The following is a 144,179-nucleotide window of genomic DNA, read 5'->3' on the forward strand; positions in this document are numbered from 1 at the left end:
GAAAACATTAATTAAAAAAATTGAAAATCAGCTAGTACACTTTAAAAATATGTTACTGCAGAGTTTTGCTTTCTATGGTAATAAAGGATGAATATTGTAAATTAGGCAAATCACAAAGGAGTCAAAAATATGATAGCTTGACCCTATTATTCCTTATATTTTCAGGCATTTTAATAAGAGTTTTCCAAATGCACTGGTGTGTTTTGCTATGAATTGCAATCTTCTTTCATCTGAATGCAACACCTTGCAGAAGACTTGCTCTTTTTACTCACCTGCTACGGTAACCATTATTAAGCTTACAATGTGACAAATTCCTTATCCTTTGCCTATTTTTTCCCCTCCATCACAGAAAATTCAGGTTTGCAAAAGCTTTCATTCATTTCCTATCCTTTGTTAATATAATGAACAAAAGATGGTTTGTGCCTCTTAATGCCTCTAGCAAGAGTGTGTTTATGCACACTAACAACTGCAAAGACTTCTAATTTCTTATAGGTATTTCTATCTGGTTTATCCTAATCACTAAGGACTCTGTCTCATTTTGTCTTAAGCCAAAAGTTGCCTTCTCCATTCTTTTTATAATATCTTCTAGATTTTAGATATCAAGCTGAAGTTTCAAAACTTAATTCCAGTCTACTGCCTCATTTCCTGCTGGAAAATGCTCTTTCTGTAAAACAACTTGTGTTTTTTAACAGCTTACACACTAAAATATTGTGATAGGAAAAAGTCCTAAAATGTAATGTCATATTGAAGCTACAGAATTTTACCTTTAGGAAGTAAAATTTGAGTTGAGATTCAAGCTCTCAGAGGTAATAATCTGCCTTTTTTATGAGACATACTGCAACTTGACAATACTTTTAATTAATTGAATTTATTTCTAAGTCTAGATTTAAAGATTACAACTTTAGCGTTTTTGCAGTTTGTGCCCTCATTTAGTGAGGAATAAAATGGTCTCCCAAATGTTACATTTGGTTTCTGTGTAGTTATTTTAAGCCCCAATTTAACCATGAAAAATCTATACTTGGGAACACAGGTAACACTTCATATATGTACAAAAATGTAGTGATATACACAAATAACATAAAGAAAAAAATTATGTATTTTTGTGGAATGTCATATATATATTTTTTGCTGTAACTATACTGATACACTGAAAAATGAATTGCTACATCTTGATCACTTAGATCTGATAGTTTCTGGTTTTGGAGGTTTTCTTATACCTCTTGCATCATCCCCTAATTTTCTGAAGCTCATGCTGGAGGAGAAAAAGGGAGGACAGAAAAAACCCAAAACACTAACTTAAATGGTTTGATAGCCCATGTGAGCATTCAAGTTTTTACAAGGTTATCCAAGTGGAGGTCACCTCTGATCCTTTAGAGGCTCAGAATTAGCATCAACAAGAAATTTGAACTGACTTAAATACACAGAAACCTTATAAAGGTATTTAAACACGTTTATATACAAATGTAAGAGTATTAGAACTAATTTGACATGTTACACCTTAGAAGTTATGCTATTTATCAGGAGTTCAGGAAACAGGAAAATTATGCAAGATCCAGGAAGTATGACTGATGAAGAAAAATGTAATTGCAGCTCCCAAGAGGAAGAAAGCAGCCATTTAATATCTAGCAGACCTGCAAACAGACATCAGGTACAGCCTGTCTCCCATGTCTGCAAAAACACATGAACTAATGTGCTTAAACTGCAGGAAGGAAGACTCAGATATGCCATTCAGAAAGCTTCCCACTTACTGACAGCATTGCACTTAGATGTAGAATAGAATAGATTGTAAAATGGGTTGTCCTCCAATGCAAGGGTTTTTAAAAAATGAACTAAATAGTCATCTGCAAGGAACGACAGAAATAATGGTAAAACATTCCCTTAGAAAAGGGGTGGACTACTTGAATCTTAGGATCTCTTGCAGCACTACTGTTTTACAGCTATGTAAATAAGTAATGGAGCTACAAAGTTATCCTATAATAGCGAAATCTTTTCCAGAAAAGAAAATGTTAACGTGTGCAATTGATAAGGCATAGAAAAGCCTGATTTGAATTTTAATTAATATTTGCACTTCTCTTAGAAGGGGAATTTTTTTATTAACATACTTATTACTAAGGAAAAAATAACTTATTTTTCAGGGGTTGAAAAATGGAACTGTTTTTATATATGGAAACATGACTAAAACATTTCTTCTTTTCATCCTTTACCTTCTCACAAAATTTGAACTTAAATTACTCCAACACTAATAATTTTGCCCTTAGGTTAGGACAAAAGGTAATAAAAAGTTTAAACTTTGAATCAAATAGACTTATTAATTTCTACTTATTAAAGTCTGAGATCTTCAAAAGAAAGTGTAAGCGATGCCTGTCAGAGGAGAGATTGAACTTGAACTAAATCTCTCTATTAAGGAAAGATGAACAACATGGGTTGAATAGGTGAATTTACAGATGATGCTATGGAGAAGTCATTAACTCATCAGAGGCTTTAATATGGTTTACAAGTTTCTAATTTACCTGTTGACATGTTATGAAGTTTTGCTGAAAGTATATATTATGTTCTCTAAAGTCAGAAAGAGCAGAACCTTAATTCCTGGCATGTGGTTGTTTGTTTTGTTTGTTTGTTTGTTTTTTAATTAATTTTCAGGAATGGATTGTAATAAAGTGAAACTGCATTACTTCTCAGTTTTGCAGCCTGCTAATATAGTTCTTCTTTGGCTATGAAAGATCTTGTTGCCACTTGACTGAGGCAGGAAAAAAAAGAAGAGAAATTTTTAGGTGTTACATATCACAGCCATAGGAACTGTATGGACATTAAAAGAAGTACAGTTTTTATTCTAACTTTGTAATTCTACAAAGAGAAAACACGTATATTTTACACTCTGGTATTGTTTATTTAGTAAAGATGATCAACAAAGTAAATGAAATTCAAAGCTTTATTAAATAATACTGTAAACAAAATTCAAAGCTTTATTGAATAGCATCTGTGTGTGAGATACAGAATCTTAGAATGTGAGTCTATCTGGCTTAAAGGACAAACTATCAGCTTACTTTTAGAGATGTCTTCATCTTTTTAACAGAAAGTCTTCACATTTATGTACATAATTGTGTCCACTGACTTGTTTTCCACACTTTAATGCAGCTGAAAGTATCTTATTAGGAATTACTTTTGCCTTATCCTCAGATTGTTTTCTTTTTGAATTGAACCTGCTATATATTATATTATATTATATTATATTATATTATATTATATTATATTATATTAGTCCTGGTTTGAGGTAGAACAGAACCCATTTTCTGTTCATACTTTTACTTTTCAGCTAAGTGCCTTCTAACTCTCTGAAATTAACGGTGTATTTTTAAGACAGTGTCCAGTTCCAGAGTGATAAGACCTGATTATTTACAATTTGTGCCAAGGAATGGTATGCAGAGAGGCTCTTGCTTATACTTATTGCTCTAACAACCAAGGTCAGCCAACTTTATTTGCCCTGTTGGAGGGTTGGAAGCAGAAGAGCGTAGAGGGGTCCCACCTGTGGGGAGGAGTGGACAGGACAGGTGATCCAAGACTGACTATAGGGGTATTCCACTCTGTCTGCATCATGCTCAGTATAAAAGCTGAAGGATCAAAGGTTCATCCCTCTTTCTTCAGTGTCTGCCATTCAAGGAGGACTCTTGTCTCTTCGTCTGCCTTTGATCCCCATCTGTGTGTTCCTGATCCAGATCGGGAATTCAGTTGCCATCCATGGCTGAGTCCAGTCTGGGACTTTCCCAGTGCCTGCTGGTGATGTGATCATCATTCTGGGAGGCTGATACAGTTTTGTATATACTGTATATATTTCATTATTTTATTTTTTATTATTATTAATACTTCATTAAAGTAGTTTAGTTTCTTTAAACTCATAAATCTCTTCCTCTCTCTTTCTCCTCTTGCTGAAGGGAGATGCTCTCCCTTCTTGAAGGGAGAGGTGGGGGAGAGCATCAGTTGTTCATCTCAGTGGCCAGTCTGGCCCAAAACACAACAGATTTATTGGAACCACATTCAGGAGAATCAACAATAAAATAATGATTTCAAGGAAGTGGACATATCATATCATATCATGGGATGTAGCTTGTGATGCTGCTCTCTCATGACACTAACTTCTCATTCTACCACTTCTGCTGGGTGTTGAGTAAAATCCAAGAGTTTTATTTTATACTTACTTCATGCTATGTTATATTTAATTCCGTTTTTATTCCCCTGTCCATTTTAATCAAATGTATTTTTTAACCATAATTTAAAGATGCATACTGTTGGAACTGCTGCATGTGTGTGTACTCTTGAAATAGACTTGTATAGTATTTAAAATGTTCTAATATTTATTAAACTTATCAAGTTAAACTATTTAACTGCCTTCTTCCATATCACATAAATAGATTCTGCTGTGCTCAGTATGTGTTGTTCATCACTACTACTCCTTATTTTATGCAGTGAACATAATCACAAACAGCTGTAGTGAATGAAAAACTTATGTAATGTGAAATGATAGCCTTCTTAAAGGTCAATGTCCTGTAACAGAAATGACTTAGAATGAGCTTTTTATATTGGTATCTTCCACCCAGTTTAGATTTACTGTCTTTTTTTTATTATAGCTGATGTAGACTAGCACATCACAATAACTTCCAGCTCCATACCTATTCCCTGCTGCTGTTGAAACTAGTGGTCTTGCATGTAAATCATACTTTTATTATTACCCAGAAATCTTTCAGCTCCTTCAAGTTCTTAAGATCATCTGGTGGTAATGTACACAAAGTAAAAGTCAGATTTTTTTTCTTATTATTATTTGTAATGTGGATGTATCTGCTGTGAAATAAGTAAGAAAAGTCAGAATATGACAGGTTTCTGGCCATGCTTGCCTTTACCTCTGCTTCCATTGAGCTAAGATTGAAAAAACAGGGGCAAAGATGTAGCTGTAATTCTGTTGAGGATAACCCTTTTATGCTTGGAATATTCCTCCATAGTATCTGGCCTAGTTTAAACATACTCTGTATTTCCAGAACCATGGAAAAGTATTATATAACAACACATAATTGGGCCCAACGTGTCTGATCCTTCGTCACCTTCTATTTTCTGAAGTCCTTTATCTGTGTAAAGTAAAAGTAAGGTACAAGTGTAATGGTGTCGGACTGCTGACTTAGTTCTGCAATGACTGCATGAGGTGTAAAGCAACAGACAATATGATGTGCTGTGAAATGGATGTAAAGATGCCAAAAAGTATCTTCAGCCAGAAATACTGTTGAATACCTCATAATTCTACTGTATGCTGTTGAAAATTATAGACTACTTAGTAGATACTGTGGAACTAGTATGGAGTCTCTGAAACTAAGGAAAACTTGCCTATTTTTCTTTTCAGAACTGATAATTTTTTATTGATTTTTAAGCTTAATCAAATATTTTTCAATGGATAGGGCATTTTAAATTAAATCAGAATTAGAAGTTAATATACTAGTTTATAACTGTGTATGTCCCTATTTTATTTGTCTTTTCGTGTTATCTCCCTGAAAAATCTTGATCTCAGTAATATTTGGTTTGTAATTTTTTGATAGATTTCTCTTCTTTCTCTTGACCATGTGAGAGAGATAAAGAAGAATTGCTTTTAAAAAGTGGAATCCTCAGGGCTAACTTGACATATTCGGTCAATTATACTCCTCTTGCATTTGACAATTATATGGTTTTATACATACATCCAAACCTGTAAATCCAGCATGTCTGGTTTTTTGTAATACGTCAACTTGTGGGAGTTTACAGGACATGGTTTCTTCCCCTCATTTTAATCATTATGCTGAAATGTACAGCTGGGGAAAATGTGGGTTTCTTGGGAACCTGCATGTAATTATTTGCTCTTAACCCAGCAGGCTTAGAATATCTGAGAATTATCCTGCAAGAAAGTAATTGGCCCAAAAGGTTTCCCTTTCATGAAAGAGAGAGGATAGGCTGGAAGAAAGAATGTGATGTTTTCGTTTGCAGACTTGTCAGGAGAACAATGCTCTAGGCAAATATCATTAAAAGCGTGTTTTGAATGAAAATTATATTCTTTGATTGGTACAAATCCTAAAGAAATTCCTAGGAATTGGAGCCTTATTTTCATAGAGCTACAGATACTTCTGTCACATTTGGAACGTAGTATGTCTGACTTTAAATGATCAGATGTTGTAAAGGTCAGTCTCAAAAGCTTTTAAGAAACGTGTCTGTGTTACTCACTTGAAAGGGTCACACAATGTTTTGATGCTGGCACAGCAGTGGGCATGCCAGTTTTGCAAAGTGAAACATTTCCTCCGAAGCAATGCATTTGCTCTCTCTCTTTTGAGACTTTAACAGAACATTAATGGAGAAGTGAGTTGCAGCATGCTCTTCTGGGTAACTCAAGTAATTTGCACCACGTACCAGTTGAGACATACCCGTAGTCTAAGCTGAAGTCTCACAGAAGAAATTCGATGCATGCAGTTAAAAATTTAAGGCCAAAGTCCATCGACACTGTTGAGTAATCTGACATTAAAAAAATGGCAGGGCTTCAAGAACATCTTTCTGATAAATTCTTCTAAGGATGTCTCATTTCTAAAGTTTACTCCCCATTGCCTGGTTTGTAGGAAGAAGAAATGAAAGTAGAGGAAAAGAAATGAAAATAGAGGAATTTTCTCAGGTCAAATGGCACCTAACTTTCTCCCTTTAGCTTTGTTGATTTTTCAATATGTGTATGCATATGCATTTTCTTTTTGAGAGTGTGAATATATAAAAGAATTCCAACTTACCAAGATGAAAAGTAACATTTTTGATCAAAGTCTGGTACGCAAGGGGAAAATATGAAAGGAATGTAAATGATTGCCTTTAATCAATCATTTAATATGGTGCTGTCACACAAAATTTTATTTCTTTACAAAAACAAAGGTAGGAATTGTCTGAAACTTCACTTTTTGTGATTGTTAATGAGTAGTTCTGCTCCCATTTTTGTTCAGAATTTTTGCAAATAAAAATGTGTAAGTCCAGTAGTCAAATATTTACAATCTGTTATCTGTTTCTAGCTTTTGTTTCAGATATACTGGTATTTACTCCATTAGTGCTTACTGTGATAGAACCATTCAGTTATTTTAACGAAGACTGCAACTTCAATACTTTGGTATTGCCATATTTCTCATTGAGTTTCCTTCGAGTCCAAAAGAGTCTGGAAGCCAGCAGGCATTTGGACAGGAGTGGTTTTTTTCCAGAGCAGCTGTACTTTGTCAAGTGGAAACTATATTAAGAGGCATTAGACTAGAAAAGAAAAGCTTTGTCTGGTCAGAAAGAAACCATAAACTTTCCAGTTCAAACAGATATTCTAACTGGGCAAAAAAAGAAAAAGAAAAAAAAGAAAACACAGAAAAACTTCTGTATTGAGACAACAAGTATATTCTGTCTTCTTTATTATGCTCCTTTAAAACTTTACACTTTAAAAGCAGCTCATTATTCTCCACTACATTTCTCTTTTCATGTACCTGCCTACATGCCTCACATCTGCTTCTTTTATTGGCAAAGTAACTTCAGTAAAATAGTGACTAGGAGCAAGTCATGTTTACATAGAAATAGTGGAATTCTGGTTTTGACTAACATAGCCTTTTAACTGTTAAATTTTCTTAAAGATATGGCCATGCTTGGTGTCATTGAGCATTGACTGAATATCTCCAGAGGGAAGGAATTAGTCAATAGCTGTCAGATTAGTAAACTTCAGTGACAAAGGCAAGGAAAAGCTGGCCCAGTTTGGATACCTTACAGCTGCAGTTGGTAAGATTTGTGTGTGTATGAGTGCAAGTGTACGTCCCTGCATGTGCACGTGTGTAAGGTATCTTATGAAGAGACATTTAAATTTAATTTTGTCAAGAAAACATGATCACTATGACTATCATGATACTATTCTGCCAAAACTGCATGACCAAGACACAAATGGCAAAGCCATTGCTTCCAGTATACGCAAGTATTCTTTTAGATCACAAACAATTTGATTTTAGTTCTCCATGAATGCATCCTCTGCTTGCAAGTGCATCTTTTTCCCTAATTCATGTTTGGATGTTAAATATGTCTATATATAATTTGAAAGTTAGAGATCTACTTCATAGAAACAATATGCTGTGATTTGACCTGCAACTTATATTCTTCTTAGGTGGACAGCTAAAACTGTGATATACCAAAGCATGGACATCTGCGAGTTATTTTTCTTTTGACCTCTTTACTAATATGCACTTTGGAAGGCATAAAAATGTTACTTTTTAGGTTTCTTTGGGGGAAATAACATGTTTACATGACAGGGTTTATTTTTCAGGCCATACTCCCAAAATAGCTTAGTCACAGAATCAAAGAATCGTTTAGGTTGGAAAAGACTTTCAAAGGTCTTAAGATCATTGAGTCCAACCGTTAGCCTAGCACTACGAAGTCCACCACTAAACCATATGCCTAAGCACCACGTCTTTTAAATACCTTCAGGGACGGTGGTTCAACCACTTGCCTGGGCAGCCTGTTCCAATGCTTGATGACCCTTTTGGTGAAGAAATTTTTCCTAATATCCAATCTAAACGTCCCCTGCCACAACTTGAGGCTGTTTCCTCTTGTCTTACTGCTTGTTACTTGGGAGAAAAGACCGACCCCCACCTCACTATGTCGTCTTTTCAGGTAGTTGTAGAGAGAAATAAGGTCTCCCCTGAGCCTCCTTTTCTCCAGGCTAAACAACCCCAGTTCCCTCAGCTGCTTCTCATAAGACTTGTGCTCTAGACCCTTCACCAGTTTCACTGCCATTCTTTGGACATGCTCCAGCACCTCAGCATTTTTCTTATAGTGAGGGGCCCAAAACTGAACACAGTTTTTGAGGTGTGGCCTCTCCAGTACAGGGGGACAATCTCTTCCCTAGTTCTGCTATCCTGCTATTACTTCTGATACAAGCCAGCATACTGTTGGCCTTCTTGACCACCTGGGCATACTGCCAGCTCCTATTCAGGCAGCTGTTGATCAACACCCCCAGGTTGTTTTCTGCTGGGCAGCTCTTCAGCCATTCTTCCCCAAGCCTGTAGCATTGCATGGGGTTGTTGTGACTCATGCACAGGACTTGGCACTTGGCCTTGTGGAATCTCATGCAATTGGCCTTGGCCCATCGATCCAGCCTGTCCAGATCTCTCTGTAGAGCCTTCTTACCGTCAAGCAGATTGAGACTCCCACCTAACTTGGTGTCATCTACAAACTTACTGAGGGTGCAGTTGACCTCCTCATCCAGATCATTGATAAAGATTTTAAACAGAACTGGCCCCAATACTGAGACGTGGGGAACACCTCTTGTGACCAGCCACCAACTGGATTTAACTCCATTCACCAAAAATCTTTGGGCTCAGCCATGCAACCAGTTTTCCACCCAGTGAAGAGTACCCCCACCCAAGGCATGAGCAGCCAGTTTCTCCAGGAGAATGCTGTGGGAAATGGTGCCAAAGGCTTTACTAAAGACTAAGACAACAGCCACAGCCTTTTGCTCATCTGCTGAGCAGGTCATCTGGTCATAGAAGGAGATCAGGTTATTCAAGCAGACCCTGCCCTTCATAAACCCATGCTGACTGGGCCTGATCGCTTGACTGTGCTGTACATGCTGTGTGATGGTGCTCAAGATGATCTGCTCCATAGCACTAAGGTCCGACTTACAGGCCTGTAGTTCCTCAGATCCTTCTTCTGGCCCTTCTTGTAGATGGGCATCACATTTGCTAACCTGCAGTCAACTGGGACCTCCCTGGTTAACCAGGACTGCTGATAAATGATGGAAAGTGACTTGGTAAGCACTTCTGCCAGCTCCCTCTGTACACCCCTGCTAACTCCTCTCCTTAATACTCCAAGAATTGAAAACTCTGTCATTTCATGACCGCTATGCCCAAGACAGCCTCCAACCATCACATTATCTACAAGTCCTCCTCTGTTCACAAAATACAAGTCCAGCAGGGCATCTTCCCTAGTTGGCTCACTTACCAGCTCTGTCAGGAAGTTATCTTCCCATAACTCCTAGACTGTTTTCTCTCTGCTGTATTGTATTTCCAGCAGATGTCTGGTAAATTGAAGTCCCCCTATGAGAACAAATGGTAGTGATTGCGAGACTTCTCCCGGCTGCTTATAGAATATTTTGTCTGCCTCTTGATCCTGGTTGGGTGGTGTATAACAGATTCCCACCACGATATCTGCCTTGTTGGCCTTCCCCCTGATTCTTACCCATAAACACTCAACTCGGTTTCATTACAAGGGGTTTAATTTTGCTCAAACAAATGGGTAAATCACAGCACTCACTGTTCCATACCTACCATACTTACTCTGACAGCAATATAAGGCTAGTCTTCCAGCATTTTGTTAATTAAAATTTCATGGACAAAACTGTAGTATGAGTCTTTGAGTAAATTAAATCCAGAAGACCTGAAGAAGTCAGCAGAGACTGAAAAAGTCATTGCTAACACACGGTTATGACTCTGAAACTAGGAAATAACTGTTCAGTTTTAAACATAATGGAGATTTTACTGGGTAACAAAACATGCTAAAAACAACTGGAATGAGAATAAAAATCTAAGTAAGCACTGTTTTAATTATAGTGTAATAACATCTTAGTGCACTGTCTGTTAGACATGTGCTTTTAGATGTGGCATTTAAAGTATGGACTTTTTAACCAAAGTATTGCTCATAATATAACTGCCATCTTTCTCAAAATTTTGGCTATGCATGAAATCATGCATCGAATGATTTCTAATCTAAAGCATGATTTTCTAAAGATAGCCCTATTACTCCTTCAACGTTACAGCTGATATGAGTTGCAGTGTGTCTCTAAAGCATTTAGCTGTCTTTGCTACAGCATGAGGTACCATGAAGATGTCACTGAAGGCTGAATCACTTTCAAGAAGATTTATGAAATATTACTTCTCTATTAGATGCTTCTTTAGAATCTGTTCTTGGAGTTTTGCAACTGACAACCCTAAGCTGAGATCCCTAATTCTTGTTGTGGTCTTCTTAGTGTGCTATTTTACTTTTACAGTGATTTAAAGAAATAGTAAAAATTCTGCTGACTATAGACTTAACTGTATGCATAATGTGATGCAGAATGTTTGGTTGGTTCTGGGGGTACTTTCTGATGAACTAAAACAGGTAGCTAACACAAATTATCTCGAAGGACTTAAAAAGAGGAGTTAGATGAAATAAAGCCATGTCTTCCTGCTTATTCTACTGGTATAAATCAATTACTTCAGTGCGAGTGAGGGAAGAAATACTTTCATTGTGTGAGCAACTAAATTAATCATAGATAACAGAAAGGCTTTCCCATTGTTAATTCACAGCTTGTCTAAAAAGACATGTTCAATTACTAAACATGAAAACAGCTTCACAGAAAGTAAACTGCACATATGTAGAAGAGTAAGAGGAAGCCTTATTTGGTACATTCCTTTTTACACAATGCTAGTGAGTTGGAACTTTATATGTTGACAACTATTTTTCTCATGACAGTTATTCTTTAAAACCTGAAATTAGGAGCATGGGACCTATCCCCAAACTATCTCATTAAGACCCCTCAAAATCAAAGCTTTTGTTCCCCTTACCACTTCCTTTTCTACTCTCCTGTCTGCATTTAATATCCACTGAGTGTAAGTATTTTCTTCTTTCTTTGGAAATGATAGGCATGATATTTGTTTAACCTCCAGTCTCACACATTGCGGTTGACAGCAATAAAACTTGTTTAGATATACCATGTCCTTGTATAAATGAAAGTATTTAAGCTTGATTTGAAACTTGGTAGATGCTATGGCAAAAAAGAACATCACTGTGGTGCTTTGACAATTGCAGAGTACAAAAAGACTTGTGTCCCAGGGGCTCAGATTCCAAGAACTGATTTTGCTGTTGCTCTGGTGTCATCCACAATTATGTTTATTTTGAGCTATTTGTTGAGGAGCTGTGGCAACCTGTGAAACTGATAGTGTGAATGGGGCAAAATCACATTCAGGAAGCTGGATATTTCTAATTATATCTATTAAATGGATATGTTGAATTTTTGACTTCTCCAGGAGTTGCTGGGGCCTCCCTGGCGGGTCAGGGCAGGGCCTGGCAGGCAGGGCCTGTCCCACCTCTCCAGCCAGGAGCTGGGCTGCCGGGCATTGGTCACCTCCCTGGGGGTGGGGACTGAGCTGGGTGCACATCAGCGGGTAGGAGGTGCTGGCCCAGACAGGCTGTGATATGGTAGTGGCCAGTGCTCAGGACAGGCCCCACAGCAGAGCCTTGCCAGGAGTAGCTGCCGAGGCTGGAGGCTAGCCCTGTTGGCCACCTCCCCATGGCACTCCTGGAGCCCTTCCCCACTGCCATCAGGGAAGTGGCCTGCTAGAAGCCGTGTATATACATGTATATCTATGTATAATTTGCATAACTACCACTCACGTGTATATATGTGTGTGTCTGCATCTGAATACAGTTATATGAATTTCATGGTACAAGAAAGTCTGCTGTCACTGTGATGACCGCCTGATGATTTTGTGTATGACTGATGCAGCTTCTTGCTTACAGGACTTACAGTGCTGAACTTCAGACCAACCTTAAAGTTCTTCCTAATGTATGGGGCACCTTCTCAAAACTATGATACATATTGCTAGGTGGGAAATTGATTTTCTGATTAATTTCAGTTTAATCATAACTCTAAATTGGGATTTTCTGTAAATATGTTCAGTGTCCTAAATTTGTTCTGTAAGCTTTCGTAATTTTTTTTTTTATTTTTTACACTGTGTAATGAAAGCACAATACAATTTCTCATGTAGTTTGCAGACTACACTCAAAAACATTTGGAATATACTTTTCTATCTTTTCAAAATATCTGGCATGCTTACTCTGATTTTTCCTGACATAATGCGTTGTTTTTCATATGATCAACAGCACAGGGCATTAAGAGAGCTATTCACTCCTAGACTGATAGAGGTTTCTAAACTGCCTGTTGCTTCCAATCTTTTGTTTCTTGGGTTGTTCTTCAGTGCCTTCACCTTTTGGTGCATAAAGACCACGAGAAATATCTCATTAATTATACAGGAATTGCATAAGCTTACTGTACTTGCCTCAGAGTTTGGATGCCAGAATTGTTCATGTGGGAAGTAAAACTTTTTCGGCCTTTTTCCCAGGGTATGCCATTTGATGCTTAGTTACAATACATGGGAATTTTTAAAGTGAATACCTATACTTCAGTTATGACTGTAGGCAGTAGGTGAAGAAAATGCTTAAAATCTATTCTGGTCTGCAAATATTGATCTGACTAAAAGACACTTTCTTTACTAGTAGAGACTTCCACATTTTTTTACCTCCTTCAATATAATGTTCAAGTATCTTTTCCACTAAGAGGATGTTATTTCTTTACTGTTCTTAACTGTGCAAATTTAGCATTGTTTTATGTCAGGATGCTCTAGCTTGCCAAGGCAATGGACAACTCAGTCAACTAAAGTCAAGTTCTATCTTTCTTCAGCTTCCTTGTATCCTTCTGTTACATGCTTTAGTATTCTTATACAGAATTGCTATACTTCTACAGTTATACAGAACATATGTTAGCCTAAACACTACTAGTGGATTTGCAAACTCTGATCTACAGGAATTTATAACTAAAAAGATTTCTGTATCTTAGCATACGGTTTTATGTAAAAACAGTCAAAAATACTAACAAGTGCAGACTCTCCTCTTTGATTCAAATGTAATTGCCCTAAGTTCTTCTGCAAGGAAGTTTTCATCTTACAAGAATCTCAACAAGTTACCACAGCACTATCTAGGTTTGTATAATTACTAACTACTTGCAATTTCAGAACACTCTTGAAGCATAAAAATCATTATTTACATTAGAATGTTACATGAAAACCTCATTTCAGACCAAGACTTACTGCTAAGTGCTATGTCAAAGTATACGAGGTTGTTCTTGCTTTGAAACGTTGACCAAAAAAAAAAAAAATCAGCACAGAATAAAGATTTGATTTGTAGAAGGTACTCATCATAATCTTTTGCTCATTTTATTTATTGGAATGTTTTAGTTCTTTTTTTTTCATTTTTAAGAAAATGAGAATAATTTACTTGTAAGACTGCAATATTGCACCACAGCTGCGTGTTTATATTTTTGGGATGGGATGACTGGACCAAATACAAGCAGTGCATTGGTTTTAATTTTCCAACTTGTAGTCCAGCACTATAACATGCACTTTGGAATCTTGTGTCCTCAGAGTACATTAGATAAAGGCCAGTAATCATTGTCAAGAGATAAATATTTATAAACAGCATAAAGCTTTTTGCAATCCCAACAAATCTAGAATAAATTTCCTATAATGGAAAAGTGCTCCCTCCAGATGCTTTCAGATTACAATAAACAAAATGCATTAGCTTAAAAAATACAGGCTTTGTCTCTCTTGCTTTTGTAAATAATTGGGTTGTTTATACAAAGCTAAGCTTGTAGAATAATGTGTTATATAACATAATTTTTTTTTTTTTAAATGGAGACCTTAGATCAGTTATGACCTATATGTAAAGTTATCTTTCAAAAGTTTTTTGTTTTATTTTCCTTTTTAAATGATACTGGGGCTTTTGAAAGAAATCAGGGTATTTGGTTTTTAAAGTTTCCTATACTCGTACTGCTTGCAGAGATCATAATCAAGACAAGATAATCCTCCATTTGCCATCCTAATGGTTTCCATTATAACTGACTGACAGAGCTTTACAGCACTACGAAATACTACTAAAATCAGGATCAGATTGTTTTCTCATTCTGAAAAAAAAAGTGCAAAAAAGGGACACTGAAAAGTTTCATGGTATTGTGGATTTGAGAAGGATAAGCTTCAAATATTTTCCCTAGCGAGAAGCTTGTAAAACATAAATCAGCATGTAACCATTGGAAATGCTGGCAGTATAAAGAGAGATTTATTTTTTCTCTTCCTGTCCCAAATGCCTTTAGATTATACCCATGAAGACAATGAAAAGAATGTAGTAAAAAGACTGCTTTAATTTTGGTCATCTTCGGGTACCTACTCGCTACGTGAAGAGTTCATGCTATTATCCCATACTGAATTAAGCACACAAGTCAGAATGGAAATGGAAACACAAGTCGGCGATTAATTCTTGGATACAGTTCATTTAATGTTCCTCTTCATGGTACAGTGCAAGGTCTTTTACCAGTGTTTGTTCCTTAAACTCTGACCTTGTTGAGGTAGGAAATAACACTTATTTGGAATTGTGAAGGTTTCTCTCTTCAAGTGGAGGAATGTGCTTTTTCTCTCTCTCAATAGACTTATGAGTAATTTAACCATTGCCAGTTGAGCAGTTTTTCTGCATGTTGTTCAGCAGGACTTTTAGCCTGAGGCCATAAGGACCTATGTTTCAAAGATTATGGTTTTGGTTAATTTCAGTCCTAGATTCAACAAGATCCAGTTTTGAAGTGTAAGCTAATTTATAGTTAAAGTCAGTTATTTCTATGCCAACAATTTTTTTGTTACCATAATTTTCATTTTTATTCTTTTTTTTTTTTTCTTTTAATAGCTGCTTCCTAGGTATGGGCCTTGAAGCCAATAATACAAAAGGAAACAGTAGTGTAAGCAAATACTTAAAGCAAACATATAAATTATTGGAAATCTTTGGGTGAAAATTAAATATGACTTCATGTATTAGAGTTTATATAAACAACAAGTCACTTTTTTTTCCCTTACATATTAGTGAGTAAATTAATTGTGGAATGGGATTCTGTTGACTGTAAGATGGTTGTAATCAATAGGTAGCTTGTACGGGTTCATGCTCAGAAAAAAATTCTTTTATTTCTACTGCATTCCCTTCAACAAATTGGAGTAACTAATTTGCTTTGAACATGACTGTACTTGCAACATGGTTAATAGTAAAAAGTCCTTATCCATCCTGAAGAAGGAACCCTACAAACCATGATGTGAGAAGGGTCAAAATGTCCTGCTCAGCTTTGGCTAGAAGGAGTCAGATTAATGAACTATTGCTTTCCTGGAGACTAGAAAGCCGTACAGAGAAGCCTGGCTAAGACTGTGCTTAACTAAGAGTGTGAACAGAAATAGACGGTCTATCAACATACTAGAAATGAGTTTGTAAACGTGAAGAGCAGTGAAGCCTGACCAGTTCAGAGAGATGCCAGAAAAACAAGTTTTCCTCATCTAAAAGAGGAAAGTGTAGTTGGTGTTTTAGCTCCACATGTTTCTTTTAAAAGTCAGTAAGATTAATGGATTAAATAGTCCTCCTTTTTGCCAGTGATAGAAGTTTATAAATCCTCCATACCTCCCCTCCTTCCCATTAGAACATCCTGGATTATATTGTTTTGGGGCCTATTACTGTCCATTATTGTTGACCATATTGCTTCAATATGCATAGCCACAGATTTATTAATCTTGTATATAAGGCTTGAAATAACCACATTTTGCTCTGTGATTTACGCACTTTCACTTATTGCGTTATTAATAGAAAAGCAAGAACTTTAAGAGTGCTTGAAGCAAAGCAAAGACAAACTCTTGCCAAAAATATTTTAGCCCCAAAGTATGTTGACACGAATATTTGTAGGTGAATAAAAAAAAGTGGCAAAAGCTAGTCGTTTGCCAGTGTGAATACAAGCAGTCATTTTCCACTGTAAGTTGAATGTACTGTGAAAGACTCTGTCTGTTACATCACTTCTATCAGTGCTACATCAAGAACAGACAATAAGTCTCCTTACAGAGTTTTCTCAATGCAGTCGCCAGTCTTCTGTGCTTTTGTTGTAGAGATTAGAAAAGGTCACATACCCCTCCCTCCATTCCTACTGTTCCTTCCCAGAGGGTCATATTGGAGCAGGCATTCCTGACCACTCCTTTTAATTTCATACTAGTACATGATATATGTATTTCACTGGAAAAAAGAGCATTCTTATTTCTGATTTTTTTTTGAAAATGCATAATAAATAATTTTGCATTAAAACTTCTCAATAGTTTATGAAAAGGCCTGTGTTAGTGAAGCAGTTTTGTGAAGAATCTCCCAAATGGGAGAAATGGAGAAGTGGACAGGGAATACTGGCTTTAAAGCGTGACCTGTTAATCTGGTTTTACTATTTCCCAAGAAAAATGAACCAGAAAGTGAACTTAGACAAGAGCTACTATTCTCAAGTAACACTTTCCTATTGGCACCTGCCATAGAGGAAGAGACTGTAACACTACAGCATAACCATTTTTTAAGTTACGCAGATCTGTTTCAACATGAATGCTATTTAACCACTTACTGTATGGCAAATGAGTTTTTACTTCATACAACCAAATAAGATTGAGAATTTTCACCTGATTTGATAAATTTTGAACTACTGTCAACTGACATTTTCCAGCTTAGTATGACATGCACACCTTAACGTGACCTTTAGTATACAGTTACAGATTAATGTATCTGATGATGAAAATGTTTTACAAAACCATGTATAATAGTGTAGGTATTAGTAGAATATATTGGCTATTATTTCTGTGGTCCTTGAGTTTATCACACAAATAAGTTTCTGTACAACACTATGAATTAATTACAGGTGCCTCTATGTCAAGCACATGCAAGAGCTGTTTACATATACAAGTTGGCCTTAAAAACTGAAGCTAATATACACAGAGTCATTAACCTGTGCTTATCATTGATTTATATGTGCTTAGTCACGTAATTGCAGTTAGTAGTGATTGCAGGCAAAACCTACTTGGAGTGTAAAGAGGACTGAGTTTATATGGTATTTTTTGTGCAAAAGTATGCACATTTTTCTTATTTTCTGCATGGTTTCGGCAAGAATTTTCAGTTAATGCTCTGGAGATATGTCCTGGTTTGAGGTATATAAAGAAACAGGGCAAATGTAAAGCAAATCCTGGGTTTGGTGGGACGAAGTTTGACAAATTCTGTTCTCATTGTACATACTGTTGTTTTAACAGCACTGGTAACTTAAACCTCACCTATTAATGTTCTCTGCCTTTTCTCTTGGTAATGCACTTAAGTACAGGAGAATATTGCTCTATATACATTTTGAAACTCAAACTGTTCTTTGGAACAGAAGGGGATTTGAATTCTAAATCACCTCTATTTATGTGATATTTCCACATTGTAATGAGTACCTTATATCAAAGGGTTAAGAGGAGAGCTGCCATTCAGGATCAGTTATAACTGTTTCTTAAAAGAAAATTAAAATTAAATGTTAAAACAGAAATGAAATATTAAAATGGAAAGTTGGAGATATTAAAAAAAAAAAAGTCTAACAAAGAAAATTAAAAAAAAACTGCTGAAGAAGGTAAAACTGAAACATAGATCCAGTGGCCCAATGCCTTTACTTTTACTGCTAGGGAATAAACTCAATAGTTTTTATATATATATATATATATTTATATTTAATGAAAGACTGTGGAAGAAAGTAACTATTAAAACCAAATGAATCCAGAAAGAGTGTATTTCATTTATGGATTTCACGTTCCGGAAATAAGTAGCTTCCTTTATATCAATGCTGTATTTTTGGTATGAGCATGTTTTGGTATTCAAGATGCTATTAATCACAGTAAGTATGGGTCTACTGAGTAAGTGAGAAGGAGATGGAGCTGCTTTGAGGCATCCTGGCCAGAAGCATATTAGTCACTTATGAAGATATATGTATTTGCATATATTCTGAGTGCCTCCAATGATCGATGGGCTAAGCTGATGCATATCATTGCAATGAATATCACTGAAGTTAGCAAATATTGATATTGTTTGTCTTGAAATCCTGATTGATAGAATGTTATTGGTAGTATTTCATAGAAAAAGTGACTCAGACAAAACTCACAGGCAAGAAACTGTAGGACACAGAAAAGAGTGGCTAGTAATTTATTGCTTAGATTGTTGCAGTCATATAGTTAAAATTTCACCATATGATTCTGCAAACTCCTGTTTTAATTCATATGACTTTTACTTAAAAGTTTGAGCTAAAAATCGGTGTGTTACTCAAAAAGATAAGAATATATTTTTTCCAAATTTCCAGAAACAAACTTTGATGGAAAATTGAAAGCAAAGTCATTTTCATTTTAAACTCTGACTGTATTTATCTTATTTGTCCTTGAGTTTTCTCCAGATGATAGATTTATTTGGAAAAAAACATAACATTTTTGCAGTTAAGCAAACATTAGCAGTTTTTATTAAGGATTCACCTCATCCAACTCACATTACTATTGTCAAAAAACATTACCTTCATTATCAGAATAAATATTTTTAAACTTAAAGTTAATAAATCTTACTCCATTTGGTAAGTAAAAGTGAAGTAAAATCATCACAGGGAAATTAAGGATGACAGTGACAGTATTGTTTAATTCACACAGTTATTTATAAGATGATAAGTTGATTATGGATTTTGTGTGGCCAGCTGTAACTAAGAGTTTAAGTTTATCCATACTGTGTGGCTTGTCAGCTCCAGCACCATTCCCCAGAAATGCTTGTACAGGCAAATAAGTGACGGTCTGGAAATCAGATATGGCTGTAGAAAAAAGTTTTACTGAACTTTATCTGCCGCACTTGACCAGAAAATTTTTTCAAATGCGCATGTAGGATATAATGTCTTCTGTCCAGGACTTAATATTATTCTGTGTCTAGCATTCCATAACGTTGTATTTGAAATTTATGGGTAAGATGCACACATTTAGTAAAATGTATGGCTGTTCTCATTTTAAAATCCAATATGTTTTCTGCTTCGTGATCTGCCAGTGACTGGATTTTTTTTAAAGTATGAAAGCTAAGCAATCTCTATACACACTTTAAAATGCATTACTAATCAAAATTTAACTCTTCAGTGTTGGAAAATGTGAAAACCAAGCTGCCTTGCCGGAACGTGCTGGCATCAAAGATACAGTTTTGATGCAGTGCTGATGCTGGGAGAAGCAGCTATCCTGTTATATGTAGGAGGCTAGAAAAATCCTCGTCATTCAGTTGCTGCCAGTGTTTTAATCATCTCTTGTTGCTCTTGCCTTGCTCTTCTGTGGGTCAGAAGATCAAATATATTAGCCTTTTATATTCTTAGAATGGCATTTGATTTTTACAGCATATTTTGATCACTTCAATTCTGACATTAAATGTTGTATGTTAGTAAAATGGGAAAAAGCAATATCCCAGAGAACAGATCTTGGTGTTCTCTTTTGCTGAAGACTATTGAGGCATAGATAACTATTCTCTCTTTAGCTAAATTTTGTCATTACTTGGTATTCTCTGAGGTGACACACTCATTCAAATTATACTGACAGTGAAGGAGGTATTCAACTGTCTGTATTACAGGAGATATGCATTTAAAAGAATATGATAAAAATAAAAGCATACAGTTGTTTTATAAAATATCCAAAATAGACTTCTCCATCATTTCTTTATGATTTTTTCACTCAGAATGATTTCTGTTTATAGGCTAAGCAATTTTGACATTTGACCAGAACATTCTCACATTCAGAACATTTCGCTCTCTACCTGAAAGGAGGTTGTAGAGAGGTGGGGGTTGGTCTCTTCTCCCAAGTCACAGGTGATAGGATGAGGAATGGCCTCAAGTTGCACCAGGGGAGGTTCAGATTGGATATTAGGAAAAATTTTTACACTGAAAATGTTATTAAGCATTGGAATGGGCTGCCCAGGGATGTGGTTGAGGGACCGTCCCTGGAGGTATTCAAAAGACGGGTTGACATAGTGCTTAGCGACATGGTTTAGTGATGGTTTTTGGTTTTTTTTATCAGAGTTAAGTTGATGGTTGGACTAGATGATCTTAAAGGTCCCTTCCAACCTAGACAATTCTATGATTCTATGGTTCAAAAACTTTTTACTAAGACATGTTGTTTATCCTAGATATCACAGTGCACTGAGGCATGGTGTCAGAAATTCCAATACATTGAATGCAAATATGATGCATTTTTTATACTCTAAAGGACAAACAGTAAATCACTTTTTGTTCTATGCCAGTTCATTCCTTTTAGTGGAGTACATTTAAAGAGCAGATGAGATGCTTTTCACTTTCCTAACAGAAATAATAGATTTCTGCTGACTCCAAATTAAGACATTAGATTCTTTTCATATGACTGTCAGATATTAAGAAAAGGTAATATTTTACAGAGAAAAGTTGGTAAATGGATACATGTCCTTGGGGAAATCTCAAGCTATTAAAGTATTTTGGGAAAGTATTCTATAACCTTTATATTGTATGCCAAGTGAAACTAATCTTTTGATTACTTCCCAAATATTTTGACTTCTTTTATAATGACCTCTTGTACATCAGGAAAAATTATTAAGAGGATGATTGTGTCCTGTCACTAGAGCCCGAGGTGATGTCCTGTAGCAATGCCTTCTGACCATGCTCAAGGACTCTGAAGGAGGCAGGTGTGCAATGCCACTTCCTTCTTCCTGGTTTGGGATTTTACGGTTTCTCATCCATCAGCCATTAAAGAAAAAAAAAATGCCAATAAATATAATTCATAGGATTATGGAAGTCAAAAGTGTGCTTCAAGCTTGAAGTAGATTTTTGATTTCTGAACGAAGTTTGGAGCTTTGGCAGGATTTAGACAGTTATCTGGAAAAATGGTTGCTTTTTCGTCTTGAATTCACCTTTGTTCTCCTCTCCGTTTGCTTCCTGAGGTATTTTGGTGACAATATGAAGAATTTTATGTCAGACGTAGAAATAAATTTACAAGATGAGAAGAGGAAGATGTGTTGAAAATCCAGTATCTCACCCATCTGTTTTAACAAAGCTTGTGGAAACTTAATTTTGGATTTTCTTAAAAGTTGTTTTTGAAAATCAAGCTAAACAATTATGACACCGAGGTCTTAGTAGTTTTTATCACAACACAGAATTTCATAGGGGTCAGGGTGTTCAAAGTAGGCCCTTTTAAATTTGTGATTCCTTATGAAGAGGGAACATTTTGCATACTTCAAAACTTCCATTTTCTCTCAGTATTCCTGTCACTGTATCCCATTCCTATTTTTCACTCAAAATTGTCAATGTTACATTTTCATCATAAACCTCCTTACTCTCAGTCTTTTATGCAATTAAATCTCTGGATGTGCTGTGAAGGAAATGGCCTTTGGTTTAGGGAGCTAGGTTATTTATGGTTCAAGATTTTTGAATTCTACAGAGTCGAAGTAATAATTTTGTATTTTTCACAGCCTTTTTTTTTAAATAGGATAAAAAACCTGGGTAAATACAGAAAGGTGGAATGAAAATACAGATCAGATATCAGTGTAAACCACTGGTATAATGATAGATAGAGGTCAACTCATTTATATCATCTCTTAGATAATGACAGGACATGGTTTAGGGACATGGTTTATATTCCTAAATTTAGTATCCACGGCTTGTAGCTTTTCTCTGTTATAAATTCCTTTTGTGTTTCAGATCCTATTGTAGTTCAGTCTTCTTTTGCTATAGAACTGAAACTCAGAAAACAGACTGTGCATTATTTTTCTTATTTTCTAAAATATATGTTGTTAAATTTTTCTTCATATGTGCTTTCTGTGATATACTAGCATTATTATTTTGTTTCAAAATCTTAAAGAAAGCAATAGGACAAAAATCATAAATACATTTTCCCAGTGTTAGCCCTAGGCAATAGTAAAAATATAAATGGATATGTATCCTTTTGTGAGAGTGAGCCATACATAATATTATACTACTACTATCCTTCCCATGAGTGTAAGTTAGGATGAGCAAAGATAGGATGGTTCTGCTTGAGGGTGATAGGGTGATGAAGCCGCATGTAATGAAAATACAAATCAAATGGTGAGTTTCTTATGCAATTAACTTTACCTTCTAGATGGGGATTAGAGCAGGATTGGACATAGTCAGCATGTTAAAGGAGACTCCAAAATAAAAGTCTGTTTCAGAATACAGGATGCTATTACTTTGGGTTTTTTTTCCAATCTGTCCTTGGTGCAAGGAAAAATTCTCCTCCTGCCAAATTGGTATCTTCTTGCCGTCCAGCTTCATTGCTTACGGACGGTATATCTCTCTTTTGCTGCAACTCACTAAGTACCAGAGACTTTATGCCTATAACTAACTGGCAGCCTCAGTTTTTTGTTAAGTTCATACAAAAGTCTTACAAACCTTAACAATATCAGTCTTACTGAGTTTTCTCTAAAAATTAAAACAAATTTTCCGTACAATACTTGATTGCTTTAATATAAGGGGGCATATAACTCTTATGGACAAGGTGTTGTAAGAAACCCACATCCCCTTGAACTCTGAAAAAAAAGAATATGTTTTATTCCTCTCACACATGGTATCATATATACTAGTTACATGGTGTATGAGAAATATTAGTAAATATGTGATTTATGTGTGTGTCTAAAAAAACCCTAGGCATTGAACATCGTATGTCCTGTCTGTTTACTCTGAGATATAATTTGCACACTAATGATATTTTCAGTATGAAGATGGCTGACTTTGTCAGTGATGAAAACTTTCAAGGTGTTTTCATCTTTTGCACCAAATAAAGTGCCTGTAAACAGATGATTTATGACTTGTTATGTGACCTGTCTCACTAATAATGAAATATTCAAATACCATAACCTTTCCCATCTGTTCAGTGAACAGCTGTGACTTGGTGTTTGGCATCTGATCTTTGCAACAATTAAACTCACTCTACAGAAGTAACACACGTGATGATGTGTTAGAGGCCAATAAGATTTTCAAGTGGGTCAGTTAAACTAATGTACACAGATACACTTGAAGGCCATTCCTAGCCCACGGTAAAGACCACAATCCTTTCTGATCTTGAAGAGCTTCTAAGAAGGGAGGACAAGCTGGGGTCTGAGTTTCCAAAGATTCAAATCAACATTCATCAGATGATGAAAATCTCCTCATACAACACTTAACAATATTGTTTGCCTTTCAGAAATGCCTATAGCAAGATTAGAAATTTACCTTTGCAAATTATAAAACTTTGGTTGGAATCTGCAAAATTCCAGTGTTTACTGTCTGTTACTGGTCTATTATATATATATAAATTTTCTTCATTTTTCATAGATGCATATTAATTCCTGAAAATTTTCAAACTGAAATGAAATAGAGCTTGCTGATAGTACTGTGGATCATAGAGAAATAAGTATTGTAAGTGCTGTTGAAACTCTACGCAACTTTCAAGTACTCAGAAATCTCAAGTATTTCAAACGTCTACTTTCTGCAATCTGAGTTTTCTGTCTAAGTTTGGTACACTGTGCACAACTTCATTTGTATACTGATCTCAGGCTATGGAGTGTCTCAACAAGAGAAAACAAACTTTGTTATCACCTTTAAAATATCCTTTATTCCTTTAAAAACATATACTGCAGTATAAAATATATAGTGGAATAACAATTTTATAGTTTAAATTGGAATCCTTTCTAGTTTAAGAGATGTTGACTACAGATGAACAGGCTTGCTACAGCCTTGTTACTATTGGTCATTTCTGAGTTCACGTACAAGAACTTGAACTTGTTTTTGTTGAAGGAGAATATCTTGTTAATGGTGCTTGACTGAATCTTCAACAGAGTCTTTTGTTCCTCTGCTTCCGCAGTGGCTTTCCTCTTGCAGCAGAGAGCTCTCTCTGGGGTCCTAACTTCACTGCTGACACCTTTGATGTCTTCAGTCCTCCTTTTCTGTATATCTTTGATTTCTCCCATGAACTCTAGTAATAAACATTTAACACTAATTGTGCTTATGGTATTTTCCTTCATAAAGGAGATTTGTCTGGAACTTTTTGATTTTTTTCAGCTCCTTCATCCCCATATCATCATGGAAATAAATTTTGACTTGAAGATATGTATTATAAATGGTTCTGAGTTGAGACAGAAATGGAGAAATACTGTATTGAAATACATGGTTTATCCTAAGTAATTTTTGTTCCTATTTGTAACTTGTCATGATTTGGGCCAGGTTAGTCAATGACAAGACGATAGATGTGCTCCCCTACTTCTCGCTCCAATGAGAGGAAGGAGAAAGATATTTATGAATTTAGGGAAAAAATAAACTACCTTAATGAGGTATTAGTAATAAAAATAAAATCATGAAATAGATACAATACATATATATACAAAACTGTATCAAGCTCCCAGGGAGGTGTCACTGGCAGGCACTGGGAAAGTTCCAGACTGTTCTGGGAACTGGATTCCAAAACACTCTGATCAGGATCAAAGGTAGACAAACTGACAGAGTTCTCCTCAGACGCCAGTCAGTGAGGAAAGAGAGCCATTGATAAAGAAGCCAAAGAAAAAGAACCAAAGTTTAAAAAGGCCCTTAGAAAGAAGCCAATCTGACCCCTTTGGTCTCCCAGCTTTTATTCCGGGCAAAGGGCTAATGGGATGGAACACCCTGTTGGTCAGTTTGGGTCACCTGACCTGTCCACTCCTCCCCACAGATACAACCCCTCCAGAGGGTAAACAATCAAGTCAGCTGACCCTGGTTGCCACGGCAACAAGTATAAGTAAGAGCCTCTCTTAGTAAACAGAAAGTTGGCTCTGCACCACCCCAAACCAGGTACTTTCCTACCTACTTTTCTTGTAATACCTGCTTAATATGTGATCATTTGAGTCCTAATGATAGACTGCTGTAAGATTCTCCATAACAGTTTCTTAGTTCTATCCAAAATGATGCCTCAAAACACTTTATCTCTAGAGAAGTGTATTTCATTCTGTCCTGCAATTGCGTTCCATTACCTTAATGCTTGAAGTATATTACTTTATCATTGTTTTGGAAACTTTTCTGATTCAAATTTTCAAGTTTTTTAACTTGCAGTATTGCAACTTTTCAGTGGATTTTTATTAACTTGTTCTTTCTTTTTCAAAAACTGGTCATTTAACTGGATCTTTCACACCTTTGGTTGTGCTGTAATATGTTACAGGACCTAATTCTGTGAGATAAATTTGTCAGAGACAATTTCTTTTTCTGATGTTTATGTGTTTACTTGGTCTTGAAAGTATTCTCTAAATTGGCATGTTTTCTCTTCTACTAACTTTTCAGCCTGTTTTTCTTGGTCAGGTTGTTTGGGTGGTGGAAACAACAGCTTACTTGGAAGTTACTGAACCCACAAAACCTTTTATCACCATGCCTTTAGTCAGCTGCTTAATCTGTTAAAAGTTATGTTATCAACCACAACAATTTTTTTAGGCTGCTCTCTGTTTCAGTGCAGTTTTGGGGTGATGTTTTTTGTTTCTGGTTTGTTTGGGTTTTTTAATTTATTTTTTTTTCTGACATTTTTGCAGAGATAATTTTGGTTCTAGTTTATCTGCTTATTTTCCCTTAGCTCTGTGTGTCCTCCTTTATCAAAGCTTTTGGCTTTGTTCAAGGAAAAGCAGTCGTAGTTGTGATAGTTGACATTTTTATGCAACAAAAAAGTTAATATGTATTAGTTGATTTTCTGTGGATTGACAGTGCTGCTGAATGTCCTTGCTGTTGTCTTTTGTCATGAACTTTCTTTATAGTTTTTGAACTCTTGTCATTTTTACTGATTTGTTCTTGACACACTTTGACCACTTCTATGTTTGATTCCTCTTGTACTCTTATATCCTAAAGAGCTGATCTAAATGTCTGTTTCAGTACTTAGAAGTTCCAGTGGCTTTAAGTGGAGAATTTTGAGTTAGTTTAGAAATCTTTGCCTGGGAGCAGTGCATACAGATTTTGTATTGTTTTGACTGTGGGAACGTCATCACATTGACCATTTCTTTGTCTGATACTGACAGCTCCAGCCTTGTAATTTATGTATTCTATACAGATAATACTGGGAAATGTTTTCAACTGACTTGAAGGCTGGAATTAGAATATTTTATTTATTTGTTAGAAATGTGTTTATAGACATTGTTGTGAAAGCAATATTTTTCAGTTGGTTCCCAGTTATGCATTAGCTTTCTGTTGCACAGGTCTTAGTTTCCTATAATTTTTAGGTATGGTGAGAAAGTTTGGAGTTTTCTCTTTCATTTTGACTCTTGTAAAATTATTTATCAATCATTTTGTCTTTAAGATAATAGCAATTTCAGACATCAAAGCAAGTATTTGTGTACTTATAAAATGCTCCTTTTTTTCTATGGAAATTTTGTAATTCTGAATCCTCTATTTCTTGTGAGGTAAAGAGATGTTAATAGATCAAATCTCTAAATAGAAACATAGCATGTGCTTTGGCTTTTTATTCAGCATTCTGAAACGTGTAACTGGTGTTGAACTTAAGAAATAACGTTTAGATCCTGCAATTATATGTAATGAGTATCAAAAGAGGAAAAATAGCTTGAGTTACTGGAAAAAATACAACTATATACAGATGGAATGCAAGAAAATAATTTAATGTTGAACCTAAAAAACATGCTTTCTAATGAAATTTATTGTTATAAATTCTTTAATTCATTATAGAAACTGGATGAGTAAGTGACAATACAATCTTGAAGAGTGAAGTAACAGTTCTGGCTGCATAATAATTTCTATCTAAAGATATGCTGATGCATCTGTTGCACGTCAATTTTTGGAGGCTTTGAGAGGTATTTGTAGATGAAATGTTAACAGTGGGTATCAAACATAATAAAAATAACTAAGATCTATGTATAGTGTCTGATAAGACCTGAAATCTGTTTCTCTGTGCAACCATTTTCCAAATTATACTTACGCATATTTAAGTGACTTCATACATCTCTTGCCAGGGTAGTCATAAGTGCCTTGGAGTGTCAAAATTCTGCATTGAAATGTTTGCAGAAATAAGATCATAGAATCATAGCATAGTTTGTGTTGGAAGGGACCTTTAAAGGTCATTTGGTCCAACCCCCATGCAATGAGCAGGGACATCTTCAGTTAGATCAGGTTGCTCAGATATTCAGGCTTGAGGAAGATTTCAAACATACAGTTAATACTCTCCTTGATAGAAACATTTTTATCTCCAGAGTTCATTTTTTAAACTTTTTCTTGATTTTTTTCCCCCCTGAAGTCACAAAAATACTTTTATTTCTACTATTTTCTTTCTTTCCAAAATGTTTTTACAGTGTTTAGATATGAATAAAGCCACAGTGCAGCTAACTATGAACTGTGAGGTGCACTAACCTGCAACGCTATACTGTAATATTTTGATCCTGAGGGCAAAATATTTTGGTTTCTGTCATTGTATGTATATACATTATGAAGAACTGCTGGCTTTAGGACAAGGGAGAGAATTTGAAACCCATTTTTAAAACACGTTCCTAGGAAGTGGTAAAACAAAACCAGAAAGCTAAAGCGTGTCCCTGTATTATAATATTCAAGCTAACAACTGTAATAAAACAAAACCAATAGTCTTTTTAATACTGTATGGGGAACTAATACCTTTGATTCTTATGCAAACATCTGATTCTCATATGAATATCCATAATCTTAGAAAGACCTAGCAAATAAAAAATACCCGAGGGTATGTATCTGAAGCTTTTTAAGAATCTGTATATGCTAATTGAATGCTTTTGCAGTTCTATTAAGCAAAAAAATTCTGTGTTAATTACACGTGATTCTATGTAGACTAATTTTTTACATTAAATAAAATTACCTTGTTTACATTAAAATAGGACTTTCTATGCTGTAGCTAGCATTCCAGAATTGTGTTATGAGCTAAGTGCAAGCAATTATATATATTTATAATAAACCTATTAAAAAAGCTCCAAGTGAAAAGAAGTCTACTGTTGACATGGGTGGAAGGAAACGTAGGGCCTAAGATGAGCGATCAGTTATGATAGACTGATAAGTGGTAGAATCATTGCTCTTTACTCAAATTAATCAAGTTCATACATTGAGTTTTTAGACACTTCTTATACAGATAGGAAATGTTGCTTTTCCAAAGCAGAGATAATTGTCTATTGAAATAAGCCATGTACACGCACTTGATTCTTCTGCAATCCTTATTTCTGTCTCCAACCTCTGTCCTTGTTTGCTAAGGTAATTTCTGCAACAGTTTTAACTACACATCAGCATTCATTCAAATATAAGTTTTGTTCTTGAGCTTCTGAATTTGTGTCACCAGTGTGCTTTTCATTACATGCATGGGGAGGTGTTCAAAATAACTAGTGTCATAACTGAATGAAGGCAGGTGGATTTGGGGGGAAAAAAGGGAAAAAGGAAAAAAAAAGAGTTATTATGTCAAGAGATCTCCAACTAGCCATCAAAGTTGTCCAACAAGGTAGTTTAGGTAGAAAGTTGACTGGATTACTTCTTGCTGGGTGGGATGGGGACAATATAGATCTCAAATGTGTTCAGTTTAGATCTGGGAAAAGAGTAGATAAGAAATCTGCTCAAGATTTCATTCAGTGAGACATTGGACAAAGACCAATGGCTAGTGAGACCACCTCATGCTTCCTGGACGGTTCTTTCATTGGTCAGAGGGTTTGCTTTCGACAGAACTGTTTTCTTACCCTCTGTTGGAGCTGATGGCGATTACATCCTTTCATTTCCATCTTTTCCCACCTCTCATGATTAGGATTTACTCAACAACTTTTGTTTTCTTATCTAGATGTCTCAGGGTACCAAAACTGTGTTCTCTAACTTTTTCCCATCATTTCTTCATCCGTTAAGTTGTTGGTTTAGTGTGGGTGTCGACCATCCTCTCAGTTTTCCTTATCTAGGTGTTCTGAGAAGATAAATGGAGATGTGCTTTGGCCCTGATGACACGTTGCTGTCCTAACCGTTCTTCTTATTTCTCCAGGGTTTCCATACCTGGACATTATTCTTCATTCTCTCTTCATATGTTTTACTATTTCTGTTATGCTTTTACACATATGTAATGAATTTGTTACCATTATGTAGCAGAGATAATGTAGCCCCAATGTTTTACTCTGGAGACAATCAATGACATTTTGCTCTAAGTGTAGATTTGTCTTTCACCTTAAGTTGACTTATGATCCAGTTTAATACATTATATAAAGCAAACACTTATTTTTTTTTAAGTTTTGAGGAAGTTAACTTATATCAAGACCTTTTTTTTTTTTCCAAAGCATCTCCTTTGGGACTTTGGTTGTAACGTGTATCCTCTGTGTTCTCTCAGTTGGAAAGCAGTATTTTTTCCATGAATACCAAATGTACATCTATTGGAAAAATTACTGTATTTTCCAAAAAGTTTAAGGCTAAGAGGTTTATTTAAAGTTCACAAATCCTATGCTCCCTTACCTAATTGTAGCTGGTACCTCTTGCCCAAATACTGCCAATAGCTTGCTTTGATTCATTACATATTTCCTGGTTGATGCTACCTCATCAGGTTTTTTCTGCTGACAATCTGAACTTCCTGACTGAAATCTGAGACTAAGCACTTTTTTTTTTTTTGTGACGATCTACTCACTTAACAGTCCAGATATGGAAGGTTGGGGGCTTTTTTAATGTGCTTTACCTTCAGCAGCTGAGTTATCTGAATGATCTTTGCAGATCTGATGCATTCCCAATATCACTTTAGCAATGTGTTAGCTAAGACACATGAAGTCTGTTTACTTTTTCTGCATCACAAGCCTTTTGTAAAGGGGTCTGTGATGCCACTTTTTTTTTTTTTTTAACAAAAGTTGTTAGAAACTTCAAGTTTACAATTTTGCAATTTTCTGTTAAGATTTTCTTTCAACTGAGGTAAAATTCCAAGCTTGTTATTCTTGTCTTGTGTATGCAATGTGAGGTAGCAGATATCTGCAAGGGTACAAAACCATACTAATCTGTTAATGTGGGAAAAGATAGAATGATAAAGTATGTATGTATGTATGTATACAAATTCAGCATACTGCTATCTAATTCTGTAAAACTTAACTTCAACCAAAATAGATCTGGAACATCATATCCGCTGCAAAATTGCTTTTGCTTAAAATACTGAATCGGACGGTTACTGAATTGTAATGAAAACTGAGAATGCAGCAGACTTTGCAATTATTTGAGTTTTAATAAAATGAAAGAAATTTTGGATGTAGTGTGAAGAAGCTTTTGGAAAATGTTATGCTTATTCCAAAAATAAAGCATATAAGAGTTTGAATGGGAGCTATTGAAAACAAATTTATTTAGGAAAATGCTTTGGGTTATACACGGGTTTTAACAGAGATTAGTGAGTACCTACATCCTTATTACTGTAAAAGGTGTAAAAGAGGCTTATTGTAGACATCTGTTTAGAGGAAATAGTGCTGCTGTGTTGTCAAAATGTTAAGAACCATTCAACAGAAGTAGTAGTACATAACTATCCATCTCATGAGTATTATCTGAAGTTAATGAATCTATATAAAGTGTGTGTGTGTATCACTTTCTGTAAAGATGGATGGATCTGATCTTTCCACTATCATCTACTATAACTTGAGTATTATTTTTCAATTTACATTTTGAGAGTTGTAAGGGAGACAAAGTAGTAGATAATTCATCAAACAAAAAGGCAATCTGTGGTGAGTTCCTGATTTGGCATAACATTTGTGTGATCTTGGGTATGTTATCTACTTGATGCCTTAGTTCCCCACCTCCATAAACAAAATCATTAACTTGAGCCCCCAAATAATATGGTGATGAGCTGTAGGGTTATGCAGATAAATTCCTAATAACAATTTTTTTTTAAAAAAAACTCCTTTACCTTACACCTCCTCAAAGGAATAAATGCCTTTTTATATTTCCCACTCTTGGAAAACGCTTCAGTTCCATTTTGCTCTTATTTAGTTCAGTCATGCTCTCAGTTACAACAATTCTTGTCAAGAGCAATTGTAAGAAAGTGAACTATTCATTGCATGTTTCTCTGGCTAGAATATTTTTATGTTGAAAACAAAAGAGATTACTTTCACAGAAGCTCACATTTAATCAAAGAGCATTAAAAGAAAACTTCATCCTAGTCAAAATTTGCCAAGTCCAAGAGGGAAGTAGAGATACACTGATGCCAAGCTAGACAAAAATGTGTTAGTATTTATAATGTATTCTCATTAAATCAGGAGGCATCAGGGTTTAATAGACTTGGAGTGCAATTGAGTCCAACCAGCTGTCTGGAAAACCTTTGTGTTGTGCACCTGTTCAAATATGATTATTATGCATTTTTACCCCATCCATGATTTTATTTATTTCTATGTCTCCACTTTCAAATATCTGAAAACATTTTATTTGATAAATTAAACTCAGAAAAATGTACAGAAAATATGCAGAAAGAGAAATGAAAGGGGTAATCTGCTCCATTGAAGTGGTAAAAGTTCGAACCATGTAAGCTGGAATGGGCAAACTACCAGGGAGTGTATTGTGGCAAACATGTAAAGGCGTATGAAGGGCCTTTGTGAGTCCTTTATGTTTTCTTTCATTAATTACTATGAATTCACTTGCTACATTAGTTAATACATTGTCTGAATGAAACAGGTCAAAATATGGGGGAAACTGCATTTTAGCATGAGAAAGTAATATGTATTTTTAAACTGCTTGCATTCTTTTAATGCGTTCCTTACCAAAAAAGATACAGAAATGAAATGTTTAAATAACATTTCAAAAAGCTTTCTTTTTAGATTTGGTTCAGCTAGTGTGTCATATTTCTTGTATTATTTCTCAGTTATGATGACTATGTTATAATTGATATATCTGCTACGTTGAACAACCATTTCAGAAATTGATTTATCTGCTATTTGCCATTTGTCTTTTGATGATTTATTTGTTGCTTCTCATTTTACCTATAGCTGCTGAAAGATACCCACATCATATTTCAAACCAAGGAACCTGTGAAGTACAGAGAATTATATTTTTTCTGAAGTGTATACACTCAAAATAATGAAAACTGTTTACTCCTGATTTGCTTTAGTGCAATTGCAATTTTTTCTCTTTACTATACATTTTTCTCAGTTTTATTTTTCTATCCTATTGTTCAAAACAGACGTCCCTTCCAAAATATAAAATCCCTGCCCCCCTGCCCAACCCTAAACCCCACTTGCTTTTAATTGCAAAAGGATAATAACAGTATGATGCCAAGTTCTGGGGGTTTCTGAGAAATAATATTTACTTTTTAAAATATTTTTATTCTCTGAGTAGTTTAGAATATTTCCATCTAAAATCCTTCTAGGTAATTTCTTTAACTAGGTTCTAAATCCTGCTTTATTTGACCACTCAAAAACATAATATCAATAGGACTGAAAAAACAATTTCCAGACTGCAGAACCCTGGAAAAAAATCAAGTCTTTGCAGCAGGCAAGAGAGAACATGCCTAAAAGCACTCAAAAATTCTAGTGAAACCAATAGGATCCTGATGATCTGTCATGCATTAAAGCCATTTTGCACAGGTGCCTGGTTCCATGGACTGGAATACTGTGCCGCTGGAGTCTTGGATGCATGAAAAATACAGGATCACACCACAAGATTTGAAGCTGGTAGATATGTATAATGCCTATCATCAGGAGTTTGGAAGCCTATCAGAACACCTGAAAGCCTATAAAAGCCTTCTTCCAGGATATCTTGCCAACGGATCTACAAGTATCACTCAGCAGTAGCAGAAGCACTGAATAATTTAGAATAATCAATCCCAGTCTGCCTGTTTGAACTAGAGGAGCAGAATCTTTAAGCAAAGATTACCTGACACAGCTGGGAAGTGCCAAGAAAGCCCACTTGAGACAGCTTAGTGGAAAAATAAACAGGGAGGAAAAGTCATTGTGCAGTACAGAGCTTCTATTTAAAATATAATCAAAGTCCTTTAAAACGCTGTTTAATCAGACATGAAAGGAGAATTATGAGAGTATTGAGTTCTCAGGCTGTGTGTGAAAACTCATGTACATTTCAGAACATAGTACGCTTAAAAGCTGTGTATCTTCTTTTTTTTTTCCCTTTTTTCTTTTTTTTTTTTATTGGTGTGCTAAACAGTACCTTATGGTCTCAAATCATACAAGAAATACACCAATAATAACTGATTTCACCACCCGTTTTTCCTCCTGGATATATACTTGTATTTAGGAAACTTTTCATAACTCTATAAAGAAAGGCTTGAAATAAGAACTCCTTTAAAATTCGGTAAGAACTTAGAGACTAAGGACTGAAGTCTCTGTTAGTTGCCTCACCTGCTGTGACACTGAGAACTCTTTGTTCTGTAATACTGCTCAAGCTGGCAGGGGAGTTACTGCTCAAAAGGACTTCACACAGCAAGAGGCACATTGAGGTTGGTGGCAAAATACCCAGGTGTGATGTGCAGCAATACTAGTTCAGTCGGTGAGTTCATCTGAGACACTGCTGTTGTTCCTGAAAAATAGTAGAGTTGGTACTTCTTAAATTAATGTCCAACAATAACAGTGGTGACTTGAGTAGGGTTTGTCTCTTCAAAATTTAAATGCTTATAACACAAGTATCAGAACTAGTTTCTCAGTCAATGGAAAGAAATGATGCTTTCGGGAAGAAAAAAAATAATGCTCCATTCTAAAACAGATCAGATGAAATGTATAATGGGTTCCTATTATTTAGAATGATTCTTTGGTCTCCTAATGGTTAAAAGCAAATTCTTTTATGACAAAGAATAATTCTGTATTTTTAATCCCCTGGGAGTAAAATGGTATAATCCTTAGCAGGGGGTCTTTGTTTTAATACACAATATATCTGGAAATCATATTTTAAAGTCCAGATATATTTTTGTTTTTATTTAAAAAGCATTATTCTATGAAATTTGAACTTTCCATGGTAATTACCCTAATCTAGATATTTTCGATAGGAAAAAAAAAAGTCCAAACGTTTCAAGATTTCTTAAGAGTAAATATTTCTTTCTTTCTTCCAAATCATATCTATTGTTCAATGTGGAAATGCACATTATTTTATTATCAAAACAATAAATACTGGAATAGATTGCTCAAAGACACTAAGTGTCCTGCTAATGGAGATTTTTAAGAACAGATAAAACACATATGCCAGGTTGTCTACTGGCATGGTGGTAGAACAATCTCCTGATGCCTCTTTCTGCCTCATTTTCTAAGGTTGTGGTTTATCTAAACTATAAAAAAATACCAAGCATGTGTGATATTTCATTTTAATTCAGAACAAAACAAAGGTTTAAATCATGGAACTCCTTATGGACTTGAAATTATGCTGCCAATACAGTGTTGTGTTGACCAGTACTAATGGAGACATTAGTCTCAGTAATTTCTTCAGACTTCTGGAACCTCCTGGCTGACTAGTTGAGCACGGTAGGTGACTTCTCCAATTCTGCCCTTCTTTAAAGCAAGATTAAGGATCACAGGATCCTGGGAGACTAGTGTGTTCAGGGACAGGATTTTGCCATCTATTTTGCCCTCATGATTAAATCTAATTGCTGCTGGGAATAGTTTGTGTATAGGAAAAAAAAAAAAAAAAAAAGATGCTTCTTTAAAGGAACACCAGGAGTGGATGCAGCTACAGAGGAGAACATTGGCAGTGTAATATCTTTTTTGGTAACCTATATATATATATATATAAAAATATATATATATATAATATATATATATTATATATATATGTATACACATATTGGCCCTTGTGATTTTGGTAACACACTGAACAAAATAATTTGTCCATATCCCTAGGTTGTGTTCATTTCACTTGGTTTTTTTTTGTTTTATTGCATAAATAGTCTTTCTGCAGTTCTATGTATTCTATACAACAGCAAGACATATAAGTTAGACTTTTTTGTGTATATATTTATAATGAAGTGAAAGTTCAGTTTACAAGGAAGTTCTACCTCCTGAATAGATATTTTGTCAGGGTTTTTTAACAGGTCTCCGGAATCAAATATTAATGATATAACGGTAAATTAGGATCTTAAAATCCTAAACCTGCTAGCATTGATAACAATCTAGGTAATATTACATACCAAAATAGAAAATATACCTGCAGCACACAGGAATTACTACCCTTGTGCTTGCAACATGAGCTTCACACTGAGGAGATTTAATAGTATATTTCAACACAATTCTCACAGACATCAGAACTGTGTGAATCATTAATTCATGCTTTATGCACTGCTATATCAGATACCACCAAGTAAAATAGTGTGTCAAAACACATGTGAGATTCAAAATATGTTGTCCTTGCCAAAGAGGACAAAGCAGGCATGGTAATACAGTGAACCTCTTAAAAGTGATTGATTCATGTCTCTATGTACATGTAGTTTGCTCCCAAAGCATAGGTATTAGGATGCATCCTTTCACTGCTGCACAGGTGTTGCTACGAGTATGATTTTTTACACTGGGGAAAGACAGAAAATTCAGTAGCACATGGAGCATTACTTCAAATAATATGAGCTACAATATGAAGCAGGTAGAAAATACTCTCTGGCTTGACTTATCATCTGTATGTTCCCTCTTGCCCAGTTTTGCTGCATTGTGTCTAGCTATGCCTTTTTCTTTATTGCAGAATTTGGTTGGTTTGTTTGTTTGTTTTCTGTGTTTGTTTTTTTTTTTGTTATAAATAATTATGTTTTTATGGCTACAGATTAACTACAATAGTAAAATTTTAAAATAAATTTTTTAAAATATAAAATTGATGGCAGAGAAGTATGTAACAGCTGTTAGAACAGCTTACTAACTCATAACTGTGAGATAGATATTACTTTGTACAAAGTTCAGACTACTTTAAAGTTGTCGTAATTATTTAGCAAACAAAATATCAGGGGTGGAAGAGTTGAGTGCTGATGCTTTCAGGTATACTGATACTAGAATGCCTTTATATGTGCCAGGTCCAGCTGCCCCCACTGTCTTTGTTACTCACTCAGATGGCTAGTATTTAATCCCTTTAGAACAAACATAACCTGTGACATGGTATACATGAATAAACAAGATGCTTGGCAAATGCTGGTTCTTCTATCCTTCATTGACTGTTGTGCTCTTGAGGGACTATTGGGCTTACATATATGCTGACCAATTTGTAATGGCCTCTGGTATCAGGATACCTGAAAAGGATTATTGACATGTAATAAAAATCTGATTCTACCAAAAATGCTACCATATTCCATGTCTGCAAGACAACTGAGATAGAGATCCAATGATAATACCATAACCAAAAGGTAATGTTAAGAAACAAGTATGAAGTGACTACTATGTATTTACCTCAAGAAAACTGATCAACAGAAATCGTATTAAAGAACTATCTTTACTAGTACCTAAAAATCTTCTTATAGACCTTAATGAAGACATTTTGGTTTTATGAGTGATACAAATTAAGTTTGATAGAAGTTTGTTTGTTTGTTTAAATCCAGTCCTTTCTCAATGTGTACCTCTGCTTCTGTGAAAATTCCTTTTGACTGGCTGTGAGTGTCACTTCTCCACCTTTTGTGTTGGATCAGCCAGGGTCATGGCAATAAGCAGGCAGAGGTCTGTTCTTTCATCAGTCTGACCCTGTGGAGGAAGGAGGGAAAGATAAAAAGGATCAAGTGCTTCTCTGCTCCTTGCACAAAGACTCTTTTTCTTCCTCAGGTTTTTCTCTGCTTACCCACTGCACTATATCCATTTTATCTTGTAGATGTTTAGTTAAGTCTGAACTGTGTTCACTGAAGAGTTGTAGGTATACATTTGCCAGTAGTAAAATGTAATTTGAAATTCAGTTTCATTGAAATAGCACAGTGTCAGTACAGGGGTGAGTTTGGATCATAAGCTTTTTTTTTTTTTTCAATTGTAAAATTGAACAACATCAGGAATGAATCCAAATTTTACATATTTGGCTCGTGTATATATGTTAAAAATAACTTAAATTCATTTGAGACCTTTCACTTTCCTGAGGTTGTAGGTTTTAATCATTATAGCTTGTCATTGCCACTTATTCACTGCAGTTAAAAAATACACGTGTAGAAGGGCAGATTCTTTAAGCAGAGGAGTTATGCCATTCTCCCTCTGATTTTTTTTATAGCAAGCAGCATTGTATCACAACGTGTCAAAGTAAACAGAACCATGGAAAACTTATTTTAGGTAAATGACTGAATTGTGAACCTCATATAAAGTTGACAACATTAGTAATTTTTGGAGATACTTGCTGCAGTGCAGGGCACCTTACTCCATGAATCTTGTAGAAACTCAACAAAAACCAGGGCTCCATGCCCTCATATGGAAAGGAGAGTTAAACTTGTTGCTTAGGAGCCCTTATTTCCATCTCCCCTACTCACGGAAATTCCCCGATTCTGAAGACCTTCTTACCTCCTCTCCTTACCTTTTGAATATCGCTGCATGCTTTTGCATGCTTTTTTGGTGGCAGTTGTTGAGTAAGGGAAGAGCTGTAATTAACTCTTCATTTGAGATCACAAAACGTAGCCACTGTAGCATAAAATAGAAAATTAAAATGCATACATCGTATGTGCTTTTGTGCTTTTTTTATTTTTGAAGTTCTAATTGTATGCTGCCAAGTCATAGACATCTTCACAATATATCTAAGATCAATATGTCTTTAGATTCTATTCCTTTCCATAATTTAGGTTCTTGATCATAGAACTGAAAATAAAAGAGTTGAGTAAGAAGTTACACACAGGGATTTCAAAATATGGTAACCTTCCTTTTCAGACTTTCAGTGAAATATTGAATCAAATAATAATTTCCATTTTCATATAGTCAGGCTGAAATACTTCTCTTGTTTATTATGGGTGAGCCTCCCTACTGTTCACGTTATCTGTGCAAGAAGTTTGCATGCTAGTTACAAATTAATAGAAAAATTATGTAAGTGGATCATAGCATTTTTGAAATCCAGAGGCTTTGTGTTGCTGGACTGCGTTCTGTGATGTCTTCATGCCTATAGTTCTAGCTATCTTGCTGGAAGCCAGAGAACTCAGCTCCACCATTGCTTCACACAACACAGACTCACCTTGAAAGACTTTTTCTCACTGGCAGATAAAACTGGAATTTGGAAATGATTCAATGTAATCTTACATACAAACTGTTACTTTTATTTTTCTTCAGTGTTAGTAGCCAGTGAAAGTTATGGATCATTACTGCTATGCAGTAATTTCTTTTATTAGTTGTTTTTATTGGCTAGTTTTTGTACTACATTTTGTAAGACTAAGTTTGAGTAAGAAGAAAGTGAGCCCTCTGTCAGGTTACCATCATGTAGTGTGGAGTGAAAAAAATTGTGGAATATAATGCATGTGTTGATAACTAAATAAAGACTCTGAAACTTGGAAATTGTTTGTCACATTGGTTCTGTTTAAAAATAAAGATATTGCATAATATAGTTATACATATAAATGTGTCTTAGAAGTCTGATTCAAAGTGCAGTCATTTTAACAAAAATGCTTTTAATAAGGTTACTGGATTCTGTAATTGTTTTCCTGTAGTGACTTTCAATGTTAAAGTGAAAATATGTTTTTTACTCTTTTTCCTCCTCCTCGTCTTCCTCCCCCGTTCTCCAACTGCTAGCTTTTCAAACTCAGCCTACTATCTAAATGCTGAGACACACCATTTTGTTCATTATGTCTCAACCTGTAGGAAGGATGAATTTGATCAGAAATTAGCAATCTTTCTGGTGGTGAAACAACATCTTGCTCCCTATTTTATAGGTCTTTGGATGGGTGGTCATAGGAATAAACTTGCAGAGTGTGGGTTGTTGTTTTTTTTTCTTTCTGTAAACTAAGCAGCTGCAACAATCTCAGATTCATCCTGTTTCAGCTGAACTCCTGCTGCCTTCTGTACAAACCAGTTGGGTATTGTAGACATACACACCCAAATTACACCTATTAACAACTTTAGGGTGGGGGAATATAATAAGAAATGTGGCAATAGTGTTGGGAGACGTTATGCACACTGGATGAGGGAAGGGCACAGTGGAACTTCCTTTCTTCAGTCTGTTTTCAGACATGTGCTTTTTCCAAGAAACTGCTTGGCCTGCCCTGTAATATCCTCTGGATATGCCCCTTTGCACTGCCAGAATGCTTCAGACCTCAGTCTATGCAAGCTAGTGTCAGCTGTGGTTTCGGAGCTCACAAGTGTGTTTAAGATGTAAGAAGGGTTCCTTCAGCCCTCAAGCACACCCGCTAGCTCTGACTGTAATTGAGATGGAAACTGCCACATTTAGAATTACTTTCAAAATCACAGCCTAAGAAGTTATTTTTGTCCCTCAAGAAAATATGCATCAAGTAACTTTTTCCCCAATAAAAACTGTGTAATGTGCTCAGCTAAAATGGTATTTTGTTTGAAAATATGGAAATATTTTGAAACTGATCATTGCTTTTTGCACATAAAATAGATTTTGCTTATATATTTGAAAATATGTCCTACCGCCTTGTGATCTACACTATAGGGGAGAGAATTTGCTCAGTTCTCTATAAACTGACAGATTAGGTTGTGTGTAAATGGTTCATAGGACTTCTGTACTGAAGCAGAGATCTGTCTCCTAAACAACTAAGCCTATTTCGATCCTTCCGATGTTTACTGTATTCTTGTTCTTTTAAGAGTGGGTTTAAACTGTGAGAGTTGCTGGGCTATTTTTATTTATCCCATTATATCATCAGAGTATCCCCATCAAAGTAATCATGATTTTCCTTCAGCAGAAAACCTCAGCAATTTTGAGAGATTGTTTTTATTTTTGAGGAGTTGGTAAGATTAATTTTATTGGTAGAAAACTTGGCAAACAAAATAGTTTCAGGTTTTCAGTGATCTTATTGTTAAGATTGCTGATGTTCTCAGTATCATAAAACTTAGGTGTTATATCAAATAATTTCCATTAGTTTGAGGATATATTGCTTACATTAAAACTGATGGACACAGTTGTTCTGCCTAAAGTCATGGCCTCTCTTTAGCTGCTTGCCATGGTAGTGATGAGCTCTGTGGGAAGAGGTGTTTTCAAAGAGACTGCTTATGGTTTGTCACTCTTATTTTGGCCTTATTCAGAAACTTTTTTTTTATTCCATTTTAATCTGGAAAAGTAATTGTGCCTCATCAATTTTTGTCAAGTTTCAGTGTGTAATTTTCATTGTGTTTAGTGTTGACCTTACATTTTTAAAAATCATCCTGGGCAATTCTAAGGGAATAGAACTGTACTCAATTTCCTGTTAATAGTTTATCACATAGCCTGCTGCTGCTTTTTATTCTATTTTTTTTTAAGTGAAATATATGATTGGAATACAGTATCAGAATGAAACCCTTAAGATCTGATTAGAGCTTCCTTTTTGTGAAAGACTAAATGTGTACTCTATGTTGATTCTGGTTCACAATATCTGTAGAAATGCACAGATAAGAGTCCCCACTTAAATTTATCGAACAGGAAATAATTTTACTGTAAAATTTCCAAAGAAAGAAAATCCAGGGAACTTAGTACTTTAAGCCTTAATGCATCTGTGTTCCCCTATTGCATGATAGGAGGGGTTTAGTGGCTTACAGCTGCATCTTTTCGTACCAACGCATTGCAGAGGATGATAACAAGCCAGACTATTTTTTCCTTGGTATGGATTTCTATCCTTATTGGAGTGTGAATATTATGCTCACAAAGACTAAGATAATTGATTTGCTTGCATAAGGGATCATATGTGCAGCGGCACTCTAGGGTTTTTGGAACATAAATGTGCTTCATCATTGGTCTGCAGGATTTCTTGGCAAGTAGAGTCACCATGTTAAGAATAACTAAATAAACAGTCACCATTGTCAAGTTATTATTCTACATGTGGAGATAAAATCACAATCATTTCTATAATCTAGATGGTAAATGGCAGGTCCACAGTAAAATGAGGCTAAACTGTGGAAACCAGTATTGATTTTCAATCACTAAGCATACTTAGATTTTTACTGTCTGCTGAGATAGAGGCTATAGACACATCTTAATGACTTTTCATTTCTATCTCCAGTTGCTCATTGCTTCTCATCAGCTGAAGATTACTGTTTTGACGTCTTTTTCTGGGTAAGTTGCATGAGTTCTCCCTACTCAGTTCAATCAACCAAATTGACACAAGCCGCCTGCATAAACTAAAACTTAGCTATTTTGGGGTTTAGTTTCTCAGTATACTTGCATTACCTGTCTCATATGGACAACTGAGGATGGGTAGGAGAGTGAGGACTTCCAATGGAGCGATGGTAACAGACAGGTGATGAGGGAGAAGGCAAAAACAGTTAATCAAAAAAGCTGTTTTGCAAGTAGAATATGGATCCAGGATTGAGTATAGGGGTGGTATTATGGTATCCCTATATGTATGTGTGCTATATTTGTGTTAAAGAATAAATAGTTTTTATATAGGCTGGAAAATAGACTAGAATCGCCAGGCTCACTTAACCTACTGCTCATTAATAAGAATGTCTTATGTTTGCACTTAAAAAAGCAAAACAGTTTTAACTCAAAATTAACTGCTGGAAAATTGGGTTATAGCACCAGGGTTTTTGTATGTGTTAAAAAAACAACTCTGTGTTTGTTCCAGTAAATGCACAATACATACAAAATACATAGATACATACCAAGTGTGTATTAAATTATGTGACTTTTGTCTGCCTCTGGACAATCTGTTGCTCAGATTTTCTGATTTTGGTTGTAATGGAAGTAACAGAAATGCTATTCTGTAACGTGTGCTTAAGTATGTTTACCTAGGTTTTTATTTAAAATATTTATATTTCTTTACTACTTTATCAGAAGCTTAATTTTGGTTTGTCTTTGCTTTGTTTTATTATGTATTATAATTTATTATGGAACTAAAGGAACTCTAGAATCAGGAAACCAAAATTCTAAAGGTTTAAAAAGCACAAGCACATGAAGAGAAAGCAACAGAAATGATTTTGCATAGTATAAAGATTCATACCTTCTCTCTGCTGAAAGCTGATGGTTTTTTTGATATTTTTGACAACTTTTTTTTTTTTTTTGGCTGTTGGCTGACTTCTTCAGTCTGGTGTTTCAACACAAGGGGACTACAGGGACTTTCTTACTGTTAGCTCAAGAAAACCTTTCTGTTCCCTAACAATACAGGTTATGTCTTCCTATTGGGCTGTTCCAGTTTTACTGATGCTGTCACTCTGTATGGCTTGTAGTCTACTGAGGACTGATTGTATGATCCTCTTACAGACCTTAACAGGTATTATCATCAAAAATGCTTATTGCTGACATATTGCCATGCCCTCTGAATAAGAGGGTTTTTTAAAAACTCACTCTAAAAAATTTTGCAATGCTAATGAAATCTGTACTTTATAGATATAGCTGGCACTTAAATAAATGGTAAGAATGTTCCACATTAAAAGCAGTCTGAGCTACACAAAACTGTGGCTAGTTTTAGACGTTTCAGTGTTATTCCCTTTTTGGCGTCAATGGTTATGAAAGTACAATTACAGTTACTGTTGATGTACCTGAGAATCTAAAAAACACTGCTTAAGCTGGAGATGTAAACATTTTTTACAAAAACGATGCAGTCACTGCTGAGGAATGCTGACCATATGTACATGTATAAAGGTACTTACCTGGGGGAGGAAGATGTCGTTACAACGATCCTCAACGTCACTACAATCAGTATGTATTTTTATTAAAAAATTATAGCTGTGCGCCAATCTCATATTGGGCCATGCGGTTTTCCATAGCTTTAATTATAACACATGGTAATATTACTTGCCCTTAGGTTTGACCTGAGACCAAAACTGAAGAGACTCGTCCTTTCTCATTTGGGGAAAGAATGGACTTAATGTCTTGGTACAGTGAAACCAGACAAACCAAATGATCTAAAGACTTTCTACAACACAATATTAACTGGAATAACCAGGGGATCCATCACTTTTCTTCAATTATATTCTGTTGGAGTAAAGCACAATTTTTTAAAAATATTGAGAAAAAAAAATGAACTTGTGTAAATGGCTCTTGCCATTTAGAATCCTTCATTGGACTTTTTTGTTCTGTGCTGTCTTCAAAAGAAACATTTAGCAGTATGAAGTTGATTGCATGTATCTCAGGGGAATCATGTCCTAATTTAATAGGACAACATGGTATAAATTATAGGTTGTTTATCAGGGTGAAATTAAACAGGAAGGACAGGATGCTCTGTTCCAAAACTTTCACCTTCTGTGAAATTGTAATATTACACCTTCAAATGAGAAACAGAACAAAACAACTTCTTGCAGCTTTTGTGTGCTGATAGGCATTCAGAGAAATTTCTCATATGAATGTCCTTATCTTGTGTCGTTCACTACAAAATAAAGAATATCAGTGAGAATGCAAAGGGGAAGTAATATCAGACCAAAAGTCTTGGCCTTTGAAAATTTTTAAGTATTATGTTGCATTTTGGCTTCAAAATTACCTTTGACTGAGGTAGTTGTATTCAAATGAAGTTTGTATCTTCTGACATATAGGTGTGAAACAAATTTCTAAAGCATTACCAGACTTGTTTGGTTTAAGTTTAAAGGTTGACTGTATTTTGAAATGTAATTCTGTAAGATAGCTTGAGCTGTAAGTAGCTCAGGTCAAACTGTTCATTATAAACGTTTATATTTTATAAGCACTTGATTCAGTGGTTTTCAGTATAAACCTGTCCAAGAACAGTGAAGACATTTTTATTTTCAGTTTTTTTAAGAAACAATTACATTACAGTTTAACAACCTTGGCTAAAAAAAATAAAAATCTTCTCTTTGTACAGTTTGTGGAATGATCATAGAAGTATTTGTTCCATGGCATATTTATTGTTCCTAGACTGAGTACTTAAACTTTTAAAATACAGATTGCCTAAAGAAATTGCTGGATCACTAAAGGACATGGTACAAGGGCCCTGACATCTTCATCCTGAAGTCAAGGAAATATCATTATTTCACTTCAGCAGAACATCATGCTTAAAATTCTGCCATGATTAAGAGTATCATCTTTGGTTGGAATAAACTGGTAATTCCAGTATTCCGTAGTTGATTTGAAGGAGAGAATTAGATAAGTATGGACATTGTCTTACGCATGTTCAAGTTTTTCCAAGCCAGGAGGAGCATTGTTTCTTACTTGATGTTTAGAAAACCTGTAGACTTCTTGATGAACAAAGGAGAGAGGAGTATAACCCATTTCTAGCACCTGCCTAGCTTAGTGTGACATCCCAGTTTTCTCCAATCACTTTCATACTGAGTAACTAAACATATGTTAGTATGCAGGCTGTCTGATTTGAAAAGATTGCCACTGGATTGTCTTGTCTTGTTCATGCATGAGAACTGAGTTGTGTACTTCTTTCTTCCATAAACCACTGGATCGATACCACAAGTCTGTTGACTCGCAAAGCCCTGTTACATGCCAAGTGCTTTGGGAAGTGATCAAAAACACTCCAAGAAATTTCAAGAAAGTGAATTTTTAACTTTGACTGTTAAAGAGCACAATCAAACCCTTTATAGATGGAAGATTTGAATAACAGTGAAACATGAATGTTAGCTTGAGAAATAATTTTAATCCAACTTTTGACAGTGTTTGGAAGTTTGTGGGCTCCCCTGCTTCCTCCAGTTTCTCATTTGCCCACTCTTAATTCTAAAGGTTTCCCTTTTGGAGCAGGTAAGAGTAAATACGCATGCTCTAAATTTGCAGATGAATGAAGCACACAGTATCACAGTTTCAGTTCAACTCACTGCATTTGGCAAATAGGCTTGGGGGGACTCACAGTACCTGCTGCATTGCCCTGGGGACATGGGAATTGAGAGCACTGAGCAGGAGGATGGGATGGTGGTTCAAGTAAAACTCTTACTACCTTTTCTCTGCCTACAGCAACACCTGCACCCTAGTAATTCTGTCTGGCACGATGAGACTAACAAGGCTAGTGAAGGCTTTAGTTGCACATGGTTGCTGACCTGAAGTACCCCTTTGGCAAAGTTGTAACAGAACTGGTTTGACCCCACGTTTGCAGTGGCAGTCATTAGCTGTTCACATGACTTGTTTACTAAGAAGTGAGAAAAGAAAATTTCCATAATGTTGCAGCTGTAAAGGGCTAGTTTTGAATTTTATCCATTATGTGAAGGAAAATTTCTCTATTTCGGGTTAATTGAGACTTCATTAATGGCTTCCTAGAAAGAGTAATAGGCTCTTCACTGACTGTTAGTGGAGTCTAATTCATATTTGCAGTTCAGTGAAGTCAAACTTTGCTGCAGCAGGAAATAGATATAGCTTTATTTGACAGCCCCTGGTACTGATATGCCATTTGCTTCCTGTTACCTTTGTGTCAAAAGCTTATAAATCCTCCTATGACAAAAGAGAAGTTTCAAGTTTTGCTTTTAGAATGTCTGCATACTTTGAGCACAGATGGTGCAAACGGTTTTATACATCAGTATCTCATTGCATTTGTTACCTTTTGGTGTCACCGTAGCTGATAAGCGTACCACAGAATTCTAAAGCATGTTTTAGGGCATTTGCACTAATAACAGATAGACAGGTCGTCGTCTGTAAATTGTCTGAAAGATCCTTAACAATTCTGTGACATGATTGGGTATTCATTTTCCTTATCCCTATGTAAGTACAGTTTTGCAGGAAAAAGGTATAAAAATCAATTTGGAAAAAAAAACCAAAACAACAAACATGAAAAGTACTTGTTCTGAAACCACCACTCACAGAATGAAGCCCTAAGTGGTCCATTCATAAATTTGCCTTCTATTTTATATACGTATATAGGCAATTGACCAGCTCAAACTTTCTTTTTTTTTTTTTTTTTTTTTGAAGTAAGAGAAAATTGATTTTACATAGCAGCATCCAGATTAGAAAAATGGCAACTGAAGTTACTGGCAGCAAGGTTAGTGTTGATTGTTATTATATCAAACATGGAGTTGAACAGGAACACAAAAGGTAACACATTACATGCCCGGTGTGGGTAAAAAGGAAAAATAAAAACCTCTGTGCCATAAAAAGAAAAGAAATGTAAAGTTATCAATTACAGACTCGGATGTAAGACTTCAAAAATGCTTGAATCCATTTTCAGTACGCTCATTCTTGAGAAAGGTGTGGAAAATAGTGTTGATTTTTCTAAGCAGTAGGTGTTGGAGTGTCAAAATTATTTACATTTATTTTAGATTGTGTTTAATTCATGGTGACTAATTAGCTGCTTCTTGACAACATATAAGAAACCTGAATCCTCTTTCAAATACCTTCCAGTGGCGAGTATCTACCCATGTACTGTGCATGCAATAGACACTGGTCCCAAGGGGAGACACAGTCTGTGATCACAGGATAAAGTAAGATTGTACATTTGCAGTCATAGCTGTAGTCTGACAGTGTGCAGCTTGTTATGGCTTTGTTCATTTTATGTTGCTTACAAAACAGCTTCTTTGTTGTCAGGACTGGTTTGTCCTGTTCACAGATGTATGCATAACTTGTCTTATGAGCAGCTGATTTATATTTTCTTATTCTTTTTCCTTAATAATAAAAAAGTCCTACAACCAAAATTACATTTTGCTGCTGTGTATTGAAAAGATAGCAAAATTATAAAGTTCAGCTGGAAGGGTTTCTTCAATCACAGCATTCCTCTAAGGCAGATGTGCGATCTAAAGATTGAATACCTTTCCGGAACGTTTAAGTCACTTGATTTTGTATATATAATTAATGCTACAGAGACATAAAATAAGCCACCTATTGAGTTGTCTTACTGTCATTTGTTAGTATTTTTAACATTAATAGGTTCAACATAATGCTTCAGTATATTTCCTGGGGAGGGAAGGAGAGAGGTTGTATGTCAGCACATGCTTCAAAGACTACATTATAGAATAGGTTCTAATTAGTTCTTTGATACTAAGCTTAAATGTTATTTTTGAAGCGGTTACCAGAACTCGTTAAGCCCAATTAAAGTAAGAATAATCTGTCACATAATGTTAAGGTCAAAACAGAACGTGTTTGTAAACAAATGGCTTTTTTTTCCCAAGAAATTATTTGTTAGCTTTTTGTTCTTTTTTTTTTTTTTTCCTAAATAATTAGTCTCTGTATCAGTTCATTATATGTTGAAAGGAGAGGTTGCATTTTGACATGCACTCTTCACACTGAGTGTTCCAGTCTCTCCTTCAGAAGAAAGCTGATCAAAATTCATTCATTACAGTGGCTACAACAGAAATTTCTGTTTTAGCTGAAGGGTAAATATTTTGTCTGCTTACTTCAAATGACTTTCTAGAAAACATAAGTTTAACCTCTTTGGTTAGTTATAACTTCTTATTTTTCTGGCAGTTAATTCAGCACTGGAGTAACAAATGCAATCTTAGTTGGTTGTTTACAATACCTGAAAAGGAAGAGCTACATCTTCTTTGCTGTCAGAGGAAAAAATGCTATGCATTGTTGTTACACTGAAACATTTTTCTTATTTTAGAATGAGAACCTAATTTTATTTAGTTTGTTAGTCTTCTTCTGAAGTAACTACTACTTAGTAATACATTTCCACACATCCATTTTTTTTTTTTAGTTCTCTGCTTAAAGCAGTTAATGGTTGACAATCAACAGACCTAATTATTATTTTTAGAAGTACCTTGACAATAAATAGGGTAAAAATAACAATACATTGAAGTCTGAAGTTTTAAAAATAATGATAAATAAGTTCAGCTACTTTGTTGCTTTAGAAGGTTTGCTATTTTTGATTTCAGCTCTTTTGGAAAGATGGAGCAGAAAGGAGGGAAAAACTAAAGAATGCCAAGCACCATTGCGTACGTTGAAAGTTCTAAGAAGTGAAAACAGCAAATGACAGCTATTGAGCTATACTCATCTGGTAAGCCAGGTTCTGTGTCATGTTGTACATTACTGTAATTGAAAATTGAAATAACCAAGTTCAGCACTGATCTTTAGAAATTCAGCAACCCTTGTAACAAAATGAGATGTTTCCTGAGCTGTGGGATTGAATTTGGTATGAATTGTCAATAGGCTGCAACTCTATCAGCTGATTCTGGAGAGAACTTTTCTTGGGATTGTGAATGGTAGTCTTGTTTCCAGCTGGGATGTAATACACTGACAGGAAGCAACACAACTCTGAGTGCTTCAGCTCCCTGTCTGCTGAGAATGAAGGAGGGAAAAACAGAAAAGCACGCAGTACACTTTTTTGTCTGATGCATGGGTAAATTTGATTCAGTGGAGCAAGCAGAAGACAAAAAATGTAGTGGCAGCATTAAGTATTGCCTTCACTTGTGTATTCTAGCTTCCCTTAATGAGTTTTTGCAAGTGCAAGCTGGAGAGTGGCAAACATATGACCCCTAAGAAATGGTAAAAAGTCTTTCATATTTTTTCATCAGGACTAGCTCCCATGGAAGCTTAAGAAAAACTGTACTTTTTAAAGTCAGATAGAATTTCTATGATGTATGTTCTCCTACATTCTTTTTGTATGTCTGAAAGCTCTTTGTTACTTTAGTCTATCCATCACTAAAAATGTTGTTTGCATCATTCCACCTAAGAATTCGGTACAGAATGAAAGCCTCTCCTCTTTACTGCATAATGAACTGATAAGAAAATTAAATGGAAAACACTCAGCAATTGACATTCTAGTAAGTTTTGACTTGATATTTTTAAGTAGAAATTTCTTCAATAAATTGAAGGTGACAGAGAAGATGCAATAATATCTTTTGATTGCAGTTATCCCAGATTACATCCTTGATTTCTATGTCAGAATGTGCAGTGAGATAGGAAGGTGAGCCTCTAGAAAACACAGAAATGCAATCAAGACTTTTTCTAGTTTTGAAGCATCTACATATGTGTTGCAAGTAAGGGTTTTCCTGGAGGAAGAAATTCTTTATCCCTCTCTGTATTCAATTTTTTATTAAGAAAATCAAGAAAAATCATAGAATCAAGTTTTGATAGGTTAAAGAATGGTTGCAGGTATAACTAAGAAACATGTATGGGTACAAAGAAAGACCTTCACAGTATTTTAGCAAAATCTGTCAGGAGGGAGATAGCTACTTGTGCAAAAGGAGACTTTTAGAGTGTAACATTCAAATATTCCAGTAATTTAAAGAATTGTTAATCAAGTGAATTTAGTATAGAAATCCATTTTATAGAAATTTTGTTGGATGCTCAAGATAGGGGAGAAAAATATTTTTCACTGGTTTTGATGGTTTTAGGAAACAAGTGTCAGTTGTTCTGACAACACAGTACAAACACAGTATCAAGGTAGCAATTTTTACTTACATGCGTAGACTACATACCTATGTATACCTGGATAAAAAAACAAGAGCTATTGCTAGCTTTCAGTAACCTGCCTTGAAAAAGAAGGTATCTTATTGATACTTTCATTATATGTTACCTTAACCTTTATATGCCATTAGTTTGTAAAAGATGGGCCATTTTTTGCATGAAAATGGAAATTATGATAGCACAGTATAAATTTATATGAAAAAAGGCAATTAAGATTCCGTGCTCAGAAGCTATCTGTGGATAAGAAAGGTCACTTGCTTATTGCAGCACCAAATTTACTCGACTAAAGACAAAAATGTGGCATAGTTAACAGCTGTCAAAATATAGAGAGTATACCCAGCCCAAGAAAGGGTCTGCCCACCTTCTTGACTTCCATGTAACATTTTTCTGCTTTAGCATTTTATATTATGCAATCCAGGGAAACCAGACAAACCTTGCCCCTTGCAAATATAATAGGGCTTATCTCTTTAATCATTGCCCTATGTATTCACTTGCTTAAATGTTTGCAGGATTTTTTCCAAGGTAGTGATTTCCTAGATTCTTTAATGTGTTTGAGCTTGCCAAATTAATACTTTTAAGAAATGGGGGGGAAAAAAGGCATTTTTAGGAAATTAAATATCTGAATTATTTCAACCTAAACAGACACTAAATGAATTATGCCCTTCACTCCACTGACTGTTAAAAAATATTTTTAAAAAGGCCTGTGATGACTGGCTTAGATGTGGAGATTTATTATCTACAATCTTATAATTTCTGCTAGTTTTTCTACTCCCATGAATGGAAATCGTTTCTAGCTTCACTGTTTGTCCTTATGGAATCAGCTTTATAGTTAAGCACTATGTGCTGTCTCTTAAGATGCAGCTTTGTTACCAACTTTTATGTATAAACAGAGATGTATCTGCTTATATTTATATGTACGTATATACATGGTATCTAGAGGAAAAGAATTGTGGTAAAACCAAGAGATGTGTGTGTATGGTGTGAGAATGTAAAGTTGGTGATAGTGGGTCAGACAAGAAATTAATTTAGCTTATGACCTCTCGGAGTGTGGTAGGTTAGAGAATGAGTGGGAGAACTATGTAACAGTGTAATGACATGTTTCCAGGATATTCTCCATTTTAAACCATTATGTGGTATGGGAATCTGTTAGCCCATGGACAGTGTCTTTGCACTTAATAGAAAGATTTCCTTTTGATTGGTTTGAACCCGCTATCTAGCGTGAACCTAGGGGGCATCTGGTTTCTTAACTTGGAAGAGACACTTGGAAGTGAATAAGCAATCCTTTGTTATGCTCTTTGCCAGTCGTGATGTTGTAGGTCTTTGTTATATCTTCTAATCACCTCCTCCTATGCTGAAGGGTTTTAGTTTTAATTGTTTCCTGTGTGAAAACAGCTCCATAACTTTAATAATCCTTGGTGCCCTGCTCTGAACTTTTTCCAGTTCCACTGTGTTTTCTGAGATGGAGCAATTAATTGTTTCTGAATTCCCAATAGATAAGGGAAGTATCTAAATATGATTTTTATCTCTCCCCTGATTTATTTCTAAAGTTTTACTCATTTAATAAGAAAGTAGCTATGGAGCTTTCGGGTGCCTAGTCAACACACTTAATTTGCTAATTTCTTGTGGCAGTGTCAGAAGGTGACAACATGAATCTAGTAGTGCTTATACATGTCCTGTAATGCCATTTGAAGTCAAAATGTAAAATTGAAGTCAAAGGCATTGTGACTTAATATAGCTTTGAAACAGATGAATTTATTTTGGCTCTCCTGAAACTATTTAGGATGTAATTCTCTTATTTTATTAATTGTTTTTGTTCTTTTAAATTTTATCACATTAAATTGAGTTCTCTTAGCTTGGTAATTGTAGGTTAAAAATATTTGATCCTTTCACTTGGAAAAAATCCTCTTTCTAGTTACTTTGTGACCTATGTCATGAATGTAAGAATTTATACAAAACCCACTTTTAGTGAAGGATCATTTAAGTTTCAAAAATTCAGGCAGTGAAACCATAACCAAAGAAAATGGGTATTGATTTCTTTAAGTAGGGGTATGATAGTTTATGTAATATCTTCAACCTGGAAAATGAAGGATTGGATTAATAACTTTTGAGTGTTGATATGAACTGTGAGCAAAAGGCTTAAATTCCTACTTCTGTTAATAATATGAAGTGCAACAATTTCTAGGGAAAACATTGGAAGAGACCCATTTCTAGGTAGACAAATGATCCAGTGATTTGTATATGTTCCTTTTAGTAGGATGCCTAGGCTATTTCCTCCTTCACACATTCCTTAATCACTGTGTATGAAGTGCAGACAGAAGAAAGAGGGAGAAGCTTCTTATTTTCTCCCGCTTACAACTTTGAAGTCCTATTTTTTATCCTTATATGGAGCAGGAAAATGCTTTAAAACATCTATCATGTTGAGGAAGTTAAAAACCAACAAACAGACAAGAAAAACTACAGAATTTTTCCTACAAAAATTTTCTGAAGTGGAAAGAAGACACCTACAGGAATGTTCACTAATTTCTATATTTGCTTAGAAATCAACACAAGCTTAAAAAAAGAAGATAACGTGACATTCATGGTGGTTTACAAGGAATAACATCTCAAATTTACTGTTGACCATAATTTATTTGAAATTTTTCCTAAAGTCTGTGGAAAGGTCAAATACTCATTTTGAGAAAGCAGAAAATTTTATTGGCTGATATCATTGAGAGAGGCAGGAAAGATGTTATGACGAAAGGGTCAAGACACATTACTAATTGTTCCTCCCACATCGCAGGTGAGCAATAATTTATTTGGGTAAAAGTATGTAGGAATGTGTATTTTTTTTCTATTTCTGCTCACATGGTTGAAAACGTCACGTAAATGTGGAAACACTTTTAATCTCACAGCGTTTGACTTATCAGCTCAAGCACCAGTTTTCAGATGCATTTACTATTTCTGTTTGTCATGGGATTAGGTTTCCACACTTTAGTTAAAGCATTTCATATTTAACTCATCTTTCCATAAATTGTCTGCTCAGGAGCAGAGTCATAGAAAAGTCAGCAGAGTTCTTTAACACTTGAAAATCTCATCCAACCATGAAATCAAAGACTGGACTTTATCTTATGTGCTTTCAATATTTAACTTCTTATTTTAACACTCATCACTGTTGTTCTATAGTTATCCTTTGGGTATCTTTTAATTTGCAAAAGAACTCTGAACTCTATTCTCATAAAAAAAGATTATTTTTCTTCACGTTTTCCTCTTAGTGAATGTGCATAAATTTGCACATGCTCATATATTCATAGCTGTATCAAATTTTAAATATTACTTTCAATTTTATGATCTATTTTTGTATGCCAAGACAGTTTGCGGTGGTTCTCCACTGTTTGTACTTCTTTACCAATGGATTATAGGTTTATATCATTCTTATTTCAGCAGGAGGATTCTTCCATATTTTTTTTTTAAAGTCTTTCAATGGCATAGAGCCAACAGAATATCTTGTATGCCACATCTCAAGTCTGTAATTGATAAAGAGAACGTCATAGTTCAGCTTATACATACATCAAACATCACAGTAGTCCCAGCATTTTGTAAATAACCTCCAGGTTGAAATATATCTCCCTATAATAAATGTGGAATAATGTGAAATGACAAATCTTTTGAGACTGTGGGAATTTTAGAGGACAGAAACATAGAGATAAATTTGAAGGTATTGTAAAATACATAGGTGACTTCACTATATTAGAATCATAAAATATCTCAAGTTGGAAGGAAGGGACCCGTAAGGATCATCAAGTCTAACTTCCTTCTCCTCGCAGGACTACCTGAAACTAAGCCATGTGACTAAGGGGATTGATCAGACACTCCTTGAACTCTGATAGACTTGGTGCCGTGACCACTTTCTTGGGGAGCCTGTTCCAGTGACTGACCACCCTCTCAGTGAAGAACTCTTTCCTAATCTCCAATCTGAACTTCCCCTGACACAGCTTCATTCCATTTCCTTGTGTCCTATCACTGCTCATGAGAGAGAGGAGATCGGCACTGCCCTCCACTGCCCTCTTTAAGGAAGTTGTAGACTACAATGAGGTCACCCCTCAGCCTTCTCCAGGCTGAACAAAACAAGCTCACAGCACCTCGTAAGTCTTGCCCTCAAGACCTTTCACTATCTTGGTCGTCCTTCTCTGGACACACTCTCATAGTCTGATGTCCTTGTATTGAGGTGCCCAAAACTTTACACAGTACTCGAGGTGGGACCACACCAGTGCAGTGGTGAGTGGGACAATTGCCACACTTGACCAGCTAGCTGTGCTGTGCTTAATGCACCCCAGGACACGGCTGGCCCTTTTGGCTGCCAGGGCACACTCTTGACTCATATTCAACTTGTCATCAACCCAAAACCCCAGATCTCTTTCTGTGGGGCTCTTCTGCAGCCTCTCATTTCCCAGTATGTATGCATAATCAGGATTACTCCACCCCAGGTGGAGAATCTGTCACTTACTCTTGTTAAATTTCATACAGCTGCTGGTTGCCCAGCTCTCTAGTCTACCCAGATCTCCCTGTAAGGCCTCTCTACCCTCGAGGGAGTCCACAACTCCTTCTAATTTAATATCATCAGCAAACTTACTTAATGTATGTTTGATTTCTGCCCCCAAATCATTTTTCAAAACGTTAAAGAGCACTGGCCCTTAAATTGAGCCCTTGGTTACCCCACTGGTGACTGGCAGCCAGCCTGATGTTACCCCAGTTACTATAACATTTTGAGCCTGACCCATCAGCCAGTTGATCAGCCAATATGTTATGGACTTGCCTAGCTTTATGTTGTCGCCAGTCATTTATTTATTGGAGTCCTTATGACAGCAGAAATGGCTAATGTTTTTCAGTGTAAATATTTACATTAGTACAAGAGTATTCACTCTACAATGGCTTCCAAGTTTCAAAAGGAATGTAGTGGAGTTTGCAAAGAAAGTCTCCTGTGTTTTATCAGAAAAAATGATATTTTGACTCTCTTTAGAACCTGTAAATTTTGTATGCAAATTCCAAAATTATCTGCTTTGGTTAATTTTCAGAACTTCTGGGTTTTTTTAAATATTCTTGCTTTTTTTTTTTTGTTTTAGATTTTAGAAGCTGCACACATTTCTAAAAAAAAACCCTCTTTTGCCCACTTAAGTTTTGATAAGCAATCACCCTATGGCTACAAAATAGATCACTTAAAATCTAACTTTTTATAGGATAATACTTCTAAACAGAAATGTCCCTGAAGTTTTTACAGTATGGGGTTTTTATTTTGTTTCAGTTGAGTCTCCACTATAAAATGAGGAACACATTAGTATCTTCTCATTCAGGTTTCTTCCTTCAAGTGAGAAAAATTTGAAGGAAAAAATTTCATATTTTGAAGGAAGACTTATTCACTTTACTATTACTCTTTTTGTCAATAAGGAGAAGACTTGCATTTCCTGAAATGTCCAGCATATTTCCTGAAGGTTGTACTGAGAAAAGGATCAGAAATACTTTCACAAATGATTTGCTTGTATCATCATAGACATGATTGCTAACTCATAATAATGTAGAAAGAATTAAAATGGCAATGATTATTTGACAATTATTATCACAGATATCAGTTATCTACTGTAACTAAAACTCTAGATATTTTACATACTGCTGTGTGCAAATGGTTGGCAAATGATCTTTTAATGGCAACCCACTGTATATTGTGATTAGTAGTTCTCCTTTTCTGACCAATTTCAGCTGCTCTTCTCTACTGTTTTAGTTTGCTCCAGACATGATATAGAGGAAAAGAGAATTAAAATTATTTGTTCTCATTTTGTATTCTCCCGTCCCTATGTGGATATCATCTGTGAGAAAAAGCTCTTCTCATAATAATGTAATGACTACTGTGGTGACTAGAGGAATAAAACATATCCTTGTTTTAACATTGTTATCATCTCTAAGTTAACTTAAGTTGATGAGTTCCTGACAGATCTGCTGACTTTTCTCAATGCCATTTACAAGGATGATTCAATTACATCTATTGTGTGAGTGTTTTTTCCATAGGGAGTATAAAAGAGATAAAAATAGCCTTCCAGGTTTCTGACCAGATCATTCTAAAAGGAAATTATTCATCCTAGCATACAATCAAACAACTGTCTGAGAAGATTTTCCTCGCCTAGATGATGATTTTTTTCTCTCAAACTTTTATTCACTAATTAATTTTGGAATTAAATCAATCAGTGTTCAATTTATGATGCACCTTAAAGGCATCTTGTTGGAGTTCAGTTTTTTTTTAAAAGAGCTACAGATAATGTCGATTTGTTGTTAGATTGATTGCTTTTTTCCAAAAGTGTGCAAGAAGTTATTCAAGATAAAATTAATGTCAATATTGGAGAATATAGTCCACTTTTTAGACCAAATGACATTCAGAGGGATCTCAACACGCTGGAGAAATGGACTAACAGGAGTCTTATGAAGTTCAGTGAAGGGAAATGTCAAGTCCTGCACTAGGGACAAATAACCCTAGACACCAATATGAACTGAAGGCTGATTGACAGGAAAGTTGCTTGAAAGCGGCTTTGTTGAGAAGGACCTTAGGGTACTGATTAACAACAAGCTGACCATAAGCAAGTGATGTGCCCTTGCAGCAAAGAAGGCCAACAGCATCCTGGACTGTGTTAGACAGTCAAGAGTAAGTCAAAGGAGGTGATCCTTCCCCTCTATTCACCAGGGGTGAAGCCACATCAAGTGTCTTTGGGGTCTTCAGTACAAGAGAGACATGGAGCTACTGGAGCAAGTCCAGCACAAGGTCACAAAGAGAGTGAGTCCAAGAGACCAAGAATCATTAAGTCTGGAGAAGATAAAGCTCAGGTGGATCTTGTCAGAGTCTATAAATATCTGTTGGGATTGAGCAAAGGAGAGAGAGACAGGTTCTTCTGGTGTTATCCAGTGGCAGTACAGTAGGCAATGGGCACAAAATTAGAGACAGGACATTCTATTTAAACATAAGAAAAAACATTTTACTTTCAGAATGGCCAAACACTGAAACAGGTTGAGTACAAGGGTGATGGAATCTCCATCCTTGAAGATATTCACAGGTATACACAGCCCGGAGCATGCTGCCATAGCTGGCCATCCTTTGAACTGGGGTAGGAGGGACAGAACTAGACAATCTCCAGAGATCCTTTCCCACCTCAACTGTTCTGTGATTGTTTAATTGAGTAACATCAAGAAGGACCTCTACCTTTAGATAGGTGCGTTTGCTCTAAGGACAGAGTGTATGAAAGGTAAACTGGACCCACAGAGGTACATTAATTTAACTCTGCTCAGTTCATCACCTGTTGTAGCCAGAGAGAAACATCAGTGTGGATGGGAACTTGCAAGATTAGCAAGTCTGAACCATGAACAAAAAACTTCATATGGAATTTACAGATTGTGAGCATCTGGCAAATTTGTCAGTGGGGAGCTATCAGTCCTCATTAAGGGAAGAAAAAGGATACCTGTCAATGAAATATTCCACGGGGAAAAAAACTAGACAAGAGAAAGCAGAATCATATTGAAAAGACAAGGTAAGGAAAAGTCGAATCCACAAAGAACCATCAAGGGAGTGGCATCATCAAACTAATGGACCAGAAAGATGACTGCAGTAGCTATATGTATGTGTACAAAAGCCCAAATCACTTCTAATAACCTTCTAAATCTTCCTCAGCAACTCTCATTACCTATAATTCTACCTTTATCCTTCCAATTCTTTTGCATTTTTTTTCTTCCTTTTTTCTATTTATTCTTTTTTCTAACTAGGACTAATGACACTGTTGAATTCCTGCCTACACAGATGTTACTTCTCTCTCTAATTTTCTCTTGCAAAATTCCAGTGTAAATAGGAAAACTTGTCCGAATTATTTCTGAGGTCTGCAGTTTTACTGAATTTTAACCTCCTTTAGTTACTATATTCACTATTTTTATGATTTTTTAAATTTAAATTCTAGCTGATTTAAGTTATTTTTAGATGCAACACAAATGTGTTTTTGTATTCACAGCTTCACTTGAATGTAAATCACTGGAAGTGTTTAAAAGTGTCTCCTCCCTGAATAAATAGGGAATTATTAACAAAAGTCTTAGGAAATCAAACAGTGATTATTCCCATAAAAGGGAAATAAGTTTTGGAGCAGAATTTTAAAAATGCATTCTGTTTACAGCTATAAATGATCATGAGTAGAAGAATCTGGATATACCTCTGTAGAGCTTCCTTGTTTTTCAGCTGTGCACTTCATTTGGAATTATGTAAAACAAGTTACTGCCTATGTACTTTGTATATTTATAGACTGTAAGTGAATGACCACTCAATCCTAAATTTAGTCTTATTAAGTGATGCTTTTGGATGATAGAACAGTGTTTTGAACTTTTCTGAAATCTTTTGAATTTTTCAACATCATTTTTTGAAATCACAGAGGCAGAAGGGATATGGTAGTCCAGTATTGGTCTTCCTGAATACTAATGGAAGCGAGATTATTTCTCTTCATGATTTTTGAGCAGTAGTCCCTTGATGATCTTTAGTTAGACAATTATTGTGAAAGCTCTTATAGAACAGGTGATTATGACTTCTCTGTGTCAGTGTTGCAAAAATATAATCTTTAAGTTTGCAAGGTTACATTCTGAGTACAAGCTATACAAATTCTTCTAATGCTTATAACCCTGCATTTGGCTGTATTAAAATGTTCATTCAAAAGATCCCACATTACTGAGCAGACAAGAAGATTTCTCTCTGAGTGGTTTCTATAACAATTTGTTCATCTTTCATTCTTTTCACAAATTTTGCCAACATATTTATTTCTGATGGATATGGAATTGCCTGCATTAAATCCCTGAGATATCAAAGTCTCTTATAAAGGTTCAGTTAACAATTTAGTTTGCAATTTAAAAATACTCAGTGTGAAATATCTAATATTAATTCACTTTTTGTCATCTGTAGAAATGTGTTTATGTACAATGCCTTTTTAGAAATTTGTTATTCCAACATATTTTATATCAATGAAATTTGATATTTTTTTTTTTAATGAAAGCCAGAAAGCTATTGTTATGGACTATTTTATAATGTATTATTTTATTTTTGCTTAATTTCCTTGCCATTGTTTACTCTTTCCTGATTTTGCCCCATATCAGCTTTTTTTATGGATAGCACTGATATAAAAATAACTGGTCCATCCACATCTGAATCTGCCTGCCTATCCTTTCTATTGAGTTTAGTTTTACTCATTAGTCACTTGTTCTTAGTACCACACATCTTCCTATTTGCTGATAAAAATTCCGTGAAAATAAAGACTGTTACCAGATAAGGCGGGTTTTTTCAGATGTTTCCAAGATGAAAGCAAGAATGCTTATAATCAGACCATCACACTTTTTACACTTTGATCAGATGACCTGAAAAGTAGTGCCTGTATTGTTACATTTTTTTATCTAGAAAAGCTGTCATCAGAAAAGGTTGTGAAATGTATCAATGGTCTTCTGTCTTTGATCTTCCCATCCCTTCTGGATAGGGAAGCAAAACCATTATCCCATTGTCTCTTTACATCTCATGAAAATAACCTGTCATTGTGTGTTCTTTCACAAGAAAATGAATGGACAGAACTGGTAATGTACTTTGTACATATGGTCACATACTTCAGCCTTTTGCCTCGTCTTAGTTTTGGTCACGTCATTATTTTTTTACCTCCTTTGCACTTCCCATCATTAGTTTTAGTGTAAAATAGGAATGGGATGCCCACTCAGTCAATAGAAAACACTAGATCTTAATACACCATTATAATGCATCTATGACATTAACTATATATCTATGCTTTAACTAGCATCGTCCTCATCCTGAAATGTGTTATGAGCTAGAATTTTCATACCTCATTCATTTGACAAAGATGACAATGAAATATCACAAGATTATATTTTAATATGAATAGGCAATTTAATAAATTAGGTGTTTTGTCCTTGCATGTACTTTACATTTTCATGCTAAACTGACAATTCCACTAAACCCAGGTGTAATTCCTTGGAAGAAAAGTAATATTACAGGTACATATTCTTACCTATTTGTTTGGGACAAAGGATGATTGCTTTGTTCTGTTGCTTTTACAAAGTCTGTATTAGGTACAGAATGGGACTTAAGGCTCTCTTAATGTAACAAGTCTTGAAGCGTGCAGTTTGAAAACTTCTCAATATCTGAACTTTCACAGTTCAGTTAAAATAGAGGATATGCATTAGGAAAATGTTTTATCAAATTGCTTTCATCAGAATGTCCAGAGATAAGAGTTGGCAATGTTCAGCCAGGAGAAGAGGAGGCCCGAGGGATACCTTATAGTGGCCTTCCAGTATCTGAAGGAGGCCTACAAGAAAGCTAGAAGGGACATTTTACAAGGGCATGTAGTGACAGGAGGAGGGGTAATGGCTTCAAACTGAAAGAGGGTAGATTTAGACTAGATATTACTGTGAGGGTGGTGAGACACTGGAACAGGTTGCCTAGATTTGTGGATGCTCCATTCCTGGAAGTTTTCAAGACCAGGGTGGATGGGGCTTTGAGCAACCAGGTCTAGTGGGAGGTGCTGCTGCCCATGGCAGGGGGGTTGGAACTGGATGATCTTTAAGGTCCCTTCCAACGTCTAACCATTCTATGATTCTGTGATAAGATCTGATAGTTGGCTATTGACTGTATTTGTCCATAGCACTATAACATATCTATAAATGTAGAGCTCCTTTATTAGCCATTGCTTTGCCAATGATTATTTTTTTAGGGTTTCATCCTATATCTAAAATTATTTTTATTGGTACCGATAAGAAATTTTAAAATTGTCTAATAATATATATTTTCATACTTTGAGGAACATATATTGTGTTGTTATTATAATATAATGTAATTTATCAAATGTTAACTATCATTTTCTTACGGAGCATTAGCCTCAAACCTTTATCTTATCAGTATACATATTTGTGTCTTAAGACACTGAACTGCAAACCCCACGCTTTTTTCAGTTAAGTCTACAGCTGAGTAAAATGTAAAAGCAGTGTATGTGTTGCTTTTGTATATTAAAATGTGAAATAAAGAGTGAAGTAGCAAGCTGTTCTCTTTGATGTTGTATGAGTAGATTATTGAAATGCATCAGTTCATTCTTAGTCATATAGCAAGCAAAATTATCAAACAGTGTCAACCATTGGATCATTGAAGGAGACTGATACTTGTGTGCTATGAAGGGAGAGTAATAGCTAAGGAACACAAGCAACTCTGAATTTAGGTGAACTATATTCAGAAGTTACTGTCAAAAGAAAAAAGAAAAAGAAACAAAACCAAGAAAAACCCCATCCCCCTGTTTACCCAGGTATGGAGACCATATGACTGAGAGAAATAATAGGTTGCAGGTTGTTGTGTGAAGTATGATAAGTGTTACCAGATGTCACGTTTGTGTTATTAAACAAACTTCTACTTGTCCCATGGACTGTAGTCTGTTCTTTCTTGAACCTTAGTGGTCATTACAGAATTCTTATTTTTTGTTAACAGAACCCTATTTAGACAAATATGGGTATCCAAATATGAGTACTGTCATGTTAACTTAGGACCTGAGCTTGCACTGAAGGCTGGACTTCCAGACTATCCATGCTATCCATGTTAGCTCAGACATGTAATAGGAATAGAAAAGACTAGTCCGAACTCCAGTTCTCTCTTATGGTCTTTTTCCTTATTAGCCATAATAAGGATGAGGAAAAGCTAAGTCAGACATAGCTAGCAAAACCAGTGTAGAAATAGGTCATGATATAGGTAATTATCTTGAATTGTACATATGTCTCTTTAGTCTTGTCCTAATTTTAACCCCTCACTTCCTAGATCTCCTCTCATTATATTTTTAAACTGTTTTCCTCCTGATGCTGAAAGTTATTTTACTTTCCTAGTATAGTAATGGAAAAGATCTATTTGGTGAGAAATGTGCTGTAAAATCCGTTTCAAATTAACACACTATTTCATATCTCTAGTCAACTGAGAGTACTAGATTTTTGGAGAAGAATGACTTACTGGTAGTACAGCTGTGTCTAAGGAATTGTAATTTTGTTTAGGTTAGAAATTTTGTTTAGGTTTTTAATTCCAGTGAAGCTATTTTCTACAATCTTCCCCAATTATACCAATTTGTTTCTTTATTTCACTTTTACTACATACCATCTTCAACTTTCATCATTCCTATTTTTTTTCTTCAAACCTTCCACTATTTTTATTTGTTCTCCTCTGTTGAAATTGCTTTGAAACGTGAAGACTTTAAGATTTTTCTTGCAAACTCATTTTTATTTGGCTTAATTTTTCTTTATGTCTCAAAGTTCTGTATTTGTCTTGTTTATTTCAGATAAACTCTTTGCACAGTTGCTTTCACACCTGGACATGATTTTTGATAATAGATAGTAGATATATAGGTATAGCACATTTGCTATTAAATTATAACACATTTGCTTTTAAATGAATAGTTGTTTAGCTGCATGCCTGTTTGCCAAGCTTTGATTTTGATAAACAATTAGAATGATTCTGTTGCTGAAGACTGCTGCAAACAGTACAAGTTAGTTATGTTACTCCAACTTTAACCATTGTCATTTATTTACTGTGTCAGAAGGATGGGTTAGGTCCAAGGTATAAATAGTTGCTTATTCAGTTTTTATACCATTGCATTTTGACTAGCACAAATTGAATCAAGTAATCTGTTACTTGTAATGTGGGGTTTTTTTGAGTAAAATAATGATTTCCATCAAAATCTATTGTTTTTTACAGAATACCTCAATTGTTAATTTAATTTAATAGCAAGCTCAATTTAGGACACTACTTCCACTAAGGGAAGAGAAGGAAATACTCACAGAAAAATGAGGTAGATTATCTTTAACAAACTTCTTATTGAATCCTTCTTTTGTACTTTTTCCCATCTCTTTTGTTTCTACCTTGTAGGCAAGACCTAAGAAAAAGGGGATGGGAAAACATTTTACACTATAAGTTGTAAGTTTCTTTCTTGACTTAATGAAAAAAGTGTTAAAACCCATAATTAACAAGCAAAGGCTCAGCAGCATCATATGTTAGTGCTTTGTTCTAAAGTGCTGAGGCATTGCTGACCAGATTGGCTTGGGTTGTAGCTAAGACTTGCTGGATCAAGTGGGAATTTTAATTTTAATTCATCTGTTGTTGGTATTCACTTCTTGCTTCCCATCATGATAATGCTGGTCTCCAGGGGGAACTTGTGAAGGTGATGTTAAGTTCACAGAGAGGGTTGTCAAGATGCGTAGTGAAGAAATGTCAGTGAGGCTTAAGTAGTAAATTAATCGTTTAATCCAACAGCTCCTGTCCTCATTAGAGAGAAAACTAGCTTTGCTTTTTACATCTTGAGGTTAAAAAGAGAAATTGTTCCATGGTTGCTGAAACTTTCTGAAGGAAACTTGCTAATAAGTTTTGGGTTTTTTGATCAAGCTTATGTGTTGTGCATATCAAATTGAAAAGCTAAGTTCTGTGCTGAAATTTTTGTGCACGAAAAGCCACTAAATCTCATACTCTCTTTTTATCATTCACCTTTAGCCTTTGAAACATTATGTTTCAACTCAGGCAATCTAGCTTACCTCTTTTCTGGAAAACCACACCTACTAAAAGAAGATGTAGTGCAAAAGGGAACCCAGAGTGCAGGAATACCCAAAAACTGATGAAGCTCAACAGAAATGTGGGGAGAAAAGGGGAGATGAAAAGCAAGGGAATCATACAAGAATGAAATAATAAGGAAAAGAAGTGGGTGAGAGGGTGACTTCAGTTAAAGAGAAATGAAGGAGTATTTAGAAAGGGAAGGAAGTGAAAGAGCCTCCTTATTGAGAAAGTGACAAAGAGGTAACCAAAAAGGATATTCTGTATTTCTTAAATTTCATGCCAAATATAAATGTAATGTTATCTGTAAAGTTTTATTAGAGATAAATAATGAAAAAAATAATTATAAAAACAATAATATAGCTTTGTGTTTTGCTGTACATCAAATGAATTAAGAATACTGAGTTAGAGATAAATGCACAGCAAGATTTATTATAGAATGCTGACAAATGTGGCTATTCTAGTTCTGGTACATAAACACAAACCTTTTCTAAACATCTGTTTAAATAAATGCAAAATTAGTTCATTTTTATATACTTAACTTGTTTCTAACATATTGCATTGTCAGTTTTACTCTGCTCAAAACCTTAATACCTAAACTGTGTTTTTTATTTTTTAATTCAAATCTGATTCTTAACTCTTTATTTCTGGAAGTGTTTTGGTTACAGCCCATTGTAGGTAGGGCCCACACAATTAAACTCTAGATATGTAGCTCAGCTTTGGATCTCATTACAGGCTAGAAGAACACAGGACCAGTCTGACCATGGTTTGCTGTAGAAATTCTCATTTGCTATGCCATTCTGATTTCCTGTTTGTGATTGTCAGAGGTTTTTTCAACACAAGTAGATTTGAAGTGGTTTTGTTTGTTTTAACAATAATCTTCATGTACTGTTTTTGTAGAAAAGTTTATTTCAGAATTGTTTACAATAAATGTCCTTAGGAATGGGAATATACTTTTTCATGGACTTATGAAATCTAAGTTTTAGATCTCAATTGTAAACCTAAATTTCATTACATTTTAGGTCTCAGCTCCATTGCCTTCAGTTGTATCTAAAATAATCTGCAATCCCTTCCATTACAGTATACAGTGAAAAAAGTCTCTGTGTAAAGTTTGGTTTAAGTGACTGTTATGGTTTGAGGAAACCACAACAATTTATTGTTGTTTAGACAATTATTCTGTCACCCAATGACCCCTCACCACCCGGGAAGGGGAATTGGGGAAAAAAACAAGGAAACCCAAGGGTTGAAATATAAACAGATTTAATAGAATAAGACTAAATAATTAGCAGTAATAATACTGAAGAACCAGTATTGATCCCGATACCAATATAAAATATACGAGGATTATACTCAGCCAGTTCTATCAGTAGGAAGCTGTGCACTCCCAGCAGCAGACTGCAAATGTCAGACACTGCAAGTGCTATGGCTTCAGGAGGGAAGGAAACCCTCAGGGGTATGGCACCGGCTCAAGAGATTCTCAGGATTGCAGCCATCATAGAAAAGGAGAAATTCCTCAGCAAACTTTCCAATTGATATTAAATGTGACTTTCATGGTATGAAATAAACCTGTTGGCCAGCTTTGGTCAAAGTGCCTGAGTCTCACTCCTCCTTGTCCCTGCACCTGGTAAGGCTCGAAAACACTGAGACCTTGAAACCCACATATCATAGCTGGCTATAAAGTAAATAATTTCACAAATTCAGGCATTAGATCCTTCTAAAAATTTAATTTTCCCTAGCAGTAGAAGAGACCTTACTGAAAAGTAAAATCACTGAAAGATAAATTAATCCTGTCTCTTATACCCGGACAGTGACTAGCCCTGTATTTCATAAAAATTACTTGGAAAGGAACAGAAGACGTTGAAATCCTACACATGTTAACAAGAATGTCAACCTTTTCCTCCCTGCTGCCCCCACAATGGGAGGTGACTGCCTGGACACAGCAAAGAACATCATTGAGGATGGGCCTGAATGCCAGCCACCTAGATTATCGAAAATACTGAGCTGTGCTTTTCAGAGAAATATTGACACAGGTAAATGTACTCTTTTAGTCTTTTGTTGGATTAAGTCCCAGACATTAATTCAGAGACTTCTATGATTATTTTCCTTTTACTGTGTAAGATACTATAGCACTGGTTTGAAAATGGGAAAGTTTTCAATTTTTAAAAATAAATCCTTTAGTCAAGTCTTGTAGCTAGTTTTCATGGACATTAGCTTTTGATTCTCATTTCCCATGCTGGTTTTTTTTTTCCTTCTTATTCTATTTTGACCCCTGAAATTAACTTATGATACCTCAGATTTCTGTTAACTATAATAATTATTTATTATAGTGGAGAAATCTCTTCTACAAAAAAAAATGGTATCGCATTTTTACTGATACAGTGTTGCATACTTGCTGGAGAAAATAAAATTAATCAGGTGGTTGTTTTTTTTTTTTTCCCTTTTGGTGTTCTCTACCCTTACCAATATTAAAGACCTAATAAGATAATCAGTACATTAGATAACATTAACTGGTATGAATGAGGACTCATGTCACTTAGTGCAGCATGATAATGTCTAGCATATTCAGAAGTTCCTTCAGAGTGAGGGAAAATTATATGGAAAACCTGTTGATTTTATTTTCTCAGCATTTGAGAACAGTTCGACCTGGTGGGTCGTTTGTTGTGGGGTTTTTGTTTGTTTGTTTGTTTTTGTTCTCGATTTCAGAATACATTATTACAAGAAACATACATAGAAAAATATGCATTTGTGGGTATGACTTCCATTAAGACATCACCAACAGTGGGATAAAAAAGAGAAGGATATTAATATGGAAGAGGTTAATGCATAATTATCAAAATCCTTTCTTTTAAAACACTAGATGTATCAAAGAAAATTCTTAAGCTTAAGCTGCAATAACACGGGGACAATAATCACTTCTACAGATGTATTTTTTGTATATCCGATCAAAATATTTAATAAGCTTTGCTGCTAGTAATATTTATATATTATAGATTGGTGTCTGTGGAGATTTAGAGAACTGATTTATTTTTCAAGACTTTTAGTATAATTTTTCTGTCCTGGAAATTTCTCAGTATCTATACTTAAAATATTTAACATTAGATTTCAGATATGAATTTACTTAAATTTTTGATGATGGAGAACAAAAAAGTCTTCCTCATATGAAGTTTTACTCATGAGAAGTTAGTTAGAATCATACTTATGGTGAGTAGAATTTGAACAATTCCATTAGGTTTTTTTGGAAGCGCGTTACAATGTGCATTTTTATACATTTTAACAGACAGCATGCATCTTCAATACTTTGCACCAATGCAAGGGAAAGCTAATACATACTTAATATTTTATATACATACTAATTTACAAAACTGCATTCCAATATCTTTCCAATTTTCATCATGTAATCTGTGTGTGTAATCTTAGCTATATCTTCACATTTTAAAGTAAAATAAATGCTGCACTATATTTTTATTTCTATATAATCTTTTTTCTACAAAAAAAAGTAGTAAATTAGTCATTGGCAAAATAAAATTAACAAACTTTTATAATTCATCTATAAGAGTCATCAGAAATAGGATCATATTTGTTAAAAGTCAGAATTTTTTCTTTTATTTTTTAAAGTTTCCTGAAAAAACTTTAAGTACATTCAGCTGTTTGAAGATTTCTAAGAAATTGGGACTAGTCTTTTGCCCTGAGCTTTCCAGAATAAATTGAATGGTTGTTCAATGTTCACTGATATAACAGGAACAAATAGTGAACATAACTCAGGCCACAGACTTTGGCAAAAGCCTGCTCTATTTTTCCCCAGTAATAAAGTACATTCATGAGTAGTATATTTTGCAAGAGTGATTTTTAATTACCTCAGTGCTTTCAACCAAAATCTGTTTTTCGGAGGGTTGTTTTTTCTTTGTAGTTTATGTTCATGCATAGAGTTCAAAATTTGCAGTTGTGTAACAGCCATTTATTCCTTAAAAAAAATCCTCCTATAAAAATACCTCTATTGTTTTTGCTTTGCTGTGTATTTCAAGTATATGGGGGGAATCACTTGCATTTTCTTTATATATACATAATCCTAATTATTCATTGCTCCATCATTCCTTAATTATTCAATGAGTATGTGAATAAAAGAAAAGCTATGCTGAATATATGACAAAGAGGGTATGTTTTTAATACTTGTAAAAAGATGAAGTATAAACCTGAAACAAAAAATGATGACTGATTAACAGTTTTCCATGGGAAACACATCTCTATTAAAAAGTCTTGTCCAGAGAAGACCCTGAACTTAAGTTATTGTAATGCATCAACACCTCTGATTTTAAGAACAGTGTCTGCACTTGTTAATCAAAGCAAAAAAATCAAGTATATTAGCTCCTGATAGTCTTTTCAATTCCTGACTTTTAGACAAAATAAGAATAGATTTATTTCTTTCTATATATTCAAACTCAGATTATTGTTTAAAAGTTAAACAAATTTTAAATGGTTGTCTCCTTAGACGAGTGTATGGCTGAGGTACACATTTCCTTGGGAAAACAAATAAATCTATTAATCTGCAGATAAATTAAATGAATCATGTTCTTGCAGGAATTCAGCTGTAAGACTGGATTTTTTCATTCATATGTTCTAAACATTGTTCTAAATCTTTGTGCTTATTTGGCCTAGCATTTAAGGTGATGTCGATTTTTAACATTTCTGAATGATTTATTTTATCAATCCCTTCAATATTACATTTGTGTCTTTACATTTAAAAACTTTGCCACTTCTCCTTTTCTTGGACTACTGTGGCATTTATCTCAATTTCCTTATGCTCTTTCATGCTTTTATTTTGATTTATTTTGACTATCCATCTTCACAAATTATCATCACACCTTAGTATCTTTCCATCATATTCTACCCATAGTTTACATTACATTCGCCTTTACTGCTTTATACAGGCATTAATAGACGTTTTAGATAATTGTGTCTAAGTACTGATGACACTAATGAGAACTTTCTCTGAAAGAAAAGAATATACTGTATCATTAAGATGTTCTGTTGATATTTTGAAAGGAAAAATAAATAAAGATTCTAGAAGTTAAGACAGAGAAAATGAAAACAATTAGATTAAGTTCCTATATGGACAATACACATCTCTCAGAGTAATCCTTGTTCCCATTTTGTAACTGTAACTGAGTTGTTTAGGGTTCTCTTCCAAGTCTCTAGAAACTAGAAATGTTCTATGGGAAGCAAAGTTAAAGGAAGTTACTGATATCTTCAGAAATATGCAGGAATGGACTGGATATTATATACTAGATGCTTCCAAACTGAAAATATTTTCTTGTCCTGAGGCATTTGGTTTTTTTCCTTTCATTCTTTCTCATCTCTCTTCTTTTCCTGCATTCCTAGTATCTAGTTGCACAGTATTTGTTCTTGTTTTTCTGCTTTTATCTGCTCTTCTGTCTCTACTTCATTCCTGTCTTATGTATTTTTTTACCTCTTTATGTCCCCAGCTGTCTTTCTCTGTTGTCTTTGGAAGTATTGGCAACCTTATTAGTTGTACTGATTTGGAAATGTACAGAGCGTGTCTTGGGAAAGAGGAAAAAAACAACCACCCTCAGATATATGCTTTTTAATATTTTAAAATAATATGTTTATCTATTCATGTGTAATAAGACTGCAGTCAATAAGTTCTGTTTTCTTAGTTTCTCAATGATCTAAATTTATCCAAGTACTATTTAGATATTTTCTTTATCTAGAGAAAAACACCTGAATTTTTGTCCTGAAAAGGTGTGTGCTTTTCTCTTGAGCAAGTGACACAAATATGGATTACAAAAATGCTAATTGCTTCAGTATAATTGGAACTACTGATTGTAACTAGGCATTTTCAAAGGCCTTGTTTCCTCAGAAGAAAATAAAAGAAAATTCTGACAGTGATTGTTTTAACAGGCTGCTTGTGAGTGTGACTGAAATGCCTTTAGTATTGAAATTACCTCAGATTATGCTGGATCTCATAACATTTTCATACCAAATGCAAACTTTCACAACTGATGATGAGAAGTAATATAAATGATTCAATTACTTTAAAAATACATTTAAAAATGTAAAATATTAAAAAAATTACAGGAAAATGTATTTAAAAGCTGTTCATTCATACAGAATAATACTTATAAAGGCTGATCGTATTCTTTTTGAAAGTTGTAATTTACTTTTCTCTTGTTTTAATAGAAATAGAGAGATATTATGGATCCAAATGGACAAGCATGTAGAATAGGAGGGGAACTGGAATGGTAATTGATACACATTATTGCTAAAATACCAAATATTGTACTGAACATAGGTAACCCCACCTGATACATAGCTCCTTCTCCAAGATCCACTACTGAGGGTCCAAGCTGAACATAAGCTTTATACAAAGGGGGAATGAGTTTCATTTTCTAGCATTCTGTGATGGGCTGACCTTGGCCAGCTGCCAGACCCTACCCAGTCACTCTCTCGCTCCCCTCCTGCTCACAACAGGAGAGGGGAACAAAAGATTGAATTTTGTGGGCAAATTACCATCACAGGCAAAACAGACTCGGCTAGGGGAAGATTAATTTAATTTTTTGCTGATTAAAAGTAGAGTTGGATGGTGAGAAACACAGACAACAACTAAAACACCTTCACACACACACATACATAGAAACAAACATACACACATACATAGAAACAAACATACACACATGGCACTTCTTCCCAAGCTCAGCTTCATTCATTCATTCCTAACTCCTCTACCTCCTCCCTCCAGGTGGTACAGGGGGCTACAGTCAGTCCATAACAGCTCCTCTCTGCTGCTTCTTCCTCCTCATACTTTCCCTGCTCCAATGTGGATCCCTCTCACTGATTGCAGTCCTTCATGACTCCATGCTCCAGCATGGGTCCTTTCCACAGGCTACAGAGACTATATGTTTCACTGTGGTCCTCTCCATGGCCTGCAAGGGCACATCCTACTTCATTGTGGTCTTCTCCACAGGCTGCATGGAAATCTCTGCTCCTCCCTCTCTTTCTTCACTGACTTTGGTGTCTGCAGGGTTGCTTCTCATGCCTTTTTTTTTCCCTCATTCCTCTCAACTGCTGCAAAGGGCTTTTTACCCTTTATTAAATACACTTTCCCAGAGGCACCCCTGCCTGTGGCTGAGGGGCTCGGATGTATCCTGCAGTTGGACTGTTTTGAACCAACTGGAACTGGCTGTGTCTGACATGGGCATAACCCCTGGTCTCTTCTCACAGAAGCCACCACTACAGCCACTTGCATTACCAAAACCTTGCTATGTAAACCCAATGCACATTGATTATACATGCTATTATCTGTTTTTGAGGTCATCACCTGTAGAATATTCCAGCAACTGTGCTCATGAGTCATTGAGCTTTTAATTGTTTTGGAGTTTGAGAACTCAGTGTCTTACTCAACCAAATCCCGACTTGTGGCCAACAGCTTTCAGAAGGAGGCCTTCCTAGTTTTCCTTCATTTAAAGGAAACCATCCTACTGAAGCACCACACTGGTGTGTTCCAAAAGCCCCCACTGTGTGAGCAATTTAAGGCAAAGGCTTTGGGGATTTATTTCTGAGTTCATCTGTTCTGTAATTTCAGACAGTCGTGAAAATCAATTAAACCCTGTAATATTGAGAAACAAGTTGAAATACGTTATCAAAGTGTTCTGTTGCCACGATAGAGCCTAATTGCTCTAATTTTTGACTGGTTTTTTTCTTTCTGAGGAAATAATAGAAGAATGTGGTGGTTTCATTTTGTAAGTAGGTCCGTAAAAGTTTGAGGGCAAAATTAAAAAAAAAAAAAAACAATATTGCATTTTGGATGAACAAATGAAAATATATATTAAAAGACCATGAAGAACACTCACTTGAGAAACTGAAAATTACAAATTAATTTTCCTTAGTAGATTTAGTACTGAATGTAGGACTATTTCTAAGATCTTTTTAAATTATTTATAATGAAGTGAAAGTTTCCACTGGTTTATACTATTGTTCAGGCAAGTTAAGAACAGAATTTTCTTGTTTATCTGACTTCTAACCAAGCTGTCTGTGGAGCGATATAGGTATTTTACTATGCTTCTAAATTCAGTGAAGAAATATATATGCAGACTGATACACATTCAGAAGATACTCAGGTGTAAATCACTTAGAAAACACAACTGATCTAGGACAAAACTATCACCAGTGAGCCTAAAAGCAAACATAAAATCAATTTGTATGCCACTTTCTCCTCTCCAGATACTAAATAAAAGAATCAAAATTAAAATCAGAAAGAAAAAAAATATCCCTTTTACTTCTGTTCAGTCTTCCCCTCCCCACCCTCTTTGAGTGAGAAATAGATTTCAGTTGTACTCTGTATATAACAATACTATTGTAAATATTTGTGTCCTGTGCTGCAAAAGGATCAAGTATTCTTATAAGAGAATAATGAAAAAGGGAGAATGAAAATGGTAGGTATTAACACTTGCAAGTATTAATAGAATATTTATTTCCAGTGTTGTTTCAAGAGACTTTTATGATGTAAGATGATGTCCATTTAGCCAAACTATACTATAAAGAAACTCTTTTTCTGCAAAGAATAACATCATTGAGAGTAACTTCACTTGTTTTATCACTGATTATTTTTATATTATCTGTGAAAACAGCAGTTGTTTCATGTCCCTGTTGTACAGAAGGGGGAGGGGAAGAAGTGTTTTCATTCCCAATTTGAGTGAGCGAGGTTCTCTTCAGCATATAAATAGAGGAATCAATTACCTCAGAATCTATATGAAGATAATTTTGTCTTTGTAGATAATGAACTGGTTTTAGTGATGAAACTGAAAATGAATCCATTACTAATAATGAGGCTGAGGATGCAATAGAATTGTACACCACCTCTTCTGGCAAAGATGCTACATAAATCATAGGGTAAAAAATAAACAGAGAAAGTCAAGGACATTAAACCAACAGAAAATATACCCTTGTATAATGTAAATGTACAATGGATGGTGCCTGAAAGTTTAAGTTCATATTACTAGCCTATATTTTTGCAAAGACAATAAATGTTCTGGGCTATAGGATTTAATTTATACTGTAAATTACAGTTACTGAATTTAATATGTTAATAATCAATTATATAAATTAATAGTCTGTATTCATGGACATCTGTTATTAAAATTTCAGCGTGGCATGTGCTCTGTGGCAAAAAATTATTTGTTCAAAAATGGATGCTTAGCATTTTTAATAAAATAGGTTTGGAGTGCACATGGATATTTTCCTCTATCTGTGGCCGTACACTGCTTGCTTAAGAACCAAAAAGAATTTGTTTCCTGGGCTTTATGGTTTTCTGTCATACACCTTAGGGGCAGTCATAGGGTACAAAGGTGACTAAAAGGATGAGAGCTAAGACTTACAGACTCATCTGTGTTAAGACCAGAGGCACCGGTTAAATTATGTGTCTGCCTACGTATTTAACACTGCATGTAATATTAAGGCCAATGGCTTGCAGTGAATGTAATGATTCCTTTTTAAAAAGGATCCATTCTTTATTTCAAAACTTCAAGAAATGTACTAGTCTTCATTTCCCTTGATACTTTGGTTGTTTGGCCACAGAAATGAAAAATTTTTCTTTTATCAAATTTTTGCACTTGTTTGCCTTTTCTCAGCCATTACCTAAATCTATTAACTTTACAGTCAGTATTTTCTCCTGTGATTATGCTAGTATACTCTAGTTAGATGTTGGTTTAATTTTCTCACAGATACTGTTCATCTTATCTCCCTGGCATTTTCATAATTTCTGAAGTAATTTTAAAATCTTTTTTCTCTACACCCTCCAGACTTTCAGCAACTTCATAAACTATGGACAAGTGTCACTCTGACTTTATTCCTCCCATTTTCTGTATTTTTAGGTTTTTTAGGCAGCCATCTTAACTGCTTGCCTCTGAAAAACTTTCTGATGTACTAAGAAACATAGGAAGCATTTATTATCAGTTGTGCCATTCTTTGTTTCTTCTTTATTCTTGCTGTTTCTAAATGTTTATCTCTTCTAGAAAGTGTTTGTTGCTAGCTAAAAATGAAAGACTAAAGTAGCTTCAATTCTATGATTTACAGTGGAGACTGGCAGTTCAAAGAAGAACAAAATACTCAATTCTCTGATTATAATGCAAAAGACTAGGGAAAAAATAAAATATTCTTAGTGGTTATCATGTTACTGTATTTGTGTTACCTAAATCCTAAAAAAGAAACAAACAAAACCCTCCAAATCTCAACTGAAATAGTATTGAACGCTGAGGGCTATTGCTAATTACTTTATTTTTCTCATATACCTCTTATTAGATCAGTTTTTAAGCTTGCTCTAGGTTTATGAATCTCAAGTATTTCAATAAGAATTGTGCTTTTAAATAATTCTTTAACTTTGAAAAATACTGTAATAATGTTCAAAAAATAACTTTTTGAGCAGTTGAGAGTCTGTGTGTACACATGCATACACACACATTATCATACAATTCAGCTGAAGACATATTTAAAGCACATAACACATACGACTTCTTAGTAAAATTATATTTCTAAGCCACAGATAGTTGACAGGCAGAAGGTATTTGTCCATGTTACAGATAATTAAGAGGTATAAAAAGTTGTTATTGGCATATCTGAGGAAATCTGTGAGTAATAATTGCAAGGAAACTTGCCTGTATCACACAGGAAACTTGTGTCACTGTAATTTATTCCAGCTAGGGTAAGTGTTCCCTTCATCTATATATCTACAATATATATATGTTTGCTATTGCATGTATATAATCTTGGGGGTTTTTTTCAGGGTGGGGGGATTGGCTGGGGTTTATGTCTTTTTTATTTTATTATTTTTTATTTACAACAGTTAAGTATTTACTAACTCAAGATGGGATAATCAGTGCACTGTGGTGAGTGCTGGCTGGAACTGAGAAATCTCTCCAGTGTCTGGTGGGAATATACTGTTGAAGTGCACAACACAATTCATTCTGCTCCTTCCTCCTTTCTCAAATGTTGCTATTAGGTGGGGTTTTTTTTTTTGTTCTCTTCCTAGGGCACTGGCAAGGTCCTGTACTGCTCCGTCTTTCTCCCTGTGACCACTGATGTTTTGGTCTTTCAGCTGGGTTAGGTTTATTTTATTAAGTCTTTTCTGATTTTCTGAGGTATTTTCTGACTTGTGGAGTGTGTGATATTACACCTTGAATTTGTTAATATCTAAAGTAGGAATTATATGAAAAAGATTCATATAATTATTCAGATTATATGAAAAAGATGGGCCTGATCTTTTGCATGGGTTTTACTGTTACACACTTTAATCAAGATCAGTGAGGTTACTCCAAAGCTAGGCAAAGTTGTAAGGGTCGGGATTCTTTTTTTTTCAGATAACAGAAAAAAACACTCTAAATGATGTCAAAGATTTTTTCCTCCCTCTGTTAACTGGAGTCATTTAGTACAGCTTGACTATCTGTCCTGTGGAGAAATTTGGGGATTTTTACAGTAGCCAAAGAGTCCTTAATCTTAGGACAAGCATAATTCTATTAAAATTTTGTCTGAGTTTTGCTCATAGGCCTTCTCTTTGTTCTATTCTAGTATTTCAACAGCATTTTAAAACTGGTAGTTTTACAGCTTACTTTAATCTCCCTAACTGGGCTACCTATACTATTTCCAAATTAAAAGGCATCTCACCTCAGTATATGGTATCCGAATGATTTTAAACTTCTATTTGTTGATGCTTATTTTCAGGTTCTGAAGATGTGTGATTTTTTTTTTTCCGAAAAGATATATGGAAATAAATTGATTTATTGCATTTTGTCTATATTCCCTCCCTTTTTAATTTGGCAACTTTGTCATTAGATCAGATCTAAGAGTTTCACTTCCATTTCGTACCAAATTAAGGACCACTTAATCACTTGTGCACTTCTCATAAGCAACATTTATGTTAATTTTGTCCCATATAAAAATTTGCTGCCATTCTCTATTATGAGGTTCAACTGGTTCTCTTGGAGATATCCCAATTAAATGGATCTTCCAAACATATGTCTGTTAGGTGAAACATACCATACGTAAAAAATAGAAGGTAAAGTATATGAAATCCAGTGCATTTTATTTTTATTTTTTTTTCAAATATGCATTTGTCTGAACCCTACCATTTCTGTATATGTTCTTTGGACTCTGCATGTGCCATGTCATTCCTTGAACTACTTTTAGAAGGCATAAAATGGAAAGTGTTTTTCCTTCATTTCCTTGCAACCAGCTTGGCAGAATGCTTCCAACAAGTGTCCAACATAAGTGTCTCCCTGGATAGGATAAATTTATTCATTTTTAACCTACATAGGATTGAACCAGAAAACTTTCAAGAAAAATATGTTTTCAGAAATCATTGAGCACTTTCTTTGCTATGTAGTGGAAACATTTCCAGCACACCAAACAGTTCACAGGGAAGTCTAAAAATTTGTGTTTTGATCCTCCTTTTCTGGATTGTGTTGATTCCTTTTAATGAGGAATGTATGGTGCTTTTGTTTGCTTTTTCAATGCTGTGCGTGCAATTTCTTATCTGCCGGAAACCACAAGACTAAAGATAGTTGGCATATATACTTTAAAAGTACTATGGTTGGAGGGATAATGCATAAATCGGCATCTGTGCTTGTTCTTTCATATGCTTTTCTCTCTGTTGAATTATTAATTCAAAAAGTGGAGAAAACAATGCTAGAATTGGTGTTGGAAACTGAAAAGCTAACCCGTTCAAGAAGGCTGCAGTTCTTACTAACATGCATTGACCTAGAATTGCTTATCATGTTGTGAAGACTACCATATGGCGTAGTTGGCTTAGCATAGATAATTTGGAAATGAGTGACTATCCACTTCATTCAGTCCCTGTGTCAAATCTGGGAGCTCACAAACAAGATTTCATCCCAAGACAACATGAGCGAGCCTCAAATCACCGTGTTGGATCTCTGATATATTGGAAATACTTACTTGTACTTTAAAAGAATGCAATACAAATCATGATGTATGGATCTTTAGTGCATTAAGCAAGGAAGTAAGAAACTGAGTCCTCCTCTCAGCAATCAATAAATTCTAAATGCAGTACATCAGCCTCTTTGGTACTAGCAGTAAATGGGCAGACAAGCTGCAGACAATTAGTTGCCAGTTCTAAGTGATAACTGAAGTTCTTTCACAGAGTTATTTCTCTGCTAAGCAACACGGATTTATTCTTACAAGATTTATTGTTATCTTCTGTCTCTTCCTTGGTATTGCTCCAGGATCCATAGTCCACGTTCAAGGTACACACTCAGACATATTTTTGATGGACTTCTGTAAACTCTGAATGAGATCTCATATTTTAACTTCAGCTAAATACTATGGAAATTACTGCCTTATTAATGATATCTATTAAGAGTTGAAATTTTCTGTAACATAATTTCAGATGATTTTATGTTTAAGCAAGATATTGTTTTGGGGAGAAACTTAGAAGAAAAAGGAATGGAATAAAGAACTGTGACAGAGATGATTATGGCGGCTGAAAATTTGCATTAATACAAAGTTCTTTATTTTTACTCTTTTGCTATTATATTTTAAAAGTAGAATGTTATGTGAATATGGCATACATACCATATTTTGAATAGATCTCCACTATAGATTCTGTATAGTACATTCCAAATAATGAGCAAAGTGTCATATGATTGACATTTGAATTATTTTGCCATTCTGTTCACTGGAAACTAAAAAATGTTTTTCTAATTAAACCCTGAATTGTAATCTTACTTAACTGGGCAGAGAAAAATGGCAGATTCAGCCTCAATTTCCCAGACAACTAAGAACTCAAACACAGGACCATGTAACCAGAAAGTCACTGGTTACCATGAATCAACTGATCCACAGTAATTTTGTGTGCTTTCTTTTTTCCGTGACAACTGTGAAGTGACAGGATATAGAAGATTTATCTGCCCTTGCAACAGAGAGGGTTTATGTGTTACTGTGGATCATCTGACATACTACAACATGGTACTTCACAGTAGTTTGTTACTACATTTGAGCACTTCAGAGTTAAATGTTATAGCTACAGGAAAGGACTTGTTTTGGAACTTAATTTGTAAATCTCTGATAATTTTCTTGTCTGATGTGTTTTTGCTGTAGTATATTTGCTGGTTTAGTAAACATAATGCTGCAAGATTTTTTTTTTAATATATTATTCTTTGCAGAGCAGCATATGTGCAATTTATTAGTTCCTGTTCCCTCAGTTTATAAAGTCATATTCAGTCTTACCATTTTTAACCTTTTCTGCTTCCTGTTTAGTTGTGTAAACACTTACATATTTGATATCAGTCAATGCTTCCAACCATTCATGGAGAAAACTTAGTTTAACTCAGCTTAATCTTTCATCTGGATACTAAATCTGGGTGTGGAAATTTATTAGAACTGTCATGTGATTATTATCACAAAAGATGACGAAACATCATAGTTGATTGTATAATTTGGGAAGAAATTGGTACACAAGCTGTCATAGGGAAAAGTCACCATGAAAGCATTCAGATCTGGGTGGCATCTGCCTCTAACAGACTAGTTTAACCTATTCTGGGCTGGAAGTTCAAAGAATCAATAGACAAATCTTGCCACATAGCTGCTGCTAATTTCACACCCTCATAACAGACTTGGGGTGGGAAACCAGAGGGTTATAGAAACCCCATGTGAAAACCCCTAATTTGCTATAGGTATGGAAGGAATTAAGGAGGCTAGGCTGGGGCTATGTGATTACCAAGGCCATGTGCCTTATGCCAGTGGGAACAGGAGGTGTGCAGGTGTTGATGCAGATGAGACATGGCTCTCCACCACTCCAGCCACCCTGGCTAGTAATATAGTAATAAAAAATAAAAAAAAAAAAAAAAAAAGAGATCATATATCACTAAGTGATATGGTTCTCATTTTGTGCCCAGATGACCCCGGTTCCCCCATTACACAAACAAATGGGTAAAAAACGTAAAGTGAAAGAAAGCCTAATTGGTGTTTCCTGGATCAGGACTGCCAGAAAGTGTCAATGTTATTATCATATGAAAGACCAATTTAGCTTCTTATTTTAGATGAAGAACAAATGCTTAAATTTTTCTGGACCCTGGAATTTCCAGAAATTATGAATTTAATAGAGTAAGATTATTACAGGGGTGAAAAGAGGAGAAATATGGTGGTTTATAATCCTTTTGAGTTGTAATTTTTTGTACTTTTCTGTTTCAAGTTATTTTTACACCACCATAGCATACAAACACCTAACAATCAATGGTGAGGGAATTTCTCCTAAATTAAATCATACACATTAGATTATTTTAAAGCAGTTATTTTGCTGCAATTCATTTTTATGGGTTTTATGACTTTGTACAATGCTTTAGTGCTTCAACTCAGATGACAGATGTTTTCTGCAATGGGTATTTTATTTTGAGGAAATGTATTTTTCAGAAAGTTTTCTGAGACTGTGGTACAAATAAGAAGTTTATATGATTATCCGTGACCTTGGGAGCTGGGCTCTGTGGCTCAGGTTTTCCTGACTATAAATGTTGAGCTCTAATACTTAGATTTAAAATTTGCATGTTGTTGTGGTCCCTATTTCAGTGATGATGTAGTAGTCGGTGTTCTAGTGCAGATTCCTGCATTTGGCAAAGTACCTGAAAAATGGCTGTCCAGGACCCCAGCCCCCTGCACTGCCCATTGCGTTGCTGAAGGAGGAGGGACTTGGGAGGGACTGAGTGTAATGCATGGCAAAAGTTAAGGGATGCTGAGATTCACAAGGGGTAAGAAGTGCTTGCCTGAAGTTGAACCTGGGTGAAGGGTAGGAAGGGTGTTTTCCAAACTGCTCATTTAACTGTTCAGTTTCTTTTTCCTAATATCTGAATGGATTATAAAAAAAAATCTGTTAATTGGCAGTAACTAAACAAAGTAAAATTCCCCAAGTTAAGACTCTTTTGCCTGTAACAGTCTGTACATCTCATGTATCTGGATTTTAGTATGTCCACTCTTGAATGCCATTCAGGAAAATGGGGCAAATATCACCATTGTTTTCTTCAGAGAACCTCAAAGTAAATTCATGAATGTTTTGCAAGACACATATGGTGTGGGTTAAGCACTGCCAAAAAAACTTGGTGAAGAAATGAGTAATTCTGTTGTGCTGCTTAAAGAAGAAAAAGACAGAGAACGGGTAGTAAACAAAACTGAGGAAGATTATTCTGAAGATTGTTTTGATTATTCTTTTGTGATAAAAAGAGATGGACACGCTGTTAAAAGAAGTCCAATGACAGCTGATCTTTTTGATATGTGTACTCTGGACTGCTTTCTCTGTTGAAAGAAGGAAAAAGATGTATCTTTTTCTTCATAGATTCAAGGGAATTGCTATACAAGTTGGTAATATTTGTGGCTTTTCTCCCATGAAAGAAAGCACTGACCTCTTTCTTGCAGACTATATTTCCATTATTAATGCTTATGTTTATATTGTTAGTAATCCTGACACATTTTTGAGTATGCACGCGTACTCTGGTGCTTTCCAAGTGGAGCTTTTAGCTAGCCCTCCAGCTACTCAAAATGGCTCTTACGTTTTAGTTGGTGGAGAGAGTGAGTTAAACATGATAATTTCACTTCAGAACTGAGCCTGTAGGAATATATTCAATTCACAGACCATACACAATCATTTTCTTGCTGATGTTCTGCTCTGTTAAGGGGCCTGCAGCAATGTAAAATTTGATAGTGTTCCACTCTCCAAAGCACGGACAGAGTGACTGGGATAAGAAAAGACAAGGCAGTGCTCTGAATGAGCTGTGGAAACAGAGAGAGGAGTAGAAGTAGCTTTGTCACAGTACAGCCAGGGTGCCTTGTTCTGTGGTTCTGACACAGGCTGTGAATCAAAACTGGAATGCAATGGCACTGGGTCAGGGATTATTTTGTTTTGCTGTTGCAAGGCCATTTGTTAATAAAGAGCTTGGTAATGCTAAAGTGAAGCTAATGGCATATCTATTTTTTTCATTTTTAACCTATAATGAAAAAGCATTTTTCATCTATTGAATAGATGTTTAGCAATAATTATCAAATTTTTGCATCATTTGAAAGTAGACCATTATGTAACTGAAAGTATAATTCAACATTTGTGACATGCCAATTTTCTGAGAGCACAGAAAATCGGTACCATTTTGCTAGAAATAGAAAAAAATCATAATTATCATTAGGGCCTTTTACTACAATCCAAGCAGAGCTATACAGGAAATGTTTGCTGTTTGCTGCCATATGAAAATGCAGTCACTGCAGCTATCTTTTTGCTGAATCTTGCATGTTATTTCTTCATTGTGTACTACTTACCCAATGTGTATGTGCACACGTGCAATCTTGAAAAAACTACATCTTTTTTCTATTTTTCTTAGTCTAATAACATGAGGATTTAATAGATTATGTTTCTTTCAGATATTTAAACTATTTCCTGGTAACATTGATGTCATTGATTATCCATTTAATGTCAATGAGTTTGAGTGCCACTGTTGATGGTGAATGAATAGATATACATGATGGGTTGTTTTTTCCTTTTTTCCATAAGGCTTCGCTAAGTATAAGGATACCTTTGACACACATAAGGGTAAGTTTAGGAGGGACTGATTCTCTGTGCGGATTCTGGAGTGACAATGTACAGGGACAAGAGTCTTGTAGTACTGTGTATTTGGTTTGAGAAATATCACAGGAGTTAACTTGCTACAGGAGAAGCTAAAGAGTAAATTTTGTGTGCAGAAGAGAACAGAAATGAGAGAGTGTCCCTTGACATTTAGAAAAAAAAAAAAAAAAGAAAAAAAAAAGAAAATAATAAAAAAGTGGAAGAATTGCCCTCATATAATATCTCAGAGCAGAACTGAAGGATGAATGTATTTGCTTTTAGCAGTCTGAGTCCTAAATTGTATTCCTAAATATATACTAACCTTATGAAATCAAAATGTGAAAGTTTACAATTGGGCTGTGTTTTGGGACATGCTATACAGCCCTGAGCTTGCTTTACACGTTAAATTTGCACTTCCATCATGTTGTTTATGTCCTGAGCCTGTTTACATGGCAGGTCATTTTTATAGTACTAACAACTTCTCAACTAGTGAATGTGCACAGTTTTATACATACACATATATCATATAGACCCCAGCCATTAAGTGTGATTTTGGCTAAGTATGCAAAGGATCTCCTCTGACAGAAAAGATTCTTTCCTGTCATTTCAAGGAATTAGTTCTGTGAGTTTTTTTACTCGATTATTTTTTCATACTACATTGTTATAGGTCCTCACCTATTTGCATATATTGGAGAGTATGCTAATCTCCAGCAGACACTCTGTAAAGCTTGTGGGCAGCAACTTCTCACTTTCCAGTCACTCTGTGGATGTACATGCCACGGTAATGAGATCAAATAATGAGCTATTCATCATCAGAGACCTTTGGGTCTGTTCATATAATAAAGGTTTTGGAAGTGGGTAACCTTTTCATTTTTCACTTCATGGAGTTTTTCTCCTAAGTAAGGAGAAAAAAATCTTGCCTGTCTTGTTTTACATCTATTGGCACACTGTAAAAGAAATTTCTGGAAGGTTGACAGGTTAGGTTATTGATAAGGTTGTGCTAGTAATTTGGTAGCAATGATAGACTTGTTTGTTTACATATATTTAGCCTCTGAATTGATTTTCCCATGAATCACACAACCAGAGGATATTTCTGCATAAAAATTGAGCCATAACTGTTTTTCAGGTCTGGATACTGGCATATAGACTACAACAGAGGTTGGCTTTATGTTGGTGTAATATTCGGAGCTCAGTCTTCTGGATTCAAAATTGATGCAAGTTACAGATTTTACATATGAATGAAAGGCATAGTGAGGTATTTAAGAAGTTCAGGAGCACTAATCTAGCTGCATATCCATAGACATACAAAACTAAATATGATAAACTAATTTTAAACACTGTTCTTTGATTCTGTGGAAGATACATTTATATTGAGTAAGAATCTTTACTAAATGATAATTACACCTGCTTTTATAGGTTTATGGTGCATGACTAGGTTTTGGTAGCAGGGGGGCTACAGGGATGGCTTCTGTGAGAGGCTGCTAGAAGCTACCCCCATGTCTGATAAAGCCAATGCCAACTGGCTCCAAGACAGACCCACTGCTGACCAAAGCTGAACCAATCAGTGATGGTGGTAGTACCTCTGTGAGAACAAATTTAAGAAGGTGAAAAAAACCACAACAGCCTGCTGCAGAACATTAGCCAGAGGAGAGCAGTGAGAATACGTGAGAGAAAAAACCCTGCAGATACCAAGGACATTGAAAAAGGAGAGGGTGTAGGTGCTCCCAGCGCTGGAGCAGAGATTCCCCTGCAGCCAGTGGTGAAGACCCTGGTGAGACAGATTGTTCCCCTGCAGGAGGTTAACAGTGGAGCAGATATCCACCTGCAGCCCATGGAGGACCCCACATCAGAGTAGGTGGATGCACCCGAAGAAGGCTGTGACCCCGTGGGAAGCTCATGCTGGAGCAGGCCCATGGCAGGACCTGTGGAATGATGGAGAGATGAGCCCACGCCAGAGCAGGTTTGCTGGCAGTATTTGTGATCCCACGGGGGACCTGCACTGGAGCAATCTGTTCCTAAAGGACTGCACCCTGTGGAAAGGACCCATGCTGGAGCAGTTTGTGAAGAACTGTGGCTGGTGGGAAAGACTCACATTGGAGAAGTTCGTGGAGGACTGTCTGCCATGGGAGGGACCCCATGCTCGAGCAAGAGAAGAGTATGAAGAGTCCTCCCCTGAGGAGGAAGGAGCAATGTGTGATGAACTGACTGCAATCCCCCTTCCCCTGTGTTGCTGGGTGGGTAGGAAGTAGAGAAAATCCTGAGTGAAGTTGAGCTTTGGAAGAAGGGAGGGGTGAAGAGAAGGTGTTTAAGATTTAGTTTTTATTTCTCATTACCCTATTCTGATTTGATTGGTAATAAATGTAAATAATTTTTTCCAAGTTGAGTCTGTTTTGCCCATGATTGTAATTGCTGAGTGATATCCCTGTCTCAACCCATGAGCCTTTCTTTGTATTTTCTTCCCCCACCCCATCTATCTGAGGAAGAGAAATGGTAGAGCAGCTTTGGTGGGCAACTGGCATCCAGCCAGGGTCAACCCACCACAAGTATATATTAAAGGAATGTCTGACCTAGAACTTGACTTTCTAGTCTTTGAAGAATGAAGTTTATCAAACAAAACCCCCACAATAAGTGAAAGAGACAACAGATAATAGTGTGGGCTTGAATGTGTGCCCTCTTCTGTGCCAGTTGTGTACAAATTACTTAAAACTGGATTGACAAGGACTTAGTAATTTGGAAGTGTTATTATAAGACCTGAGTATGATACTTTGTCTTTGTGCACCTGATGGGGACTAGAAGTTGACTGCCTTGATATAAATGTGCCTGACAAATTTGGTGGCCTTTTACGATACTGCCACAAACTTGTTGGACAAGGGCAGAGCAACAGACATCATCTACCTGGACTTATGCAAACCTTTTGACGCTGTCCTGCATGACATCCTGGTCTCAAAATTGGAAAGTCATGGGTTCGGTGGATGGACCACTCGGTGGATAAGGAACTGGCTGAATGGCTGCACTCAAAGGGTTGTGGTCAATGGTTCAATGTCCAATTGGCGGCCAGTGACAAGTGGTGTTCCTCAGGGGTCGGTAATTTGTTGGAGACATGGACAGTGGGATAGAGTGCACCCTCAGCAAGTTTGCCAACGACACCAAGCTCGGTGGCATGGTCGACACGCTGGAGGGAAGGGATGCCATCCAGAGGAACCTGGACAGGCTTGAGAGGTGGGCTTGTGCAAATCGCATGAAGTTCAACCAGGCCAAGTGCAGCGTCCTGCACGTGGGACATGGCAATCCCAGGCACAAATACAGGTTGGGCAGAGAATGGCTAGAGAGCAGTCCTGAGGAGAAGGACTTGGGGGTGTTGGTGGATGAGAAGCTCAACATGAGCCGGCAATGTGTGCTGGCAGCCCAGAAAGCCAACCGCATCCTGGGCTGCATCAAGAGAAGTGTGGTCAGCAGGTTGCAGGAGGTGATTCTACCCCTCTACTCTGCGCTCATGAGACCCCACCTGGAATACTGTGTCCAGCTTTGGAGTCCTCAACACAGGAAGGACATGGACCTGTTGGAACGGGTCCAGCAGAGGGCCACGAATATGATCAGAGGGATGGAGCACCTCCCCTATGAGGACAGACTGAGAGAGCTGGGGTTGTTCAGCCTGGAGAAGAGAAGGCTCCAGGGAGACCTCATAGCAGCCTTCCAATATCTGAAGGGAGCCTACAGGAGAGCTGGAGAGGGACTCTTTGTCAGGAAGTGTAGTGACAGGACAAGGGGTAATGGTTTTAAATTGGGAGGGGAGATTTAGATTAGATATTAGGAAGAAATTCTTTACTGTGAGGGTGGTGAGACACTGGAACAGGTTGCCTGGGGAAGCTGTGGATGCCCCATCCCTGGAAGTGTTCAAGGCTAGGTTGGATGTGGCTTTGAGTAATGTGGTCTAGTGGGAGGTGTCCTTGCCCATGGCAGGGGGGTTGGAACGCGATGATCTTTAACGTCCCTTCCAACTCTAACCATTCTATGATTCTATGAAATGTTGAAAAGGAGTATATTTGAAAGGGGTACTTTCTCTGAGGCTGTCAGTAAACATCTACACGTTCACTAGTTAGAAAGCTCTATTATTTGGGTACTTGCATTGATTTGGATCCTGCAACCTTTCAAGGAAGAAGTGTCATTTTGTTCCCTTTTAAAAAACAGGATTTAAGGCAATTTTGATGTCTTCTCAGTCTGGTAGGTCAGTGGTTAGGTTTTGCCAGTAAGTGTAAGATCTGGGTTAAATACTTTATACTGGAGTTTTTTAACCTGCGTGTCTAACTGCACAAGTTGTTATCTTACTCAGGCTTGTCAGATTTCTGATTCCTCTTGTTGCAGCTGTGTTATTGTGGAAAAGAGAGATCACTGAGTCAGAGGGAAGATGTCTGTATGCAGTAATCAAGATACATAGGGGGTTCTGAGAGTTACTTCAGGGACTGATTGTTAATTTGAAGTTAAGCAGTCATTGGAAAAAAATGCAAAGCCAGTCCTTAGAGATTTATACATCCATTTCCACTGCTTGCCTATTTCATTGGAAGGGTTTGTGAACCCTTTTATTGAGATTGTCAGGTGCCTGTAGACAAAAAAAGGAGGTTATATGCACCAAAGATGGATTAAATTTACAACAAAAGCCTTTTAAAGACACAAGGCTAAAAGTCAGAGATAAAATAAGTTGTACTATGTATATGTTACATGAAGGTGTCAGTAAGCCAGTCTCTATTTGAAAGAGTATATTTTTCAGGGCAAATCTGAACAGAGATTAGGATTCAATGGAATTGAAAGGTAAGTTGTTCAGAAGAAAGAATTTTTCTTGTTGGGCCCACTTTGTGAGCTTCCCATGGGCAGTTTTATCACATTGTCATCTCATCAAAAAGTTCATGAGGCTTTCACATCTGCAAATTAAAGGATTTGTTGTGTGGTTCAAAGCTTTATTTTATTTTTATTCCCTGCAGCAGTATGAAATACAGTGCATTTTTTTCAGTTTTAAGGAAAATACCCTTCGTTGTTGGTTTTTGTTTTTTTTTTCCTGTAGGTTGATTTCAGGGTGAAAAAGCAACTCTGAGGTTTGCAGTTTCAATCTCAAGAGTCACAGACTAATCAGTACTGGCTACATGCACATATTGCAAGCACAGATGTCCATGTGCTAAAAAAACACTAACTGAAATACAAAGACACGAAACCTCATTATTGACTGACTGAAAAATCTTTTTTCTTAAATTTTCCTCAGACACCAGTGAAGTGTCATACTGTTGAAATTGAGTGAAGCCACCTGCATCTAAGCCCTGCCCACATTGAGGCATATCAAACAGTGCTCTTCATGTACTACTGAAATTACTTATTCTGAACTCACTGGTAATTGCTTTAATACCTATCATAAATTAATCAGTTATGATGTCTTGGATTTGAAACTTTCACAATGTTCTCTGTGCTTTAACTCTCATTCCAGAGACTGAAGAGAATTTAGATTTCATACAGCGGTGACCTTTTCCTTAATTATAGACGCTTCACTACTTCCTATTGCATATTAAGTATTCACACATCTTGGATAGATGAGATGACTTCCATATCCTCAGAAGTGATTATTACAGATTAATTTATATTGATAAAAAATATTGATTTGACTAACAACCAGACTCTGCACAGCCCAGTACCTTTATAATTGCTTAAACATGTACACAGTGAATGCATAGGAGGTGGAAAATGCTACTACTTTCATTTGCTAGACTGTTATATTAATTTCACCATAAGGTTATGCAGCATTGAAGATAAAATCAACCAGGTCTTGTATTTAGCTATTATTGGAAAGTACAATATTCTCTGAAATACAATTTGAGTTTCTGTATTGGTTAAACAAAGTATATTGGCAAGACTGAAAGCTCAGAACATGAATCTGTAGTAGTTAAGATGAGAAACAGGTTTCTGCTTCACAGATGTGTTATATAAATTTTATTTTTTACTAAGATGCTTACAAGAGCATGCAATGTACTTAGTAAAGAACTGTGTATGTAAAGTGTTTTGAAAGACTTTCATTCATATCTCCCTTTATGCAAATCCATTTTATTCAATATAAATTAATATTAGCCTCCGGAGATGTATTACATGCATTCACAGTATTAGTATTCTAACTCCTAAACTTAGAGAAATAAAATACAGTAAAAGATAAGTCAATCTTAAATACATTTTTTATTATATACCATATTGATTTTTGAGAGTACGGATTTTCTTACAATAAAGGTTAAAGTTACAGTGTGATACTAAAAGTATCTGATGTTATCTATTTGACAATTAAGTGGAAAATTATACTACATTTCTGGTCAATATGAAACTGAGACTTTGTTATTTGTTTTACGTAAGTTAAACCTTTTAACTCAGGAAACAGTTTGAGAGCAACATTTTCAAAATGTGTGCATCTTACTCATTGAGGAACAACGCTTGTGCATGTATATCAAGACACAAACTAGGTCTTACACATGAAAATTATCTGAATTTCTGATTTCCTGAATAATCCATGAGCCTGATCTTCATTAGATCAGTATCGCACACAAAAAGATTCAGCAATGATGACATTTTTCCCACCAGTTTTGTCTTTCTGATGGCCACCATTTGAAGAAAACTTGTTGGAGATTAGAAAAGTAATTTACCAAATTATGAAAGAAATGGTTCTTCCTTTATTCCTGTAAAAGGTCATGCTCAAAAATGTTTGACTTCATGTTGGTTTTTTTGAGGGATCATTATTTGGAAATGCCATTTTTCAAAGATATTTTTCCAGGTTATTTTCAAAACAGCTGTTGTTCCAAAGCTAAACTTCCTTCTAATTTTCCATGCTCCAATAAAAAATGTCTGTATCCTGAAACAGTTTAGATTTTGGTTTATGAGAACCCTAAAAATATCAACAATATTTCAATGTAAACAAATGTTTCACTTTTTTTTTTTTTTGCTTATATGGGTGGGTGACAAGGAGGTGGACAAAAGAACAAAAGAGACTAATTTTCATAGAATCATAGAGTGGTTCGGGTTGGAAGGGACCTTAAAGATCATCGAGTTCCAACTACCCTGCCATGGGCAGGGACACCTCCCACTAGACCAGGTTGCTCAAAGCCTTATCCAGCCTGGCCTTGAATATCTCCAGGGATGGGGCATCCACAGCTTCCATGGGCAACCTGTCTTTTTGTCATCTGTGTCTTGGATCCTTGACCTATAAGCAATGCAGAGTTACTCCGATTTAAGTGGGTACCTACTCCTAAGAAGCACAAAACATACACCAAGAGAAGGAACCTTTGCTCCTTACAAGTAGGGGTTTTATAGCTGTGAGGGTTTTTTCTGTTTCTTTAGTCTTTCTTTTCTCTATTCATTTTCTCACTGACAAAATACTGCAGAGAAAATGTTTTTATTAATAAAAATGGTTTGGGGTTTAGAGGTAATGTTTCCAAAAGAGCTGTAGAATTAGTGGTATATTTAACTAAATATCAATATAACTAAAACAGTATTAATATAATCATATTGATTTGCTGAGAATGAAGAAGTACATAAGGATATTGGCGGAAAATTAGAAACTTGATTCCTATATGGACATCCATTAAAAAAGAAACATTTTAAAAAATTGCAAAAAAGACATTTTAACCACAAATTCTCAGTAAGCTTTAAATAAGCCTATTTTCACTTTACAACAGAAGATGATAATTTTTGTTTAATAACAGTAAGGACACTGTTGTAGACGAAAGAAGAAACATGCTAAAGAGAAAAAATTACTTGAAATTTACATTTCTCTAATGAGTACCTATTGACTTTTATGAGAAAAGTTTTATTAGTAATGATGATGCTTGTCAAAATGTTGCCAGAATGCCTTATGGCAAAAATTAGTTTTAAGCTTCTGTAGTAGAGAAATTTTTACTGAACTGTTTTTGTTTATTTCTTACTTATCCCTCTAAACAATTGGCCAAAATAATTTGAAATGGTTGATTTCTGTAACATTGGATAAACAATTAGTTTATTTGGAGTATGATGGATTGCTTAAAAACATTGTCCAAGATATATCAAATTTATTTTGGATTACTTTCAATGTAAAGCTATACTGCCAGGGTCTGAATTTTGATGGTCTGTGTGAGATATCTAGTAAAAATTAAATGCATTTTCAGTATATTATGTCAAAAAAACCCCCACAATGATACAAAAGAAAAACACCTAAAAAACCCCAAACTATAATGAAAGAAGAACCCAAATAATACTATACAGAATTATGTTCCTACCTAACAGAGTATTCTGGTTTTAAGACACTGAGCCAGAGCATCAAAGAGACACATTTAGAAATGGCATGACAACTAAACTAAACTAAATCCCCAATGTGATCACCACTGAGAAGTACTTTTCATTGCCTTACTAGTTCAGGTGTGGAAAGTATTATTTGAAAGATAGAACTCCATTTCTGATTTCATGAGTAGTTACAGATACTTTCCTAGACTAACCTGAGATGACATTACCTTTGTTTTAAGTGAGCACAGCAGATCATCCAGACTGATGCGGATATGAAACTGTCTTGGTACAATCAACTCAAAGAAAGGGTCGTAAGACTGCATTTGTCATCTGTAGTTCCTTGAGAGGCTGGATACAGGTTTTTGCTGGTTCTTTCTTTCAGGATAATTCAAAAGATAACCAAGATGATTGAAAATAGTCAGCCAGATTCCTAACACAGACCAACTTCAGGTAATATAAACTAAAAAAATTAAAGAACAATGGTTTTGAAATTACAACTGTTCTGCATACAAATCTCAATTACCTATAGGCACTTTGTTCCCACGTGGTTGTATGGGCAGAATTAACTTGCTTAGACATCAAATTCAGTTAATCTAGTTCTCTGTAACAAGTCCTTCAAATTCTCCAAAAATATTGCCTCTGTTTTTTCAGTTATATTCTCTCTGTAGTGAGCTTTTCCCACATTGACAACTTTTTCAAACAGATCAGCTACTTCATATTTTTCCTATGAAACTTTATTTAGGGAAACACCCATTACAATAAACAGGTACTGAATTTCCATCTGATGGATAGATGAGGAGTTTTGGCTTGGTACACAAGCTCTGGGGCAGCCCCATTTTGTGATTTTTTTCACAGGACAATAACTGAAGAACTTGCAGGACGTGGTTAACTGTCCTGCAAGAATTCCATTATCATGACTGTGGCTGTAATCATTAGACCTGTGAGTGCTTATAGGAAGCTTTCATTCAACGAGAGGAATCTGGTGGGGAAGGACAGGAAGATGCTTTGCCATGCTGGGGCACACCTTGATTTTTTTTCCCCAAGATCTAAGGTTATATTATTATTGGTTTGTTTAATTTTCGGGGGGGGGGGGCGGGAGGGAACTTCAGATACACAACGGAAATTCTCTCAGAATTTAGAAACTGACTGTAGAAAAAAATCTGAACTTCTTCTTATCAATCAGGGTTTCAGCGGTGTATCCAAACATGTTTTTCCTTTCTAATTGGTTTTACTTATATTCACTTACTAAATTAAAGCAAAACAATCTTAATTGCACCACAATCACCTGTTCAGCATAGTGCTAATATGTTACAGTGCGGATACACCATTTCCAGTTATGCTACACCAACTACTTTTTAATAGTTGGTAAATGATAGAGCTCTTAATTTTGGATTAACTTCTTTTTTTTTTTTTTTTTTTTAAAGGGGGAGTTTAGAGAACATAGAAAAGTCTTCGAGGAATTTTGGAGGCTTCACCTGAAAACATCAATAGAAGAAGATCAAGAAAGAAGACTATAAAGGAGAAAATGAGAGCAGCTTCAGTTGAAAATTAATTTGAAGTTATCTTGGATGAATTTTCATGGAGAAGAAAAGCTGAAATCATAGGAAAGATGAGCGGAAAAAGTCTAATATAACTTGCTGTTTTCTCATATAATCTTGGTCTTTCTTCACTTATTAGCAAATACTGACTTATTAGGAAAAACTCACTATGTGGAGCAGTTTATTTTTTCTTCCATACCATTAGGTATAGTAAACTCTAGTCTTCCCTTGTGATTAATTTCTGACATCCTAATGGGAAAGCAGAACATTCTGTATAACATCAAAAAATCTGTAAATTCATCATACTACATCTGATTGTGGTATTTATTCCAGGGGACACACAGAGAAGCAGGCCAATGTAGATTTTTAATAAATTATTATTGAGAAAATACTACAGTAGTCACTTTTCAATCTTCAAAGAGTCTTGTCTGATCAAGGATACTGTGAATTGGCTGATTTGTTTACCTGGTTAAGTTTCTTTGCTTAGCACGAATACAAAGCTACTTTGAGTGTTTTGAAAAACACTTCAGCATAATTACTATGCACATCATTGATCTGCTAGCCTCCTGGAGTTTCTAGTATTTCAGTGGCTTTCCTGTAGGTAATATTTAAATGACAGACATGTTTTAGACACTGAAATTTTAGGTTTTATCCTTAAATACATTATTTTAAAAATGAATCAAATTATTGGTATTTTTCTATTGCTGTGTGTATAGTTGGGTTTTTTTACCAACTAAAAGCTTCCTGTAACACATGCAGAAAAAAATCTTAAAGTTTTTCTATATTATGATAAATTTTCCTTTTTATCTGCAGCCAGAGATGTTTATCCCCTTGTCAGTTGTACCTCCTTCTGGTAGTTTTGCAAGTTTACTTCTCTTATCTGTGGAGAAAACAGAAATAAGTTCAAATTAGGTACTTTCTGTTGGAATTGCTTAAGCCATTGTTTGACTTACTGCTGTACTTTGTGGAGGGAAAAGAGTTCAGCAAAGCTGAGTTTCTGAAAATGAAGGAAGCAAATTGATGCATACAGAACAGGAATGGGTAAGCTCAGCATCATGTGGGCCACATCTCCTGTCAGGAATTCCTCGTCAGAGTTCAGCTGTTCCAGACATCCACAATTAAATATCTTGGCTACAGATAACAGTCCAGGGTCTGAGCTGGCTTTGTGAAGGCTGTAGTCCACATTTCCCTGTCTTCCCCTTTAATTTGGTGAACACATGAAACTTCTAAAGAACTAGTTCGGAAGACTGGAGAGAGAGGTAGAAGTGTTCTTTCATATGTATTAAGAGGAGATTTCTAAGAATGAGCATCAGTAACAAAAGAACTGTCTACCCCAAAAGGATGAAGTTGTTTTCTTTGGAGTTAGGCTTACTCCTACAATATCAATTTCAGTAGCTATTTTTGAGTCTGAGAGCAGATTTCCTTTTTCAACAGTAAGATATATTCAGACCCTGTTGGTGGAAGAGGAAGAGCTAAATTTTTACTCTTATTACTTCACCAAATTTGACATTCATATCTTTATCATCCAAGATGATAAAAAAAACAATTAAATCAGGTAGTTCCTCCTGAAGGTGATAATGAGTTATCATCCAACAAAACCCAATATCATAGTGAAGATGCTGTTTCCAAAAAAAAAAAAAGTTACTTCCAAGATGTTATTCAAATATTCCAAAAGCTAATCTTGCCAACAAACAATTCTGTCAGCTTTTTATCTATTACAATATTAATGATGCTGTCAGCAGTACAGGTCATTCATAACATGAAGAAAGAAGGCAGAAAATAGCAGATGAATCCACAAAGGTGCTTTAAGGTAAGTAGGTTGAGAAAAAATTGGTAAGATAACTCAGATGACTGGAGTGTTAGTAAAAATTACATAAGCAGGACTGGCACAGGAGAGGAGAGGTGCTGTTTCCTTGTAAACTTAAGGTATCCGTAGCAGAAACAGTCTCAGAAATTGAGCAGTCCTTATCTTCTTTAGGATCCTTTATATACTTCAAATTTTGAATGTATATTTACTTTACATAGATGTGGACATCTTTCTCTGGTATTGAGACAGCACAAAATTTTAGCCTAGACTACTTTCTTAAAGGTATTTGCACTGGATGTAAACTTAATCTTTTTTCTTCACATGGATTTCCTTTAACCTTTTTAATGATGTTGTACAAGAAGTATTCTAATTTAGAAAAAGAGCAAAAATTGAAGATAAAGAAGATGTATAAACAACTTGGTGTCCATGCTAGTGAGTGAAGAAAAGTGCAAGAGCAATAGCCCGTGTCTACTCTAAACTGTACTTTATATTAAAGCATTGCATGGAATTTAACTTTTTTTTTTTTTTCTCTCCAAGATCTGTAGTTTCTCTATGTCATTTTTACTTCCACAACAACTATGGCTTTTCTTAAACTTCCTTTGTTTTCAGAGAGCATGGTCCAAATGTCTTAGAACATCCTGAAGATTTCTCACATTCCACAATAAAAATGAAGAGGAAATCCCAGAATATTGCATGGTAACTTTTGGTAAATGGTATACCAGTTATTTTTTTCTATAAATTAGACATGAATATAAGGAAATTATTTCTTCCCTTCAAAGCAGTATCAAGGTTTAAGACGAAATGACTGTGCAGAGGCTAAATGGACTCAGATACCCACATTCTTTAATCAAAGAAGTATGCAGTTTTTTTAATTGTTTGACTTCCTACAAGAAACCTGGCATAGTTTAGGAAGAAATTTGGGTGGATGGACATACTAGGGCAACAGAGCATGTGGGGTCTCCAGTATGTCTCTTGTTTCTCTCTCTCCACGCTGGATACCATTAGTTATGGGACTGGGTAGACAATATCCAATTCCTGGCTGACCTGTTCAAATTAATTTGGCTTCCAACAGCTGGCTTTTGCTGTTGCTGTCACTGAACGTCAAATTCTCCCCCTCTCAAAGGTTCTCTTCATCATCACAACTTTCACAGGGATTGATTGACAGGTTCTTGATGCTCAAGGAGCATCTTTGTTCTTACAATTAAGCTACTCTTTTACCCTATACAGCTAATTAATATGCTAATACTATTGTCAGCCAGGCTCAACACACGCCAACTGTCACAAGAAATTAATACATTTTGAGCCAATTGAGAAAGAAACTTAAAAATTGTCCATAATAGATTCTAATCAATATAATTCCAATATTTGACTCGATATGGCTGATGCTAGCATCTGGATTTTGAATACTTATTCAAAATACTGTGTATTTGGCTGAAGTGATCTTGTAAGTTTTTCTGATCCCATAAAAAATAGTACAAAAACCGTATCTTCCAGTAATATACTGAAAGATTTTCCTTAAGACAAAACTAATGTCATGTAAAAAAACCACATTCACCTAGTTACAAACAGAAATATATATATATTATATATATAAAAATATATATGTTATATTAGCTGACAAATGTGTTTCAGTTCTTATCTAGCAGAAAGAGAAATCTGACTTTATTCATTACTATATTGAAGAAATTCAAGAAAATAAATAAACCAAACCCCACCTTCCAGTTTCTGTAAGATGGAGAAGAAAATCAGTTATACTTATCTGTTTCAGGACTATGACATGCTTAGAATGAATTATCTAGTATGAACTATGCAAGCAAAGATATAGAAAGTATTGTCTTCCTAATTTGTTTCACTTCTGTGACAAAACAAATCTAAACCTTCCGTTTGAGAGATCCAATGGACAGCCTGGCTAGCTCTGAAGTCTCTAAGCGTCCACACAGTCAAATCCTTACTATTGTCTGACCATAAATAACAGATAGAACTTTTTCTATCTTGAAAAAAAAAACCTGTCGAATTTATTTTGTGTCCTATTTGACTCTTTCTAACTTTTAATACTCTATGCAGTAATTCATCAATATCCTTTCTTTGCAGAGTCAATTATTATTATTTATCAATGTTTTATCCGCTAGTAAACCTATTATTTATATGGACATATTTAATATGATATTTTGATTACAATAATGTACTGCCTCACATGTTCATCTAAGGTCCTGTCTAGTTCTGGTAACTAGGTCTTCTGTGACTAATGTTTGTAAGTTGTGACAGGGTTTCTGTTATCTTTGGAAGATTGTTCTATGTATGAGCAGCGTTTGCATTAGTTCTTTTGTTTCAGAATTTCTAAAGTCCTACGTATAGCAGCCTCACCCTTAATACACACAAGCTGGAGCAAAGCACAGTGATGCCTTAAAATATGAATGTCATTAAGCTGCTAATTAAACATGTTAAAAAATTACTCCTTATCATACCAGTGTTTCTGTAGGGATGCCAGGAAAATTCAGGTTGGAAGGGACCTCCTGCTGAAGGCTGGGTCATCTGTGAGGTCAAACACAGTTATTCACGTCTTTTACCAATCTGGACATGGCTCCGGAAAATAATCTCCTGAATAACTCCACTCACAAGGCTTTGGTTCACATTGTGTATTGGTCTTAGACTTCATCACCTAGATTCCTTTCAAATTAAATTAAACCAGAATCTGTGTTTTGTAAAGATGTGCAGAGGAGAGTGGCTCCTTCTAGGCCTATCTGCTCAAGAACTCTATTAGTAAAAAAAAAATAGGGTAATAAGAGAAGGAGGAAGCCACAAACAAGGACATGCAGAGACACAAACCTGACCAACAAATGATAAAAGAGGCAATGAGGAGACCCAAACCCAGTCAGTCACGTTAATGTGTGAGGTATGAGGGAGAGTGAGAACATTTATTCCAGTAAGTTTATCTGATTGAGGACCTTGCAAATAGCCATGATAAGAAAGGGAGAAGGAAAAACACAAAACAACCTAACAACCCAAACAAACAAAATCTCCCATGTAGAGACGCTTAAAAAAACAAACTGGGACACAATGATAAGAAACAAACCTCACCGCTCCCTCTAATTGATGGGCTATCAAGAAACTACAGGTGTCACTTCCACTGACTTTGCAATTAGTAAGATTGTAAACCAGAGGTGATCCCGGACCCATGGGCGATAAGCAGTGGTAGGAGGAGCCGGGAGGAACAAAGGGTGGTAGACAGAAACAGGTATAAAAGGGGCTGATTGCATGTAAAACACTCCTGACTGAGCCCTGATTGCAGCAGTCTGTCCTATCTTCTAATTACTTTTTTTTTTCCTCAACTCTCTCTCTGCATAATCTCACTCTGGTGCGTATGAGGGCTGCAAGGACTGAATGTCAGCTACTGGTGGGATCTGTGTGAGTGGACTGGGTACCAGCTACTGGAGACAGACTTGGGGTTTAGGTGCCCCTGGCCTGTGGTGCCAGCTAGTCCAGCAAGCAGGAGCCTTTGCCCCTAGCCACCGGGGCAGGAGTGGTGTATGTCCTGAAAACCAACTAATGGGGGGGACCAGGGTGAGTGAGGCAAGTGAGGGGCTCTGCATCAGTGACTGGAGAAGGACCGTGGGTCACAGCTGGCTGCTGTGATTTGATTCAGCACGGCTGAATCTAGCATCTGAACTTTAACGGTTATCAAAATAACTGTTTCCTGCACTGGACTGAATTGTACAAAAATTAGGTTCTTATTAGGAGATCTTCCTGCACAGGAACTTTGTTAAATAATTCTATTATGTGTGACAAGTAGTATGCAGAACAAGTTACACTTTTTCTTCGTTCTTTACAGAAGAAAACATACATGACAATAGCACCATTTGCACTAGTCTGGAGATATACCTGGAGCAATAGGTCAAGTAGTAAAAGAGAAAGATGTCTGTGCTTACTGACAAGTATTTAAACCTGTCAAGAATAATGAAAATAAATATTCCAGCACACAGATAAAAAAGACCTTTGATAAGAGAAGAAGAAGTACTAGAGGAGCATGAGAAAAAATCTGCAAGAAAGAAGAGCAGGAATAAAAGAAAACAGAAAAAAAAAAAAAAAAAGGGAGGATTTGAAGCAAGAGTTTGTAGTGGAAGGTGTCCCTGTCCATGGCAGGGGATTGGAACTAGATGATCTTTAAGGTCCCCTTCCAATCTAAACCATTCTATGATTCTATGAAGAGTAATGGTAAAATAAATTGAAGAAACTACTGAACTCTAGAAAATTGTAACTGAGGAATGGAAAGCAGGGACTAATGGATAAGATACACAAGTAGTACTCTATCTTGTAGAAAGAAACTAAAAATGATATGATGAACAAAAAGGAATAAAAAGCAAATGTTTGTTATGCTTATATTAGATGCTACAGGTGTCTAGTCTTCCATTGTTCTACAATGAAACTATCTTGTTAGTATTATTTAACAGGTCATTTACACCTATATAAAAACAAGGAAATGATGAATCAAGACGTGAATAGATGTATTGAATTACAATTAGATATATATTAAAATGGTTTATACATATTCTTGTTTGTGGTATTATGCAGGTGAATTTACTACTGTTTGTATGTTACTTAGCCAGTGTGTTTAAAAGACGTGAGATTCTCCTTAATTTTGCTTTTTTGTTAAAATTTTAATTATAGCAGGTTTATGGGAGTCTCTTGTGGAAACATTGTGAACATCTTTTTAAATTGAATGCCTTCAGAAGTTTAGGTAGCCTGGAAGCTAGCAGGTTTTGTTTTTATTTGTACAGTTTGTTTTCATGGCATTTGGCAACAAATATTTTTTATGCTGCCAGACTCTGTAAGGAAACAACACTTTGCTTCTTCACTTACTATTTCAGTGAAAGCTATTCTGCCTTTTTATATAGGAAGGTCCTGTGAACAATTGTATAATTTGAGGCTTACTATAGCCTACTCTGTAAAAGTTAAAACTTTGATAGGAGCCACACTCTCTGGAAAAACAAGTAATGATTAGGACAGAGAGGGAGAGACCTCAAGAAAATGTATTACAAGTTTGGCCTCTATGTATTGCTCAAGATGCTGACAATTTCTTCAGGGAATCATAACACCCCAGAAAGACTGAATTTGGCTGGGAGGGCAAAGTGTTTTAGAGAGCTTTTTACCTACTTGACTATCAAGATTGAGGAAGTTTTAAACAAAAAAAGTTAATTTTTTATAAATAGTAGGCAGAACAAAGTAAAGAAAAGGGAAAAATATTTAGTAAAAAAATTAAATTAAAAGTAAGCAGGGAAATACTGAGACACTAAAAAAGGAAAGCAAGGAAATACTATATTGGAAAGTAAGTGTATATTTCAACGATTAAGGCGTTACAGGTCTACTGTGTGGCTTTTGGTTTGGGTTTGTTTTTTTTTTTTTTTTTTTTAATTGTCCTACATCTTGTAATTTCTTCATTGATGATTTATTGATTCCTATCTTGCTCATTACATCTTAATTTTAGACTTCAGTATCCTGCAGATGTCTTGCTGAGATATTCTCATCATTATTTCCCCTCCCATTTAAAACTCACAGCTTGTTTTCAGGATACACTTTTTCATTACTTTCAGTGATTTGGTTGGTGGTACACCATTGCTAATTCATGCAGGAAGTCTACAATTATCCAGGTATCTTTCCATTTAATATTTAATGACTGATCATAGTCACTTAGAAATTTAAAACTGTAATGTAAAAATGTAATTGAATAGGAATAATATCCTCCACTTAAAAGAATTTGGGATAAAGAACATAAATACATTGTTGATATATGCATATCCACAACCATAAATTTTTACACACATCTACAGAACTAAGGCAAATCTGTCCTAATTAGTTAATATTGAAAAAAATTCAAATATCTGAGTTGGGTTTTTTCCATTTTTTTGGTGAATTTTGCACGTCAATCGTATTTAGTGTCCATTTACTTTCTACTTTTAACTAGGATTAGTGTTGTAATAACTTTAACAGAAAAGATCATCAGGTTTTCAAAGAAAAAAAAAATCAGTGAAAAAGAGGAAGAAGGAAGGCCAGTTTGCCACCTGTATGGTCGGCTTTAGATTTCATAATGTCTATTTTTGGCTTTTCCCTTCTTTACTTTTAAAATCAGTCTAATTCTCAGAAATTATCTAAATTGGATTTTGTTTACTAAACCTTTGAATGCAACAAGAAAAAAGCCCCTCTAAGAAAATGTCTCAATATTTAACGGTTTCCCAATCTCCTGTTGCAGATGGGTTAACTCTAATTTTGTATATTCTTTTTTTCCTGTGATCTACACATAACATCTGTGACTGTACTTTTGTCATGTAGGGAGCATCCTAGAAGAATATCTTATAAACTTGTAGCCTATTTTGTATGTCTATATTTATTTCTGTAAAAGTGCGTATGCTTTTAGAATGCATGTTTCATATTTTTAGGGTTTTTTTCACATTTTCTTTATCTGTCTCAGAACTAGAATACCATCTAAATGAGTTTAATTTGCCAATAGAAGTGCTTTACTCTCCAAGATGTAACATTTCAGAGAACGACAGAATAGTTGGGGTTGGAAGGGGCCTCTGAAGGTCATCTAGCCCAATCCCTCTGCTCGAGTAGGGCCACTGAGAGCCCAGGGCAACGTCCAAACAGCTTTTGAGTGTCTCCAGGGATGGAGACTTCACAGGCTTTGTGGGAAACCTGTGCCAACACTCAGTCACCCTCACAGTAAAAGTGTTTCCTGATGTTCAGATGGAATGTCGTAAGTTTCCATTTGTACCCACTGCCTCTTGTCCCATCATTGGGATGAAGCTTTGGTTCTAAAGGTGCTTTTCTTCAAGTAAAGGAGAAAGATGCTGCTTTCTTTTGCCTCTAGTATCAATAATCAGAATAGTGAATTCTTTGAAATTAAAGGAATCAATTTAGGAAATCATTCTGATTCAGAAAAGCACTGAAACATACATTATGTCTCATTAATATAAATGAGGGTTATGTGCACATCTAAACTTAAACAATAATCTCTTTCTTGAAAAGAACAGGAATGTAAACCTATGCTAATGTTCTCCTTAACTGTAAGAATGAGTAGAGCCATTAAGCACTATTTTAATAGTTATAAGAATTTACATGTAACTTTCAGAGTTGAGTCCTTTAAGAAAGAAATAGGAAATAGCTGCTCTATACACAGCATAAAAGTAGCTTATATAAATGCTACCACTAAAGGTGTAAATTAAAAAGTTTGCCACTTTTTGTGGCACACCAATTAACAGCAGTTTCTGCTGCTTCATATCTATGTTCAGCCATAGCTCATATATTCTACTGTCCGTACTGATTCATTACTCAGAGTGAATAACAGGGCTACTTCAATAAAAATGCAATATAAAAAAATAAATCACACTTACAGAACTGCCTACATACAAGTACCCCACAGTGCGGCACAATACTCATCAAATTAAGTTCCATTTAATTAAAAGATCAGTCAAACAGATCAGTATTAGGTTCAGTCAAAAATGGCTATTTTGTGTCAATGCATTTGATATTAGAATATAACGAAGATGAGGTGCATAACTGCTAAATGGCTTAGCACTTCATAAGCTCAGTAAAAACTTTTGTAAACCAGAGAACAATTTTTAGTAATACAAAAGTCAGAACACACTACTCAGATAACAAAAGCTGAACTGGAAGCAGTGTAGGATTTGCAGATTCAATGCACCACTTATAGTAACTCTTAAAACTGTTGTTGATGATTGATTTAAACATTTTTGCAAGAATTCATGTTCATGTGGTATTAAATGTAATCAAAGTTTTAGTATTTCTGCTGAAAAAATCTATTTTTATGCAGCCTTTTTTTGAATTAAGTTACTTGATCTGAGATTATTTTTCTTTTTCTATTATTGAACTGTTTCCCTGTGTTTTGCACTGACAAATGCATACAGAAAATGCAGACATGTAATTCTAACTCTACAAAGCTGAAAAAATGGACTTGATGCTACTTTCCTGGACAGCTCTAGAGCTAGCATCTATGTTAAAAAAATCCTCAGGTATGTAGCCTTAGGAAAGTCTTAATTGATATCTGTGTTTTAATGCAGGTATGTTATGTCCTGCTGGCTTTAAGAGTGGTAGCCTTTTTTCTTTTTTTTTTGTGCAAAAATTCTTTTTTTCCTTGTACACACTTAGCAGGCTTGCAAACTCTTTCAAATTATAATCTTTCTAATTTCTCTTTTGTCCAGATACTTGACCGTAGCTCAGCTCATGATGGTTGACCCAGCATAAACAGCTCGAACAGCTCTGTATGCTGCCGGTAGATTTGAATTTTGAGTTCTGCTTAATCTCTGATATGTGTTTCCCACTTTCTCTCTGCTATATTCCTTGCATTATTTTGGATTTATTATCAAAACATCTAGCCAGTATCTGCTTCCCTTATCTTTCAGTTTGGACTAGATAGCCTCCTTTGCTTAGTGAATTCTAATTTCTTTGACAAGAATTAATTCTAGAATTGTTTGCTTTTCATTATTTTAACTTTAATTGTCAAGATGCCATCTAGAAGATTAGCTCTTGTTAGTAAGCTGTTATCTCCATTGGTTCCAGACTGTCAGACTGAAATTTCAGCTTCACATCATACCTAAATAGATCAGTAAAGTTTCTTTTTATACATGATTAACAGTATTTGTATGGTTCTTTGTACAAGAATTGCTATTCTCATTGCTGTAATAACTTTCAGGGGTACTCCTTGGCATGAGACAAAGACGACTTCTTTTGACAGCAATATTTTCACTTGAAGACACATAATATAGTGCTATTTAAGTCTTCCTCCCTTGTCCTCCACATTTATGAAGCTTTGGTTCTGGTTTATTGTTAGCCTACCAGTCAGGAGTTTTTCTTCATTTGCTTTTTTCTGTCTTTTTCTTTACCTATGTCAGATTACATGGCTCTGTGTGATTGATTGAAGTACAACAGCTCTAGTCAAAGAAAACTAAGTATAAAAACCAAAATTGCAATAGGCAATTTTAAAGTAACATTTAAAAAGTAACATTTTAAAATGTGAGAGTAAATTATTTCATCTGTAAAAGCCACATGTATTGATATTTCTCAGCATCATTGTCTTCTCTTTTCCAAACTACTTCCCAACTAAAGTAATGCCAGATAACATTATAATTTAGCTGCTAATATGGTATAAGTCAAGTTACATTCCAGGAATCATCTTAAAACTCTAAATATAGGTAGGTCAAAATTGTCATATCAAAACTTAATGTAAGATAGAAATCTTGTCTGTGATAACCATAGAAGTTATGGAAAGTGGTAAAGAAGAAGTATTTTATTGAAACGATTAAAATGATCAAAAAGCTGTTGAAATAAGGCAAATCTTTTAAGTTTTTGCTAGTTGACTATTCAGAATAATTATTGAATTTTTGGAAGAGATATTAACTATCATTTAAGATACCAAATAGTTTTTTGGTTTTGTTTTACTATTCAAGAAATTAGTGTCAGAGTCAGGTTATCAACAACATTCAATGCTTTGTGGCCAAACCATGACAAGCCACAAGAATTGAATTAGATGAGCATAGAATTTTATCTAACAGGGCAATAACTTTGTTGCTGTGTGCTTAAATTTAAGACATACTAAGAATGTTCATAAGGCACAAAAGATAAAATATGCAGAAATTAATATATCTTAGCTTTCTCACAGTGTTGATTTTTGCCATCTATGTTTAGAAATAAAAACTCAAGATTATGTTTATTCTCTTAACAGGTTTCAGTAAAAGCAGCTTCTGTTAACTGCTACATGTTCATAATGTTTGTAAAATCCTTAATGATAACCAGGTGACTTTATAACTACCTTAATAATAAAAATAGGGGGTTTTGATCACTAGGATGTGGGTATAACAGCAGATTCTTGCATATATACGTTTTAATATATATATACACATAAGTACATATATAAATATAAATATACATAGAAATAGAAATAGATAGATGTATATGTAGAGACAGAGGGACTGAATGTGACAATATTTGAGCTAGGACCCCTTCTGCAGAGCCTTAGAAGTTGTTTCCTACCTAATCATCTTATAGACATTCTCCAGTTTTTGCATCCAGCAAAATAATACTTGAGGAGGGAGTACTTGATTAGCATAGGTCTCTCAAGTTATGTTAAAAAGCAGGAGGAAGATATTATTATTCACCAGGTAGGGATACAACTGGATAAACTTCTCCGGTTGAGTGTTTCTTCTATAAAAATAAAACCTTCATTGGGAACTGAGAACATCAGAGGACAATTCTCATATCAAAACAATTTGAAATACTTCAACTTTTTAAATGCCAGGATCATGATTATAAAGTTCAGAAACTATGTACAAGAAAGAGTTGTAGCTAGGGACTTTCTATGGATATTTCCTCTTCTGATTAGAGTCTTTTTCCAATCATCTGAATTGTTCTCTGCAGATGACCTGCTCTGTACCTTGGTTCTTATATACATCAACTTCTTAACACCAGGTCATGACTGCTTGACAGGACCGCTTCATCTTTCTGCTTTAGCATTAGAAAACAATGTCTCCTCCTAGAAGGCTCGGAAGTTCTGTGCTATACACAGTAAAAGAACACACAGTATTCAGAGAAGGTTTGCTGCTCAATTTTTAGAAAGTCGATCTTTGTAGCGTATGAAGGCACGGACCCCGGTCGGAAGTGCAACCAGAATCGTTTATTACAACAAATGTGCAGCTTATATAGCACTAAGTATCTTCTTTCCCAGACAACACGCCCCTGCAACCCCCAACTGCCAGACGGGTGGAATTCCCCTCAATCAGTAGGGTCGTTAGGTGCTGTTTGTGGGTCATCCCTTGCCAGTGTTCGCGCTTCTTTTATTCCTTCCTCTGGCCTTGCTTCTTCCACAATCCTGTTCAGCCACAGATCTTCCTGATTTTTTTTTGTGTGGTGGGGTTAATTTCTAAATAGCAATTCACATCATCAGAGTTCTGTGGAATCGCTGTGATTGTCATATCAATGGCAGCAGTATGAAGCAACATTACTCTGTATATTGGCTATATGCAGCAGCAACAATTACAGATCTACTTTATAAAGGAAACAAAAAAAGTAAAAAATGTGTATAATCAAATGATCAGTTTAAAACCTGCTATCATCCAGACAAGATGCCTGGTATTTGATACTAAATTAATTTAAATCAAAGCTCTTCCAGAGTCAGTAATAGTCAGATCCTCAGCTTGAAATGATCTGGTTTTGACATTACAACACCAAAGGCCAGTGATTAAGGGATTAAAATAGGAATTAATTTATGAACAACTGAAAAGGAAGACAAAAAGTATGAAATGGTTTCTTAGTAGTTCTGCTTAAAAATCATGAGAGACTATAAACTGTTACCTGCATTTCTAGGTAGGAATGTGATGGTAGATGTTAATTTTTTGTTCCTATCTGAAACTAACTCAGTTTTATAGTTTTGTCTGCGTATTTTATTAGACCAACAAATAGACAGTGATTTTTGGCAGCTCTATTAAATCGATTTTTAAAATTTTACTTGATGAATAATGCACGTTTCTAGAAGAGTCAATAGCAGAAGCTCAAAATAGTTTTAACTGCATATAATATAGTGCTTTAATTCCCAATGTGCTTAGCAATTTATATGTTTCAGTTTGCGTACAATTGTTACAAAGAACTGAACTATTCATACTAAAACAGATGGGTGAACTTTATCTTCAACATATAATGGATTTTAGAGCATAAGATGAAAATGAATAAACAGATGTGAGTGAAATCTGCATGCTACATATTTAATCTTTTTTAAAATTCCTTTTTCCAAGTTTGTTGGTGGTTTTTTTTCCCCAGTGATTAAATAAAGCCAGGTTCTGTCCTCAATTACAGCTCTTAAACTCTGTAGGAAGCAATTTTTAACTTATTTTTTATTACTAATTAACTTACTAGTAAAAAAAATTACATACTTTTCTAATGGATTTTTTACCTTTTTTCCAGAAAATGTTTATACCCCAAAAATAACAATTGGCAATTTGGTGTACATTTATAGGAAAAGGTTTTGTCATCACCTAGAAAGCGCAGCTGTGTTTTGTTTCTGTAAGCTGACTGCTGATAAATGTTAGATGTATGTTCATATATACCAAAGGCCTCTGTACTACACTGTCATAGTAGTGACTTTAGTTTAAAAAGGAATCAGCCTCAATTTTTTCCAGTTTCAGGAGCTGAAATAAAGCTTATATTGATGTCTATGTGCAATAGAAAACAGTAGAAATTAAGATATAAAGCAATGTTATGCTTTATTCTCTCTGGTTAAGCATGATTGATCCAGCTTCTTTTCATCTTGGCACCAAGAGAAACTTCTTTTCCAGTTCCGAGACAGTTATCTTTATTTAAAAGGTGAGTATCAAGAGGATGGGGCCAGTCTTTTTTCAGTGATGCCCGGTGACAGGACAAGAGGTAACAGGCACAAACTTGAACATAGGAAATTCCATCTAAACATGAGGATGAACTTCTTTACTTTGAAGGTGGCAGAGCACTGGAACAGGCTGCCCAGGCTCTGGAGACATTCAAAACCCGCCTGGACATGTTCCTGTGCAACCTGCTCTAGGTGACCCTGCTTTGGCAGGGGGGTTGGACTAGATGATCTCAGGAGGACCTTTCCAACCCGATATCATTTTGTGATTCTGGTATCATGAAGAGAAAAGATCATTGTTCTTTATATGTAAAATTATCTAACCCAGTAAATCATGTTCTACACAGAATGTATTTCTGTGATCAATTCCTTTGAAATAGTTGCATGTTATGCATTAATTACAGAAAGATCATACATATGAGATTGTAGCATTTCCATATAAGGTGCTGTAGAGGGAAAAAAGGTGTGTTTCCTACACTTTGTGACATAAACCAGCTGCTTGCCTCTGCTAAAGCTGTCCATGGATGTATAAGAAAAATCTTGTACGCTAGACTTTTTCTAGCCTTGTTTTGTTGCAGTTTAAACATTCTGACAGTGAGTTAAGCTGTAGCTTTTCTTCTAAAATGGTTATGCTGAAATTTCAGTTAAAATGAACCCTGCAACCTAAGTACGCATGAACAGTTTTTCCTGATACTGACAGGCCTCTGGACTGCTGTACACCATTACCGGAAGTACCCTTTTCCTTCAGACAGAACTGACACAGAGTCAAGTGACAAACTTGCCCAGACAAGCTAGCTGAGCAAGTCCAGTAAGTCTGTCTTCAAAATCTGTACAAAGTGTTGAGTGGCTTTGATTAAGAGTTAAAAAGCTTTAAATGGTTTTACTCGTGTCTGTCTAGTCAGCAGGTGTATTTCTGGTATATCACCATGGCATTTGAAATCAGGTAGACCACTGTTGTTAAGAGCCCTGCATTGAACATTGAGTGACTAAACGTGTGCATCTTGTTGCTGGAAACTCACTGTAGGGTACTCTCAGGACAGACAGAAATATGTCTGGTCTTTTTCAGGGATTGTTTTAGACTCATGCATTGTTTCTTACAAATCCTGTAAATAGATCTAAGGTATGTATTTGATCAAAACATTCTTTCCATGAGATAAATTACTACTCCTATTGAAAGGTGGCAGTTGCAGTACTGTTGCAGTCATCAAAAAAAAAAAAAAAATGTGCGTTGCCCTCTAGTGGGTTTAGTTGTGTCTTCTCTCAAATCAGTAAAGCAGGACTGAGAAATCACTGCAGGTGAAGGTGACTTTCTCCCAATCTCCCTGCCTCTCTGTCCAATGGTATGCCAAGAAATGCAAGGAGATGTTCCACATTGCTTGCATGCCAAGCCTCTCCAATGAAGGCTTTTCCAGTTCAAAAGATGTACTCTCATGCTCTCAGAGCTGCATTTCAGCTAATTATCCTTTCTAAATTTTATAGGATTGAAGCAATTGTTTCAGTTTTAAGGTTTCATATATAGTGATGTCGTTCACAGGCACCTGACTTGCAGCTGTCCAGAGGCTCCTGAGAGGAATATCTTCTTAGTTCAGGATTGTGCTGGTGTATCTTTTGCTTTTCCTGTATAAAGGCTAAGCCAAGCTTGTGTTTGCCCTGGATACACTAACCTGATGTTTAGATTTGCTTTTAACTCATACTACAGTTATGAAGTTTTAATACTATCTTTCTCCTTGATGCTCACCAGGTTATCTGCTTCTTTTGATGATTCTGTTGTTTTCTCTTTAGAACGCCCAGCAAGCTACCTAATTTACAACAGTAGCATTTTTCACTTTGGTGCCTTTATATGAAATAATGGGTAAAAAAAAAAAAGTTGTGAGAGAAACTTTGATACAAATTAGAGAGGAATGTCTCTGGCAGTGAGGTTGATTCTATTCCTTATATTAACATTAGGAATTTTATTCCTGTTTGCCATTGTCTTAGAATAAACTTCTGTAAAGGTTTATATATAAATAAAACCTCAAGAAGTCCTCCATATAATTCTGCATACCTCAAAGAAGGATGAATTACAGTTAAATATACTCTTGCAAGTTCTTAAATTGTGTTGATTCCCAACTTATTCCAATGTTTACTATTGTTAGGACTAGAAAGCTTCTCCTAATGTCTAACCTAAGTCCTTCTTTTTGTAACTCAAAGGCATTATATTTATACTTATTTGCATTCACTGTGGTTTATTGCCTTTGAAGCCTTTTATGCATCTGAGAACAGCTATTGTATCCCCAACACATCTTTTCCATTTTAAACTAAACACTGAAATATTTTTCAGTTCTTCCTTGTAGATCGTTATTTCTAGATCTCTGCTTATCTTTTTCTTCTGCAGTCATTAGATTGCTAATTTCTTGAGCTGCAGTGTACAAAAAAGGTTAATAGTATTTCAACCAAAACTATTAACTAATTATTTTCTGTATTTCCTATTTACGCATTCGTATATATATGTACATATATACATGCATATGTCTAATAACAGAATGACATTGTTGACTCATGTCCATCTAGTGATCTGTTACAACCACAGATCTTTTTCTAAAGCACTTCTCCCTGCTTGTGTCCCTATAGAAATGTACATGTCTACTGACAATCTCTGGCTTGGCAAATTCAAATCTAGCGTTGGAATACCACTGAATTCAGTTTTGACTTCCTAAATACAGTTTATATTTATTTCAATTGGGTCATTTTTAGAAGCATTACTGACAGATCCAGATCAGATGCCAGTGAAACCCGGTTCTCTATCTCTTTTTCTTTGGACAGTGAAGAACAGGTAATTTCACTTTATTCACCACTGTGGCCACTCTGTAGTGAATTAATCTAGAATTGTTTTCCTAGCTTGCTTAGGAAAACAGAATGCAGAGGAATGTAAAAGTCTTATTACATCCCAGATGTTTTAGCGGTTGCTTCTGTTCAGTTCACAATGTATGTTATCACATTACAGAAAAAGTAAAAAAGAAAACATACGCAACTTGTTCTTTTCAGCTCACGGTGATTGTTTTCTTGTAGATACATGCAAATTGTTTAATTTGCTTCAGTATTTGTCTGAGAGCTGAAGGCAATTTGACTCATTTACCATTCTTCCCTTTTTTTCTGTGAAGACCGCAGTATATCGTTGTCATGTCTTTCAATACAATGCTCTGTTGAAGATAACTGTTAGCAAATCTAACATTGCTAGAGCCAGATCTGCATGTATCTAGGAAAGAATGTCAGGTCCATCAGATAACTTTGATGTTTTTATATTGATTGCTTTCACAAAGTATTCAGATGACAATCACAATAAATGCAACTACAACGGAGTAAGATAAACCTTGAATATAGAAAGAACAAGTTAGAGACTACTTGGCTAAATGAAAGGCTTTCATAAATAATCTCTGACCTTTCTTTTTCTATCAAAGTTGAGATCTTATCCTTTGTCTCTAATATTGTGTTAATGCCCTTTTTCTCTGATATTAATTGCATTAACTGTCTGATTTAAATTGACCTTTTTATTTAAGACTGATGAAGACTTGCATTGCAAAGAAGCATTCAACATTTAGGATCTTCTCAGGCTCATTTTTGCTGGCTTTACTAATCCATCAAATAAAGAATCATTACTAAGCTTAGTCACTGTCCTATTGCTAATCTAGAGCATTGATTTGTTAATCTTGATGTCTGTTTCCATTTGTGCCTTTGATTTTTTTTTTTTTAGTGTTTGGCCTTACAAGCTGTACAATTTGTGTTCAGTACCTGTAGGCAGATTCCATTTTTTCAATATTTTTCTTCTATCTCATGAAAGGGGCAGATTGGATTCTATTCCACACTAAATAAAGCTTCTGTTTTTTTAAATCTAGCACAACACATACACTTTACACTATCACCCTACATTGTTGCATGCATGTGAAATATACATAAATCTAGACTATCAATAGTTAAACAAATAGAAAATATGAAATAACAAATTGGTATTATCAGAAGTTTGGCACATGATTGCAGGGTAAATTCTTTGAAGATAATTAATTTGTCATTTTCTGATTAACTACATTCAGATTTTAATTATAAATGTAATGTCACTTTATAGAAGTGTACCATAATTTGTTTTACTATATGACCTGTTTATTTATACTGCGTGTCTATTAATATATCTATGTTTGCACCATCCACCAAGTATTTATGATACTCATCTTTGGTCAAAAAGTTACACCCTTCTTAGACGGGAACTTGTATTCTTCTCTTCAGGTTGACCTTGAATTATGAGCATTTTTCGTGAAAAAGGTTCTCTCAATGGTCTAGAATACAGTTATGAATTCCAAATGACTGAACTCAAACACACTTAAACTCAAAAAGGAAAAGGACAACAGGTTGTTGTAGCGATATACTATTGGACCAATTCTTGGAAAAGAAAATAGCCCTTAAAAATGTTCAACTTTGTTCAAACTTTTTTTTGGGAAAGTTTTGGTTTGGGTTTTATTTAGGACATTTTTTTTTTTCCTTTATGCAACAACATTTGAAAATTAAACACACCTTTATTTTCTGTTTCTCCTTTAATTCCTCACCTTCTCCTATTTACTTCTCTCCATTCAAAAGTGTGACAGGAAAAATAGGAAATATGTGATATTAAATTCTGCTTGAAAAGTAGTAACGGGTTTTCAAGTTTTAGGATTTTTTCACTTGTATCTCATATCCATGTTTTCCATCCATTAACTAATTTATCAATGAAGTTTTGGCTTCTCCATTGCTTTAAATCTTTACATAGAAATTCTTTTTTAAAAATTGATGCAAAGTTTTACATTGCATACTACATCCTTTTTAATTCCAAAATCTTGAATAAAATCTGTGGATACTTGGTCAGATTTTTTTAATGTGGCTGATTTTTTATTAAATCTCTGAAATTTCTATAGGATGCTATATATGAGCATAGAAATAGCTATCATAATTTTATAATCTATATATTTTATATATTTTTTATAATCTATATATTTTATATATTTTTTTATGTCTTACACATGTTTTACATGTATAAATACAACTTAAAACTGTAAAACTGTTCATAGTTTGCTTGATAGACAAGATCAAGATTGGAATAATTGGATATTTTATGGTTCTATGATATGGAATAATGCATTTGTTTTCCAGTAGTGCCAAAGCACACTGAGAATTACAGCTACGTTGCGTGAGTCATGCTAAAAACATTTGTCCTATATGTTCTTTTTTCCAGAGGTAACACTTCGCTCTGACAATCAAGATGGAACAATAAATCAAGAAGCCAACACAGGACAGTAAATCAACAAGAAGGAAAGAGAAATCGGTCTTTCTATGGATGGCATTCCTCACAGACAGAATAAAGAAAACTATAAACATCAATTGGAAAACAGAGTTTTGGAATAAGATGCTTCTTATTGGAAGGTTTCCTATTGCATGCTGCAGTTACAGATTATCTGGATAAACTCTCATTAAACAGAAGAGAATTTGTTCCTTTCGCACACGTGAGACAATGTGCAAATAACTCTTCTTTACATAATGAAACAACTGCAAATGAGAAATATATTATTATAAATTATCTCTTTTGTCAACCATTAGGTGGGAAACACATTACTTTAATATCTTTCAAACTGAGAAGCATAATTATTTAATGAGACCAATCTCCATTACTTATCTCATTCTCGAATTATAATGTATTGGTTTTACAAGTGATTATGGAGAAGTTGGTTAATCTAAGAAAGACATCAATAATTCAAATCAATAGTTGAATTTTATGACCTGCTTCTGTATTGATGTGGACACAGTTAGCAACTGATTTACTTTATTTAATATCTCATCTGACACATTGTGTATTCTCCTAAAGTATACACATCACCTAAAATAATGTAAGGGCACATGAACAATTGGATGAGTAGAAGACTGGATGAATACGAAAGGAAATGAATTAATTAAAAAGGCAAAACATAGAATTTGTTAAAAGTCCTAGAGCAAATTCCTTTCCCTGCTGGTTTAGAACCACCAAGTGTTTTGGCTTAAAGCTCACCAGCAGTTTTCTTTCCTCCCAACAGGCTTGCTCTGAACAGTGAGTCTGTACATTAGAATCACTTTGAAGAGTGAATCTATAGAAGAAATGAAATTTGAACCTCAAGGCTAGCAGGAAATATTTGCAAATATAAGATCCCACAATCAGCGAAAAAAAAAAAAAAAAAAAAGAAAAAGAGTTGCTGAATTGTATTTTTTTCCTAGTTTTATTTGAAATGTATTTATTTTAAAGGAGGACATACAATAATAATATCATATAGACTAAGAAAAAAAAAGGTTGAAGATTTTTTTTCTGTTTCTACACTTTCACCTGTGGGGTTCAAGCATTTTTTTTAATTCTGGCTTTCATTCAAAGCAACATGAGTTGGATTCTGACTCTTGCTGATTACTCATAACATACAACCAGTCTTTTTGATGCAGCCTTTTTATAAGAAATTAAAAAAACTTTGATTTCTATTGACAATCAGTAGCTGACTCTACACTATTCACAGGGACACAGCATACTATCTGCTGTAACCTTTTCCATGACTTTCAGTGGACAATCAAGGAGTACTAACATGTGGCAATGTTATAGTTTCTTCAGTATTTGTATATCTGATATCTTGTCAGGTACAAATTGGTTTACATGTAAGGGTATGCAGTAGATGAGTGACGCCCCATGTAATCTCTTTTTGAGGCCTCCCACCCTCTGTAGAATCAAATGCTGCACTAGTGCAAATGGTCATCAGTTCAGTATTTTCCAAAGTGTGACTTTCCAAAGATATTGGTATTGGTGACAGACATTTATTACATGGCATTCTATACTAAATATGTACTTTTTGTTGGGGAAATCTGCTGGAAGAAAGAGTCATATGTTCACGTAGCACATAACATTTCAAAATAATTCATTTTAATTGTTTTCTGTGCAAGGTAAATTGCAGGTGATCTGATGATATTATGTGATGACGATTTAAGAGAAAGCACACTATTTCCAAATGGATATTTTTTTTTTTTACCTTAATAAAATTGTTTTTAAATATTCAAATGCATTTCAGCATTCTTTTAAAGTGTTGTCACAGAATGATCTCAAAGGAATGCTGTGTTCCAACTCAGATTCATTCTTGCATAGTTACTGTGAGCCAGTGTTAGGGCAAAGATTCCAGGGAATGTAGGACTTTTGGGAGAGGACTAACTCCCATCTGTGTTAGGTAGTGCAAAATCCTTTGTTTAACCTAAGGTATCATACTATTACTTTAGCATGCTCTCTTCCGTAGAGAACAGATACAGTGATATTTGTCTAATAGAAAAGTGATTTTTGCAAGAGGTTTTTTTTTTTTTTTTTAAACAGAAACTTAAAATTGAATTATTCATTGAAGATTTACATGAACTGTACTTTTTGTATACAGTTCCATGTTTATCTTTAAAAAATTTGTTTGAATGAAATGTATGACATGCTTCTTTTATTCCTTTTTAAAAGTTTATGAATAACAGTATTGCAATAATCATTCAAAAGAAAAGGGCTAGAAAAACACAAAAACTAAACTAACTGAAAAGAATTGTGTTATTTTTTTCCTTCTGTTGAATCAGGTTTAGGTTGGAAAGAAAATGGCATCCAGAAAACACTGGCCATTGGGTTATGTTTTTCACTGCAGATCTCTGTGTTAAACTAAACCAATTCTTTTTTTCTCCACATCTCAATTATGGCAAATAGAGGCATGCCAATTTGGTGGGACAGTGAGGACTAGAACTTGAGTCTTTTTCAATTCAATGGAGAAATATAGTACTGAAAGGGGAAGCATTTTATTTTCATATTCTGCTCAACGTATTATTTCATCCGTGAGTTTATTGTTTTATAAAAACCTTCTCTTTGTCCTTCCTCTCTGCAAATCTTTAAAATAGATCTTGTCATCTAAAAATTTACACCTCAGTGCATTCTCAGTGTAATTCAATATTTACCAAAATATGCCAGTCTTCTTCTATGTATCTATGGAAACCATCTACAATTATAATATCAGAAGCCTTTAGCATAATGTATTGATATAAAGAATAATTCTTATATATAAAATGAATCTGCAGTGCTTTTGACATTAGCAAGGAAGTGATTTTAGATGTGGATAAAATTATTTGGCATTTGTTTGTTAAAGGACAATTTCCATCTCTAAAACTTGGGGGTGTGGGGGGCAATTATGTTCTAATCCTGGTTTTGATCAAGTAATAAGGTCCTTTAGTAACTTGCAGTACACCTTCTATGCAGTACACCTCTTGAAGTGGTGCACTATTCTACGTGCTGCTTTATGTCATTCCCAGCTAAAATTTGCAAACCACTTAGAATAATGAAAATATATTTGCAAGCCCTTTTTCTCACATTTTATAAACTCCCCAGAACGTTCATCATTTTATAATCATGGTACACAGTATCAATTTGATTGCTTGCTCCTAGTTTGTATTATGTTCCCTTCAGAAGAAGTAACACCAACAGCACGGAAGTTGGGGAAAAAAATAGATTGTTCATTGTTTGGAGAGCTACTGATCATATGTGACGAAACAGGAAAAAGGACTTCGCTGAGAGGTTCAAATTAACAATTTATTTGGACTTCACTCACAGGTCCAATACGTCACTATTGCAAGTTCTATGTGTACAATGGCAATTACACTATTGCAATTTAAAAGCAATTTGTGGAATACACTATTGCAACCTACAAGTGATCCTGAAAAGTAACAACACAAATGCGCTAGATATTAATACCTTAAAAGAGTGCACAAATCACGATCTTAATAGCATGCCTTATACCATACATATGTTGCTTTATCACTTACCTTCTCTCTCAGGTAAGGTCGCTCAATCCCTGGGAAGTTACCCTGTACAGCATCCTGGACAAGGGGCGGGGGGGGGCAAATCTCCTACAGGCCAGCTGTATCGTTGGAAGATTCCCCATTTTTCTCCTCAAACCTTGTGGTTTATATTTCCTGATTCTATGGGGGTGCAGGATTATGCCTGAGTGGATTATACTATCTGGGATATTTACCGCTGGTGGTGTGATGGCTAAGTCTCTGTTGCCAATTTTGTGATGTCTAGCACTCAAAGTCATGGGACTAGTGGTGGGATGGGACTCAGGGCATTTTATTTGTTAAGGGAGTTAAGGCTCCATTTAGTTTCGGTTCTTATTGTGATGCAATCTTGAGACAACCCCGGGCTGAGCCGTTTTTGCAGCTCCTCCCAAGTTATCTCTGCATAGACAAGGCAAGGCGGAGATGAAGCTGAGTGGATGACAACTCCCTGCATCTCACCTGTTGTGCTCTGGAACCAGTTTGGCTGGATGCTCCCATACATCATGGACAAAATCTTCCAGAGAAGTTGGACCTGGCAGAATCTGAAGATTAGATTTATTTCAAGATTAAAACATCAAATTTTTTGATGCCTACATGTGTCCACAAATTAACATAAATCTGAGTTCCCTTTGTAGTCAATGGAGAGGTAATCAGTACAATCAGTGGAACCTAGATGTCTATAAAGTTGACCTACTAGTCAGCTGGTCAGACCTATTGATCAGACCTGGTTTCTATTTCACTGTGAGTTATCACTCTTTAAACCCTCTGAACTTGAATAGTACTGTTATCCAAAATGATCCAACAATTCCAAACAGGACCAAGAAGAAAGACAGAGGCAAGGTTTTAATGCTTGGCAGAAAGAAATTATAAAGAGGAAGACATCAGTTTTGTCAGAAACTAGGGCATTCCCAAAGAAGGCGGTTGTTTAAGCAATTGTTAGTAAAGTTCTACAGGGAGCATTGCACAGTCAGACAACACACAGCTGAGTAGGAAGTCCCAAATGAGAAAGTGATGATAATTCTGTATCTTCAGGTGAAGGGTGGGTCAGAGGATAGAAATAATCAAATAAGTGGAAAATAAGTGCTATTTAAAAAGATTTTTGGGACAGGTAATGTGGCACACCCACTTTTATATAAATGTTAGAAACTTAAGAACTAAGATAAGAAAACTGGTATGTAATGCCTTAAGTGAAGGCAATACTAAAATCAGAAACTTGATGGAAGGAAAATTATAATAACAGAACAGTATAAAACCAGGCTACAAAATATAAAGTAACTATAACATAAAACATACTGGTGGTGATGCAGAAGTATACATTTAAGATCTCTTAGAATTAAGCTAAATTAATACACTTACCACTTCAAGTACCAGAATCTTCATGAACTGAAATCCCAGGCCTAAACAATAAGCCTATAGCAATCTGTCCACATTTCCACCCAAACAACTAGAAAGGTGATACTGACTGCTATCCTGAGAGCTCAGGGAGAGTAAGAAATAAACAGGTGACCTCAATTAACCTGTGGACGAAGGTCAAATCACGACATGAACCATAGATTATATTTTTAGGTGATATCAGTAATTGTTTAATAGAATAATTGGCTTGCAAGTACACAGGAAGAAAACCAACCCTTTATTTGGCTCAGTAAAGTACAAGATCTTGTTCAAAAATCTCGTTGTGGAAGCTCCATCTGTAAGAACAGCCATAAGGTACTTACATTCAGCATTCCTACAGAAGTAAGGACTGGGCCAAAGAATTCAGTACTAAATTTTAATAAGGAGAACTACGTGAAAATAAAAACTCTTGTTAAAAGAAAGCTAACAGGCACAGCTGCTTCAGAGAATTACATGCTTGCAGACAGTGCAGAAACTGTTGAAGAAGACCATACTGGTAACACATTGCCAATTCACACAAGCTATTATGAAAAGCTTGAGAAAGCATAAATGGAGGTCAGCATAGCCAACCACCAAAAGGAATGTTAGCAGTAAGAAGTATGTGAACAAAGAGAAGAATCCGATAGGTAAAAATGTAAACATAGTTAGGCCAAAAAATAATTTGATTAAAAGCTTAGTTAGGGTATCAAAACTAGTACTAACTTCCTGAGACATGAGGAAAAAGAAGCCTGGCCAGAAACTGTAAGGTTCATGGACAGAGGGTATAAAAGGAATTCCTGGAAAGGACAATGACACTGCAGAAGAGGTAAATTAATTCCTTACAGGAGTGTTCATCATGAAAAAGATGGGGAGATTGCCATACCAGGACTTTTGCATTAAGGGCACTCACCCCAGAATTTGAAACTGAAGTGACGGACTGAGAAGAGTTACAAATAAGTAGAGTTACCACCACCTAGCCAGTAAGACTGGGTGGCATTCACCTGGACAACACAACAGACTTTCAAGGAATTCTAGGACAAAATAGGTGAATTGCTAACAATAATATATAATCTTGGACTATAATGTTGGTGATTGTCCTTTTGTTCTTCATATTTGCTGGGAGGTATACGTTAACACCAAACTTTAGAAAAAAGTTCCAGGTATTCTGTATGCCTTGTATCTTTCTTGTATTTGCGCAATCCTCTCCAGAACCAGTATAACTTCTTCCATCCACCGCCTTCTCTTAGCAAGGGGTTCTGCAGATCTGCTGCCTGTTGTATGGGAAAAAAAAATAATTCCAAACCAAAAAACTCCCACTTACGTTGCTTGTTTTAAAACTCAGAGGAGTGAAGTATCTGTCCCACTACTATAAAATGTTTCCAGCTACAAATTTAAACTCTGTCCTTTTGAAATTCCAATGAAGCCACCACCCCATCACTGTTTTTCTTTTTTTAGCATTTATTTGGTTTGATTATTAATTTGAGAAAAATACTGAGTAATGTACTGGTTGCAAAGCACACTTTCATTAAAATAGATTCCGACTCATGTATATGTTTAATAAAAGTAGGAAAGATAGACCTGCAGGAAAAAAAGTTTATAAGAAGTATGTGCTCTTTTCAAAGGATGATAAAGACTTTGATGTACAAATAATGTAGCACTTTCATCTTTTTCCTTTTTATTTTTTTTAATTAGACATTCACTTTTTTGAGAGTTACGTATTGCTGCATGCCAATCTGTTAAAGAATCTAGCCTGATTAAGGGCAACATGCTAAGTCCTACTTGTAAGTGGCATTAATGAGTTTGCCTTCCTTTAAGTGTAGTCTTTGTGTTCAGTGAGATGTACGAAGCAAGAAAAAATGTCAAATAACTAGAATTTATTATTTGTTTGCTTCGACATTCACTTTCATGCATGTTACAAAACTAGAGTAATAACATAATTTTAATGTAAATTGTGGAAACAGTACCTGGATACATGCATAGTCTGTGTGTGGTTACATAGAAAAGAAAGTGTACGGCATGTATACCTGGGCACAGAGGACATCATTGGTTGAAAAAGGTTGGTTCGCAGAGTTGTACTATATCAATAGTTCTTGGAATACCACATTAACATTAGTTCTTAGGATATACCTGCAGAGCAAATGTGTTTGGTGTTGTATTTCCATTTCAAAAGGTGGTGTGTATGCATATAAAAATATATAAACATACATGTTTTGCAGGAGCTCTTTGTTTACTTATAGCTAAAGGCTGCAGCAGTTCTGTGTTCATATTATGCAATAAAATGTCTATTTGCTCAAAGGCTTGCAATGCCATGATAAATGGCAAATAATAGCACCATCTGAAGGTGCTTTTGAAGTATGTATAGATATTGACACTGTATGATCTACAGACTCACCCTTCACATATGAATCCCTCCACTAAAGAAACCCAAACTCTTCTAGAAATACTTTTTCACTTCGCCTCCTTCCAATATCATCTTTGTATAATTTATTTCGATGATATCTAAGCTTCTCCACATCCAAAATCTTTATTTCCCATTAAGAAAATTACCTGAAAGTAATTTAATGGTACTGACTCATGGCCTTTGACCTGTTGCATCGAGACCTCAGCTAAACTGAGTTTTTGAACCTGATACTTTGTCTTGCCTGGATTTACTATTTTTTTGGCCTTAAAAGTCACTAAATATGATGACATCAAGTTTTTATCTTATTTTATTTTCTGCTGAGAGAGGTGGATATGGTTTATAAGGTTTCCTCTGCAGAGCTATAGGGAATAACAAGTATGTGGTAAAAAGGAAGTATGACAGTAAATACTTTGTTAATCTGCACCCAAATTTTTTATATTCTGAAAATGTACTTATAGAACTGTTTCGTATCAATATTTTTTTCCCAGTTTCTTCAGAAATATTGGCTCAACTAATGACTCCTGTCATATTTTCTGACACTGAAACTGCTACATATTTCTGAAGTTTGGTTTTGCTTCAATTAGATCAAATCCCTTTTTACTTTAGCGGTTGGATTTTAGCTAGCCTCAAAATTTGGAGTGATGGTTGGGAAAATAATTCTCAGAGCAGTTTATCTGTTTGTAATGCAATATGTGCTCACTCTTCATAATTCCCTGTGTGCACAATGTTTAATAAAAAATGATAAAATTTCAGCAGTTCTTGAAACAGTAAGTGGGTTGCACAATTTGTAAACTATAGAGGTTTGGTCAGCAATAATATTTAGGGAAACAATTTCTTACTTGTGTTTTTTGAAGAAAGAAAATATGGAAGTTGTGATGATTAAAATATATCCTTTATCTTTTCAAAATCATCAAAGAAATGTTACATATGCATCTTTTGAATTATCTTATATTCTAATATTAGTAAATACTGAATTTTTCATATTTACATTCAATTTATTTCTGAGACAACATTCATCATTTATCCTAGTCTTTTATGTTAACTTATCCCTGTGCGAAAGGATGTTTTTTCTGCCACAGATTAAATTGGCACCTTCAAATTTCAATCATCTTAGATCATATCTTCTTTTATATCATCAATTCATTTTTAAATGACCATCTATTTGATGATCACATGTCATCAGCTCCGATATATGGGAGATGAAGAGAATTATTTTGCTTTGCAGTAGAAGTAAAAAGTCTGTATGTTTATTGATGGTACAGTATTTGTTCTCTGTCAGGTGGATTTTTTAAGATGTAAAAGCTTTATTACCTGAAAAACATTTGGCTATGATTTTCCCTCAAAAGAAAGTCAAAAGGATCTGAATCTGTTCTGAAAGAGTAACTAAACTTCAGATTACAATCTTGATGTACTGTATTGACTGCTGTACATACTGAACATGCTGAGATACCTTAAATTGTAATATGTATTTCACTGTCATTTTTCCCTAGAACTTTGTGGCATATGACACATTCTGAAGCTTTCTGTTATTCTCTGAAATAGTAGTCAGCAACAGTGTTCTTACCGTGTTTATTGGTTTTAGCACTTCAGTTCATCTGTTTACTTTCTATCTCCAGATCAGTCTTTTGACAGATGCCAGAATCTATAAGCTCTATCCATTTCAGTTCAGGAGCAAGAAAGGGAATCACTAAGGGGCTTATTTCTGGCTTTGAAGATCTGTTGAGGTTAAGAACCAGACTCTGATTGGTTAAGTGAGAGTAGTCCAAGCAGTCACATTCCTCTTTTTTTTTTTTTTTTTTTTTTTTTAATGAATTTTCCTTTAAAAAATGGTACTGATGGATGTTAAGTGAAACACAAAGATTGCTTCAGGTAACTGTAACCCCTGCAGTACAGTAAAATCAACCAGACAGTATCTTCTTGTGCTTTATTTTGTTCTCACCTACATCTGAAGACCAGAAAGAGAAGGAAAAGTGAACAAACAGTCTTTTATAGAACTTTAAAATTAATTCAGGGTGGATGTTTGGTTTCTCATCCATAATGTCTACTGCTAAACAAACATCCATTCACATTTTTATTTTACGGTTAATTTGCAGTTTCATAGAGGAAAAGAGACTTTTCCAGGCAGTGTTCCTGCTGATTAATTGCTGTCAACCATGCTTACATGAATGGTTGGACTTGATAATCTTAAAAGTCTCTTCCAATCATAACGATTCTGTGATTCTAAATACGTACTATGGGATTTCTATTTGTGAATCTATCTGTGCTCACAGAAAGCCTTAGTATACTGCAAGGTTTTATCTTGTAATCAAGGTTCATATATCTAATCCAAAAAGATTTGTCATACAGGGAGAGTTGTCACTCAACCAAATGATACATGTGTCATAGATGCATTACTAGAATCAAAGGGAAAAGGGGATGTCAACAGGATTGCAGTAGGTAAGCCAAAGGTTCGCTTGGCATCGCCTGAAGGTGGCAATCCTAGTGGGAACATTTACACTGCTCCTGGGAGCATGGAGGGCTCAAGAGCATAGCTGAAATGCTTGTTCACAAGCACACACAGTATGAGAAACAAACAGGATGAAGTGGCTGCCTTCATGCCAACTCAAATTCTAATTAATTGTTTAGCTTGGAAGTAGCTATAAAAGTTACCAGGAAGAACAACTTAATGTTATAATAAGAAGAGTTAGACGGAAAATTCAGCCCCTTTGAAAACAAAAGCTGACTAATTATGACAATGCTTAGTGATACAAATGGTTTCTGTAGTATAGAGTACTTGGCTGCTGGTTTAGTATAAATATTACAACTACTCTCTTAAAATTAAAATGATCATAAATGGTTTTAAAAACACTTTTCAGATAATTTCTGCTGTCAGCTAATTCCCTGAACACACTATTTTGGCACAAAGATTATTAGCTGTAAAAGGGAAAAAATAAGATTGATGGGATTAAATGAGGCAGTTAGCGTGCTCCTATCTAAACATTTGTATAGAATGATCAAGTCATTCATACTGCCATTATGCAAAGCGTTAAAGCTCTTACCTTACTATTTAACCTAAGGAAGTGTTGAATAATTCTACAATATATGAATGGAAAAGATAAAGGTGTTTCCTAGTTTATTAATGTTGTTTTCAAAAATTAGGTAGACTACTGAGTTCTCATCTACAGTAACTTCTCCCCTCCCCTAAATTTAGTTGAAGAGACTGTACATTTTTTAATATATATGAGATCTTTAGGGAGGAGACTATAGATTTTTTAAATGACAGACATTTACTATGACGGCTAATTGATACTATATCCTTCATGAAAATCTAAAAATAAATATCACATATTCTAGGCTTCCATTTGACAAAAGCTTATTGGACAACAGCAACCACAGTTAATGTCAGCTGCATTTATTTATAAATAAATGATGGTTTGTTTTGTTTCAATGTAAAACATCTGCTGCATTTATTTCCATCATAGGTAAACTATTCAACGAGAAAATCTGTCCACAATTGCATCCAGATAATTTCTAACAAAAGTTTTTCAGTTTATTTTATTTAACTGGAAAATAAATAGAGGGTTTGAGTTTTATGGTGGATTCAATACTGTGGATGGAGCTAGAGGAGAATAGTCTAATCGTGGAAAGCAGTCAGAATCAAGGTCTATTACAACTCAATTAACAGTTTAAGGTATGTTTGTAGCTTTTGCTACTGGATTTAGAGGAGTACTATTGATGCATGAAGTAAGGACAAAGATGAATAAAGTAGCAGTCTGGAAGGAAAAGAGAGCTCCACCTGTGGAAGCTGCTGTAGTCAGAGTCATATTGAACCTTTCTGTGCAAGTTTCCTTGGGCAATAGAGAGGCTTATTTCCTGCCTTTCTGCATAGAAACATGATACTGTCCTGCTGATTACCTGGGAGATCTACTTGCTGCAAGTACAGACAGACACATGTAGAAGAAATGTAAGACAACATAGTCTTCCAGAAGAACTTGTTGAAATATTCTCTCTTAGTATATAATAGAGGACTTTATTTGGACTGCTTGCTAAGCTACTTTAAAGACCTGCTGCAGTCTTGCTTCTATTTTAAAAGTGAAAATGTTTGTTTTAGTGGGCCCTAAAATAGAATAAATCAGTATATCAAAGAGAAGGAAGCATATGAATATCAGTAATGAAAATTAAATGGCTGTGCAATTTGCAGTACTTATCAAACTATAAATATATTGTTAGTTTAAGGATTTATCTGTTCGTGTACGTTGTCATCTATTCTATGTATGGAAAATTCATGCCAAAGAAATATTTTTCTTTTATGATCATATAAAACAAATTGAGGAATTGACATGAAGATTATTAAACAAAAGCTCTAGGAAATAAAAGGCATAAATATGGGGATTCAGTGTTCCATCCTGAAACACTATGACATCAAAGTTCCTCTCGCTGCCTCCTCACAACAAGCTTTAAAGATTTTGGACTCAGAAAGGCAAGAAAGCACAGGGTTCTATGACAGACCATCTATCTGCAGTGACTGAGTAAACCCTAAGGTGAAAGGAGATTGGTATATTTTACTGTAGCGCTAACAAATAGTAAAAGTGAAAGGGCACACTCCTTGTCTATTCATGGTATTCACTGATGTAATGATGTGTTCTGAAAGTTGCAAATGAAGTTGGATCAAACCTTTAAAGACTTCTAGATAAGCCATAAACCATGATTGCAATTCAGTGGTTAGGAACCAATTAAGTGTATTGCACTTGAGGCAAAGAATGAAAGAATAAGTTACTATCAAATTTCAATGCATAAAACAACCTCACAGTTCAGCCCATTTGCTTTCCAATCTTAAAGTAAAACATACAAAGACAATTAAAAGCATTCTGAATGCAACCAGGTGTAAATACACTCGAATGCAATTACCAAAGGAAATTATTATATATCAGCAAAAGTATGAACAGTCACTTAATCTGAGCCATGCAATCAACCTTTAGGGCTGCTTAATGCTAATAGGGTTTGTAGTCAAATGCTTTTCTCAAAACTTCAGTGCTCAAAGTCTGATCCTGATATACTCCAAGCACATGAACATTTGGGCATTGACTTCAATTATAAACAAACTTGTCTCTTTGGTCTTTATGAGTCACTGTTAGAAATCTGTAGTAAAGTACTGGATGTACAGACCCTGGCTGCTAGACCCTGCCCTGATACTGCTGGCACCTGGGAGTAGCTGGTCCCCACATCATCCTCATAATTATGGCGTTTGTGGCTGCATGGACAGGCAGACAGTCTTCAGATCTCCTGTGGATTCATGCTCAGAGTTAACAGTCCTTAGCATTAAAGTTCTGCTAATACAATTTCTTGGTTTTTATAGTTTGACTTTTGTCCTTTCTTTTGTCAATGTTCACTACTTAACAATATGCATTAATTTTATAACATTATAGTTTTGATTTGCTTTTTGGCTTTCTTATCTTCCTTTCTGATAGATAAATTCAGTTAAAATAAGAACCATAGCTAACAATTTAGTTAATTGGGATTCTTCCTCCTCTGTCTTCTCATTTCCCTCATTGTCCACTTTAAACTCCGCAGTCCCACTTTTTACTACTGTCTCCAGTCTAAGAATCATTTGTACTACTTAGTGTCTTTTACTTGTAATAAATGAAATTAGAATAAAACTAAGGGTTATCAGTGGTTGCAATATGGAAACTTCTATTTAAAACCACACAAGTGATCATTGACATCAAATATTTCCATGTAGAGAGGAACATTTCCAATTAGAGAAACAGGTTTCAGTTTGAAGATTTTCCAAGATACCTCTATAATGAAGTACAATTTGTTTGGAGACTTTTGATTATTTTTTTTTTAAGGAAGGGGTGAAGGGGCAGCAACTAATACTGTTTAGAAATGCAGAATTTAAGCAAAATGCTAGCTTATTTCTCATTTTCCACTTTAGCAGTGGGCTCAAATGTCAACATTCAGATCTTGAATGTCAGTTAACAGACAAAGTGTACTAATTCTCTTTTGGACTTCAAACACAATACATGCCTGGAATTCTTTCTTTTTTCCCTTTCTCTGGCCTACATTGAACAAAATACCTATTTAGCCCTACTTAAACAGCTACCAATCCCTTATAAACTGGTCGATCTCATCTTGTCTTTTGAATTTTCTAGAGTTGCAGCACTTTACAGATAGAAGCTGAAACCATAACTTAAAGCTTGAAAACTGGATCTGCACTATTAATCCCAGGCATTCAAATACAGAGATTTTTGAGTATTTGCTTCTCAAATTTCAAGTTTCTCTTCATATCAGTAGGAGGTGAAAATATATTTTACTACTCCATCATTAGTAAAATATCGTGATTTTTATGTAAGAATGCGACTCCAGGAGTTATGGTTCTGCTAAACCAGGAAAAAGAAAAAGCATTAACTATTGTGAGTATAAAATCAAGGGAGCAGGAGATTTCCAAATGGTATAGGAGATATTTTGTGAACATGTAATTTAGACCTAAATAGGTACTAAATGTCTGCTAATGACTTTTCAGATTTGAGGCATGCTGGAGGTATTTCAAAGAATATTCAAGCACAGCTTGAGAGAACAGATAGTACAAATGGAAGGCTGCACATAGATCTGGTTCTCTGTTTTGTTTTGTTTTGTTGCTTTTTGGTTTTTGGTGGGGTTTTTTGTATAAAACATCAATAAAAGCTTTAAGATTCCCCTGCAGAAGATTTCTGATGTATAACAGATAATGAACAAGTGTAGGGGGTTGTTTCTTGTGTAAACTATACCTAAGTGATTGTGGAAATTTCGCATTTAAAGCAGCCCATTTCTTCAAATAGGAATACAGGATTATGTTCTAGGACAGGAATTGTGGATTGTGTTTATTGTGCCTGTATAATTATATATGCATGTGCATGTACATATGTATATATGTGTATATATATAAAATGTAATGAGCAGAAATAATGAAGTTTGTCTTCTACTGAAAGACAAGAAGTAATTCCAAAAGAATTGCTCAATTGCAGTATTTTTCAGAGGTTTAGCATTAGGTCTTGAAACATTTCATCATTTCAGTAATGTAGGCATTGTCAACTATGAAGCATTTGGTAACTGCTGATTCTGTGCTGGACGTTCTATGTTTTTCTAAATCCACTGTTGATTAATAAATTTCTTAAAACATAAATGGTGATGGATGTTTATGCTCTTTACCCTGTAAGAATCACTGTTTAGTCCTTCACTCAGTAAAAAAATCTGTCAAATGCAATCTAAACCCAAGAAAAACACACTTAAAGATCACCTAAGTAGAGAAACAGGAACGAAGTGAGTTGTGTAAGACTTTGTCCATTCCCTTCCCATATGCAGAAATGCTTCTACTCTCTACTCCTTGATGTTATATTGATTTCTGTTTAGATATCTTGTGTCATGTCATTTGAGCCAATTTCTTTTTTCCCCTAAATCTCAAAGTTTATTCATACTTTCAAGCAGCTACATTTTTCAGCTGTCATAGCAAATCAAATAACAAATAGTCATTCTTGTGTATCAAGAATTGACTGACAATTTGAAACATTTTATTATTTTTAACAACTTATGACAATATAATCTAGATTTGAGTCTATATCATTGTCTCACTTTGTTATGATTGTACTTGGGAGGTAAGTAGAAGTTCTGCACACTGCCTCTTGATGACTGAAAATGGAAGGTGTGTAACTGAAATGCAATCAGGCAGGAAAGATTAATTACAAAAACTTGCTCTCTCAAAGAGTTCTCAAAAAATGTGAGACTTTTATTGCTTCCGTGATACGAATACTAAGGAACAGTGTCTGCAGCATTGCAATTTTATATCATTAAATTTTGTGAAACACCAAATAAGAGAGCTCTGTTCAGCAACTTGATTTCTGTGAACTTGAGCTGAATACTTTTGCATTCCTTTTTCTTTTTTCTTTTTTGATATGGCAAGAAAAAATAACACTAATTAATGGAAAATATATAGCATCTCTACAGAGAGTTGGCATGTGGAAGACTGACTCAGGATGTATATCCTATATATACATATATATACAGAGGCAAATGCTTACACACTTACAAATTTTATATATATGTGCTTATTATTGTAATATATATATTTATTAAAATAGTAGTAATGTCTTATACTTCTGCTTTCTTTATTAAAGGAATTATTATGTGTTACCTACCAAGCAACCTATATGGCTTTAAGATTTGTTACAGAAATGTCAGTATTCATGTTTACGAGAATATAAAACAGTGTGGATACTAGCTAGCTTTGTGAAGCCACAGGAGGATTGTGAGGTCCCTGGAAAACTGAATGTTCTACATAAATGCCTTATAAACCCCTTTAAAGCACCTGGTACAACTCCACAGGAATGAAGTCTACATATTGGATACCAGCAACTTCTATCAAACAGTCCAGATTCCCTGTACTGAGGGAGCAGGTTGTACTTCACCCTAATGTATTTCTGCTAAATCAGTCCCAGGTACACGAGGATTTTTGGAGAAAATTGTACCCTATTGAGAAAAGACTTTTCACTTTCAAGTTTATGTCTTTCTGTAAGACTCGATGCTGCTATTTTATTGTGATCTAACCAAGCCTTTCCATAGTTCCATAAACTTTGTTTTAGACAGCAGTGGTTATTGTGTGTTCCTACTGTGTCCACCACAAACTGTGAGCAAGGCTGGCAAGCTTAACTGGGAAGTATGAAAGCGCTGTCTCCTGTGGTATGGAGTATTGCCTGACTAGCAGTAACACATTTCGTCAACATCAGTAACTTATTTCTTCCTTTTCATATACAGATTCATCCACTCATTAACCTTGATCAGTAAATCATTCAACCGTTTCTGGTTTTATACAGAAGATCACCTTAATCTTATATTTCTCCTATTCTTACTATCTTCTGTTGATTGTATAAAATAGAACATCATGCTAGGCCAGTTTTGACCCTTAGAATTGCAATACATGAATTATTTCAGCTAATATGCTATATAGTCATTGAAAAATGTGAAGCAAGGATCTGTTTGTTTAATATAAAAAAATATCAATTACTTGATTAGATATGTGACAGAAATGAATCTTAGATTTTCCATTTTATCTGTATATACCACAGAGATTCATGCAGCTCTTTATCACTCCATGTGTCCCTAAAATATGTTTATGCTTGTGAATGTATTTATGCATGTTTGTATTTATATCATATCCAGATTTACCCATGAATTTATGTTTCAAGGCTGCATGAAAGAAGTATGCTTTCTTAGCTTTTATGTATCACGGAAACTAACACCAAGTATCATTTTCTTTTGTGAGAAAAGCCATGTAGAATTAATTGAATCATGGAAGCTTAGTGCATATCAGTTGTGGAAAAGTTTATTGCTGGCCCTTCAATGCAATGTTTTGTTTGTTTGATGATTTCCACTAGAGAAAATTATGATAGACATCCAAACTCATATTAATCCAAGAATCTTCTCAAGTTTATAATGATAGAGAAACACTCACTGATGTAAACAAAGTCTGAGTATAAACCAAGTGATGACAAGCCTAAGGATAAAGTAACAGACTATTGTTGAAACTGAGCACTATGTGCTCTAGTGGAGCACACAAATTATTCACTGGCATCGGTGGAAGACACCTTTATTAACCATCCCCTCTCCAACCGATCTACCATACTGACACAGGAGATAAGTTCAGAAGGAAATAGTAAAGGTGATGCTTTGTAAGAGAAACACAGTGGAGGAGACATTAAGAAATCTTCCCTGAACTATAAAAAGGGGAATTATATGGGGCATATCTGAAGATTTTTGTCCATCATGCAAAGCAATGGAAAATAAAATTGTGTGGTAATAACGAATTCCTTGAATTTGGATTCTAACAGAAAAATGCTACAAAAGATACGCAGCTGCAATAGCTGAAATACATTTAAAATTCACATTTAAATTTACATTTTAAATTCACATTTAAAATTTTGTATTCTATATGCATGTACAGGGGGGAAAAAGGGTAATACTAATAAAAATAGAATAAAATGCTAAAATGCACAAATAAATTCTTATGTAAGAACATTGTTATAGGAAGGATTCAGATAGAAAATAGTAAATATATATGTAGAGGGAAAGAGGGAGAAATCTCTTTCCTCTTTGTGTCTCAAGGATTTAATACCATTTTTTTTTTTTTTTTCCAGAGTTCTCAAATACAATTCTGATAAGCTTTTCCTACAATAGATACTTTGGAATAATATAGACATTTGGGTTGGCCAAATGTATAATGGTGCTCTATCTCAAATGTTATGCAAAATCTATATATTACATATATAAAGATTTAAAACTATTTTAGCTTAATTATCAAAAGTCAAGTTAAATGGGAATTGTTGGCCAGAGGAGATTTGTTCTTAGCCCAGTATGTTTTAATACCTTTATAAGTAGCTGTGAAAAGAATGGAAAATCATCGCTAATAAAGTTTTCATATGACTTACAATTGTTCCAATGGCATAAAGCAACAGAAATCCAGCAAAAATTTTGCTATACAAAAATTAGTTTGTAATAATTACGTTGTGAGAAGCTGTATAGTGGGAAGTAATGATGCTGAAATTAATAATGATGAATAGCCACTTGAACTTAATCTTCCAGTGATGTGTTGTTTCTGAGGTAGGTCTGTCTTAGCTACCTAAGCAGGGGAGAAACAGTTCCTACACCTACTAGTAAGAGAGGATGGTTTCTCACACAAACACTGTATTAAGTTTTAAAAGTTATATTTTAAATTTCATAAGCTGAAAATAGCAAAAAAGATGTAAAACTGATGAAATTAAATTAATATCTTAATAAAAGAATGGATCCCAATGAAATTTATTAAAGAGAAAGTTTAGTGGATTTTATCATGGTTTACAAGCACAAGAATGTGAAGGTGATTTCCAATCATAGGGGCCTGTTTAATCTGGAAGACAAGTGCAACTAAAGGATGAAGCTGTTTAAGCATTGAAAGAAAGTATGTGTCTAACAGCAAGAACAATTACGCTTTGAAATGGTTTATCAGAAGAAAGGACTGACAATTATCTGGAAATATTTTGACCAGCAGTAGGTCTTTTCTTGAAGGGGAAAATCCATCACAACAAAAATGTGTGGGATTCTCATGGAGAAATTCTATGTCCTGTGTAGGAAAGAGCTCAGTCTTGCAAACCTAGCTCAGCCTCATGGGTCTATAATGTAAACAAATAGCTTTAATTTGGCTAGTACATCTATCTTTAAGTCGCTAGGTTTTCAAGTCCAATGTGTTTAGTTTATAGACCTAACATTCCCACTGTTTTCCCTGGGAAGTTACTGTGATTGTGCTACTTTTATTTCCGCTAAGTAGAGGTCTGCAAAACCAGCTGTAAATTCAGTTAGGCTGATTCTGTAGCAGGACCACAAGTGCATAAAGGTAGATGTATGGGAGTTTATCTAAAAGGTCTAAATGGCCACTCCTCCCAGTGCCCTCTCTGTCTGTAACAGACTGTGTCTGTTTTACTTGCTTCAGTGTATTGTGTTCTGTTAAAAGATTGTGACTTGACAGCAGGGAGGAATTTGCTTGCTTTGACCTTTCCTGTCTCTTGAAATCTGGGTTCAGTGGAAGCCTTTGCAGTGAGAAGAGATGATTTCCTCTCCGATGGCAACTGAGCATGCCATTTGGGCTGGCAGAGAAGGACTGATGTGGCAAACATGGGAGCCTGCAGTTCAGAAAGCCTGAAAATCCTCAAAAAGGAGTGGGAAGAGAGGATTCACAGTTTACAAATTGCCATTTCTTAGAAGGGCCTGTGAAGAGCTTCTTGCTGCTGAGGAAGAGGCTGAAAGTCACTATACTAATACTAAGACTGAAGGAAAAGTCCCATGTCACAGTGATGAAGTGATAGAAGGTGTGAAAGAAGACTTGTGTTAATCTGTTTTGTTATGTCCACTACAGGTGAGCTTTTCCCTTTTTAAAACTATTCTTGCTCTAATTTTTTTGTTCATGTTTTGCACTTTTTTTTATTATCCTTGCTTAAGAAAAAGGTTGCAGATCTATCTAAAACATCAGGCTGATGTGTGATCCTGGGATTGCTGGGTGTTACAAGTAACAAGTACAACAATGGCTGGTTGTTCTATCAACTTTGTTATTCAGGAAATAGCATATCTTTTCTGAGGGACAAAGCCAGTCAATCGGTATTTAGAGGACCAAAAGTAGCATGTTTTATGGCTACAACTGGGGAAGTAATTTCTTGAGCTTTTGCTGCTTCAGGTAAGCTTTGAACTGGAAATAAGAATTTGCCTTCCAGGTAGATGTCAATATGGAGGAGAAGCCATCACCACCTCCAGAAGTCTTAAAAAGCAGTGGGGGTCAGTTATGTTTTCATCTGTCTTTTATACAGGAATAGTTAGAAAGAAAAAGAGTTGCCTTTTTGTCAGTCAATATCTTTTTTTCCACTTGTACTTTCAGTGTGATGTTTAATTCAGGGATAATGATGTAATGTTTAATGGATGCATATAGTAAAGGGCACTTCCTGGGATATATGTGACACTCATTTTTCCCATCTGGAATACTGATATGTACAGTATGAAAATGTGTCATTTACTCAACTGTCCACTTAAAAACTAAACAGCTTTGCAATTTTTGATGTGGATAATGTACAATAAAGAGTATAGCTGTAAGTGAAAGGCCCCACTGCAGCTTATTAGCAGAGCTGCTTCCTGTGAAGGTTGGAAAGAATGACTACTGGCAAGTGAAGCCTTATTGTTGAATGAGCAGACACTCTAATGAATCCAGAAAGGCTATGCTTAGCACAGCCTCTGGTGTAGCTCGCATTGACTGTATTGTAAATTAAGCCGGTGTAAAACTGCAATGCATGCATGCAATGGTGTATTAACGTGACCTGAAAATAACAACAGAAGAAAACACCCAAAACATTTTTATTATCAATCACAGTGAATTAATTTATTAACACAAAACAGAATAGCTTGCTGGAATCTTAAATTGCTATAATTTCTTTTTAAAGATCTTCTAAAAATTTTTAAAAATAAACATTGGAATGAGATGTATTGAGATGGTTTGTAGGTATTTGAACTACAGCAGTTTTGAAAATCATAATCACAGAATCTTCACAGAATCTTCTTGGTTGGAAGGGACCTTTGAGATCATCGAGTCCAACCAACAACAAAAAAAAAAAAAAAAAAAAAAGGTGATTTATAAAAGGTCTCCGATGAGTCACTTGAATAAATAAATTTTGCATCTGATCCCAGATATGCAAATGTATGTAGGTTTCTAACTATCACCAATTTTAAAATAGAGATCTAAAATTGGAAGATGGGTCTGCTCCTTATTTTTCCCAGGTGAATTTAGCAGCTGTGGGCAGCAACGACGGAGGAAACAGATCCAGTCTATTAATACATGGCTCTGTGGCTTGTGTCAGTGGCGCAGTTTTGGGTTTTTCAATACTGGGATGGTCTACACGACACCAGGCTTGTCAGCATTGGATGGGATTTACCTTTCTTAAACAGGGAAGAGGGTCTTTGCGCAGAAGCTGGTGGGGCTAATTGATGGAGCTTTAAACGAGGCGTGAAGGAGAAGGGTGATAATATCAGACTTTCCCATGAAAAGCTGTGGGATGACATGCCAAGGTTAGAGGGACATGGTGCTAGCAAGGGCCCTCAGCCTGTTGCTTTAAGATGTGCTGGGTACACTGCAGCACACTTGAAGTCTTATGGAAATGAGCCAAGGAATCCTGATGTAATAGGAGCCAACACTGGTGGAATATCTCAAACAAATTAAGGTGTGCTCCTCTAAGAAGATGACGCAGCCGACAGCCCAGCTGAAGTGTGATCCTTCTCGACTTCTGAAAGGCCTTTGACATGATCTCCTACAACATCCTTCTCTTTAAACGGGAGAGATATGGATTTGATAGACAGACTGTTTGGTGGATAAGGAGTTGGTTGGATGGTCGCATCAGAGGGTAGTGGTCAATGGCTCAATATCCAGATGGAGATCAGTGACAAGTAGTGTCCCTCAGGGGTTTGTGTTGGGACCAGTACTGTTTATTATCTTCATCAATGACAGAGGGATCAAGTGCACTCTCAGCAAGTCTACACATGACACCAAGCTGAGTGGTGCAGTTGACATACCTGAGGGACAAGATGTCATCCAGAGGGACCTGGACAAGCTTGAGAAGTAGGCCCATGTGCACCTCATAAGGTGCAACAAGGCCAAGCGCAAGGTGCTGCATCTGAGTTGGGGCAACCCAGGCTGTATCAGTGTATCAATACAGGCTGGGGGATGAAGGGATTGAGAGCAGCTGTGCCAAGAAAGACTTGGGGGTACTGGTGGGTGAAAAGCTGGACATGAACCAGCAATTTGTACTTGCAGCCCAGAAGGCCAACCATATCCCGGGCTGCATCAGAAGAAGAGTGGCCAGCAGGTCAACGGAGGTGATTCTGCTCCTCTACTCTGCTCTTGTGAGACCCCACCTGGAGTACTGTGTTCAGCTCTGGAGTCCTCAGCACAGGAAAGACACAGGCCTGTTGGAGCGGGTCCGGAGGAGGGCCCCAAAATTTATCGGAGGGCTGGAGCACCTCTCTTATGAAGACAGATTGAGAGAGTTGAGGTTGTTCAGCCCAGAGAAAAGAAGTTTCCGGGGACCTTATAGCAACCTTTCAGTACTTAAAGGGAGCTTATAAGAAAGATGGGGACAGACTTTTTGGCAGGGCAATACAACAAAGGGTTATACTTTTAAACTAAAAGAGAGGTATCTACTAGAGGCACCACCCAGAGAGGTGGTAGATGCCCCATCCCTGGGAGCATTCAAGGTCAGGCTAGATGGAGTTCTGAGCAACCTGATTATTTGAAGATGTTCCTGCTCATTGCAAGGGAGTTGGACTGTATGACCTTTAAAGGTCCCTTCCAATCCAAACTATACTGATTCCGTGATTCTAGGATTCAAGGATGCTATGATTCTAAGATAAAAGCTTCGTGTTTTGCAGAGGTGCTTGTGGAGTCACGATCTGTACTCTGATCCTCACTTACTTTTGTTTGACCATATCTTGCAATGATGTTAGTCCTGGAGATACTTTTTTTACTATTTATGAATGTTTCTTCAACATTATATAAGAAATTATTATACTAAAGAGAATAAGAAAATTTAATCATGTGTAGCCTTTCTATGCTGGGCACTATAAAATTATTAAGTTAAGTTATTAAGTTGCAGTCAAATTAGAATTGACAACAAACAAAGGAGAATATGAAAGAGACAAGTGCAAAGTGAATATCTTTTAGATGTATCTGCATAATATGTTATTTTGGAAATTCAACTAAAGTAAAACATACGTTTAAAAAAAATTCAAATCAGGACTTGCATTCACTAACTGATATCCTGAGTAAACATACAACCATATAGTTTGCCTGATGTAGGAATACATCAAATTGTATTGACTCCAAACCGAGATAGGCCCAGTTCCTTTGGTGTTTATATTCAAAGCCATCTGTCAGCTAACTATTACTGGAAGGACCAAGGACCATTCTAGTAAGCACACAACAGGCAACAGTGGTTTTTATATGGGCAACATACATTGCAATGTTACTACCTTTTGGTCTGAATTCTCAACTCTGACCCACTGTTCAAATTTCAACAGATGTCACACGAATCGTGTTTCATACCTGCAGTGTGGTACTGTATAGGACATAATGCAAATCAACATTAGCTGTCTTAATGCCTATCCTGTCTAATCTGAGTTTTTTCAATTGCAAAGTGAAGGCATAGAAATGGATCTTTAGAAAGAAAGTTTGCAGCTCTTGTATTCTAATAGATCAATACAGATCATTAAATGAACTACTCCAGTTTCACCTCTGTGGCACCCAACTCCCACCGCCACTCCCCCACCAATTCCTATACTGGAACCCATTTTTCTGTCCTCTCATCACTCTCCTGTCTGTCTTTCCAACCTTCATGAACCCCTTTCCATCCTTTTACAGTGTCCTGTGAGTTGGGAGTCTCAGAGACAATCACCCAACTCTTGTATCTTTTAACCAGACAAAAAGGATCACAGTGCTTTCTCCAGAACTGGAGATCATGCAGCAGAACAAGTGCAGGAACTGCAAATCCCACCCCCATCCTCTGAGATAATATGTCAGCATACGTCAACTGATACGCAGTACCCACATTGTGTGAATCCATTGCTTTGGATTATTTGACATATTATGAGCTACTTAGAGGAAAGAGCCCACAGGAGCCTCAAAGAGTATGTGGACTCAAATGATCACCTGGAATTCATTCTTGGAAGTGTCTGATGAGTTTTTGCAGTATCGTTTTCAGCTCCTGAAGAGTAAAAAGCATGCTTGTAAATCTTGTAGTGAAGCAATGAAAAATGTTCAGCTTTAGTGGCCCTGAGGTAGCAATGAAAATGGGAACACCTAAATCTCACACCCTAAATGCAGCATGTACACCATTGGTGTACACATGTAAAGAGAAATTAATGGTTTTCAGAGGTGTTTTGGTCTTAACACAACATTGAATGAGTTCAGTTTTTGGAGTAATTCTTATGATTACTTAGCTTTTTGAAATATATACAGTAGAAGATGATGCAAAAGTCTAAAGTTGAAAGTTAGTCAGCTATGTTCTTCAGCTATTCAGTGTTTAAAAAAAGATACAATCATGACATATAGATATAGGTACATAAGTGATATCAAGGAAATTAAGGCTATCGTATTATGTAATGAAATAAGAGGCTGATCTTTGGATTCTTGCAGAGAAGGGTCTTTCGGGAAAGACCTGGACCATTGGTATCAGTTGCACTCATGTTTCTTTTACCACAGAATGTGACTGGATTAGTGAAACCATTGAAACTTCATATGATGTATTTTAGAAGCTGTGGAGTTAGAAGGGACTACTAAGTAGCTACAGTTCAATAGCCAACATTTTAAGTTGAATATTCTGTATTAAGGTTCTGAGGCTTTAAGGTCAGATGAGACCCTAACAGTCATTTAGTCTGGACTCATGTGTTGAACAACTTTTATGTCCAGTTTAGCTCTAGTTCAAAAAAGGAATCTAGTCTTGATAGTCTCGATTATTTTAAAAGTCTCTTATAAGAATGATGCAGGTTTTCTTGAAAATTCACCAAGACCAAATTATGTCCCATACAGTTTGTTCAAGTGTGAATTTGATAAAATGTGCCTGTAAAAGCCACTGCTTTTCTTCTTGTCTTATAAATGTCATTATCTCTTGCTGAAAGCTTTGGGGTTTTTAATCCAAGGAGGGCAAAAAGGACAGATTCTTAGCTTTATACTACTCAATTGGCTTCTTATGCATAGTGTGTGTTCAGTGCAAGAGAAGGAGTAGATACGAGGAATTATGAGATTCTAGTTTGGCCCCAGTTGCCATTATTTCTGCCTTATGCAGAAAGCTGGGAAGACTCCCTCTCTCACTCATTTAATCATTCTTTGTGAAATGCTGTTACTGATGAAAAACTTCCCTTCAAAATTCCAACTAGAGATATGATGCTATTGTTTAATTTATGCTATTAACTTTAAAAAATAAACATTTTTTTCCTGGGAAAGTCAATTCAAGGCAAGAGCTGAGCTATGCCAAGTGAGTTGAAGAGCATCCATGTGAAAGCGTGCCCTAAAATCAGATGTTTGAAGTTGACAGTCCTGGTGTAGCAAAAGAAAACTCCTGGAAAATACTGAGAGCAAACACAAAACCAAAATGTTTTGTTTTTCTTGTTCCTCCTAAGTTGCTGCTATTATCCAATTTCATACACGTAGCTGTCAGATAATCTATCAGATGTCAGTTTAAAACTTCACGCAGACATCTTTGAGCTTGCAATGATTTTCGAAAAATATGTAAACCCCGTGAGCTGCTGTAAGAATTGTACTAAGCATCCTCTATTCCCAGGAGTTATTTTTCAAAACACTTCCCTGAGGAAATAGTTTATACATGATCTGGGTGTCCTGGAATAGCTTGTTTAAAGCAGTGATTTGATGTGGATGGCACTTTTATGCTGATGGTCCGCAATACGTAACAAGAAGCTTTAGAACTGTAGTATTCACACCACTGTAGACTAGGAAAACCATTTGCTGCATTTGAACCAGAAAAGTACAATTTGGCATTAATTTTATTCTGACTGGGTTATCTCAAATGGCTCACTGTCTAAATTAGAACAATAATCCTAAATTAGAATAATATTTCCTTTAATTGTTTTAATACAATATAATTTGTAGAGCTTTTGCTCATGTCTTTTGTGTCTGAGGTGCAATTTCACCACCGGCTTATGCCTATCAGAAGTTGTGCTGCCTTCGAGACCAATGGTCTCACTGCATTCTCAGCCACATTCCTGGTAATTCACTTGAGTCTGTTCTAGCAATTGTGTGGCCACTGGCTGAAGAAAATTGTGTCATTGATCTGACTGAGAATTATGCAGAATAAATTATTACAGTCTGATCAGAAAACTGATCTAACTGCCATGTGGGCACGTTCTTGCTAGATCTGAGAAAGGGAAGAGAAGGGAGACAAGGAGAAGAAGAGTGGGTAAGAGCCATTCTTTTTTGGTATAGGTGCAATTTCAAATCAACCTCCACTGACTGTTAACTCTACCTACAGTTCCTCCACTCAATTAGCTGTAATATTTTAATATATGTATCTGTATATATATAATAGTAATGTACATATCTGTGTATATATACATATATACACATATGTGTATATATACATATAATATTGTAGTCTACTGATACAATATTTTTGGTTTATAAATGAAATTTTCCAAAAAATTATAATGAGCTATAGTAGGTGGATTCAGTGCCTTTTTTTCTTTGGAAAACCGAAATGAGTTCTTATGCCTGTCATTAGATTATTCTGAATCTAAAGTATTCTGAATTTTTATTGGAAATGAAATATTAGAGAACTTCTGAACCAAAGTATTTTCCTGAAAGATGAGCTGTCTGTTTAACTTCATAGAAGCTAAATAACTTGGGAATTGTAGTCCAAACCCCTCAGAATTCCTTTCTGAAGGAACTCTTCTACTGGAATTGTTCCAAGGCTGAAATAAACCTCTTAAGGCACTGAATGATTTTTAACTGTCAGGTAAAGATTATTGTGCATCATAGAACACACATTTCTGGATCAGAAAATGAAAATAATGACTTCAAGAATGGGAAAAAAGCTGTTTGTAAAAAAGGCTGATACAAAAATCTGTTGCATTTATCTGTAACAATCAAATTTATCCAGAGCTTTTAATTTTGTAAATGTTGATATTTTCATTTTTTCTCCACATTCATGATAAAACCAAGTATAAAATATTGTAATAGATTGTGAGATGGAAGATTTAGATTCATCTTTCAGCTAGCACTACTCTTAATATTCTGAATTGCTTTCCTACATCTTTTAATCTCAGTTGAAAGCTTTGTCAAAACCACTTTATCTTTCTTGCAGTTTCATCATTTTGAAACTATGCTTCTTTATTTAGTCTTTTCGTTTTTATTTCCACAACTGAGTGGTACCAGTACTTCACCATTTTTCCATTTGGTGAAGGTCACTTCTTCAACTAATGTAAATTGGCTTTGGTCAGCTGGTACACAACCTTAGGAGCTCCGCCAAATAGCTAGAAAATAAATACTGTGTATGTACAGAACTACAAAAACAACTGAATGAAGGCATGCAATTTTCTCCACAAAATTACATCAGTGTTTAAACTGTGGCCTTTCAATATTGTTTAATTCTGTAAAAGATCTTGAATATACAATTCTCAGAAATAGGCTGTCCTAGCTAAAATACAGATTACAGTATTTTCACTGAAAATCCAATAAATCAAACAGAATTGAAAAATAGCTCTTCTTCTTATCACCTTATGTCCAATGGGACTTTCTAAGTAGAATACTAACAGTGAAAAGCGAAGAGATTACTTTGAATTTTAAGCTGTGTACTGCTGTGTAAGATTCTACTTCTTTGGCTAATAAAAGCTGACAATGTTATTTCTATTACTTTCCTAGACAAGTGAAGGATGCTCAGTTTATTTCATGTAGAAACCACACAGTGTTAGCTTTTGTAAAAGCGAGGTAGGCAAATCAAGAATGGCCACTAATAAGAATAGCTACAGGTCTGCAATAAAGCAAAATACAATAATGTATCTTATTTAATTTTTTTGTTTCTCATTTTTTTTCTCCCATTTCTTTTACCCTCCTGCTCTTTTTGTTATTGTATTACTCATACAATTTTTGTCTCCAGAACAATTTACCTTACCTGAATTTGACCCATCAAGGAAAATTTGAGAGAGATTTTCTTTGTTGGAAAAAGAAGCTTTACAAATGCTAGTAAAACAGCATTGGTAATTCTGGTAATCTGATACATATAGAAGTAGATTTTTTTAACTAAGTAACTTTTCTGATGCTGTTGTATAAAGAAAGACACAACTTTTTTATTGGTGACTTTGTAGTGAGCTGGGTAATGCACTTTTAGATATTCAGGTTATAAGAAGCATTGGCCAGCTGGTTAAAAACATAACACTTGTTTTTCAAGTGCTTCAGTTCAGTTACAGCTTCATGTTGTGTAATATGGCAGGTAAGGGAAAAAGCCTTTTTAGGTTTTGTCTGTATATTCCTTGTAGCAAAGATGACTGACTGTGTGTACTAACAGGGGAAAGTTATCTATCATGTTACCCCTCTAGGTTGTTCTGCTGTTTCATGTAGCAAGAGTTTCCTTTTTTTTTTCTTTTGTAAGAAGCAACTGCGGCTGTGTTTTGTTTGTTGGGTTTTTTTGTCTTCATAGAGGAAAATGGTCCTACCACTTTGACTGACAAGGAATGGCACTGTGGCAAATGTCAGCTATCCTGGATGCTCTTTTTGGGGAATTTACTCTAGTAACATCATAACCATCGTTTGGTGTGGTATGTAGACCGTGGTGGATTTCTTTCTCAGCCTTCCAAAAATAACTCTTTTTTCAATATAAATACATTTTAATGCTTTTGTCCTCCCCTCATATTGTACAATATGCTTGAAATTTATTGCAAAAAAATACACTGCTCAGCACTTCAGTCTCTACCTCTAGCTTTATTCTACATACACAAAAGAAAACAGCAGAAAAATCTGGCATTTCATTTTGGTTTATTTTTTTATTTAGTTTCAACAATATTTTGTAGAATGTAAGATGTGGATTACCCAGCAAAAATAAATGCAGAAAAATAGACTCAATATCATCCCTTTTTAACTTTCCCTCCTACCTGGAAGATGGTGGTTCTGACATACTTTAATTTCAAGAGGGCTGAATAATTAAAAAAAAAAAAGGTTTTGGCAACATAGTAACTACATCTGGGATTTGGCCTACGAATGTTATATTCTATCACAGCTTCTTTCACAGAAAGTTCTTGCAGCATGATAAAAATCCAGTCTTTTCAGTTTTTTAGTTTCTAAGCTAACAATGTTGAGCTGTACGGGTACTCATGAACTTTAACGCAGAAGTGTGAAGAGAACAAATATGCTGCCATATAACTGCTTTAGGCATTGTTTTGAGACTGAGCAGGACAGATTTGTTCCTAGTTATGTGCAGCAAAGAGAAAGTGAAATTCCATGTTGATATATTTTTTGTTTTATATGAATTGTATCTCAATACTGGAAAAAACATTCTGAACTTTTAAAACAATGAAAACATTTTTTCTTCACTGAAAGGGTTGTCAAGCATTGGAACACGCTGCCCAGGGAAGTGATTGAGTCACCATCCCTGGACGTATTTAAAAGATGGGTAGATGTGGTGTTAAGGACATGTTTTAGTGGTGGACTTGGCAGTGCTAGGTTAACGGTTGAAGCCAATGATCTTAAAAGTCTTTTCCAACGTGAACTATTCTTTTATGATTAACACTCACGTACAACAAAGATGCCTTTTAACCACAATGAGATTGTTTGAGTACAAAGAATCATCATAGAATCATAGAATCATTTGGATTGGAAGGGACCATAAAGGTCATCTAGTTCCAACACCCCTGCCATGGGCAAGGACACCTCCCACTAGACCACATTACTCAAAGCCACATCCAACCTAGCCTTGAACACTTCCAGGGATGGGACATCCATAACTTCTCTGTGTAGCCTGTTCCAGTGCCTCACCACCCTCACAGTAAAGAATTTCTTCCTAATATCTAATCTAAATCTCCCCTCTGTCAGTTTAACACTGTGACGCCTTGTGCTATCACTACACTCCCTGATAAAGAGTCCCTCCCCATCTTTCCTGTAGGCCCCCTTTAGGTACTGAAAGGCCTCAACAAGGTCTCCCCGGCACCTTCTTCTCTCCAGGCTGAGCAACCCCAGCTCTCTCTGCCTGCCTTCATAGGAGAGGTACTCCAGCTCTCTGATCGTCTTTGTGACCCTGGTCTGGACTCGCTCCAACAGGTCCATGTCCGACTTATGTTTGGAGCTCCAGAGCTGGATGCAGAACTCCAGGTGGGTTCTCATGAAAGCAGAGTAGAGGGGCAGAATCACCTCCCTTGACCTGTTGGCCACACTTCTTTTGATGCAGCCCAAGATATGGTTGGCTTTCTGGGCTACAAGTGTGCATCGTTGGCTCATGTTGAGTTTCTCATCAACTAACACCCCTAAGTCCTTCTCCTCAGGGCTGCTCTCAGTCTCTTCATCCCCCAGCCTGTATTTGTGTTTGGGACTGCTGTGACCCAGGTGCAAGACTTTGCACTTGGTTTTGTTGGATTTCATGAGGTTTGCATGGGCCCACCTCTCAAGCCTGTCCAGGTCGCTCTGGATGGTATCCTTTCCCTCCAGCATGTTGGCCACACCACACAGCTTGGTGTCATTGGCAAAATTCCTGAGGGTGCACTCAATCCCACTGACCGTGTTACTTACAGCAATGTTAAACAGTACTGGTCCCAGTACCAACCCCTGAGGAACACCACTTTTCACTGATCTCCACTTGGACATCAAGTTGTTGACTGTAACTCTTTGAGTGTGGCCTTCAAGTCATTTTCTTAAACACCATGTGGTCCATCTGTCAAATCCATGTCTCTGCAATTTAAACACCAAGATGTTGTGCAGGACAGTGTCAAATGGTTTGCATGAGTCCAGGTAGATGACATCAGTTGCTCTTCCCTTATCCACAAATGCTGTAAACCCATCATAGAAGGTCACCAAATCTGTCAGACATTATTTGCCTGACAGAAGAGTGGAAGGGAACACAAGACTGTCATATGCCATGAAACCGTTTCTTTTTTTTCACTGAACTTTGCTGGCACACCAACAAGCAAGGGGACATGCAACCCCTGCCTTACAAAAGAATCAGAGAGTGCAGGGATTTTCCTTCTGCAGAATGCAGCCAGGACAGAAGCAGTGTGTGGACGCCTGACAGGCACTGACACTTGCAGTCCCTTGGCTCGTGTTTTCAGTGAAGTTGCAGGGCGATGCTTCTATTTCCCTGTGTTTGCTTGGCAAGTAGGCTGTGTAAAATAACCTATAGGAAAATCACTTCTTGTTGGAGAAACATTAAAACACAACCCCTTCCCTGTAGGGCCCTGTGAGGGTGTTCCCATATGGAAACAATTACAATAACGTTGCTGGATACTTTGGTTTGACTTCTTAAATTCATTTAGTGCTCAGAACATGGGATCTTCAATTAAATTGGACATTCTTGGTCTGCAGAAAGTAAGGTGCCTGCTGGGTATTGGCACCTGATTAGTCAATGCTATCAGGTAGTCCACCTAACATTTGCACTCAGCAGTGAGTGTCCACTTTTTTTTCCTTTGTGGTGGCTGCAAGGAATTTAGCTATATTTCAGGTCTTTGCTTTATCTCCCTCTAAAACAACTTTTTCTGTCTCTCTGTACTTTTACAAAGAAACTAAGGCTTAAAGAGTTAATTACTTGTTTTGTGTTACATGGGTATTTTGAGATAGGTTGGGAATAGAATCCACGTACAAAGGCTTTGTCCCATTTGTTTTTCAACTAAGAAGATGTCTGTATAGCTAAGAAGCTAGCCTGTGTCATACTTGAAAGACCATGCTGCCTTTTATTCAGAGGTAGTTCAGATATCTGAGCCTTGAAAAATCCCCTGACTTCCTGTCTGATTTGCACCATTCCTGACAAACCCTTCTCTCCCCACACCAAATTTTGACACCTGAGGTCACTTGCATTTTTGTACCACAAGTTTTGTCAAGGGTACACATCTTCTTTGAGGAGTAAACTTCGAGCACTATTTGAACATTATTTTTTTTTTTTTTTAAGAAAAAAAATGTATGGTAGGCTGGCTCTGTTTCCTCCCTACGCTTAAGGGTTCAAACCAACTTTGATTTCTGATTGACATTTTGTTACTGTTCTTGATATATGATCTTTGTTGTACATCATCTATAATTAAATCAACTAATACAGTAGGAGCAGGTGTCTATCTTTCATTAAAGAGAGTTATCTTTCAAGTATTGCTTTATCAGTTGTACATTTGTTCTGAAATAAGTCACAGGTATTTAAGCATTGAGTTACATGACCAAAGAGGTTGGAAATCTTCAGAGACCCTTAATAAAGAAGTTATTTTCTTTCTTTTTTTAAACTTTGAGAGAGGCTTCACTTGATTAAAGTTTCTCAGTATCCTCCAGAGAGTGTAATCAAGGGATGTCTGTCCCTGTCCGAGCAGATGACTTCAGTGATCTATCTTACTATTAATTTTCTCAGTTTGGTGGCACTGCTAAAGGTGACAATAACAGTCCTTATCATGGAAATAACCTGTTTGTTGTTCTGTAGTAACTTGTGTTTTCCATACAGCTCTGATGAGAACTATATAAGATAACAAAATTAGAGAAAATTCATTGTATTTACCATTTGATCCCATGATATGGAAGACCTAATCTACAATAGATTCACTGCCTGGAAGAAACATAAACCAAAATTAAAATTTTGCACATCTCTACTGTTTGTGCAGTTAAGATGAATTGACAGAATGTACATGAAGTGCTACTAAACAAAAATGACAGTATGTTGAACTCATTGTAGTGTAATTGTTTACTTGAAGTACTTGAGTATTTTTAAGAATTAAGTTGTTCATGGGAGTTATAAACTGTGTCCAGCACGCTATGACTAAAATTAATAGCAAACTTAAAATGTTAAATTTGAAATACGTTGTTGTGGATTTTTTCATTTGCATCTGAGTAACTTCCAGAATCTCTTTCACCAGTCTGAGGTGAAGTTCCTCTACTGTCACTATGGCAATATTATAAATCTATATCCTATCGTTAACCCAAACTAGACATTTATGTTCTGAACTACAGCAATATTGTACTAATCCTGTTCCTTATTATTGTTGTGTTCTTCCAGCATGCATTTCTGAACCTAGACATCTTTACAAATGAGATCTTTCTTTCTCTCATCCACAGTGAACCCAAAATACTTTAAAAACATTTACAAACAATGCTTTAAAAAGAAATAAACAAATAAGATCCTTTCATTTATCCATCAGGTCAGGGATTAAGTAAAAGCTACTATTTTTACATTTAGAAGGTCAAGCAGAACATAAAGCTATTTTCTCTTTTCCCCCACTCCACAGCAGCATGTTACACACACAACAGAAATAGGAAAAGAAAAATAAATAAGTAAAGAAATAATTCTAAAAACCCCACAAAGAAGCCCAAAACAATAAAAAAATGAGTTAGCAAATACAGCTTTACCAATGAATAACCAAATTATAAAATAACTCACATTATATTATTTTCAGAAAGAATGTAATGCCTTACAATATATAGTCATGAAACAGAATTTGCACCCATCAAAGAGGTCATAACAGATCCTGCAAATGTGCATCCTTTTTTTTTATGAGATTACTAAAATGCTATGCAAACTTCGTTCATCATCTGACTGTTATATTCGAATTATTGACATGACATTCCAGGTCAAGGAAAATTCTGCATTTGGACAGATAAGAGCAACAGAGCTTTTTAAAGAGATGAAGCCTGTAACTAGCTTTGGATATATTAACACAATTTGATTCTGATTTGCCAATACAATTAGCGTATGATGCATTCTCCCTATGGGGTGAGAGCTGACATATCCCACATTATGCTCACAGGAGAGTAAAAAACCAATTACCTTTGCTTCAAGGACACTAAGCAAAGCAGAAAACCACTATGCACAATTGAATGGGAACATAACCATTATCTTCAGTGTGTGAGTTTCATCAGTACTTGTATGGATGAAATTTCACATTTCTAACAGATCTTCTTCCTCTCATGTCATATCTTTGCACCACACTTGGTTTTCCATTTCTAGCTATCAAGAAAATGCAGAGGTGGGCTCTTCTGTTATCTGCCCACACTTGTTATCAAGCACAGAAATTCTTCATTAGTTGATTATTCAGATGGCTTGTCAAGATTGGCTTTGTCATTCAAACACCAAAAACCTTCCCATTTTTGAGAATTACAACATATGCAAAAGGTTTACTAGGAATGAAAATGCACAGGTGGGCCCAATAATATCCTAAATTTAAAGTGTTGTTAGAGAAAAGCCTGGAAAGAAAGTTCATATA

This window comes from Numenius arquata, chromosome 4 (assembly GCF_964106895.1).
Source record: "Numenius arquata chromosome 4, bNumArq3.hap1.1, whole genome shotgun sequence".
NCBI classification, from domain to species: Eukaryota; Metazoa; Chordata; class Aves; order Charadriiformes; family Scolopacidae; genus Numenius; species Numenius arquata.